Below are 142,834 nucleotides of genomic sequence, written 5' to 3' on the forward strand. Positions count from 1 at the left end.
TTATTTTTTGAAACAATGTAAAAGTCACTTTTTATCAATATAATGCGCCCTTGCTTAGTAATAGTATTAATTTCTTTAAAAAAACATTTTAAAAAACGTACTAACCCCAAACCTTTGAACGGTAGTGTACAGTATATTACTTGCATAGTTGAACGTGGTTAAGTTGCACAATCTGGGATGTATTCAGATAAATAAATATTTAAACATATCCCAGATCATCCCACGGGTTTGTTCAAATCCTTAACCCCAAGTATTACCGTAATAGTGATTATCCCAATAGTGCACGGATCACGTACCATTTGCTCCTTGAGTTCACTGTGAATCATTCAGAGGACCAAGATAAACACTGTATTAGCTGGAATGAGTTTTCTTTAGGATAATGTGATCAGTTAATTGTACCTCTTGTGAGCTCAAGCAAACGTTACATCATTGATTTTCAATGACAGCAGGGTGGATCCGGGGCTCAATAGCATCATTTTGAAGGCAGGGAGTAATTGTAAATTAGAATGGGACATTATCACGTTAATTTAATGAGACCTGGCCAGCGGTCGACTGGATTTTCCTGTGGTGCTCATGTAAATTACGTTAATATGTCTATCCGGGCCGCCTGATGTTCAGACGAGCGGGTTGATTTATTTCTAATTTGTTTTACAACAGGAGAAAAACAGACAAAATCTCAGTCAAGTCTTATTCTTTGGCTATAGATGTGGGTCAAACTGAAACAGATTATGTTGATTGGAGCCCAGGGGCCGCTGATGGGGAATAAATGAGAGCTGGTCAGAGGGTAAAATGAGGGGGAAATTATGTTGTCGTTTGATTTTCATGCTGTGAAGATTGCAAAATCCTACTGTGGAATTTTCATTAACATAATTCCGACCACTAATGAAAAGAAAACATCTTTGTATTTAGTAGAAAATGTGGAAATATTACTACTGTCAAATTTAATTGTTTGTGAACCTGATTCCACTTTGGTAAACAAGCTTCCAAAACTCAAACATGACAGAACTGAACTGTTGTACATCAGGGTTGTATAAAGTTCAAAACAGAAGAATTGGCTTTATCTATCTCTATCTAAACACTGTAAATAAGTTGTAAATAAAACTGATTATTGGAGTATGTTTTACAAGAAAATACTAATTCACTTTTTCTACTTCAAAATGTCATGCTTAATTAAATGTTACTTGCAGTTTCTTTGCAATTATTTGTGAAATGAATCCATCCATCCATCCATCCATCCATCCATCCATCCAGCTATCTATCCATCCATCCATCCATCCATCCATCCAGCTATCTATCCATCCATCCATCCATCCATCCATCCAGCTATCTATCCATCCATCCATCCATCCATCCATCCATCCATCCTTCCATCCATCCATCCATCCATCCATCCAGCTATCTATCCATCCATCCATCCAGCTATCCATCCATCCATCCATCCATCCATCCTTCCTTCCATCCATCCATCCATCCATCCATCCAGCTATCTATCCATTCATCCATCCATCCATCCATCCATCCATCCATCCATCCATCCATCCAGCTATCTATCCATCCATCCATCCAGCTATCCATCCATCCATCCATCCATCCTTCCTTCCATCCATCCATCCATCCTTCCTTCCTTCCTTCCATCCATCCATCCATCCAGCTATCTATCCATCCATCCATCCATCCAGCTATCCATCCATCCATCCATCCATCCATCCTTCCTTCCATCCATCCATCCATCCATCCATCCAGCTATCTATCCATCCATCCATCCATCCATCCATCCATCCATCCATCCAGCTATCTATCCATCCATCCATCCAGCTATCTATCCATCCATCCATCCATTCATCCATCAGGCCTATAAAACTTCAAACTTCATGTTTTTAAAAAACTTAAAAAAAAACTTTTAAACAAGTTTTGTCAAGCCAACATTCAAAGTTTGTCTTGACCAGCTTTGCCTTTCTAGTTAAAGGGATAGTTCACCCAAAAAGTAGATATTTGGAAGAATATCGGTAACCAAACAGTTGATGGGCCCCTTTGACTTCCATAATATGAAAGATATATATATATATACTATGGAAGTCAATGGGGTCCATCAACTGTTTGGTTACCGATATTCTTCAAAATATCTTCTTTTGTGTTCAGCAGAAGAAAGAAATTCATACAGGTTTGGAACAACTTGAGGGTGAGTAAATGATGACAGAATTTCCATTTTTGGGTGAACTATCCCTTTAAATCTTAGTTATATGAATTTCTTTGAATTTCAATTCTACTTCCTTATATCAAAATCAAATTGCAATTCTGCACCCTATATTTGAAACTAAAGGCATTCTCAATTCAGTTATGAATGGTTCACACCCCTGTTGCACACAGTATGACGTTTATAACCAATATATTTGGAAAATATAGTAGCGTGGCTATTCTCCAATCTCATTTTTCCACTCTGTAGATGATCTCTAATTCTTCTAAATAAAATTATGAGTAATTTTGCATCTCATATGATATGACAGACTCTGTCAGTTACCTCATGCAAATCAGAGCACATAATGGACCACACTCGGTAACGGTGAGGAGCTGCGCTCTGATTGGCTGCGGTCTCTGAAGACTTCTTCATCAGCTGAGTTGACTCCTGGTTGCCTTGTTAATCGGAAACACACCAATTACAAGTTGAGAGGAAGGAGAATAAATAAGGAAAGTGTTTGATACACATCAGACACCTGACAAGAAGAGAAATGCAATGATGATCACAGGAAACACTTGATTAAATAACTGTTTGCTTACCAGCAGATTTGATACGTCAGCACATTGTCCTAGACTTTTTTGCAGCTCCCGTCGGTTCTGATAAATATTAGTAAACTGTGTGGGAGAATCCCGACATATTTGTCAGTTTGTGTGAAGACAGCATTTCCGATAAATAAGAATTGACTCGTCGCCTCATTAGTCATTGATTAAGTATATTAATAGAGTTGACAAGCCTCTTCATCACACAGACAGTTTGCTGCTTTCTTGTTTTCATAAGTTCAATCATTATTGATTTGCCTGCTCATGAAAGCAAAACTCTAGTTAACATGAAAATGAATGCAGCGACCGTGAGTTATTAATGTTTTATGTGTATTTAACATTTAAGGTGACGTGTTACTTTCTTTTGTTTCTGATTGCTGACTTTTTAATAAAAAAATACACTTTAAAATATACTTAATATAATTAAATGTTATTATTATTGTTAATTAAGTTTTAATCAAATATTTTTTCAATTATTATTAATTTTGTTTTTATCCGCAAAAAAATTATGATAAAGCATTCTTATTTTCATATCACAGTCATCAAATAGACCCTATTAAATAAAATGATTTTTAAAGAAGCACATTTTCCTATAAAATACAACTGTGACCGCCACATTTTCAGCAGCCTGGGATCTGGAAATACATTTTCCATTTATTTTCTCCCTCAGCATTTTCGAAAAATTATTTCAAGAACCACAGAATATAAGATTAATTATTACAACATTTGAATCGAAGCAAAGGTATTCTAACATCAGGAGAAAAAAAAAGGGATTTACTTATACCATAAACCATTGCAAATGATGTATCAGAATCAGCAAGAATATTATATAAAAGAGTTGACTATAAGTCATTGTCTATAAGCATAAAATATGATATTTTAGAAGTATCCAAAATATTCAATATCACTAAAAAATGTAATTGCTTAAATGGATAGTTGACCCAAAAAACTAAATTCTGTCATTAATTACTCACCCTCGTCAGACCCACAAGACTTTCGTTCAACACAAATGAAGATCTTTTTGATGAAATCTGAGAGCTTTACTCTCCATTGACAGCTACGCAACTACCACTTTGACGCTTCATATAAAAGGCTAAATTCAATCTGTTCATCATATAAAGAGATTCTAAACCGCTCAATTAATATGGATTCGTTTTTACAATCTCTTTTTGAAGCGTCAAAGAGTCAGTTGCGAAGCTTTCAATGGAGGGACACAAAACTGTCAAAAAGACAGATTTCATCAAAAAGATCTTCATTTGTATTCCGAAGATGAACGAAAGTCTTACGGATTTGGAACGACATGAGGGTGAGTAATTAATGACAAAAGTTTCATTTTCGGATGAGCTATCTCTTTAATGGAAGAAATAAATGAACATTTTCAGTGGTGGGTGGGTGTCAACAATACATTCAAAAACACAGCAATTGCTTCAGGCCTCTACCATTGACTTCATGTTCAAATCCTCTCTCAGCATCTGTAGCTACGGGTGTCACAGTCAGTCATTTTAATTGACACTTGTTGCGTGTATAAAAAGGTCTAAATTGCTTCCCCTGAGATGCTGCCAAAGATGGATGATATCACTCTTACCATTATTAATTTCATTCGCTGCTTTTCCCCACCAGTGAGCTTGTAGGTAATTAGTCCTGTTGAGAGAAAGTGCAAATCAGTAAAAAAAAAAAAAAAAAAAATCAGTTGCAAATGGGACAGCTGTCTGTTTCTACATGCAGGAGACTTTGCATAGACCATCTGACTCATCAACACAAGCACGCAGGAGAAAGTTTCTCATTTCACAGTGAATTTGCCACATCAATGAGAGCTTCGGAGATCAGCCACTATGAGACAGCAGGTCATAAAAGACTGAGCCACAATGATAAGAGAGATTGAGGCCACAAACAGGTCATATGCCGTATCTAAATCACTTTATACCACATTCTATTTGCAAAATATGTATTTATTTTATTATTATATTGTATTTATTAATATCAATCTTTTTATAGTACCATTGATAAGGTGACACTTTATTTCATTGGTCCACTTTAACTAGAAGTAACTTTGCAAATTGCAACTACATGTCAACTAACTCTCATTTGAGTATTAGCAGAGTGTTAGGTGTTAGGTTTCAGGTTAGTAGAATAAGTTGACATGTAGTTGCAAAGTTACTTAAATTCAGAATATCTGTTGGTGGAGCATCAAAATAAAGTGTTAGAAGATACACTCTCAGAAAAAAAGGTACAAAAGCTGTCACTGGGACAGTACCCTTCAAAAGGGTTCTAATATGTACCATTTAGGTACTAATATGTACACGTTTGGTACCAATATGTACCTTTGAGGGACTTATATGCACTCTTTAGGTACAAAGGTGTACCTTTTGAAAAGGTACCGCCACAGTGACAGCTTTTGTACCTTTTTTTCTGAGTGTATCATAAAAAAAAAAAAAAAGCGTGCAAGCGATTTGCAAAGATTAATATAAAGGTTAATAAAACGTTACATTCACTTCTTCTTCTGGAGGTGCAGCAGGAACACGAATAGTTGGTACCGATCCTTTTTTCAGGAGCAGCTTCTTAGCAAAACCAGCTTTATACTGACCCTCGTTTGTAAAGCAGTCTGGTGAGAAATGATTCACGCAAACATGAAAGCATTGACGTTGATCGTGGGGAATATTCCCTTCGAAACCAAACTCAGCCACTGCGTCTTCAGAACATCAAAATGACTGCTGTGTTCCTTATTACACCCAAGAACAGAACACCACAATCGCTTAGACGCCATTCTGCTCCAGCGTATCAACAATGTCCGCGCGGACTATGATGACAGCTCGCTCAGGGCGGGTCTGTGTTGAAACGCTGCTGTCAATTAACAATCGTGGGAGGGGCGTCCGACCGTGTGACGTCACTAGGTCGAACGGCTTGATTTGAGAGAGGGGAAAACATATAAGGAGATTTAAAAAAAAACACTGGATGGATTTTTATCCTTATATGATGGTTGTGTACAGGCACTGCCAACACACATTTCAGTACAATCAACTTGTAAAAGTGCATGTACCATTATATGACCCCTTTAAGCAGACAGTCTACTAATATTTTAATGAGAGTTAGCTGATGTAGTTACTATGTAAATGTAAAACATTTGCATATTTTCCCCATGACACACATCTAAATCCTCACAGTGAAAGGCACTCAGTAAATTAATGTCTTGTTGAGTGCAGTGGGACATCCCAGACCATCAGCAGGTACGGGAAGCATGACATTAATGCACTCCTGTCCTGGGAATGTCAAACCCAATCACACAATGAAGACACACTCATGCACACATGTACAGAAACATCCATTAAAGGTGCCATATGAGAAATCAAATTTGCCTTGATCTTGAGAATAAAAGCATCTGTTATACTATCAGAATGCAAAACTTGCAAACCCACAGCAAAACACTGCTTTTCATTTTCACAAAGAGGATGTTTACACAGAAGCAGCAGCAAAAAAAAAACAGTCAGAGAAAGGTTGAAAAAATGGTTGAAAAACAAACTTTACTAACATTACAAGTGGTCATGAGGAGAAGAAAAAAAAAAAGAAAAAAAAAAAAAAGAAAAAAGTGTGATATGATTCCAGTTGATTGCAAGCACAACCACAATCATATCTCTAACAATCCCAGAGCATAATTACACAGTAATTTCCATAAATAGAAACTGCTGGCAATATCTCTTCGTTTGTGGCAAAATCTATTCTTTATATTCTTCTATGTAAAATGTGTACAACAAAAACCTCTATTCTAACTGAATGGACAACAGTTCAACTACATAAGAATGTTCTAATCTTTATTTTTTTATTTATTTTTATCAACCAAAAATAATCATACAAAACATAAATAAGAAAAAAAGAATCACATTTCACTTGGAAATCTTCAGAGCAATTTGAAAATGAGAAAATTTGCAGTGACATTGAATGAGAGTCAAGCACATTTTCCAGCTAAATATAACTAATTAGTTATATATTATTAATTAATTATATAAATTAGTATATAAGTGATATATATAAATATTTAGTTCATATTTTGGGTGAAATATTTTTTTCGTGAGATTCACCCTGTTTTCTCTTTGAAAGTGACTGAGCCATAGTGCAGAAAATGACTGATAAATTGAAAGAAATACAAGAGCTTGACAAAGATACTGATAGAAATAAACACAGACAGTCCTGATAAACACAGACTACAGACTGTAACTGTGTTTGCTTTGGTCTCTGCAGGCGGTCACATCAGCGCTGATGTTCCCCTGGAGAAGCACAATGATAATTCTTCAATAACTCAATCTTCATCAGCTTTACAAGAAACTCCCACCTGACCCATTTTTCCTGTACGCCTGTTCTCTACACCTCTGGATTCATTATCGTCCCACCACTTAAAAGCCTTTTGTGTTTCCAAATTTCCTCTAAACTCCCTCAGATACTCCCCTCACCTCCCTCCACATCCTTTCCGGCTACAGAAGGAAAGATACCTCAGCTCATGGAAGCAGGACGTTCCCAGTCGTGCGCTGTTGGCGGGCCAAAGAGACGGCAAACAGTCATCTGTGTTTGTGTGCACTACAGAAGCAGACAGAAAGAACACATCGGCCAAGGCCCAACAATATTTTCCAAAGGAGATGATTTTGTTTTGGTTTTGTGGCCTCTGAACCATTTTGCTGAGACCACAGAATGGGAGGATGGACACGGTGGCCGCTGGCTTTAAAGGTCAGGATCGGTTTGGAAGGTGTGCTGTGGAAATGAGGAGGAAAAGAAAGATGAATAAAGAGAGGAACAAAGAAACAAAGGCGCCAGACTGGAAACGATGAGTCAAGCTGGGAAACAGGTCAAATGTTCCTGTAAATAAAACAAGGGAACTCCGGACTGACATTCACTTAGTCAATCTCACACAGTGCACAGGAAACACATGGATAGTTCTTGGATAGTTCTCTCACACAGATGTAGGTTATATTGATGATCTGTGTTGAAGAAAATGCTGATATAGTACACTGCCCGGCCAAAAAAAAAAAAAATCACTGTTTGGATTTGCGAATGATTAAGAGAGTCTGTGATTGGATCATTATTGCTGTGATTATTATGTTTCTAGCATGATATATGTTTAACAACAGTTCTTCTAACCCTAAATGATGGAGTGTGTAGCTTTTAATTACTTAAACAACCACGTATGAAGACACATCGTGGCCGTATTCCAGGATGACAATGTCAAGATTCATCAGGCTCAAATTGTGAAACAATGGTTAGGAGGGAGCATTTCACACATGAAGTGAACCTCTGAGTCCAGACCTTAAAATCATTCAAAGTCTTTGGGATGTGCTGGAGGAGACTTTACAGAGTGCTGGACTCTTGCATTATCAATACAAGAGCTTGACCAAAAATTGATGCACCTAAACTTCCATTAAAAGGTGCATCAATTTTTGTTCAAGATCTTTATATATAGTATTTGTTTTAAACAACCCAACCTCTTTTAGAGAGAGAAGTCTTTTTTGCTTACCAAGGCTGTATTTATTTTATCAAAAATACAGTAAGGAATATTGTAAACGTTAAATAAGTGCTTTCTATTTTACTACATTTTAAAATTTCATTTATTTATGTGGTGGCAAAGTTGCATTTTGTGATATTATCAGGATTCTTCGATGAATTCCTTGTTCAAAGAACACAATTTATTTTAAATGCGAATCTTTTGCAACATTAGAATGTCTTTTTGCCACTTTTGATACATTTAATGTGTCCTTGCTGAATAAAAGTATTCATTTCTTTCTTAAGTACTTCCACAGGATGAAATTTCACCAGTGCTTTAATATATAAAATGATTTTGTGCCTTAATATTACACTATCAAATGTCATCATAATATAACCACATGCTGACCAGTTGAGTTTAGCTCAAGCTGAATAATTAAAGAGAAAATGTAATATCAGTAATTCATTGCCATGTAGCCTCTGTACAAAATAATTTTCATGCGGTGTGTTTCGGCTCATCGCAACGGCCACAACATAAGCAGAATAAGTAGCAATACGCTATCAATCAATAAGTAATAAGAGACAGCTCAGTTTATTGACTGTACAGATGGTAACCCTGTCAGAGGATGGTTTTAGATGTCATTAGCAACAAATAAATCATTCAAAGATATAACCAACCATTCCCTTCAGGGTGGGATCGCATGTCCTTCTCAGAGAGAACATAGAGGGTTGTGAAGGGGCTTGTGATGAAGGGAAGGTGGACTGTTGAGAAAAAAACCTGGTACAGTATGACACCATGAGATGCCTCGCTGTTCACGGACTACATTGGCAGCTGCCTTCTAAGACAGAATCCTGTCCATCATGGAGCACAGCAAGTGACTGACTACATATGCACACCACATAAAAAAACACCACTCACACAGGAGTCTCAACTCACATTTGATTCGAATATATCTATTTAAAACCAATTGTGAGTTGATTCTCCTCTGCGCTTATAGTGAGTGGGAGTATTTTTTGTATATATATACACATTCAAAAGTTTGTAATATATATATTAAAAAAAAGTTTTTACAGAAGAGACTAAACAAGGCTGCATTTATTTGATTAAAAATACAGTAAAAACAGTAATATTGTGATATATTATTAAAATTAAAAACAACTATTCTATAATAATATGGCCTATTATTATATTTTATATATATATATATATATATATATATATATATATATTCATTCATTCATATGTATATACACTAAAATAATAATCTAATTATAGAAAATTTTATTTTAAAAAATAAATAAAAATGTAATAAATTTAATAAAACTAAACTGCCATCTGAAAATTTCTTTTTGAATGGTAATTTTTATCAAGCTTGTGTATTTAAGTTAAGTAATTTCACTTAAATGACAATTAATAGGTCATTTTCATTGCTATTTAAATGAAATTACTGAACTTAAATATACAAGCTTGATAAAAATGATCATAGAAGAAAATTTCAGATGGCACTTCATCTCTTCATATACACTCACCTAAAGGATTATTAGGAACACCTGTTCTATTTCTCATTAATGCAATTATCTAATCAACCAATCACATGGCAGTTGCTTCAATGCATTTAGGGGTGTGGTCCTGGTCAAGACAATCTCCTGAACTCCAAACTGAATGTCAGAATGGGAAAGAAAGGTGATTTAAGCAATTTTGAGCGTGGCATGGTTGTTGGTGCCAGACGGGCCGGTCTGAGTATTTCACAATCTGCTCAGTTACTGGGATTTTCACGCACAACCATTTCTAGGGTTTACAAAGAATGGTGTGAAAAGGGAAAAACATCCAGTATGCAGCAGTCCTGAGGGCGAAAATGCCTTGTTGATGCTAGAGGTCAGAGGAGAATGGGCCGACTGATTCAAGCTGATAGAAGAGCAACTTTGACTGAAATAAACACTCGTTACAACCGAGGTATGCAGCAAAGCATTTGTGAAGCCAGAACACGCACAACCTTGAGGCGAATGGGCTACAACAGCAGAAGACCCCACCGGGTACCACTCATCTCCACTACAAATAGGAAAAAGAGGCTACAATTTGTACGAGCTCACCAAAATTGGACAGTTGAAGACTGGAAAAATGTTGCCTGGTCTGATGAGTCTCGATTTCTGTTGAGACATTCAGATGGTAGAGTCAGAATTTGGCGTAAACAGAATGAGAACATGGATCCATCATGCCTTGTTACCACTGTGCAGGCTGGTGGTGGTGGTGTAATGGTGTGGGGGATGTTTTCTTGGCACACTTTAGGCCCCTTAGTGCCAATTGGGCATCGTTTAAATGCCACGGCCTACCTGAGCATTGTTTCTGACCATGTCCATCCCTTTATGACCACCATGTACCCATCCTCTGATGGCTACTTCCAGCAGGATAATGCACCATGTCACAAAGCTCGAATCATTTCAAATTGGTTTCTTGAACATGACAATGAGTTCACTGTACTAAAATGGCCCCCACAGTCACCAGATCTCAACCCAATAGAGCATCTTTGGGATGTGGTGGAACGGGAGCTTCGTGCCCTGGATGTGCATCCCACAAATCTCCATCAACTGCAAGATGCTATCCTATCAATATGGGCCAACATTTCTAAAGAATGCTTTCAGCACCTTGTTGAATCAATGCCACGTAGAATTAAGGCAGTTCTGAAGGCGAAAGGGGGTCAAACACAGTATTAGTATGGTGTTCCTAATAATCCTTTAGGTGAGTGTATATATATATATAGTTTTTTTTTAAATCCACTAGATTCCAAAAAACAAATCTGATATTTTGACTGATGATATTCCAAGTTTAAAACATTTCTGAAAAGAAAAGAGAGTATTTAGAACACATTTGCATCCTGTAAGTGTTTTGAAGAGTTTCTCAAAAACAGCTTTTTGTGGAGCCAATTATGGAGCAGAAACGTGATGAGGGAAAATGACAACATAACAGATGTTCCGATAACCATCAGAATGTGTGACCTTGTGATAGTGATACAAATGCCAACTGATGCACTTTTAAAACCTCAGTGAACCCTGAGGGTTTTCTATCTCTCCGGCCGGCAGATGCCACGATGGCGCAGCCCATATGTGAGGTGGACAGCTGAACTCCTAACTCAAAACAATGGAGGTATCGATCATTCTGAACAAGCGGAAGAAATTTATGCACACCTGCTGACCTTAAGGAGGAGAAATTAGAGCTCTGGGTTATTGCAGCTCTGACATTTGTGAGCCTTATATAATGTGACTGTAAGCCGTTTTAATGTCACATTTTGATTCGGCACTTGTGTTAAAAATTTCCACAGCCTGACGTGAGTTTCGTCTAAATGAGTCAGGACAGGTGCTGTGTTTGTTAATCTGGGTATCATAGTCATATCATGACAGGTTGGAAATCCACGACTAAATCGAGCACATGTGAAAAAGTTTCAGCCTGTAGACTTCCTTCATTAACTTTCCTTTGTTCGTTAAGCAAAGGAAGTAAAGAAAAAAGGCAGACAGATATGGATGAAACTCAGTATGGTGTAGAGTATACAACATCGTGCATTTCATTTCACGTCTTCCCTTCTTGATAAATGTCTCTCGCATGCATTCGTCTCTTAAAAAGGAGCGTAATGTTGTGGAACAAACCTTCACGGGCGGCACAAAGTGCCCCCGCGCTGCCGGTTAGGTTCGCTGGGATTGGCTGGCAGATGGATTGATTGTCTGAATACAACTGGCCAGCTGCTCGAAGACTCCCGGCACTTTAAATCAACTTGATGCCATCGTGTTTGAAGCTCAAAATCAGCCACGGAGCTGTAAAGATCCTCACTTCTGCCTGTGTGACGTCAGCTTGGGAGATCTGGAGTGTGAAGGAGAACAGTGCAGTTAATAGAAAAAATACAGAATGATAGAAAAAATATTTGGTACACTGATTATCCAACAAGCACATGGATAAAACGATATTTTTAATGAACATATTTCAAATTATAAGTCAATACAACTAAATTGTTAACATGAAATTTGACATTGCAGCTTCTATTTATTGTGAAATCTAAAACTGTCAAGCAACATTAAACTAAAAAACTACTTTATAATCATAAATACTTTAATTTTCTCTCAAAAAAATGCTGTCACGCAATGAATCTTGGGATAGGCTAGGCTGCAAAGGATCCATCCGTTCTATCCTTCACAGCCCGGGAAACCAAGGACGCATTTGTAGGCCGCATTCGAAGAAGCCTTCGAATTGGGAGAGCCTTCACATTCAGCCTTCGAAGGATGCAGCCTCTTTGAAGTAGGGCGCATTGCATTATGGGATACAAACATTCCATGCAGTGTTTACTGCACATTTTGTCAAATGTAGTACAGCTTTCAAGTTTTCTATGCATATCGAAAATTGTCATATTCTGTGCACAAAATGCATACTGCATACTTCTAAAATAGTATGATAGCATGCTATTTCTGATTGTAGGGTTTAAGGGTGAAGTGTAGTATTTGAGGGTAGTCTGTTATGCATGATAGTGGTGTACAGTGTGTGAAGCTAGTGGTTAGTGGGTTAGTACAGTGTGTGAAATGCAGATGGCTGCATAACGGGAGGTTTAAAGGTTCTGGCAAAAGAGTGAGGAGTATAAGCTTTACAGCGTCTCATATAAACTGGTACAGTATCTTATAAAGTCCATTCTTTTTCCTATGAGATTTATAGATGGGATTTTATATCTCGCCAGATGTGCGGGGTTGTTTTAAAAGCGAGTGGTGCTGAGCACACAGATGAAAGCCAAAGATGAGCTCACTGACAGATCTGGATGTTAAAGAGAGGCAGGGTCGAGTTCTGGCCCGGTTCAACCCGTGGGGAGAGAGACAGAGAGTTGGATCTCTAACAGGTGGCTAATCTTCAACTGTGCTTCAAGAGAGTAGAGAAACATCACAGCGTTTCCCAAACATTTCACCCCGTTTCACCCCATACCCACTGCAAAACACAAAAAATATTTTTGTGTTTTGTAGTGAGTATGGGGTGAAACGGGGTGAAATGTTTGTGTCATTGTGTTTATTTTTCCTGCAAGCCAAATTAAGACCTCTCAATCTGGTTTAAACTTTAGTGTACACAGTGAATACAAATTATAATTATTGGGGTCAGTAAGATTAAAGTCTACTTTTATACTTTTATTTAGCAAGTATGCATTAAATTGATCAAGCGACACTGAAGAAATGTATAATATTACAAAAGATTTTAAATAAACGCTGTACTTTTGAAGTCTTGAAGCACAAAAATATTAACTGTTTTATACACTGATAATAATAATAAATGTTAAGTATTAGAATGATTTCTGAAGGATCATGTGACACTGAAGACTGGAGAAATGCATTATGTCATTTGTGCAATATGTATATTATCGGGGTTGTGCAATATGTCAGTTGTGCATTTTGTAGGGTAGGGGGGTTGTGCATTATCTCATTGTGCAATATGTATACCATTAGGGATGTGCAATATGTATACCATCGGGGATGTGCAATATGTATACCATCGGGGATGTGCAATATGTATACCATTGGGATGTGCAATATGTATACCATTGGGGATGTGCAATACGTATACCATCGGGGATGTGCAATACGTATACCATCGGGGATGTGCAATATGTATACCATTGGGATGTGCAATATGTATACCATTGGGATGTGCAATATGTATACCATTAGGGATGTGCAATATGTATACCATCAGGGATGTGCAATATGTATACCATTGGGATGTGCAATATGTATACCATTGGGGATGTGCAATATGTATACCATTAGGGATGTGCAATATGTATACCATTGGGGATGTGCAATATGTATACCATTGGGATGTGCAATATGTATACCATTGGGATGTGCAATATGTATACCATTAGGGATGTGCAATATGTATACCATTGGGATGTGCAATATGTATACCATTGGGGATGTGCAATATGTATACCATTGGGATGTGCAATATGTATACCATTAGGGATGTGCAATATGTATACCATCGGGGATGTGCAATATGTATACCATTGGGGATGTGCAATATGTATACTGTTGGGATATGAAATATGTATACCATTAGGGATGTGCAATATGTATACCATTGGGGATGTGCAATATGTATACCATTGGGATGTGCAATATGTATACCATTGGGATGTGCAATATGTATACCATTAGGGATGTGCAATATGTATACCATTGGGATGTGCAATACGGATACCATTGGGGATGTGCAATACGTATACCATCGGGGATGTGCAATATGTATACCATCGGGGATGTGCAATATGTATATCATTGGGGATGTGCAATACGTATACCATCGGGGATATGCAATATGTATACCATTGGGATGTGCAATATGTATACCACTGGGGATGTGCAATACGTATACCATTGGGATGTGCAATATGTATACCATTGGAGACGTGCAATATGTATACCATTGGGGATGTGCAATATGTATATCATTGGGGATGTGCAATACGTATACCATCGGGGATATGCAATATGTATACCATTGGGATGTGCAATATGTATACCATTGGGGATGTGCAATACGTATACCATTGGGATGTGCAATATGTATACCATTGGGGACGTGCAATATGGGAGCTGTAATCAATAACGGTTGTGATTTTTAAAACTGCCAATGAAAGGTGTTAATGTGCCTACTATATACGTACCTGTCTAATGTATATGAGAACATGTTTTGTGAGAGGATGTGTTGAGAGACGTTTATTCTTTGTATTTTGTGTTGTCTTTGTAAAAACTGCGGAATGTCCAGAGTCCAAAACAAATTTCCCTTCGGGGACAATAAAGTATATCTTAATCTTAAATGATGCTGAAAAACTCACAGGAAGAAATTACATTTTAGAAATAATGTTATATTAAAATAGAATGCTGTTGTTTAAAAATTGTAACAATATTTCATAGTATTACTGCTTTTACTGTATTTTTGATCAAATAAATGCAGCCTTGGTGAGCATAAAAGACTTCTTACAAAAACATTTTAAAAAATCGTACTTGAACGGTAGTGTATAAAAACATGTTTGAGATAAAATGAGCTTCCCAGAGTTGGGATGTAGAAGATCAAACAGTGTCTGTCTCAAAATGTTGTACCTGGTGTAAGTTTGTATCTACTCTCATAGAAAAGCAACTAAATGGCTGCAAGGCTCCAGCCAAACTGAAAACATTCAAAGTTCTTCAAGGTCTTTATCTCTCTCGCGCTCTCTCTCGTGGACCAATTGCAAACAAATACTGTATGTTTGCATTACAGAGCAATTTGTCCTTGGTTGCCATAGGGACAGCAGATCCCCATTTGTCGTGGATGACCTCATGCAATGCAGCGAACGGCAGAATTAGGTCAGAATTATTAGCACATGCTCTGGTCTCCTGACAGAGTGCTTAAAATTGGCTTGGGTCTCCAACAAGTGCTTCATTGCGGCATCTCAGCTAATTATAAATAATTACTGGACAGAACACCATTCTAGTTATCATTTCTGAAGGTCTATATAAGAAAAACCCCAAGAGAGGAGACAAAAACACTAAAGACTAAAAAATGGCTGTTAAGTTATTTGAAGCTACATGTTCAGAGTTAGTTTGTCAATGTCAAGGACTCGTGTCAGCCCTCCTTTTAAATGCAGTAACCACACAATTTAGTGGGCATAAAGCATCTTTCTATATGGACAACCACAAAAAAAAAAAAAAAAAAAAAACATTTTTATATATATATATAAAAACATTTTTTTTTCATTATATTAAACGGGACCTAATTATGCAAAATTCACTTTTATATTGTTTTTGAACATATGTGTTCGAATTATGTGTCCGTAGTGTGTATAACAACCATCCTGTTGTGGTAAAAATCCATCCACTCCATTTGTTGTTTTTCCCGTAAATTTTAAACTGTTTCAAAATGAGCCATCAGGAATGTGCTCCAAAGTGACATCACATTGCACAGGGCCCGCCCACAACTAGTGACTAAATCTGCTATATTAGCTTAGCTCCTCCCCTGAGTGAGCTGTACACAGTCCACCACGTTTATCTCCTCGCCAGAGCTTTTAATAGCAGCATTCAAGAAATGTATTCTTATTAAAGCTACTTAAGTTATTCAGTCAAGAGCAGTGAGTGATTTTCTGTTTTTCTTTTGTTGTTTGATTCATATTAAAAATCTGATTCTGGTGACACCTGAGACTTTTATTACATCATGTAAAAAGGGGCATAATTAGGCCCCCTTTAAAGACATGCAAGCTCATCCAAATGGGGTGATTTCATTGGCAATGATTTGTCTTTGATCCTTCTAATTAAGGCAAGATACAGAAGGAAATTTTTTTTCATGCACTAGTCAATTTTGAGCTATTTGGCTTCTCATGAAGTGTTGTTTCAGACTAGTAGGAAGAAAACATCCGAAATGCACTTGTGTTTGTTTTATTTTATATCTATTTGCATCTGTAGATTTCACTTACAATTTAATCCATTTCCTCAAAATGAGCTTTTTGTCCTGCACTGAGCCAGAAATCTCCACATCACTTAAACAAAACTTTACAGATTTATTCTTCCTATCTATATTCTGAAAGATTTTACAGAGGGGTTTGTTTGTTCACATATCATTTGTCTGATCTGAGACATTTCATTCCTAAAAACATGGTGACATTTTTTCTTCCGGCTGTTGACGGTATTTTCTGATTTATGGTATAATAAAAAGAGATTTTCAAAATACCCTCTGTAAAAACCTGACTCTAATATATCAACAAAATGAAAAGAATTGTGAACCTGGCTTTAACCAATGTTCTGATTTTCTGTTTGCTGCATGCAAATAATCACATATTTAATTAGATCATGCATAATTTGCATATTTAAACACAGCATTTCAGAAAACTTTTTTGTATTACAACTCTTAATGTAATCAATCAACTTGAGATGTTAGGTGATATCTATTATGTGTTTTATTATTATTATTATTATTATTCTACCTGGGGTGTCTTGCCTTAATCTAAACCTCATCAGTCCACAAAAGAACAAACACAAGAGAAAAATGGAATTCTAGAAACATTTTAAGAGGTAATACATGAAAAAAGACAGGCTATGAAGGGAGGGGAGCGTGAATTCCTCTCCTTTCATTTTCATTCTTGGAGAGAAATCCTTTATCACACCACTCCTCCTGCTTCTAACACCTGCGACAGTGAAATCTCCATGTCTCCAATAATCATCCCGTGGCCCTCCTGATGCTGGCTAGAGTCCAAGCCCGCAACAGTGGTTAAGGGTAGACGCGCGTAAATGGAACATTGCTGGCAACTTGTGATGAGCCGCACCTGGTGCCCATTGAGCCTCGCCACTGTTGCCATAAACCCACTATTGTGACTCTCCTCCAGTGAAACTATAACACCATGAGTGCATGCACGAGGTGCACTATGGTGGACTGGTTTGGAGCAGACGATGATGAGAGTTGCTAAACATTATGTACGCTGAGGGAACATTTGGAACGATATACTACCGTTCTACTCATAATATTGTTGCAGTATGACTACTGCACACAGTATGAACATTTTAGTATAGAAAACTATTTGCAAATGTAGTATGAAACCAGAACAGTATAATGTGCAAACTATATATACTGAAAAGAATAGTGCTATATACAAAATCCCACAATGCAATGGGCTCGACTAGTGCCACCGAACAGAACTGAGAACATGTATGCCTTACTTAGCTGTTATCTTATTAAAGGGGTACTTCACCTCTGAAAAGATGAATGTGTATTTAAAATGGGTCATTTATGTAGAAGAAATGTGAAATTATTTTTGAATTTGGAGCTTTCTAGACTGAGAAAAGCCAGAAAATGTATTTATGTATTGTATGGCTTGTATTGAATGTATTGTATGGCTTATGTGGATGAAAGACAACAACTCCCAGAATGCACTTGCTTCGCTGCTCTACGAGGCCACTCCCAAGCCACGCCTACCGGTTAGAGCGCGCAGTTAAACGACAAGACTAGTGAGTCTCCATGACGAGTCTGCCCGGGATTTCGAGATCGCCCAAAATGTCCGGGATTCGGCTTTTGTGCTCTACAGAACGGAAGAACGGAGCATGCACTCACGGAGGAGCGGGAATTTTCTTAGCAATGTTAAAACGCACATCAACCGATCACTTGTTTAGCGCTCATGTTAACACTACATTCAGATTCACCAATCGGAATGAATTCAGTTAGATTGAAACAAAAGGTGTGCATGTAAACAATGAATGGCGACTGCAGAAAGCAAAAGCCGAATCCCGGACATTTTGGACGATCTCGACGGCCGGACATGTCCGGGAAAAAGAGGATGGTAACCCCTACTACTCAGCTTTCTCCACAGAACAAGAGCCTGCTAGCTTAGCTTCCAAAAAAAGATGGCTGACACTATGTGTACATTCTGTGAGTGAGATCCCACCCTCTATGGGTGGGTTGAAAACATGCGGGACAGCCCCTACTACTGGCTGTAGTCTTTAGCCTCTGGCCAAAAAATCCTCTGATGACGCAAAATGATGATTTTTGCGTCATCGGAGGATTTTTTCCAGACAAAAAATACATAAATCTCTCGTCTCAGGGGGATATGAGGGTGGAAAGCACGGTAATACTACAGGTTTTCTACTAATACAAAGCTTAATGCTAAATCCTGAAGTATCCCTTCAAGCTGGGATAGGAACCGAAACTACTGAAAATGATATTTATAAATTATATAATTCTATGTATGCTGGTAAACTCCAAAGCAGCTTGTTCCTGGGAGATTAAATTCTCATTTTAAATGTACATTAAGCAAATATATATCTGCTGTGTATATCATGGAGGCCTTTCAGGCTTTGTTGGCACTCTTACCTGAATCACTGCTGGACACATGCCTTTAATGGAAGCAACAGTGAGGTATTATTGACCAGACATCTTCCTTCAGGACAGAGCGCCTGATCCGTGAAGAGGTGCAGAGTGACAAACTGTCCTGCCGACAACACGCTCTCCGGAGAGTCGAGTCCTGCATCTGTCAGACTGGAGAAGGATGCGGTTATAGACACAGAACAGATATTTAACATAACAGATAACAGAACAGACACAGATATTTGAGCTCAGGTAAAAACATTGTTTTCCATATTGTTCTCATGAAGATCTATTCCATGTTACAAGCAAAACCTATAGTAACACTAATCAGGACAATGACACACAAAAAAAGTTTCACATTTAAAAAAAAAAGAAAGAAAAAAAAAAAAAGGTGCTTGCGTGTGCAAAAAATGCCACCATGATGCCTGGATGTTGTGGTTGGTTGCCAAGGTGATGCTAGGATGTCCTGGGACATCATCGAGCAGTGCTATTTCAGTACAGTATTGTTTATATACTATGTTTGGTCACACTTTAGATTAAGGTCCAATTCTCGCTAACTATTCTTGCTAACTCGCCAATTCTAACTAACTATTAACTTTGCCTTTTGCCTAAACTCCTAATTACTGCTTATTAATTAGTAAGGTAGTTGTTAAGTTTAGGTATTTGGTAGAATAAAGGGATGTAGAATATGGTCGTTCAGAATAAGTCATTAATATGTGTTTTATAAGTACTAATAAACAGCCAATATCCTAGTAATATGCCTGCTAATAGTTAATAGTGAGAACTGGACCCTAAACTAAAGTGTTACCCATACTTTTATTGTTATATTTTCAGTTTTCATTTTAGTTCAAATTTTTTATATTTCTATATACTGTAGCTTTATTTTATTTTCATGTTGTAATTTTAATACTTATTTTAATATTTCAATTCCTAATTTAGTTTTTCATGTAATATTTGTATTTTATTTTATTTCAGCTTTGTTTCAGTTACAAAAATTCTATAATATTTAAAATGAAAACCATAAATCAAACTGCTTTGAATTGTAAAATTATAACCCCAGTCAACGCGCCACATAATATTAAGTCTCCTTTGTGACTGTAGCACAAACGGTGTATGATGAATTATGCATTGAAGTTTAATACTTGAGAATAAAGGTTTGTTTAAATCCCTAACCTTAAAAATTAAATCCCTAACTTATAAAAACAGTGTTAGTTCCCTTAACAAGAACCACTAATAAAGCTAAACAAGAAAGAGTAAATAAATACAATTAAATCTGATGGCTTGTTTGCTTTAAGCTATTTTAATCTGACTGCACCAGCATGCACAACCCGAGGGATGTTTCCTGCACGGGAACAAAATTAGGTTTGAGATTAAAGTATATTTCCAGTGAAGAATCACCATTGAATATAAAATGTAGGAAAGGAGCCAAGAGTGAAAGCGAACACTTCTTTATCTCAAGCTAATTCTACATTACTTTCCCCCCATCTCTTGCTATTTATTGACTTAGAGGGACAACAATAAATGTGTATGGAGAAAATTAGCACAAAGGCGGGTTATTAAGATTTGTCTTCCTTTGTTTCTCTAACTTTTTAATTATTTTTGAATCCTTCAATGGATCTGAACTGTGGGGCTGCTGGTAAATCAATCTCGCTCTGTCCTTTTCTAATTTGTAGGCCCTGGTGCATTACCCACTGCTTCTCATCCAAGCTCCTAAATGACTGCCTGACTTTGCATTTCCAGACTTAATGAACAAAGAAAATATCGAATTGGGAACTTTTACTGGTACACAATGCCACTTTTCTCTCCTGTGTTAATAAAGAACTTATCTAATAGCCTTTCCCTTTTCTTCAATATTAGCTTTAGAGTATAGAGTAATATCAGATTTAGAGTGCGCTTACACGACAACGTAGTAATAAAAACGTAAACGTTTTTCCTTCGTTTTGTCAAAACGATCCCCGTTCACACTAATCCGCGAAAATGACTAAAAACGCTGTATTCTGCTACAAGGCCAGTAGTTGGCGATGTCACTTTGTAAAAAAAAAAAACTCTGTAGTTCTGTAGACTGAACACGTAATACGCATGCATATGACTCACTGTTTCACAAACTCACGCTTTTGTTGTTTAAATGGAGACAATAACGGTACCGTTTTTAAAAACGTGCACTTTGAAACCCGATTTCAAAAGCTTCTGTTTTCAGACCCCAAAAACGCAGTTGTCGTGTAAATGAATGGCCAAAATGCATTAAAACAAAATCAGTTTTTGGTTGAACACGATGTTGTGTAAATGATTTAATATCAGCCATAAACCATGATTTGCTACTTTGTTGCAGGTGGTATGAGGGGGAGGGGCATTCACATTCTACTGAGCATGTGACTGGACAGAAATCTATAGTACATGAGTCATCATAAGTATCATCATCATAGGGCGAGTGTACGTTTTAGATCTGTAAATTTGCAACAAAAAAATAATAAATTCTCATCAACATTTAGGAGTACACTAGCACATAAATGACCTCAAAGCTAACAGACATGGACCTCAAAGCCAATTTTAAGGTCTTTTAAAAGTATTCTGTTAATGTTCTCATCTGAGATAAATCCAACCATATATGTTCTCAAAAATAGAAATTTCAACTATAGAAATCAAAAAGAAATGCTGAATACATTTAAATGCTAATATACACAGTACACTACTGTTCAAAAGTTTGAAGGCAGTAAGAGTTTTTTTTTTTTTGATAGAAGTCTTTTATGCACACCAAGACAGCATTTATTTGATAAAAAAATTACTTTTTTCTGTTTTAACATTTTAAAATGTAATTTATTTCTGTAATGGCAAAGCTGAATTCTCAGCATCATCAGTCTTCAATGTCACATGATGCTTCATTCATTATTTTAATATACTGATTTGGTGTTCAAGAAACATTTCTTATTACTATAAATGTTGCAAACAGTTGTGCTGTCAAAAATCTCCCACAATGCCTTCACACCTATTCATGTAAATGCTAGCTAACACTGAGCTTAAGTGCAATAAAGTTAAATCAATGTGAACACACAACTCTTTTTTTTTTTTTTTCATTGACGGACGGTACAGATGGATGACAGCACATCAGAGGACATTAAAAGGTGACAGAATCTAAAATTACAGGAAGTCTCAACCGTCCCCGATATGACGCATATCTGAACTTGATATGACCAGAACAGATGGGACAGAGTCATATGAAGAACAGTAAGTGAAAACCGCATCACAAAAGTGCCTGAAATTATTAATTTACGTTCATTCATCATCTTTTCAAAGGACACAAAAGAAAGCCTTGTATTGTCTTTAATCTGAACTCTGAACTAATCTTTGGGTTTCAAGAGAAAAGAGATGTGAAACAATGGCTGACGACATGTATTCAAATATAACAAATGGCGTGAGACTTCTAGACATAGATGATAAGCATCTAATGGTCTGGGGAGGACGGGGAGATGGATTCGCCGTGTCTTTGCTCTATTTGAATGCGAGGTATTTGCAGTGATGGTGGAGGCAGCATGATGGATGTTCTGCAGGCTACAGAGGTTTTGGTCTGGAGGGAGACGGGCACAGCGCCAGGATAATTGCATTGTTTATCCATTACTATTTCCGTTCATGTCAGGCAGAGGGAAAACAATGGTGGATGTCACCGGGTGCGTTCATGTGTGTTTGTGTCTGCGAAATATCGGCTTCCTGTTGTTTGGCAAACATTAGTTATGAGGTCATGAGACCTGTGGTAAATGAAGCTGAACATTGTAAAACACCTACGGCACATTTCAGTTACTATGAGGAGAATCGCAACTGTTCACAGACAAAAAGAGGCCAAAGTACCTCGGTACTACCATATCTTTTTGGATATATACTTTATAAATTCTATGTCATTGGAGATTTATAGTACCATAACTTTTTGAATAATATACTATGGCAATATTATGTCTTTGGAGATTCACCTTGATAATACCATGGCTTTTTGGAAATACAGTATACTATGAAAATACTATGGTTTTTGATATGTTCAAGGGTAGTATCATGTCTTATGTCTTGAATATATACTTTGGAAACACAATGTTTAATGGATTTACTATATTACTACTGTTTTTGGATTCATACCTTATGTTTTGGAGATTTACCATGGTACTACCAAGGCTTTTTGAATATATATTATAACAATACAATGCTTTAGAGATTTACCATAGTATTCCTTGACGTTCAGATTGAATATTATGTAAAAACCATAGTTTTGGACATGTATGGTAATACCCTGGTTTTTGGACATGTCCCATGCATGGCAGTGCATTGTTTTTTGGGCATTTACTATGACAGTACCATTCCTTACAAAAAATACTGTAACAATAATACTATAATGGTCATACAGTATTATGCTACTGAAACACATGTACTGTACACTGTGTATTTACCAGAGGTGTCAAAAGTATTCACATTAATTACTCAGGTAGAAGTAGAAGTATAGATACTAGGGTTTAAAAAGACTTTTGTAGAAGTTGAAGTATCAACTCAAGCTTTTTACTCAAGTAAAAGTATAAAAGTACTTGTTTCAAAACTACTTAAAGTATAAAAGTAGTACAAAAAATGCAATTAATTCTCTCTCTCTCTCAATGAATATTTGATGCGATTTGCCCCGATTTCTCCCTCGCTTACCGCATCTAGGTTTCCTTCGGAGGAGTTTTGGCGCTTCGCACAACCAAATGTGACTACAGCCTCTCACAAGTTAGAAAGACACCACAACGCCAATCAGTTTAGCGATGTGTATTCAGGAGGCGGGACTCAGATCTAAACCGTTTGTGTAATTGGCCAAATTTTTTTTTTAACGACGACAAGCCGGAATGAAAACAAGCCGAAATTAAATAGGAGTAACGAGGCTATTTTTAAAATGTAAGGAGTAGAAAGTACAGATAAAAAGTCGTCTGAAACATAATTACTCCAGTAAAGTATAGATACCCCAAATTTCTACTTAAGTAAGGTAACGAAGTATTTGTACTTCGTTACTTGACACCTCTGGTATTTACATGGTATCCAAAGGATGTTTAAAAATAACATTACTACTATTGAAACTGTCCACAAAACCATGCTATTATTTGACATACCTAATACCATGTAAACACCATAGTTTTGAACATGGTGCCATGGTAATACCTTGATTTTGTTTTGGATTTATACAATGCACTTATAAAAAGCACCAAAGTACTACCAAAATATTCTTGGAAGTATCTTGGAGTACCATGCAAATACCTTGGTAGCAGGTGCAAAGGAGAGTTCAGAGGTCATTGAAGCATGTCTGCAAACATTCCTCGCATCATCTCTAACATCTGTTCTCTGTGGTTGTCACCTGACCTTTTCCAAACAAATGCACTAAATGGAAAAATATGTTCACCTGCAAGAGTATTAGTTCATTAGCGAATCAAAACCATGCTTAAAAAAATAAAATCCCAAAACACCTAGCATTCTGCTGAGACGTTTACTATGACCTGTTTTAGTGTTTGTTTTGTCTGGAGTTACTTAATATAATTAAGCCGTCAGAATGATCAAAACCAATCAATCAACCATAAACATTAGTTTACATTCAGTCACCAGATCACAGAAACCATGCAAGGTCAGTCATCTAAGGTTGGAGACAGTCATCTAAGGACAGACGTAGACTAAATAAGAGTTTATGGTTATAAAAATAATTAGAATAGCTGTTTTCCTTCAGGAAACTGAGATTAGCCATCCCCAATGGGGGCAGTTAAAGTTCCCTGAACCTAAACAAACTTAAAGTATTCTAGGCTTGGAGTTTCCATACAGATTTATTAATTTAAGGCCTGTCAGACATGAGTTGACACAAGGCAGTTGCAAAAAAGTATTCAGCTTAAGAACTAAATTGCTAAATAAAGTTTATAGCATGCATCCAAGACATAGCAGTCTAGTTGATACGACGCAATCATTTAAGATCATTTTGTAGTCTTTACTATATATGTTGATGTTTGAAATAATTTTTCACTTGCTTACATCATGATTTCAGAGCTTGTCTCCAAATATTCACCAAGATTACGTCAGGGCTGACATGACAGCAAAATGTGAAATGCATTCACACATGCTTGGGGTAAACTGCAATTGTCTGAATGGCAACTGAAGGGCTTATTTGCCCTTTTGTCACTGACATGAGAAGCTGTGACAGTAGGAGCGCAATGCTTCGTATGAAAAGTACAAAGACGTCAGCAGAAGTCAGTGATGTGGCTAGATCTTTGCAGCCACCCACAGGTTTGAATCACCCTTGACTGGGCTAAGTAAACGCACCTGGGGATCATCCCGTTTTGTCGATTCATGTGGGTTTAATTGCATCCTTGTGTGTCTGTATTTTCAATCCCTCTAGGCATGCAGAAAAACACTGCATATTGTCAGAATCTACATGCTTCGTGAAAAAGAAGAAGGTGAAGGATTATAATGCTGTAGTGAAGGAAATAAACCCCTTGAGTTCTGTTTCTCAGTATCTGTGTCTCTGGAGCGGGTATCAGCTGTGGGATCCAGAAAACCACTTCCAGCTAAAACAGAAGATAATAATTTTGACAGGTCTCTGAATGTGCTCAGAAGCCTGGTTTCCTTCATGAAGGCATCAGATATGTTCATTAGTACATCATTCAGGGCTTGCATGACTACTTCTGTTTACTAGCTGACTAGGCATCCGTAATAGTATTATATGCAGCAATGACAGAGTATGATAGCGGAGAGAATGACAGTTTTCATTCAACTTTAACTGTCATAAACTTTACAAAAAACACAAATGCTCTTAGGGCAGTACCGGATTCATTTCAGGGCAAGAATTTAAGCTTGTATACGAACCAAATTAACCAATAAACCATATGTGTGTGTGTGTGTGTGTGTGTGTGTGTGTATGTTTATCTGCTGAAGTTCAAATGGACTTCTTGGATTTCCCAGTTTCTCCTCTTGGTCCTCTGTGAAAAGTTCATTTGCCTCTTCCTGGGTGAACACCATTATAAAACAAAGCATCGGAAAGTATCTTGCTCTGAGGGAGAGACAAAGACAGAGAGAGAGAATATATAAATACAGATGGCATCATAATATAATAGATTATGTATTGTATTTTCACAAAAGGTTGTATATTACCCTTTGATAATTTTGTGCAATGAGGCTTGTCAATCATGTCGACGCTAGTTAGAAGAAATGAATGAGTTTCATGCGGAACAATGTCTAATCAGCTTAAAAAGGGCCCAAAATAAGGGTTCATTTACGATAAGCATCTAATGGCTCAGTGGCAAAAAATGTCCAGTACCAATCAATTTGGTAAATGTAAGAAAAAGGCCAAAATGGCTCTAACACCTCTAATGCCTCTGTGCGACCATTGTCGTGCCGCAACGTTGCAAATAAAAAAGCTAACGTTGCAAATACTTTTGTCCTTCATGTGAAAAGTAGTGCAGGCACTTGGATTACAAAAAAAAAAATAGAGCGGGGTATCAGTTTACTGTCTGGGATTTGTCGTGTCGCATTTTGTCGCATTCATGTCTTTTGTCGAATCAAGCCGCTTTTGTCCGGTGTAGACAGTGTAATGTAACCAGATGCATAATAAAAAACCAAATGAATTTCCATATTGGTCAAAGTTGACTTATGCTGGCATGGTGGTGGTGGTACAAAACTGCAGGTCAACCAAGTCCACAAGCTAGTTAAGAAATCAATACAGCAGCAAACTAGCAAATAATGGAATGAAAAACTCCATAAAACACACCAAAAAAAAGTCTGTAAAATTTCTGTCCAAGTGCAGGTTTTTTTTGTTGTTGTAAAACTACAATTTAACATTTCTACTAGTGGATATCGAGTTGACATGCTACCAAGTGCTCAAACAAAACTCTAGTATATTTCACAGCACTCATATCAACCCAGTACATTGTGAACATGTATATTTCAATGAGCTAAATTGACAATATGCATCAGATGGTCACAACCAGGGCCGTCGCTAGCGGGACGAAAGGTGGTGACGGTTCTAGGGGCTCCCGGGTTTAGGTGGGCCCCCACGATTGGAGAATGTGGAGAAATCCCACAGCCCAAAGCATCAACCGACACCGGGGCCCCGGATACCCCAGCTACGGCCCCTGGTCACAACTAAGGTCACACTGGCTCTGAGGTATGTTTTTGGGCTGGAGATGTCTTTACAATTGTCATTGCTATTCTGATCATTTTATTGTGCTATTCTTTTCCCCCATTATCCTCTTTTCCTTTGTTATTTCAGCAATGAAGTATGAATCAACTCCAACAACAGGAGTGTTTCCATTTTCCATCAGCATAATTTGTACAGTGCCATGTGTTTAGTATCAAGCCCATAAGTCATTTTAAAAACCTCTCGTCTGACACCCCTAAATACATGACACAGATTGCAGAGATTTACTGTGTCTGCTTGAAGACAAATGAGTCCGTCCAGAGACCGACTGTTTACAAGCCGCTGGTGTTTATACATATTTTGTACATTATCTGACTATAATAGTATTGTTTGCTTTATGCTACATGGCCAAAAAAGGTTAAACAAAAACATGCACATCTTACACAGATGGTAAAAACACACTCAATTCGCCCTAGAGGAGTTTGCATGATTTATGTTCACTATTCATTAATTTATGTCTATTGTTTTCCTACATCTCAAAGCTCACAGGCATGTTTGAGTTCATTCAGAACTGTGTTTCATGCTCATATTTCTAAACAGAGACTCCAGAGGTACTCTGTGAACATAATCCAATAAAGTATATAATGATTAACCATCAAAGTCACTTGCAGTACACTTATTGCAGTGAAAGTCAACCTAGAATTAACTGAGGTTAAGTATCTTGCTTAAGCAATAGCTCACTGAAACAATGTAAATTTAGTAATTTCCTAAACCTCATGTTGCTCATGCATGTTTTAACTCGCCACTAGACGCTTTCCCCTGGGTTCGCAGACAAGGCTTAAGTCCCAGGGGGTGTTACTTTTATTCATTAAATATTTCTCTTTGAACTTTCTATTCATCAAAAAATCCTGATAAAAAGTATCACATTTTTCAAAAAAAGATTAAGCGGTGCAACTGTTTTCAATATTGATAATAATAATAAATGTTTCTTGAGCATCAAATCTGCATATTAGAATGATTCCTGAAGGATCATGTGACATTGAAGACTGGAGTAATTATGCTGAAAACTAAATGGTCTTTTCCTGACACAAAGCTATCATATGGAATCGAGAATATTTGTAATAAGTGTAATTAAATTAATGCATAGAGGACATTCGAAATGTATTTACATTATTGAAGACATGTATTCCACTTAATAAAGTCTTTTGCCACATACGCAGTACGCACTAATTTAACTACTTAAAGATGCATGCTTTCCTTTCTTGACTTCAAATATGAACTGAAAATTTGTAAAACTGTATTTAAAAAAAAGAAAATCAAGAAAACTAATGGGAAACCTCACTCTTAATAGCTTATCTGTCAGATTAACCATTAAACTGAATAATCACTGGCTGCCGAAGACCAGCAACTATTTACATTAACCTATTTTTCCTGCCTGGTACCCTTGATGGAAGGCAAACTACACTGGGAACAGATGATACAAGCTCCAAATCACATCGCAAAAACAGTTGTTTTAATAAAGGGTGTGTTTCTGTTGGCCTAGTATATGCTGTTCGTTGAGTGTAATGATGAGAGAATGAGAAACAGGTGTGAATGCGCACGGGGCGAAGAGTGGGGTGAGGTTACATGACTCCAGGGAGTTTAGAAAGGCTGGATCTCATACAAAGTCAGTCAAGGAGTATGTACAGAACTATATGGAAGATACAAAGAATGACTGCATCCTAAATCACTTTCCATCTGAACAAAAACACGAGATTAGGATTAGTGTGTGCATCATAGAAATATGCCTGAATGTGTATTGTGTAGTAGACATCCTTATTGGTCTAATATTGCCCACAACCCATTGCACTACAGCACCACTTACTTTGTTTTTTACCAAGTACTTGCAACAAGGCAAATACTGCTGATACTGATGCAAAAAAAAAAAGCTAACTATAGTTATTAAACATTATTATTTAACTTATCAGGCTGCTTAACATTCATTAATAAAACTACTTTAAATGCTTAATTAAAAAAAGAATCGTACAAATAAATGTCACAAAATAATAAAATTACGAAATGTCACAAATCGCCTAAAATTAAATGATAAATATAATAAAAAATATAACATCCAATTTAATCCAGTTCATCATTTTTGATGAAGATAGTGAAGTTTATGATACACATTCTATCTATCCATCCATCCATCCATCCATCTATATATCTATCTACTGTATCTATCTATCTGTCTGTTTACAAAAGAAACAGAATTACATTATTATAATTATATCATAGGCTTATAAGCTTTATAATGGAATATAAAGGGAGTGATATTACAGTAAATAGAGGTAGAATTTAGACTGATTATTATCTGACAAGCACATAACTGTAATTTTAAAGCTACACCTGAACAGGAGCTCCAGATGGCACAGTTACATACTGTGAACGATATAGGAACATCTGAAAAACATTTCTAGTGAGCGCTTCTGAGGATCAGAGCACTTCGCTGGGAAATGTTTACACACACGCACAAAGCGCCAGTCTCTTGTGTTTATAAGCGCTGGGAGCTCCATACAGCTCCACGGACCACACACACACTTAGAAGATCTCCACTAGGCCGTGGAATCTAGAAAACCTGCTTGCCAGAGAGGAATATTTGAGTGTCACGATTAATGATAAAGGACATTTCCACAGGAAATGAATTGGAAGAAAAAAGTTTCTATAATAAATAACCATGTTGTAGGCCCTATTATGGGATAATCTAGTGAATTAAATACTTTACAACTAACAGGTACTTCATCTCTTTTGATTACTTTCTATTTTTAAAATGGATGCAAACAAAAAAATACAATTAGTCTATAGAAAACAAATGAAAGATAAGTCTGGCATTCAGTTAAAAATGTTAAAAGAGGCAAACTAACATATAAAATACATAGGTTTGATTCTAAATGTATTAATGCAGCAACTCTGCATCACATTATACCCCTTAATAACAAGTTTTTCCTTGTCTGGGTTCATCTCCATGTTTTTCTGTCGTTCTCATGAATAAATATTGTAAAGCAGCGCTGCTCATTTTCGCTGTGTGGAAATGCATACCAAGGTAAAAGCGATACAGCAATAACTATGGTCACTTGAGTCATGGATTACAACGTCAAAAGCAAAAGCGTTTCAAATGCATTTTGTGTTTACCAGAGAGGACCAGACCATGCTGTGAAATATCAGAGCGTGTGGGTCTCTCTTGCTTGGCAAATCGGCACATGAACACAGAGACGGCAGAGTCCGGAGTCTCTGAGAACAAAGTCAAAGTTGAACGGGGGTCTGGGAGTAAGTACAGCTTATACATCTCATGAACTCAATGCTCGATTTCTGTTTTGTTTTTGTTTTTTTGGAGCGTTGTTTGGAGGATTTGGAGAGTGTTCCAGAAGGGTTCGGCACTATAATTTACCCCGCTGGGCATTCTCCATGAACAACACACCCTAAAGGAGGACACACATAGCATTTATGGGTTAAAGGGTCAAAAAGAACAATTATTAAGTGAACAACCTTCTCATGTTCCTATTTCTTCATCCTCTCCTGTGTCAGGAACTCCTTCATGACTTCCTCCTACACAAAGAAAAACATTCATGAGAAACAAAAAGCAGCAAACAGCCCTCAAGGTAAAGCAACCTTATATCTGCAACTTGCATTTTATGCTCTATACAGGAAGAACATTTCATTTTCCAGAATGCTCTAATAATGCTGTTCATTTTTAGGATACGATACAAATGAAATGACTCGGTTGTGTGACCATTCTAAATTAAATTCATACTCAAGATCCTATGGGATGTGGCCAATTCAATTTAAATTCACACACTAAAAGAGAGCTTCCTGTTCATAAAGGTCTTTCAAATGCTGCTCTCCTTTTTTCTTACCTCACTGAGCTTTCCACACATTGGTTGTGCAGTCTGCAGTATAAGAGAGGTGGTCACTGAGTCCAGACCTGTGCATGGGTAAATAAACCTCATTCAGATTAACAACTGAATACAAAACACATGGCTTAATGTGTGTCACTGCGAGCATGTTAGTTTAAAGCTATTACCTCTGAGGTGTAATGTCATGGTTATCCTTGTTTCTATAGAAAGCAGTAAAGTGTCGCGACTGACCTTTAAGACATTCCGGTTGAATGATTCCACCATGAACTTCAGTGTCAGTGATAACAGTACAAGGGGAGGGCTGGTTCAATAGGATGCTGACCTCTCCGAATGACTGCTTTGGACCTAGTTTACCAGCCAGCACGAATCTGATCCTGCAGCCCTGCAAATCACACACTTTCGCTCTTTTTCACTGAACAAAAATGCATTAAACACTATCATTTGTGACTGAAAAGAAACATCAATTCATGCATTTTCTTATTTGACTTTTTCTAAGTATGACATATGCTGTGCATATGGAAGCCTCAAGCTCGTTCTGAAACCTTTTTGTCAACGATCCCACGTCCTGAAGGATGTTACATTCTCCACGTCCAATAAAGGCCACAAACGAACAGATCTTTCCCTCCTTCACCAGCACTGTAAATACAGATATAAGAATTTGCATAAGCAGGAAACAACTAAATTTCCAATTAAATTGTAATCAATAAACAATTTCAACATACATATTATATGTGTACACTGCCCTTTAAAAGTTTAGGGTCATTACGATAAAAAAAAAAAAGGAAATGTCTCCAAGGCTGCATTTACTTATTAAAATACAACAAAAACAGTAATATTGTGAAAAATTACATATTTAAAGGTGCATTGCGCAACTTTTCATGTTAAAAATACCCGTTTTCTAACCCATACATGCTTAAACAATTGCCTGATGGGCTGACTGAGCCCTTCTCTGATCACTGCGATTGCCTCTATAATCCTGTACAGTAAAATAAATAAGAGGGATTCGGGTCGGAATCTGAGACTGGGCGTGACGTCATGCGCGTTCACGGCACGCTCATATGTCTGGCAGGTTTGTGTATGCGCCGACGCCGCCATTCTCCGTAGAAAATGGATTCTAAGAGACCGGCTTGTAGTTCATTTCAAACACCAACGCAAACTCCACGTAAGATAAAAAAAAAAAGAGAACTTTTGTCTAGTGCAACCAAAAGGTCCAAATTGGAGTCAGACAGGCGTCGGGGTAAGACGAGAGTAAACATAGGGAAGGCTTTCAACAAATGGAGAGATCTCCGGTCTGCTCTAGGGCTCAAACGGGATCCTCAGTTGGTTTTTTTCTTGATAAAAAGGTAAGATATATCCCATTCTCTAATGTCTGATACGGCCAATAATGACAATAAATGACGATCCATAAAATGTGTAATGCTTTAGCGTAAGCTAGATAAATGTACAATCGGAATAGGTTTTACTAACTTACCATTGTCAGTGATCAGGTTCAGAATGATTGTGATATAAAATGCTGATATATAAGTTAGATACTTAGACACAAATTTTGAGCAAATTACTGCTTAATTACGATGTATTGCTATTGGAATATGCTACTTAGCTGATCAATAAAACAGGCTAAACCCCCGCAAATCTTCGGCGGATTAGCCTGTTTGGCTTTTATGGTAACGTCATAGTGCCACTTGATTGTTTATTACCTTGAGACATTTGGGTGTACTTTGTTGACCGACTGTGTATGGTATGGTATCATGATTACTATTTTGAGCTTTTACAAAGTTATAACTTATATTGTTCATGAACGTGTTTCCATAATAATAGTCATAAGTGGATACAGTAAACACATAACACAGTTCAACATGGAGATAGATGGGAATAAAAAACGAAGTTTTCTACTACCCCCATTTTTTCCCTCACACATAAGTGTGTTATTTACTCAATTGCCTTTCCTTTCACATATTTTAAATTACTTGCAGATTTAAAACTTTATTACCTCTGAAGACATTATGATTGTAAACAAAAGATTTGTGCGGCTGATGCTCCTTGGGTTATGACCAGCTCGAGCTCGTGCAAGCGTGCGTGTGCGTGTGGTCCGTGAGCGTGCACACCTCTGGTTGCAGTTTCGCTTGCCGCCAGAGGGGGCGTAGTTCTGCGAAAACTCAGACTCTCGCGCAATGCACCTTTAAAAACTTTAGATTTTAATATATTTTAAAATGTAAATTATTTTTGTGATGGCAATCATCCTGATTTAGTGCTTCTTAATATTTTTTGTGGAAAACATTATACTTTTTTTTCAGGATTCTTTGGCGAATAGAAAGTTCAAAAGAACAGCATTTATGTGAAACAGAAATCTTTTGTAACATTATAAATGTTTTACCGTCACTATTGATCACTGTAATGCATTCTCGCTGAATAATAATTTTTATAACAGTCGAGTAGATTAGAAAAAGTCAGTTTGTAATATAAAGTATGGTCTGAATAATATAGTTCCAAGCTTTCCGTGTTATTTTACAATATCCAGAATGCATGTGGCACACAGTCGCACACTTTTGGTATGAATGGAGCACCTGGATGACATACTATATGTGCCAAAATGTGCATTATGCAACCAGAGTACACTAATGAACCCCACAAAACAATACGCTCAACTTGACTTTCCATTTCCACAGTGATAAATGGATCAAAATATGAATATAAAATTTTATTCAATTTTTCTTCATTATTAGATTGCTTCATGCAACGCACATACAGCAAAATGTAATTAACTCTGCTGTGCATAATAGCACCACATTAATAAAAAACACAATATATTGGCTCGCGTCCTGTTTTCAATCATGACCGTGCACGTTTGTGATGACGCAAGAAAAATGCCAGTGTGAAAGCACCCTTAATTGTTTGTCGCTCATTGCATCAGGTGCCATGCAAAAGCAAGGTATTCCCCACCGTATAAATGCATCTCAATGTAAACCAGAAGAGACCCAGGCAAGAAAGAATGAGAAAAAAAAAGATACAGACTGTTTACGACAGAAGTAATCTATGTTTTGGCAGCAGCCCCAAAAGCGGTGGATTATTTCTTATTGTGACAAACCTGAGGTTGGTTTGTGGAGGTGAGGATTAAATTGATTTACAGTGAGCCTTTAACATCAGGGGGGAAACACTGTATATCAGCCTTGACAGGTAAATCCCATCTCTGTGAAGCAGGGAACGGGACAAGCAGAGTCCATTTGTCTGGCCGCTGACAGAACCTAGGCCTCCACTTCAGAAGTGTTAGAGGCAGGAGGAAGTCGTGATTCAACACAGAGTTTTTAATCTCATCCTTCACACTCTCCCTCTTTTCAGAGCAAAACTGCCGTTACTATATTATTCGCCCACTCCGTATGTCTTCGCAAGCCATTAAAAAGCAAATGTCTGGATCACTTGGGAAATCACAGCAGGCTCTGGTACACGCCGTTTGTCTTCTTAGATGAACACGCCGCAGTCACACCTCCTCCCACAGTGCATTAACATCCAAAATTCTGCATTTCTGTACTGCACAACACTATTATTCCTGTAGAACAGCATAAAACTGTTGCTCTGTTATGCAACTATACTCTTCCAACTTCCCTACATCGGCAGTATCACTTTAAAATCCCAAAGTATTTTGGAATTTTAATAAAAATTAAGTTTCATGACCTGAAAGAAATATTCATGGTGGTAAATTTTCTCAATTTACCATCATTGGCCAGAGTGGCAAAGGGTAATTATGACCTTAAAAAACATTGACAGCTTACCATGTATCATATATGTATCAACAAAACAGTACTATGGATTACTTTTTTTTTTTAAATAGGTTTTTGCAATACTTCTGTTTTTAATAATGTAAAAATTAATATAAAGTAATCCCAATGTTATAAGAACAAAAATAGAAAATGCATATATATATATACAAAATATGCACAAACCATTCAAAAGTCATTAAGATTTTTTTTTTTAATGAAGAAACTAATCATTTTATTTAGCAAGGATGCATAAAATGTATCAAAAGTGACAAAAAATATATATTTCAAACAAATGTTCTGTTCTTTTGAATTTCCTGTTCATCAAATAATCCTGAAAAGAATCCCGGTTTCCATAATATGGATAATAATAAGAAATGTTTCTTGAGCAGCAAATCAGCATTGCAATGATTTCTGAAGGATCATGTGACACTGAAGAATGGAGTAATGATGCTGAAAATACAGCTTTGATCACAGGAATAAATTACATTTTAAAATGTATTCACATATAAAACAGTTATTTTAAATTGTAATAATATTTCACAATATTACTGTTTTTACTTGATCAGATAAATGCAGCCTTGGTGAGAATAAGCAATTCTTTCAAAAACATTTAAAAAAAAAATCGTATTGACCCCAAACCTTTGAATGGTAGTGTTCTTATAGCATGTAACTTGGAAGTTGGAAGTGATAAAACTGTTAACTGATATACATTCTATGATAAAAGCAGAAGTCAATAGCAGAAGATCTCTTTTAAAGAAAAAATAATAATTGGGTGGTTAAATGTTAGCATGAACATTGACGCCATCAGTGGATATTCTCTGACTGGGTGGGCCAAACAGCAACAGATCAGTAAACTTCTGCTCAGATAATCAAAAACAGTCCTGCTGGACTGGATATTTGGACTGCAAGTCCAGCCATGGAACATGATGCAAAGATGGCTAGAAAAACCTGGACCTGACTGGATTCATAGCCTAGGGGTGGCAGTCCAGGCCAGAGTGAATGAGAACAGGACAGCTGTGGACGCAGTTTGACGCAGTCCAGTGATGGAGACAACAGGCTTTTGTTTGACATTATCCTGCTGTAGACCAGAAGATATTACTGTTTACAGCTCATGTCTCTGGAGAGGCAAACTGAGACGTCTTGAGTAGCAAGACTGATGAGCTGATTTCACTTCTGATCTTCAATGACATGTTTGTTTAAGGGGAGAATTTAAAAAAAAAAACTGGGGAAGAAGGGAGAAAAAGACATGAGACCATTCTTACAAAAATCAGATGACACAACTATAGTTAGTGTGGAGATGCATCAATAAACATCTGTCCACACTGTGCCTATCATGCCCAGTAACTGTTCCACTCTCTGGATCACTTATAACAATCTCTCTACAAAAAAAAAAACCCATACATTGGCCCCCAATACCACAACAAATGATTTATTACACTACACTATTTACTATTTACAAGATTTACTACAGAAACAAGTATAGAAATAAGTGCAGTTGGGTGCCCCTAAGAAGGCTGTAATGGAAAGGAGAGTGTTAATGGTTTGAAGTTTGTGGTTTAGCTGACCATAAGAGTCAGACAGCTGAACAAGGGAAGTGCAGTGGCCTCTGGATCATTGCTTATACATCACAGTCAGGAGGAAGTTCAAATGAGGACAATGGCTTTGGTGAGGCAGGGTGGTCATGGGTTGTTAGGCCACAAGTCAAGTTTGGTCCACAATGAGTCATCCAAAGGGAAAACCCATTAGGGATTTCCTGCTCTGCATGCTCCCTGAACTGGGACGCTGAGTCCATCGTGTTCACGTGTGAATTATCGTCATTCTCACACCTGTTCTCACAGCCGTGTTCACGTGTTGTGCTGCTATCCAAGGTGCTGAACAGTGTGCAATGAAAGTGTAAAAGAGAATGACTTCACACCGCGCCATCACCTCCAAACACACACACACACACGAGACACTACAAACACTCCAGTGCCTCCACTGAGCTTTAAAGTTCCCCTATTACAATTCTGTAGTTTTGGCGGTCTCCTGCAATAGGTTTACATGCATCCAAGGTCAAAAGATGTATATTTTCTCATACTATACATTGCAGCATCACCTCTTTTCTCAGTGACTGAAACGGTTCGATAAAGATTCAGTCTCTCTAAACCCCTCCTTTTCCTTTCCAATGAAAACCATAGGTTGTTGCATTATGCAAATTTGTAACAACCCTACATAGGTTCAAGCAGGAAGAAAGACAGGAATAACTGACGACACGTTTCATGAAGATCAGAATCGCTTCTTTCTTTTGGGAGACAATAGCTCCATTTATCATGCACTTTGATCTTTGAAACTTTGCAGACCTTTTACATTCACAAACAGCTATATTACTCAGTATATGGAAAGGTAATACTAATTTCAGAAAAAGCATAATAGGGGCAATACCTTGATCTGTAATATAAACTAAACATGACAGGAAAATGTTTCAAAGAGTAGCTCACACCACACAGTTTGATGACAAATACTTTTTAGGGCTGTCAATTTAACACAGTTTAGTATGGTTAATTACTTGTATAAAAAATATTTTGTTAAATAACATGAAAAATTATATTAATAATACTATTATATAAAACTAGTACAAAATATAATAATAATTAAGCGTAGCGTCAGTTCTGGCAGGTCACGTTAGTCAAGGTCGCATCAGCTGACTCTCAGTTGATCCACGTCTACCTATAGGAATACGACACCTATCACTGTGAAGATATATAAGCTCCTTCAGTATTATCAGCAGCTATCGCGTTTCTCAGGAGCTAATTGCCCTCCTCCATCCCCGGTGAAGGGGTGCGGATTGGAATCCACTGCTGCTTCAATGTATATGTAATGAGTGATTATCATCAAGGTATTAATCAATATTTTTCCTTCTAAATATCACATGAGTTGAATGACTTCTCTGGAGATTTTACTTTATAGAAGTTACCAGTGTGATTACTGAAATGTTCTTTTCATGTATTCTTTAATGTCAGTATTTGATATCTGAATGCAGTAACAGTGCTTTCTCATTTAACTCGGCTTCAAGAAATAAAATAGGGAAATGTTTTGTGTTTGAGAAAGGTCTTCAACATGTTAAAACACATAGGGGTCATTGAAGTCTATAGTTTAAGGGACCATTTCTCAGTTAAAGCCTTACTTTCCAGTTAGACTAAAATGTAGCTCTTCTTGAGAAAGAACGCATTATCTTGATGTTTTGAGACGAGACTCCTGTTTATAGTTAGAGCCTGGCCAAATCCAACCTTGGAAAAGCTATGTGTCGGTGTGTGTGTGTTAGTTTTCTTGCTTACAGGTTAAGGAACCACTGGCATTGTTGGAGATTGACTGAGTTGTTGTTCGAGACATGCTGGCACCCAGCAACCCAAATCTGCGACCTGGAAGGTCACGGCGTGCCTAACTTCAGGGTCCGAGTGTCAGCGGCATAATCTATGGAGATATGCTTCTGTCTATCTGTATATGTGTGGAAAATTACTATGTTTATCAATTTCTTTGCCAATCAGAATCATTCAACCTGTAAGCAATGACGTAGCTTAGATCTTGGAAATGGTATAACTGCTGTGATCTTTGTAACTGTAAGCGGGGCGGCCTACGAACTCCTGTGTGAGTCTTGAAGCTGACTTCTGCTGATGAAACTGCAAACTATCTTCAGTAAAACTTTTCTTCAATTTTTTATAATTCTGACTCCGGGTCTTCTTTCAAACATCTGGTCCTTGGGTCCTAAACTGTTAACCCCTAACACCAGCTCCTCCTCTCGTCAGTCAGGATTTGGAAATCTGATTCCCCTCTGAATCAGACAAAATTTTCGAAATATGTTGTACAGTAAAATATTGAATTAATCATATCTGCATCACATTCATGTTGGTTCTCTTCTGTTTACCCTAAGGGGGGTTATTGTGCTCTCCCTGCTCTTATCCATGCTAGGGAGTTCTTGCCCTGAACAGAACCATACCACCAATCCAAACTATATGCTAACTGTCAATCGTCTTTGACGATAGTGGTCCTGACAGAAATAATAATAATAATAAAAAAATTAAGTGTTTAAAAATTTTTTAGGAAACCACACCCTCCTAATTAGAAATTTTCCAATCCATCAGTCTTGTGTTTTAAAAAAACCCTTTTTTTACTCTAACTTGAGATAATGAAAAAGAACAAAGAATTAAGCAATGGCCAAAAATGTCTGTTCAATTCATAACTTAACTGCCACACAACGTATGAATTATCTTCATTTGGCAAATATTGACGAGCCGTTATTTATGATCACTATTTTATTTTAATCAGCATGTACTTAATTCAGTTTGATCTGTAATCAATTGACCTGCCTAGTGTATTTATTCACAAAAAACGTGTTTTATGCCAAGCGACAATGTTGATGATGCCTGTTGGATGAAATACAGCCTTTCCTGATGAAGTTGGTTCAAGAATAGCCACCCCTCTGCCATCTGAAATGATCAGGGCTCTCGCACATCCATCAGCTGTCGGCTGCACACTCAGATAAGAGCCAATCAATCTCCTCTCCCACACACCTGTCTTCCTCTCTAATCACGTCTCGTTCCATAGGTCTCACTCTCCGTCTGATAAAGAACAGCCATGATATGATAGCCCAACCCTCAGCCGAGCCGGATAAACTGTGAGCGCTGATATATACAACCAGGTTTCAGTCTGCAAAGAACAAAACCCCATTGGTTCTCTATAGAATAGTTATGCAAGTAATTTATTCTTAGTTGTTCAAAAGTAATAATTTCACATTTCTAAGACCACTAGGTTCAAATCTGGCCTGTGATGTGCCCTGTTCTTTATTATATTGAATTACATTATAAATACATAAATATTTTATTTTCGATATTTTAAGGATCACACACACACACACACACACACACACGAGTTAGATATTAGTGTATGAACTAATCTATGAACCATGAATTTTGTGTTTAAGTGTTCGCACATTTTGCACAAAAGCCCATTCAAAGATGTGGTCTAGTGTGGAATGATCTCACTTAGAAGTGTCTTGAAAGAAAACAGATTTACTTTGTACTTAAAAGCTGAAGCCTTTCATTAAAAAGGAAGATCCAAATGAAGACGTATAATTGGAGGGAGGATAGGGATAATGGGATGCAGCCACAGAAGAGGAGATTACAGCAACTAAATAAAGATTTCAGCCATGATAGCTGATCTCCGCCCAATATCTCAATGCAACCACAGCACACCATATGCCTGCTTGTCAGCTCCAGGACAGGAACTGAGATTGAACAGCCTACCAGATTTTGTGTTCAATTCAGATTCATTCTCGTGCATATATGAGAGACTGCATACAAAGTCTTTTCATGCGTACTACAGCTCAAGTTGAGTTAAATCAGACATGCAAACACAATTTGAGCACTCCTGCAATGACACACACATAAACACATGCACCTAAATGAATATCTGGGTTTCGATATTTCCCAAATGAAGCGTAAAAGCAGCCGTCCTGGTAATTAAAGTCAGCTGTGTGGGGTAATGGTAGCAGCTTGTATTTTTCTCTAATCATATTCGAGTGCTCTCCATCCATAAACACATTTATTTAGGGGCAAACGTGTTGAGTATCGTACTAAGTGAGGAAAACCATTATGCCATCCAGGTGCTAAGCATCAGTCAAAAGAACTAAACTAAACTAGAGCGTGTTAGAGGCTGCTGTGATTCATTGTGTCAGAACATATTCAATCAAGACAACCACTTACCTTGATTAGCAGGGAATGTTTTTAGCTGAATGCTGTCGACCAGGTGGTTGATCGAGAGCTTTGGCCAGTGAAGGTACAGCTGGCAACCCTGGATCAAAGACATGATGGTCCTGTGCCAGGATGTCCTACAAATAACAATAGAGTACATTGTATCATTAAAGCTGTTTACACCTGGTATTAAGATCGATCGAATCACCAGCAGATGAAGGAGACACAGTCCCATTTACACCTGGTGTTTAAATCCGTCTCTTTTGTCCACTTTCAACCACTGTTCTGATTTCTCAGAGGGAAGTGTCTATGGGCAGGTTAATCTATGGGCTTTTTCAGAACTTTTGATCTAATGCACGAAGTAAGCTCACGCAATTTACATATGAACGTGACCAGAGACGACAAGAAAAAATACGGAAAGCAGACGCGTTAGTTTCTGCTCTGACAGCCGCAGGACCATGCCGAACGCTGTGTGTGTGTGCTAGAAATCAGGAATGGTGAGAGAACGTTGTGCTTGGTACGTTATTCGACTTCAAACCAAACTGGGTCTTCATCCGACAAAGTTTAAATCCCGTCTGGCTAGAGTAGGCGGAAAGTAGGGGGTCTTTTGTGGCTGTTTGAACACATGTGGCCGAAATGTGGCCGTTTACACTACGAAAGCAATCTGGTCGACTACCTCTGGAAGTGGTCAAAAGTGGACAAGTCAAAACGTTTTAGACCCTGTTTTTCACCTGTACTTAGTGTCGTCCACTTGTGATCCGATCGACAGAAACGCATCTTAATACCAGGTGTAAACAGGGCCATTGATGGTACAATTTTAAAACATACAGTAGCTAGGGATGTACAATATATCTGAATCATATCGGTTATTGGCCGGTGTTAGAGAATTTTTTTAATTTACTGGTATTGGATAATACCTGTAATTGGATATTTAATTGTGCATGTCCATTTGCCCTATTTTTACATAATATATACATTTTTACAAAACAATAATGTGAAATGTAATCTTTATTTCTCAGCAATAACACATCAAAAACACATAGCTAATGTAAAATATCAGTACATCCCTAGCTTATAGTTATCAAAGGACATTAGTCTTTTGTGTTATGTGAGGTATCCCGCTGCAGCACCTTTTTTACTTTCTCGTATCCAGAGCGAGATATTTCGAGAATCTCGCAGGTCTCGAGTGTCAGGACACACTGGATGTTGGCATCTCCATCTATAGCATTTACAGGTTCACAGGATCCAAAAGAACCTCCCACTGCAATCTAGACCAAATCCAGTACACTGTATGAAAAGCTTTACAAAATGTTGTACAAGAGGACAGAACTCAGGGACATTATTTACTTATTTATTTAATTGACCCTGCACCAGTTTAGTTACTGATTCTAGATTTGACAAGCTTCACTACTGGATGCAATACTTGAATAGATATTTATATTCTTACATGGGATGGAACAAACGGTCACATTAGAATGAATGATTTCTGCTAGTTTTCTTTAAAGAAATTGTTGAATTATGCACTTAACTACTGTATACATAACTATTCCTCAATATTGTTAATTAAGGTAGGCCAATTGTGAACAACTGTGACCACTATGTAAAAATTAACGTTAACTGAAATGATATTAATTTACCAAGTCAATCCAAAGGAATCACACTTTTCCAAAAAAGGGATGTTTTTTGTCCAGCTAATGAACAATAAAAACATTGACAGCCAAATCAAAATTCATCCAGTTTGAAAGTGTGCACTTTCAATTGCAGCACGCTAAACATAAAGTTTTCATCCGTTGGTGTGGATGTTAATATAGTAATCATTATAGTTTTCATTCTTGGTGTGAACAGACCTTAACTGTACAGCCGTGGCCAAAACCCAAAAGTACTGGTAGTGACCTAAATTTTGTGTTTCGCAAAGTTTTCTGCTTCGGTTATTGTGGTGTTGATTCACATTGTTTCTAGATTATTGTGCAGAGTGATCAGATGCATTTTAAAAATGGCAAAAAGCTTCATTGGCAAAAAAAAAAAAAAGCTATCACAAAAATCCCAATTTTCTAACCCAAATCATATCATGATTGGATGATGAGGAAAGTGATTGGATTATAAGAGCAGACCGACTGCTATAAAAGGAGAGAAGAAGTGCTTCCAATCATTGTGCTCTTGTTAGCAATGGTTACTTCCAAAGAAAGATGTTCAGCCATAATCACTTTGAATCTTACATGCTAGGAAATTGCAGCAAAGAATATTGCACCTGAAAGAACCATTTGCCGGATAATCAAGAACTTCAAGAAGAGAGGTTCAGCTGCAGTGAAGAAGGCTTTCAGGACATCCCAGATCATCCAGCAAGCATCAGGACTGTCTCCTGAGGAGTCGGCTACGGAATTGTGTCACCACCAGTGCAGAGCTTGGTCAATATTGGCAGCAGGTGTGTGTGAGTGCATCAGCACACACAGTGAGGCCAAGACTTTTGGACAACGGCCTGGTGTCAAGAAGGGCAGCAATGAAGCCACTTCTCTCCAAGAAAATCAAGGACAGACTGAAATTCAGTAGGAAGTACAAGGATTGGACTGCAGAAGACTGGTACAAAGTTATTTTCTCTGATGAAGCCCCCTTCCAACTTTTTGGAACATTTGACAAATCGATTGTCCGGAGGAGAAAAGGTGGACGCTACCATTAGTCCTGTGTCGTGCCAACAGTGAAGCATCCTGAGAAAATCCATGTGTGGGGTTGCTTTTAATCCAAGACAGTGGCCTCTCTCACAATTATGCCCACAGCCAGGAATAAAGAATGGTATCAAAACGTCCTGCAAGAGCGACTTCTCAGATCTATCTAGGATCAATTTGGTGATGATCCGTGAATTTTCCAGCATGATGGAGCACCATGTCACAAGGCAAGAGTGATAATGAAGTGGCTCAGAGATCATTACATCGATATTTTGGATCTGTGGCCAGGCAAATCCCCAAATCTTAATCCCATAGAGAACCTGTGGTCAATACTCAAAAGGCGAGTGGACAACCAGAAGTCCACAAATTGTGACCAACTCTAAGAACTAATTAGGGGAAGAATGGATCACCATTGAATCAGATATCCAGTATTCCAGAACGAATTGCAGAGGTTATGAAGAAGGATCAACACTTTAAATATTGACTCTTTGCATATAGTGAATGTTTTTGCCAATAAAAGCATTTAAAACCAATTAAATCCTTATCATTGTTTTCCAGTATACACTACAAACATGTGAAAAATAATCTACGAATACTGAAACAGCAAACTTCGCAAAACACAAAATTGATGTCACTGCCAATACTTTTGGCCATGGCTGTAGATCAGAAAAAAGCAAAAGAATGTCAGAGAATATGGTAGTCAGCGACAATTGCCAAGGTAGGCATGGCAATGTTTTTAAGGTAAGGTAAAGCAGAGGGCCAATTTAAACTTAACAACTGACAGCCAAGTAGTGTAATTTTCTACCATAGAGGCTGCCCGATCCTCTTTAATGGTTTCATGCCTGACCGGTTTCACTGAGCCCTTCAGAATAAGCCAAAATCCATTATGTCCGAAAACTGTAAACAGAAAGAAAAAAGGAGAGATAAATAAGGTAGAAGACAACATACTCAATTTGAAAACTCTCCACTCAACAGTTACGGTTCAGCTGTTTTGGGTCAAAACACTTTACGCTATTATGCAGGCGGGAAAGAGGCTGACTGAATCTTATCACTGTATCTGTTATGTGCAGAAATAATGTACATGTAGAATAAGATTCCACAAACTACAATGATTCAGAACGGAAAACAACAATAGAGATGTGTCATACAGTCGCTTGGAGCCGGTCTCATCCTAAAAAAATGAGTAAATGTAAAAATGGATGCTGGCTGATGGGTTCTGAAAGTTTTCTTGCATTCAGCTTTGTGAAATAAACCCAAACAACTGCATTTAAATGAGCAATTCTCTCTGCTGCTGTTGCAGTGAATTTCAAATTTAGGGGCCATTTACACGACACAGTTATCAACTAAAAATAGAAAACTTTCTATGCGTCTTGGCCGGTCATTTATAAGACAATGGCGTTTTGTGGGCCTGAAAACGCAAACTTTTGAAAACAATACATAATCATCTCCGTGCAAACTATAAAAACACAAATCCGTGAAAACCTCAAAATTATTTTGAGGAATGTATACAGACACTATGGAATGAGCAGTTTTCATATCCATCAGTCATCTATCTATATTTTAAGACAAATAAATCACCTGGACACAAAGATCTGAATGAGATGAAAACCTGCTCTCTGAAAGCAAACCCTCAATATATGAAAAACAGACAATCTCTCTCTCCTCACACGCAAACTTTTCAGCCTGGCGCAGACGTCTATCAACAGCAAATCACAGTGTTTATGCTCTGTAATCATCTACAGCTAAAACTTGCATCTATAACGAAGCCCTTCCCCCCTCCATCTGTGACATAAAACACGCCACAGCCATTACCACCACTCCAGACGAATCAATAAAGAAATCTCCATCTCCAAAACACCAGACGTTTGCAAAATGGTAACCATCAGAGTGGAGGCACGAATTCATACTTGCATCAAATTGTCTTTCCTTTATGTTTTTGCTTAGTGGCCTTGAAAGAACATGTGGCTGTTATTGAGCACAGATTAGCAGACGAATGGACACATCGATAGAAAAATCTAGCACGCGGCTGGGCTCTCAACCTTTTAGAAACGCATCCAAACACTTGACAATATTCAAAGGCAAGACTGAAAGATGATGTCGATGAAAGATGTGTTCGATTTGTCTAGATAGATCGTGTTGCATGAGGCCACTAATATGTATAATATATAAAACTAACCGTTTTGAAAGAGAGAATCTTCTTTGGAGAGTGATTTCAAAGCCAAATGTTTTGCAAGGCTCTGCATCCAAAGAAGCCAGTGTGGTAATACTGTTTATGAAGCCTATATATATATCATGGATAAACTGTTCTGAATCTAAAAAAAAAAAACATGCTGAGCTAGAAAAAGGAAAACTTCTAAAGATGCACAATTCATTTATAAAATGAGTGTAGTAAATTTCCCATCTGCCACTGTACAAAAGCACAAATGGTGGATGAAAATGATAGATTAAATCATCTCCAGATGAGACTAAGTCAATCCCTGTCAAACAGCCATGTGATTTACTAGACTCTTAAAGCATTAGTTCATGTGTTATACCAAGTCTTATGGGTTATTATTTTACAAAACATACTAAGCAATAACTACTTAAATTTTAAATGGTTTTTCACACAAAGCTATTGGATGAGTTCAGAAGACTCTGAATATAGTGCATGGATCAAATGAACCACTTTTATGATAACTTTTTGGTGCTCTTTTGTCCTTCTATTATACTTGAAAATAATGGCCAGGATATTCTGTAAAAAATTCGTACAAATCTTTATTTTGTAAAAAAAGTCAAATTTTTAACAATATGTTGGTGAGTAAATGATGATGAATGTTAATTTTTAGGAGTACCATCGCTTTTTAGAGTGTATGCACTTTAAGAGTGTGACTGTGTGCGTGTGTGTGTGTATATCTCACTGATCTGTCCGCGGTCCCAGGTCTCAACGGTGGTGACGGTACTAATCTGTTTCAGCTCCTGCGAGCCCAGCTGTGAGGTCAGACTGTGGATTCCCTTCAGCAGTTTATAAATGACATGATGCTCTGACTGGGATCTCTCACTAGGGCTGCAAAACACACAAAGAATAACAAATTCATTTTTCAGGAGACTAAACACCAAACTCTATTCAATGGGCGTTCACACCAGTGTTGGGGAAGCTACTCTAAAACTGTTACTCTTCAAAGCAATTAAGCCACAGACAAACTACCTTTTTGAAATTTTCTATTCGATTTATATGATATAACTTATTTTTGCAATCAGGGCAACATTTCTCTGGCACAGAAGTAATTATGTCATGTCATGTTGTTACGTCACGTCACACAATACGAGACACGATGATACGATACATGATATGATGTTATGGAACTGTCTAGTAGTAAAATAGACAAATAGAAAAACAAAATGAATATAAATGAAACTATCCACATTAACTAGTTGACTAGTTAGTTGACCATAACATCTGACTAGTTATATGAGCTTCACTTTCTAGTCATTATGCTCAACTGATTCATCTCGATACCCTTGAGCACTGCAGTCTACTAGCAACAGCTACTAGTGACCAAAAGAACAGCGATTTAGCGGCCTGGAGTAATTAAATCGCACATTCAAAGTCCATTAAAGACATTCTTTAAAAGATAAACTGTCTCAAAATCTAGTCTCATCTGCATTAAAAGTAAGTGTGTGTCCTAGACAAACCCCTGCAACCCAAACAAAAAACTCCTTAATCTTTTTACACCCTTTCTGTCCTACAGGCACCATCTCAGATAATGAAACCTGAACACTTGCTGTTAAGAAAATCCGCTGCATCATGTTATTATGTTTAAAGCTAACTCTTAAGGGAAAACTAGTGTCTTAGAGTGTGATGATGATGGTTTTAGCGTGGTGTCTAGTTCCATGGGCATCCAAGAGATAAAATCTCAAGCGCAATAGCCGGGGAGGAGTTTAGCCATCAAGACCCCACCGCTGCCAGCATGAGTGAGTAATCACAATGCCGATAGACTGTGCGCGCACGAGTTTGCTTATGCTGGATGAAGGTCAAATCCACCAATCAATCCTTTGTGAGAGCGCTTGCGTGTGCTTGTGTGTTCAGTAAATCAGTGTCAGTCTCAGAGCCGGCTTCGGCCTTGTATTAGAATATTCCATCTCTAAAGTATGATTGACATCCACCAGCCTTTCCATGCCAAAAACAAGAAAAACTTCCTGTTATTGCACTTTCTGAAATATTATATTTTCTGAAATCCTGAAATATTAAACTATTTAAGTAAATGTAGCCTATATGTGTGTGTATGCGTGTGTGTGTAAAGAAATATGACAGGTGTTTAATAATTTTTCTAGTGAATGTTTTTCAATGTTTTGCTGGGAATATTGTTTTAATTCGTAAACAGTTTATAGGTGTTTTTCTATGTTTGCAATCCCACCTTCCATCCCGTCTTTTGTAACATTCCTTTAGTAAACAAAAGTCAATTCCTCAGTGACATCATCCTCCAGGAAGCACTAACAGTAACACAGCACTAACATCAGTGAATATAAGTAATGTATTTGAGGAATTCTTTAATATTTTATGATATTATCTAATCTGTTTTACTAATTCCATCCTGTTTGTTAAAAATCGCAGAAATCAAAATGCGTTAGTTAAAAAACACCCAAATTTACCTAAAGTATGTTAACTGTTAATCACCCATTAAGCAAGAGCTACCTTCCAAAAATTACTACACAAGCTTATTGATTTGCGGTCAAACAGTACTGCACAACAGAAATGACTCACCAAAGAGTCTCCAAACATCTCAAATGCATTATACACCTACTTTTTTTTAATCTTTGATACACTCCAGACTACAAATCAATAAACTCAAATGCATTTGCTGTAAAACACTACACAGATGGCAGAGCTTAGTCCTAATAGCAATAGCAGAGATGTACAAGCGTGAGTTTACAATTTACAGGAACGTTTCGCATACAGTTTGGCAGTCTTAATTTCAGGGTTCAGAAAACATCCTCTCTGCACCAAGTTTGTAATTCCCCATCCTCCTGCCAAAGCACTATGTGGATAAAAAAACAAAAAACAAAAAAACACATTATGCAGTTAAGATAATGGGATATCATATTTTGAACTGTGGGTCATTTCTGGAGTGAGAGCAGAACTGCCTGTTAAAAGATACAATTAGCAGTAACATCATCTATCTTTGGATGGGAATAAGGCAATGTTCATGTCAGGTCACCTGATCAAGCCCTGATTTAAACATTTTAGGTCATTAAGAGACATTATTGAAAGTTCTGATCTTCCTGGTTTCTACAGAACGAGCCGATTCAAACGATGGTACCAAATTAGTTTGTTTTTAATGAGAATTATGAAGATATGTCAATAAACTCCTTTACAAAATGAGCACACCGCTTCTATGTTCAGTGGTACATTTTTTGTTGTGTTTTTTATAGAAAATTTGTCTAAAGCCATCTTGGTAACGCAGCTAATTCATGGAAGTAAAGCTCTTTTTTGCATTTTTAGCTCATAAGAATCTGTATATTTCATGTTGGTCTGGCTGACAAATATGCACTTATATAAGCAGGGCTTTCCTTGAAAATTAAGCCACCTACAGGATGAGACATTTTGGGTTTTACATACAAAATCCACATATAATTATTCAAAAAGAGAGATGATTTTAAAATAATGCAACAAATTTATTACACAAAATTAAGTAAAAAAATAAATAAATACACAGAAAAGCTACTTGCTGTCAACAAGCAAATCACTTGCAGAAAGCATTTTTGAGCCAATTATATTAATCGGAAAAGCCACGGGACCAGGATGGGAAAATGTTTTTGCCTACTACCCACAATAGAGCTGGTAAGTCCCGCCCATCCGTAAAACCCCAAGTGGACCTCTAGGTTGAAAAATCGTCAATGCAAGTGAATGTGAGAAAATAATAATTTTCTGGTCCCGTTTGAATTGTGCCATGAATGTGAACATACGTTGTCTGTGAATTTTTTATATAATTTTTCATGTTACGAGTTTGACAGTATATTGTATGATTCTTTGGCTAGCAGTTGTGGAAAAGACATAACGAGAAAGACTACATGTCGCCTATGTGACGTCACGTCACCCCATAACACATTTTACCTCCACTTGTCAAATCACGGTGCTAATGCTGCGATAATCTATGGAGACAGATCGAGATGCCTGTGTGTTTTGTACCCAAATGTCACCATTCAAACCAAATGGGCTGTTCTTTCTTCAGATTCCCGTCTGATGTAATCGAAAGCAGCGAAGAGTTGTAGTCCACAAAGTGCTCTCACACAAAGTCTAACCGTATCAAACTTCTACCCGCTAAATTGTAGCATTCTTCACATGAAAAATTATATTAAAAATTCACAGACAACATATGTTCACATTCATGGCAAAATTCAAACGGGACCAGAAAATAATTATTTTCTCACATTCACTTGCATTGACGATTTTTCAACCTAGAGGTCCAGTGGGGTTAGCGGAAGGGGCGGGACTTACCAGCTCTATAGCTGTTAAAATTCTGGTTTTACCAGCTATTGCGGCTGGTGAGCTGAGATTTGTATCAGTTCAGATGCAGAAAATGTTAATGTGTTGTGGTTAATGTAAGAACAGGTGAATGTAGTGTATGAAACTAAAGCCATAGGCTTTGTAAGTCAGATCAGATCTCTCTTTGATTGTTAGTCTAAGAATACGGCACTGAAGTCCAACCAGTCAGATATGCATCTCGCCAGCTTTTCTTCAAACCTGAATAAAATGTTACTTCACTTTAATAAAAGTGCATTGTTGCGAAACAACAGCATTTCATGTCAAAGGCCAAATCAAACCTGAAAACCATTTTCTATGTTGAAATTTTGCTCACCGATGCTGACTAGGAAATGGTCTCTGGCTTAGTTCCAGGATCCTCGTTGACATTTCCATATACTTCCATTAATTACGAATTCTCTGTAGATAATAATAATAATTGCAAGCTTTAATCCCTCCATAAGATTCTAATTAACTGGAGGGAACTTATCACTGAATGAATGAGTAAAAACTGAATTATAACTTTTTTTTTTGTGAGAATATCTTCTGATTGCGGTACATACAGAGCCTGTGGTGCTGAATAAAAACAGCAGAAGTGAAGGAGAGAATAAAGCAGGAAAGAGCTGTGAAAGTGAGGAAGAACTATTGAAATCCCAAGTGTCCCATTCTACAAAACAAGTGCCATTTGTATTCTTCATATATGTGCAAAGAATTACCAACACAAATAGCAGTTGATACTAACTTTTACAGTATAGAGTCACTTTCTAAAACACATCACCACATATCCAGTCATTTTAATTTGTTTAATTATTTTCTTTTCATCATGCAGTGCATTTTTGCCCTCTGCTTCTGTTTGATGTATTAGAAAATATGCACATTTTGAGGAAAGCAAAAGCTAGCAATTAGTCTTTATTTTCTATAACTTTTGGATTTGTGGAAAGATCAGCATTACAGCATTTGCCCTATAAAGATTGGCACGTCAACTTTAACTGTAAAACTGTCACCTTTGTGTGTTTTTTGAAGACATAATTATGTCCTAACGTATTAAAAAAACTTAATAAACAATGGAAATGATTAACACTTAAAGGGATAGTTCACCCAAACATTTTAATTATGTCATCAATTACTCACCCTCATGTCGTTCCAAACCTGTAAGACTTTCGTTCATCTTCAGAACACCAATGAAGATATTTTTTATGAAATCTGAGAGCTTTCTGTCCCTCCATTGGCAGCTACGCAACTACCACTTTGACGCTTCAAAAAGTTCTTTAAAAAAAGCTGTTTTTGGGGTCAGAATGGCCAGCAAACTTAATACAAATTCTAAAGAACATTTCATTTTTGATCAACGTACACAACAGTTATGGTAAACGGAAGCTCAATCATGCTTGCTTGACGTGTGAGAACCAATGAGATTCATTCTTGTGTGTTACGCAGCACGTTTGAGCTTCCGCAAGAACCAATGAGGTTCATTCTCGTGTTACGCAGCACGTTTGAGCTTCCGCAAGAACCAATGAGGTTCATTCTCGTGTTACGCAGCACGTTTGAGCTTCCGCAAGAACCAATGAGGTTCATTCTCGTGTTACGCAGCACGTTTGAGCTTCAGCAAGAACCAATGAGGTTCATTCTCGTGTTACGCAGCACGTTTGAGCTTCCGCAAGAACCAATGAGGTTCATTCTCGTGTTACGCAGCACGTTTGAGCTTCAGCAAGAACCAATGAGGTTCATTCTCGTGTTACGCAGCACGTTTGAGCTTCCGCAAGAACCAATGAGGTTCATTCTTGTGTGTTAGGCAGCACGTTTGAGCTTCCGCAAGAACCAATGAGGTTCATTCTTGTGTGTTAGGCAGCACGTTTGAGCTTCCGCAAGAACCAATGAGGTTCATTCTCGTGTTACGCAGCACGTTTGAGCTTCAGCTAGAAAAAAATGAGGTTCATTCTCGTGTTACGCAGCACGTTTGTGCTTCTACAAGAGGTTTGTTCTCACACGTCAAGCTAGTAGGGTTAAGCTTCTGTTTATGTTCGCTGATCAATGTTAATATGTGACTAAAAGACGGATTCATATGGATTAGTTTTACGATCTTTTTAAAGCGTCAAAGTGGTAGCTGTGTATAGACTGTCAATGGAGGGACAGAAATCTCTCAGATTTCATTAAAAATATCTTCATTTGTAATTCAAAACGGGTTTGGAGTGACATAAGGGATGGTTGACATATGGCATAAATTTTATTTTTGGGTGAACTCACCTTTAAATTATTATTTAAAACAATGTTTCAAATCTTACAAAAAAGTATTTTAAAATAGCCATATCAAATTGTAAATGGCAAGCGTTTCATGAAATTACCCTTTTTTATCAAAGCAAAGAATGAACAACAATAACCTCAACAAAACAAAGAGAAATGTAGTGTCACAAAGAGCCTACAGCAAAGACACTCATTTCACCTCCCGTGAGAAGGGTTAAGGACCGTTCTCCATGTTCGTGCTGCTCAGCTCGGGAGACAATTACAGCCGCATCAGAGAGGTTTCAGTGGCCAGCCGCTTTCACCGAGCAGCTTTCACGGGTCTGTCGGACAGCGAGAGGCTTTGTCTTTCAACAAATAACTGTAATGGTCCTTATCTGTGGAGCAGGCCGCCTTTACAACACTATCTTATCAGCCACCAAATACTTTCCTGCGAACTATCTCCAGAGAATGCACCGGGAAAATTGCCACTAAACCGAGAGCAGCCACTGACATAAATCACTGAGAAAGAGGTACATCGATAAGGGCTATCTCAAAGTTAAAGCCACAAAGCTGTTTTGGGGTTAGAATGGCCAGCAAACTTAATTCAAATTCTAAGTGCCACTTTACTTTGACGATAAAAGGGAAACCTTCTCCGGGTAATCAATTCAATCTGAACGTGCAAATCTCCTTGCTGATAACCTCCACTGTCTTTTCTTAAATTGTCTTCACCCTTTCTAGAGCTCAAGTAAAATAGGAGGTAAAAAGTCAAGCCAGAATTTAGAAGAAAAAAAATATTTCGCTTTTCATCCCTTTCATGCCACCAAGAAAGTCAGAATAGACAAGCTCTTTAAAATCCAGCAATGACTGGTCCAATATCTGTTTTATCGGAAATGTCCAATGCCACATCCACAAGAGCAGTCTTACAGTCTTATATCCCTGCTTAAAGAGACAAGAAAAATGGCGGTCCAGGTCGGTTTATTCTGGTTAGTGCTAGTCTTAAAGGGAGAAGATATTGGTAACAACATTGGACCCCATTGACTTTCATTGTATGGACAAAAACAAGACATTTTACAAACTATTTTCATAAGTCATACATGTGTGGATGGACATGAGAGTGAGTAAATTCATTTCATCACTGATTGACTAGCAGATTATGCTGGTTGCTAGTCAAACAAAACAGAAGTACCAAGTTTGAGAGAACTAAACAAGTATTTATAACAGTTAGTTGGTTTTCTGTGATTTGGCTTAATTGAAATCCACCAACCAGAGCTTGGCTGCCATGGACGTGTGAGAGAGACAGAGAAGAAGTGATCCGTTTCCTCACGTGTAGCAGAGTCTCAGTTTCACAGCTGGTTCTGAGGTTCTCCTACTAACAGCCAAAGTCCCGAATCCTGACAAAACAAAGCTCAAGCACAAATTATAACTGTCAGAGCTGTTAAATAAGACTCCACAGCCAACACGTGTGTATGTCATCAAAACTGGGAACGTTTTTTTGGACCAAAACACAACTCTGTGAAAACAAAACCATTTCACACGCCTAGCAGGAGATTCTGTTAAATGGAAAAACTAAAGTCATTGTTCAAAAAAAAACAACAACACATTTTCAAACTTGATATTGCATCTCATAAACATTTCGGGCAAAGTGAGGAGGGTTGTCAGTGGCACCCTGTAGGGATCAATCATTCTTCGAAATTTCTGCCATAAAACCATGAAGCAAAGGCATTAAGACAAGTGTGCAGCTTTCTGCTTTGCATTTGTTTGGGCCAAACACTCACCAACAAATCCCAAAGTAAAATTTAATTGCTTAAAGGTTACTTTTTCATAGCTCAGAAGACTTAATGGACTTCACTTGCCCTGTACAAAAATATAATAAATAAACCTTTGTCCGATAACCAAAAAACGTTTATCATGTAGTAGCTCCTACATTACCAGTTTGGTTCAGGTCCAGTGTTATTTTAGTATTATTTATATACTATTATAGTATTTATTAATATTTTGAATTTTAATATTTTAATATTTTCAAGTAATTTTGTTATGTACTTTTGTACTTTTTTTGTCATATTTATTACACACACATATTATTTGTTAATTTGTCATGGTTAGTTCAACTTTATTGTTTACGTTTTTTTAAGTTTACGTTTTTCATCTAATATTTTTATTTTATTTCTCCTTAAAGGGGTGGTTCAGGATTTTCGACATCGGACCTCAAGTGAGCCTGGTTGTTATTCATCAGTGGAGACAGTTTAAAAAAAAAATCATCCAGTCCTTACTTTTGGACAGTTCGCCCATGCTAGGCTAGCGCGAGTCAACGGTGCACGCGTTAGCCTGCCATTAAAAACAGTTTTACCCACTCCACAGTACACCAAAAGCAAATAAATTATAACGCCAGACTATCGATGTAAATGTCTGTTGAGAGAATAATGTTAGAAATCAAACTACCCTTTCATCACATTGCATTAGTTATAATTTGTTCCCTGTATTTATAAGCAGTCTACAGCAGCGGCGGAGTTATATTTGGTTACCTAGGAAACCGAGAGAGCCACGGTCCACATAACTATCATGCAAGTGTATTTACCTGTCGCTGACAATGTGATGAAAGGGTAGTTTGATTTCTAACATTATTCTCTCGACAGACATTTACATCGATAGTCTGGCGTTATAATTTATTTGCTTTTGGTGTACTGTGGAGTGGGTAAAACTGTTTTTTATGGCAGGCTAACGCGTGCACCGTTGACTCGCGCTAGCCTAGCATGGGCGAACTGTCCAAAAGTAAGGACTGGATTAATTTTTTTGAAAACTGTCTCCACTGATGAATAACAACCAGGCTCACTTGAAAATGAGGTCCGATGTCGAAAATCCTGAACCACCCCTTTAAAAAAACAAACAAACAAAAAAAACATTTTTGTTACCATACACTTTTCAAGTCAAATATAATTTAATATGACTGAATCAACCTGAATACATTAGGTTACACCACCAAAAGTTTTCAAGGCTCCGACCCAAAAATGTCCTTATATAAATAAAAACAGAAACAAATTAGTCAAATTTGTAGCTATAAAAAACAACGTAAATTGTTAAGCACAAATAATTTGATCTTGAATCTGAGAACACAAAAAAGATCCATTGTGATATATGATTTTTCTTTTCTGCAAGCTGTAGAGTTGACATGAAAACAACAGAATCAGGCCAGTCTACTAAACAGCATAGAAAAACACAATACCTGGTTTATATTAAAGCTAGTTAAGTAAGTCAATGAGTTCATTTACTCAGCATTGGGACAAATAAATCCTTTAGGTGTTAGTTTTGCTCGCAAGTCTGACAACAAGGGAGTCTGGTCCAAAGCACCAAGCCTTGATTGACCTGCCCAGAACCGGACTTTCCCTTCTTCCCAATCCCATTCGACCTCTCCAATGATGATGATGAAGTTTCCACTGCAGCTGTTGTTTTATTCAGAGTTTCTTTAGAAAGAAACCTCACTCCTCCAGTAAAGAGATTTACCAGTGCACTTATCCCCTGACTCCATCACTCAGAACCGTCAGCGATACCATTTGCGAACAGCACCTGATGCTGGTCATATTTCCAGAAAAAATACAGTCTGGTTAATTTCTCTCTGGTGCTCCTTTCCCACTGTGAAGAAGAGTAATACAATCCTGGGTTTTCTAGTTTCTTAATGCGCCAACATATTAAATATCTGATCATGAATGTCTTGTGAAAGAACAAACTGATCCACAGCAAAGTGAGAAGGAAGTATTTTCTGGCACAGGTAGAGAAACTATTCAACTTCCAGAGCACCGGGATAGATGGTTAATTTTGACCTGGTTAGACCAGTTTGGACCATCAACAAACCATCTAGCATGTTGCACAAATCAGTTTTACCACCTTAAGATCATGGTTTTTCCAATAAGCTGCACCAGACACTATTGAGCTGAATTAAGGCATGCTGTTTAAATGCCACGTAATATCTGTTTTTGTCCATCTGAATGTCCACTGAGCACTAAGACCTTGAACTGGACATTTAACCCCTTAACTCCTGAATTTATAAAGCTGTATATAAAAAAAAAAATTCTGTGTGTTTTTGACTTTAGGTAGATGGTAAATAATGTTGAGATTATCAATTTCACTTTTGCACAACAAATAAATAGAAATTTTGGTATGTTGCAAATTTGCGACAACAGGCATTTAGGGTAATTTTGGTATGTTGCAAATTTGCGACAGTGGGCATTTAGGGTATTTTTTTACAAAATGGAAAAATTAATAAAACACATTTTCCCATCTCAGGAATGTAGATTTTATTCATGGCACAAAGTTGTTAGAACTTATAAACTTTATACTTATAAACTTTGACAAATTAATGAATCTTGACAACAGCAAGAAACAAAACACTCTCCTACTCCCTAACATTGACAGTAGTTTTTATACATTCCATGTTACACTCTGTTTAACTCTTTCCTTGTTTCTCCAGTGCATACATTATATATTCTTATAGTGTTATATCCTAACATGCTATTTTTTGTGAAAAAAAAAAAAAAAATTTTTTTGGCTGAAACCATCTAAATACAGCATTATTATAATATGTAGCCATTAGCCCAATCCAGCCGTTATGGCCCAATGTCGCAAATTTGCTACAAACAGAAATCTACAAAGTACGTAAAAAATATTCGTCACATGAAGTCTATATGAATAACATAGCTATAGAAGCAATCAATAAGCTGGTACATATTTTTATCTTAGCACAACTTAACTCATTTTGGGAAATTTCTCCACATTTGCGCACTTGATATGCGGATTTTGCAAAACAAAATATTAGCTTCGGTGAACCGGATGTAGTTCCCACTCCGACCGCTCCTACGATAAACCAGTGCGTGCAAAATGTTCCTAGGTATGTATCGAATGTGCACAAACAGGCATTGGGGGAAAACACACGCTATCTCGCCTGCAGTCTGAATGGAAGGGGTTTGTTGCAAATTCGCGACAGTAGGCGTAATATATAGGCTGTAAATCAGAAAATAAACAAATTATCAGAAAAAAGAAGTGCATTCAAATATCACCACCAAGCACAGAGAAGACGATACAAAAGAGGTTCAAAGTTTAGGAGGCTTCTTTCTCTGCTTTCATTTGGCCGTTTCCATAACATCTTAAACAGCAAATACATCAGCGGTTTAGAACTGTAGGCTGATAGGGAACACGGCCAATCGTTGTCTCCACACACATAAGCCCCAGAGCTTTCCAAATTATCTAAACTCTAAGAAAACACCATAAAACTAAACATTTCACGTGATTTACACATCTGAACTGCACTAGATGATAAGCACGCCTGTTGGCTGAATATATAGATGATGACAGATGTTAAATTGCATTTTTAATGTAATAGTATAATATAAATAAATATTATACACATATGCCTCATATTTACTCCGATTTGAGTTTCAGGTAACACTGAAATCTTTTCTGGGTCAAAGTGTGTTTCTCTGTCAAGCACACATCCCCAGGAAACACAGAGGAGGATTGTGGGAAAGGGTGAAGTGTTGAGGAGGGGGTCAGAGCCCTGAAACACAGAGCAAAATAAATACATGAACTATAAAAAAAATACAGTCAGAAAGTGCACACAAAGCAGGTTGTGCTGGCTGGCTTCCTTCATTAAATAAGCTGAACGTCTTCCGCTGGTTCATGGAGCAACCCTCCCCCCGTCACTGCCCTGCTCTGACTGTTACAATGGACTCCTGGACGTGGAGCTACATGGGCAAAGCCAGCATGGGGGGAAGCCAAGCACTTCCTGCCTCCAGAGCTGGCAGAGAGACAAGCTCTCACGGGAACAGCGTGCAAGAGCAGGAAGTATGTGTATGTGTGTGTGTGTGTGTGAGTGTGTAAGTTGCCAGCACAGTTGGTCCAGCTCCCCATGAGACCTGGATGAGGAAAACTGGCTTCATGACAAGAGCAGATGTAAAGACATACTAGACAACAAACCCATATAAGTTAGTGTATGCACACATACACCAGGTCATTGGATGACCTTCAGATCAACCAACTGACCTTTGGATGTGTTTAAAATGTTTTTAGAAGAGCTGAGAAATGACAGTGTGGCGTAAATCATTCGTACAAATTCAAGAACATTACATTGCCCACATTAAAGTCAAAGCAAAACGCAGTTCGCGACCTATTTTACTTCTGTAATCTGACATATTTCTGAGGATATTCAACATTAAAGAATATTTATGATAAAGAAAACTACTCTTAGCATTTACATTCACACCCTGGAATGATGCAATTTAAAATCTGCCATCTTTTCTCACGGGCGCTCAGTTTCACATCCACAATGTTTTTTTTTTTTAGAGCCAATCGGCTGAGCCACAAATGTCAAGTGACTAATCACTGTAAAACCACTAGAAAATTACATCACAGCAACGCTTGATTGGCAGTACAGTCCCAAACCCTTCACTTACGACTATCCCAAGTTGTGAAAGGCAGCAAACAAAGAAAAACATAAAATTTTCAAGCTTTTATGTATATTAATGATTATTATTAATAATAATAAAACATGAATCAAATATAAATAAAGTCAAAGCTGTCACTGGCAAAACATGTACATTTGCGTGTATGTTTATATGAGCTGTGATGCAGCAGACAAAGACAAAAGGCTTTTCGGGACAAAAGGTGTGCAGATAGTTACGACACCTAGCAGCAATGACTAACAATAAAACAGAAAACTCTATGAGAATACCAAAGGCTGGATCTTTGATTTATCTATCTGGAATGTGGCTATGAAATGGGAGTGTTGAAATGTAAGAGCATATCATTCAAAATCAGAGCAATTATTGCATTTTTGATAGAAAGACAAGCTTTTTTCTTAAAAAAAAAATAATAATAATAACATGCACTAAAGAATCGTGCACAATAAGATCAGCAATGTGCTTTAAAAAAAAAGTAAACAAGGTAAATTTGGATTTCTTGTTGACTTTAAACCAAATCAGTTATTTTGTTTACCTTTAAAGCAAACTCATTCGTCATTTGATAGTGCTTCCTGTGGCACCGTCGAGTGTCTATCGCTGTGGGCTTGCGATTTTTTACCCTTTCTAATCTCATTTCCACATGGCTGAGATTCTTTCACAATACAGTCCGCTGAATGTCACAAGGCGCAACATCACAGGGACGAGACGATTGAGTCTCCCAAATCGAATAGAATCGTGACCTATTTCTCTTATCCAGCTCACATCTTCCAAACATATTCCCCCGGTGGCAATTGGCATACACGACCGAGATATCTAGACACTGAGAGCTGGAAGAAAAAAAAAAAAAAAACGTGAAGACATGAAAAAGCATTAAGAACCGTCTACAAGGGCATCGCAAAACCCCGTAGGTAATGTCACTACAAATGCAAAATGGGCATCACGGGAAGTTTTGCTTCCAGCTGCCCATGCATGAAGCTCTCTGTATGTGATACATGCTACTCAGTTGTAATATGGCACAGGCACATTAAAGCACAAATGTTCCCTTGTTATAACTAAGCATGCAAAGCAAATCAAAGTAGTGAAGCAATCCAGGAGAAATGCTTTGCCATCTGCCTTCATTAACTCCGCCTAAGGCACAGTCCATCTATCACACACTGAGTGCTCAGAATTCACGCTGATTATGTTTTACCATGGTGCACTGGTACTAGCTTCTTCTATGGGATGGTGGTGCATGCTAATGCTTAGTGGTTTTAAAAACTCATGTATTGAATTTGGTGCATTAAATTAATCAAAAGTGACATGCATTCATAATGTTACAAAGATTTCTAATTTAAATAAATGTTGTTCTTTTGAACTTTGTTCATTAAAGTATACTGAGAGAAAAAAAAAACTATTTCCACAACAATATTAAGCAGTACAACTGATTTCAACATTGCTAAGAGATGTTTCTTGAGCACTAAAAAAGTACATCAGAATGATTTCTGAAGGATCATGTGACACTTAAAACTGGAGTAATGATGCTGAAAATTCAGCTTTGCCATCACAGAAATAAATTTCATTTTAAAATACATTACCGTCCAAAATTGAGGTCTGCAAGATTTTTTTATGTTTTTGAAATAAGTCTCTTATGCTCACCAAGGCTGCATTTATTTGATCAAAAACAGGTAATACAACAATATTCTTTTTTACTGTATTCTGATCAGATAAATGCAGCTTTGGTGAGCATGAGAAACTTCTTTCAAAAGCATTTTTTTTAAATATACCAGTTTTGAACAGTAATGTACATTATAAGTGGAATCTGTGCCACACAGTATGTGGGGAGAAAATTTTCATAGAATCCTAGGGTTGGCCTCTCTCAACAGAACATATAAAAATCTAGTTCATATTAATTTTTCACACCAACCATGCTCTGATCCTCCACTGAAAGATCTCCATATCCTCTTTCCTGTGTCTCTGGTGTCTATCTGTCCTACAAAGCTCAAGAACAACCATAAAAAAACAGATCCATTATCCCTGGGAAGTTCAGTAGATGAATGAGGGAAAATATATCGCAAGGAACGATATCCAAACACCTAAGAAAAATATAAGAAGAGGAAATGCTATTTGGATACTCCAATCCCACAATCCTGCACTGCTCAACTAAAGAAAGCTACATTGTTCTCTCTCCCTCTCTATTCTCACAAATGAACAGTGTAAGCAGGCAAGTGAAACAGGGCCTATTGATATGAATTAAGATAACGCTGTAAGATAATGGCAGAGAGGACAGGAGATTATTCCCATCCTCTATTATGCTCTTAATGAAGTGTTACCAAATGTCATTCAATAGTGAATTCTAAAAATGTCGTCTTGATTTTTTTTATGAAAGCTACGATTTTAATTTGCCAAAGATTTCATACGGCTAAAACTAATTAAAACTGTGTCGCTTCAAATATTATCCAAAGACACTCTGGGATGCAAGTGGCCCTGAGCAGAATTAAAGCATGATTGTTTGACAAGCTGAAAAGGTGATACACTGCCCTCTGTTGGTAGATGGAAACACTAATGTTATAAAATACAATCAGATAAAACAGTTGTCGGTCTAATAATAATAAACTGGTTGAGAGTGAATGAATGCAGTCAATAGACTTGACACATTCAACAATTCTCATTAGCGTAATGCATATGGGTGTTTCTAATTCTAATCTGTGATTCTTCTAATTACTGTAAAGCAGTAATGAGAGTCGTCCTGTTTGGACACAATATTATGTGTTTGGACACATAATACAACTTGGAAGAGATTTAATAAAAAATTATTTTGCATTTTGAAAATGTGCAGTAAAATAATGAGAACTGCAGGAGAATCTGTGCTTATTTAACTGCACTTTTTATTTCTGGGGTTAAAGGGATAGTTCACCCAAAAATGAAAATGAGCCCATGATTTACTCACCCTCAAGTAATCCTAGGTGTAGGTCTTCTTTCAGACGAATACAATCGGAGTTATATTAAAAAATGTCCTGGCTCTTCCAAGCTTTATAATGGCAGATTCTGATTTGAAGTCCATAAAAGTGCATCTATCCATCATAAAAGTGCTCCACAGGGCTACGGGGGGTTAATAAAGGCTTTAATATTTTTAATATAACTCCGATTGTATTCGTCTGAAAGAAGAATGTCATATACACCTAGCATGACTTGAGGGTGAGTAAACCATGGGCTAATTTTCATTTTTGGGTGAACTATCCCTTTAACTGTGACTTTTTTTTGACAGACTTCACCCCAGCAGCTTCAAATCAGGTCAGACAAACCATATAAATGAGTATTTTATATCAGTCATTTGTGTCATCATTATGTCCAGAGGGCCTTTAAACTACCCACAAAGAACTATTAGTCATACTCACAATTTCTTAAGGGCTTTGATCACATGATTCATGAAGGAATCCTGAGCCAGTTTTCCATGTGGCTGATGTCTGCTGACCTCCTGGACAGACTCGTATACTCTCAGCTTCACTGGAGGTTGGCTGCCAAGAGGAATAGAGAAGATCAGATGATTCTCATAAAGTTTATATCCATCACTTGCCAATTCCAAAGTTTGTGCTGTCGAATCAGAATGTAATAAATGAGGATATTCATGACAAAGTGTAGTTTAACACTGTTGGGCTGCAAGAAATAATAAAAGAGGTTATATTTTACCGTAAGTGATTGCATGACAAGACTTCAAACATGCAGACTGAGATATTACGGTAACACTTTACAAAAGCCTTAAGTATAATGCATTATAAAGGTATTTCATAATGCATGTAATCATTTATAAAGAATTGCAACCAAAGTTAAAATGCATTATAATATTTGCAGATTCCTGGTTACATCTGAAATTGATAGTTTGTCATGTTTTAATGCATTATACTTTCTAAAGGCATGTTCGATGAATAGATACAGTAAGTATTAGGTCACACTTTAGTTTAGGGTCCAACTATTTACAACGACTTTTGCCTCAAACTCCTAATTACTGTTTATGAATAGTTAGTAAGGTAGATATTGGGTAGGATTAAGGGATGTAGAATATGGCAATGTAGGGCAGGCATTAATATGTGCTTTATAAGTACTAATAAACCACCAATATCCTATAATATGCATGCTAATAAGCAACTAGTAATCGTGAAAATTGGACCCTAAACTAAAGTGTTAGCAAGGATTATAATGTATTGGTTACAAATATTCATGAGACCATACAATGCATTATAAGGTGCATTACAAGGCATTATTAATGCATTAAAAATACTATAATGCATAAAGTAAAGTGTTACCGATATGACTTATAAGACAATTTCCATACTTTAATTTGTCTGATTTTATAGTTTTAATGGCTTTATATTTTTCTAAATTGTGGGAAAAGTAATAATAAAGAATGAGTAGGTATGTCCAAACTTTTGATTAACAGCATAACTAAAAATGTGCAGCCATATTAAGAAGTGCATTCAGTCAGGATTACCTTAACCACAGTCACAAAATTGATTTACAAGATAATCACTCGCCATTTTTCACTTTTACCAATCCTTAAATAACCCTTCTTTGTCAGCGCTATTCAAGACGCACGATTCCAACTGGGAGCAGATCTATATTCCAGCCAATTAGAGCCATGACTCATATGTCACTACCCGCAAGAACATTCATTTTCGCCGCTCCAGCAGGCTGTCGAGAAGACTGTAAACATTACTCAGAGCATCTCTGAGTGGGACTACAGTGAGATTGAAATGACTGACAGCTCCTCAGTTTCTGCGTCACGCCTCGGCAGGGGTGCGGCCCACGTGTCGTTTAGAAAACACTTCCTGTTGGTGACTTTCACTCTTCAAGATGTGACTTTCCAAAAGGACACAAAGGCGATTTTTAGAATAATGACGCAAGTTTGACGTAGGGCCTAAAACTGCTCCTGTGCACTCGTTCATTTTCGTTCATCCCCGATATGCAAAACAATAGTAATATTACAACTGAATGCAGAGGACTGCTAAAAAAAAACTTGTGAGTTTGATTTCAAAGTACAATACTGTTCAAAGGTTTGTGGTCAGTATCCAATCAGAGCACTCTTGGCTTCTCAGAAGGAGAGGTTTTGTAGTGTTTCAGACAGACTGGGAATAAAGGTGCTGCAATAATGTACAGTTCACGAGTTCACACGTACATGAAATCTAATGTAGTATTTATGCGTATTTGGCTTGCTGTCCAGGGGAGGGCTCCGAGCTCAGAATTTTGCCCAAACCCAGAGTACTCCCCCTTATACTGGGGTAGACCCAGCTGAGTGTGAGGTGATGGGGTGGTGGAGGGTTGCTGAGAAACTTGTCAGAAGACAGAAGGTGAGGAAAAGCTTTATTTATACCGGCTTCCTCTTGAGCTGATTGGTTGATTACCTGAACGTGCTCCTCCCGAACTTTGTTACATAAAACTTCATTATGTGAAAAGCATGTTAAAGGGATAGTTCGGCCAAAAATGATATTTAACCCATGATTTACTCACCCTCAAGCCGTTCGAGATGCATATGTCAATCTTGCTGGCGTATGACGTAGAACGTAGCGTAGGAAGCGTCATGACGTAGAACGAACGTGATAGCGCAGCCAGAGAGCAGAGCAAAACAAAACTCTACGTTCGTTCTATGTCACGACGCTACGTCCTACGTCATACGCCAGCATCCATCTCCGTGAACGCGCGTCGACAGCTACCGGAAGCCAGTTATTTTCATTTATACATTTTTAAATATGTATATTTTTACGACAAAACCGCACGGATTACCCTCAGAAGGCCTTCGTTTATCCCCCTGGAGCCGGATGGATTACTTTTGTGAAGGATGCATGCACATTTTGGGACTTGAAGGAGGTGGACCCCATAGCTTCACACTATAACCACTGAAAGATCTAAGACATTTTCTAAAATAACTGAAAATGTGTTCGTCTGAAAAAAGATTGACATATACATCTCGAACGGCTTGAGGGTGAGTAAATCATGGGTTAAATATCATTTTTGGCCGAACTATCCCTTTAACCAATTTTAGTACGCCCAATAAACAAAATTATGACCTTTTAAAATATCATTATATGGGAAATTACAAACAAAAAACGGTCCCGAATTATATAGCTTACTTTCATGTGTTTGTAAAGTATCTTAATTTAGATTACATTTGACCTATGCGGATCACTGTTTAATTTATAAGGTAATCTATGAGCTTTACTAAGTTTTATTTGCTACAGTGTTTACTACTAAGTTTTGCAGCTGAATAAACTACTTCTCCAGGTAAGAGCATTACGGCATTACCTGAAACTGATCATGAACAGCTCACTGAAACTAAGCAGACATGAGTTACACTTTATTTTAGACAGAGTTACTAGGAATAGTATGGAAGCTTGTTTTTTTTTAATATAAATTTAAAAAAGGGTATTTGACATTTTCATCTTACAATTCACTTTTTTTCTCAGAATTGCGAGTTTATATCTCGCAGTTACCTTTTTTATTTTCTATTCAGTGACGGAAACAAAACTTGCATTGGAAATAACTGACTCCATAATCTCTACGCCATAGACTTCAATGCAAAACCTTTTCCTTAGTGAAACTAGTTTTAGTGGTATGATCTCATGATAGATTACCAATTAGTAAATTGTATTAGTCATTTTTAAAATATTAAAGACATGGTTACTCACATCTTACTCTTGAGTTGTATTCTGGGTAAAGATGTCTGAGGGCGCAGCAATATTCCTTGATAAAGTTTCATGAATTTTTGATGGGCCTCTTCAGTAGAACTGATACTGTGAAGAGAAGCGAGACCTTTTTTTTTTTAAATGGAATATTAAAACACTAGTTTCATAAGTTCACAAGCAACTAATACATTCGGAAATGACAAAAATGAATTTATAACATTAATGACCATTCCTACCTTTCATTTAGCTGGTTTAGCTGCGTGTAGTCGATGTCTGAGAGTCTTTACTCAGCTGTGATAAAAGTATAAAAGCCACATTTGGCAGATCAGTAACAACCAACACAAATCACTGTCCTATTTTGTGAAGATCAGGCCTAGTTGTCACAAGGATTATATCTAGGCCTAACTGTTATGTTTACACAATTGTGTGAAAATCTGTAGTCATGGTTTTATATGCTGATTTTAAAATTAGGGATGTGAGTTATTTTAACATAATTTACTGCAATAATGATTTAAAGGGATAGATAAAATGGAATCCCAAAAATGAAAATTCTGTCATCATTTACTCAACCTCAAGTTGTTAAAAACCTGTGAATTTATTTCTTCTGCTGAACACAAAAGAAAATATTTTGAAAAATATGGGTATATGGGTAACCAAACAGTTGGGGCCCATTGACTTCAACAGTATGAGGAAAATAATGCACTAATAGGCTAATATGTTTGTTAGACTCAGTAGACTGTGTGACAACAAGCTCTTTCTCCTCTATCTGGTCTATGCAGAATAGTCTTGTCATTTACAAAAGGGAGTGCTCCCAATCTAGCCTATAATATGAACTAAACGGTCTATGATGTGTAAGTTACAATAACTGACTCCGTACATTATTAAACATGTTGATATGAAATGTCTCTGCACCTGGGGTGCGTTTCCCGAAAGCATCGTTGGCCAACTATGGTCGCAAGTTCCGTCGTTACCAATAGAGTTCAATGGACATTGCGATGAACTTGCGACCATAGTTGGCCAACGATGCTTTCGGGAAACGCACCCCTGAACGTCGCTGTGCGTCATGGCAACAGCCATGTAACTTACTCATATTAAAGACTGGTTATTGTGTTAAAACATCATTAATAAAACGTGTAAGTTCATTAGTCTCTTGTTGGGATGGCACGCTTCCACACGCAAAATAAAAAAGCGACAACTGTTACAAGTGGGCCAACAGGCTAACAACTCAGTAAACAAGATTTTCATATTGAGTAACTTACATTTTAGACACAAATAGTTCAAGTTAGTTTGTCTATATTTGCTTCGCCAACAAAACTACTTCCAAAAGAAGCCAGCCAAACAGGAACAGAGCCGTTGCGTGTCGCGAATCAAGTGTTTTTGAACGAATCGGTTGAATGAATGACTCATTGAGTCACTCATAAGTATAGTTCTAAAATGAATCAGTATTTGTGAACAATTCTGTTGAATGAATGATTTAATGACTCGCTCATAAAGACGGTAGTTTGTCGCCACCCATTGGCGTAAAGTAACGTGCGAAACAGTCACCGAATAAATAAAAATCAAACACATAAATAAATAAACACACGAGTTATTATTATTAACTAAAAACATTAAAAACATTTTTGTTACTTGAAAGAAAACTGAAATAAAAAAATATATAAATATTACATGAAACTAAGGAAAAATTAGCTTTGACATTTGAGTTTAAGTAGCAAATAAAGATAAATAACCCCCAAATTGTAATATTTAAAGCTGCAGTCCGTAGTTTTTCCTCTTTGTCGGCATATATGTTCGAAATATACTTTACTTTACGAGTTATCAACTTTACGTGGGTTGTGCCTCGGCACGGCACAGCGCGGATGAATCCAAATGTTTTGAGGATAATGTGCGGTTAGATTTTAAAAACGTTTTAATCATATTTGGTTAATAGCAAATAAAGATGACCAACAACTTGAACATAGGCTATCCTTAAATAACAGAAGGTGAGTAACTATTCTATTCACTTTAAGCCAGTTGAAATAGAAATATAAAATGAACATGTCTCTATTTTAGAGAAAAAAAAATTAAAAGAGGAAAGAATAAAGAGATGGAAGGCCAGTAAGATCAAAGACGTCTTTTCTTCTTCTTGTTAGCCTTGTCTGTTCCCTGTGAAACCACAACAGTAAATCCCCTCAGCTGAACTGAAAGCTTTAAGGTTTAATTAAGTAAGTGGTCCACCGCCCCATATGAGTCGAACTAATCCAGCAGAACAGCTCGCAGGTCCACCAGTGAAATCTGCTCAAAGCTATGACAATTTGCTGATATACTCTGAACTGTATGGAGACGTAAAAAGGCTGCAACCACTACAGAAACATACTGTGAATCAAACTATATGGTTTATATTGACCAGAAACAAGCACTTTTACTTCCTTTTTGTATGACTTTTTCTATATTTGACATGTTTTATAACTTTATAAAATAGTATAATAGCTAGTTGTACAAGAATGAAATATAAAACATGTATCAAATGTGTGGCTGTAGGCATGGTTTGGAATGTGGTCTGCAGATGACAGACACTGTGATGATTTGTGGCCTCGTCTCACTTCTGAGGTCTGTTTGCAGATGGGTATTAGTGGTCTAAAAGTGCTAATTGCATCAACAACATTAGGAGGAGCCGCAGTCACATAAGAAGGACCAACACAACAGCGATCTCATCAGACGCTGCCTGCCATGTTCAGCAAGCTGAAGAAAATCATCGGGGGTCCAACTGTGGGTCCCACCCCGGCCTCAGCCTCTGGGTCGGCCCCTGCACCGGCTCCTGCCCCGGCCCCGGCCCCGGCCCCTCCCAAGGTAAGTACAAGTGGCCCGTAATTGACTTTATGAACATTTTGGTACTTTTTTATCTCAAGCATATGTAGTAATCAACTTGCTAACATAAAAAAAAGTAGTAAACTTTCTAGCTATTAATTAAAATGTTTTGGGAAAAATTTGCTCGCAAATAATGATAAATGCTACATTTTTAAATGCATGTGTGTATATCACATTACTGTGTAAAGAATATGTTTTCTGAAGCATTTAATATATTAAGTATTTTATATATATATTCTATACATGTATAATTTACAAGTAGGCTATTGTATATTTTTTATATAATATTTTTTATATATACATATATAATGTGTAATGTATATATAAATGTATAATATATAAAAATATATAATGTATATAATATATAATATAAATATATAAATTGTCATATATATATACATATATACGTATAAAGATGTGTTGTTTTAAAATAATTTTATTATGAAATATGATTATATATGTAACAATTTTACAATTATTGTATATTTTTATATACTTTGCTTAACTTTATAAACATGTTTGGTGGTGCTTTGCTATTATGTCAAACACCATGTAAAGGACCAACAGTGTTCTAACATCATTTACAAATGTAAAAGTTATAGCTTAAGGTGCTTGAGTAATTTAATGGAAGCCATCATATGTCATTAATGAGAATGTTTTCATAACTGCAAAACCGCTCTGGGATAATGATCAATCTCTGCACCCAGCAGGAAGAAAAACCTGCAGACAAGCAAAATGAAGACAAGAAAGATGATGAAGGCCCTGGTAAGTCATCTGTAATCATTGTAATTAGCCTCTAAATTATCTCATCATTCATTGCTTGAGCACCTGCAGAAGATATGTTCCAGATGAGAGGCATTTGGAACAATTCTTACAGTCTGTCACAGGTTGCTTAGCAGTAATGTTTGTAATGGCTTCAGTTGCATATATGACAGTCAGTAAGCTGCGTCAGGTGTCACTCCTCCACCTGTGCATGCAGAAAAAAATGGCTTCATTTTAAATAGATATTTTAAAATTGCTTCCCAGCTCCAGCTCCAGCAGCAAAACCGACAGCCCCAGAACCGGCTCCAGCACCGACGGCCCCGACTGCAGCACCAGAACCGGGCCCCAAACCAGAGGAAAAACCTGCAGACCCAGCCAATGACCAGCCACCTGCTGAAGGGTAAACTAATACTAGAAACATTTTATCAGATAAACCCTGTAACAGTTTGGTCAAAAGGTTTTTAATATAATGGCAAAAGAGTAAATAGGGTAGATTTTGATTTCATTCACTTACATAAATCATTGTTTTTGCTATGCAAGTGCCAAGAGACGCTCTTGATGTCCTGAGCGCAGTTGATAAGCTTTAATTAATAAAGGCTAATTAACTAGGCTCTTGTTGTTTTGATAAGGACCATGAGAGTAAGTTGCCAGTGCAAACACTGTACATTAGATCCAAGACTGTCCAACAGAGACCTGGAAGATTATGAGACCATGAGCTGAGAGGAGATTAAAAGATTTACAGTGTGTTTGATATAAGAAGATCTCTCGAGCTATTTAAGTTTAGAGAACAAAAATAATGCCGACACCAAAATAGGAAAATGCCAAAGTGGTTTTATGATGGATATGATCCTCAAAGTATACTCACATTCACTGGAACTGAATTTAAATTAGACTGATTTTAAATAATAATAAAAAATAATAATAATAAAAAATAAAAAATATATATGTGTGTGTGTCATTAGTGTATAATGTGTCATATATATATATATATTATATAATGACACCACTGATCTATATAATGACATGTGTAATAATATAATACATGTATAATACATGTCATTCTATATAGATCAGTTAATGATACCCATAATAAGAGGCACTGGCTCTTCATGTTGTAATGCTCGTTCATGACCAGTAGAGGTCAGCATATACAAGCAAAATGCGGATCAACAGTTGCAGCTCCTGTAAACATCACGTTGTTCAGTGTTTAGTAGACCTATTATGCTGCCTTTCACCTCAGGTAATCTCACAGTTCATTTGAAGAAACAGAAGTCGTGTTTACACGGATCCAATGGAAGCTTATGGGTCAACGTAAAAATACGTAATTAAAAGCATTTAGACGGCTTCACAGCTTAAACAACACATTTTGGAATGAATAATTAATTAATACACGGTTTATAAAAATGTGAGCATTATAAGTGGTAAAATGGAACTAGAGTGATCATTTTACTCACTTTAATTTTAAATCCGTGATTACAATTTCTGTCATAATATGCATCCTGTTTACAAAGAGGAAAATCAACCGGAAGTTCATTCGCTTAGAAAGGTAGTCATATCGCAAGTTCGCTACACAGCATAAATAACATTTATTTTTGCATTGAGGAATTAATATAAACACTATTAAAAAAACACAAGGTTTCTACTTTTAAAATTCCCAGAATACCTTGCCCCATAGACTTCCATTGTAAGTCCATTACTGTAAACATAATTCTGTTTTTCACTGAGGGACAAATCTGAATTATTTTCTATAAAATAAGTTTTTTTTCTTTGGTGTGACAATTTCAGATGTAATTTTGATATGTAATAGTGGCATTTACTTATTATGCTTTAATACATTGATTTCACCTTCTTGTCATTCTCTGTGTGATTGTTATAGTGAGGTGGCCCCTCCCCCCGAATCCCGGCCCATTGTGATAAGTGAGCATTTTGATGCTCAACTCATCGAGATTGTTCAGCGGTACCGCCAAAGGACTGAACAGTTTAAAGAAAAGGTCATTGACCCCTATGCGTCCTCCCCAGAGCGCAGCCCACCTGTCAGTGAGTACAAATCAATCCTATGCCTCTGCAATTAATGTTGTCCACAGTTGAATGATACATAAATGTTACATATTGCCACATAGCATGACATGAGGTTCACCAATAAGTAAATATATAACACACCAGTTATTTTGTGCTTGTTCTAGCTCCCGTCCTGAGAAAAGACGACTACCTGAAGAAAGAGGAGGAGAGGAAAAGAAAAGAGGAGGAGGACAAGAAAAGAAAAGAGGAGGAGGAGCGAAAGAAGAAAGAGGAGGAGGAGAGAAAAAAGAAAGAGGAGGAGGAAAGGAAGAAGAAAGAGGAGGAGGAAAGGAAGAAGAAAGAGGAAGAGGAGAAGAAAGAAGAGAAGCCTGTGGAAAAGAAAGAAGAAAAAAAGGAGGAGAAGAAGGATGACCAGAAAAAAGACGAGGCAGCCAAAGAGGACAAGTCCATCTGCCCAAAAATGAAATGCACCTTTGTAGATTTCCTTCTGAAGCCCATCGAGGACAGTGTGGACAAAAGACTGGGCCCCTCCATCGATCCTTTCACAGGTTACTCCTCACAAATATGCCAACTTTTGAATAAGAAAAATGAAGTTTGCCCAAAATTAAGTCCAAAGTATTGGGACTATTTCTAATTGTTCAACTTAGCCTACGTTTTTCAAATCAACTTGGACAGATGGACAGAAAAAGAGCCATCTGAATAAATCTTCAGATTTATTAAAAAATGTTTCTACATTTTTCTTCTGCTCTTTTCTTGTGATTTCCATTAGACCGCAGGTATATCGCTTGGCTAAGCGTGGTGACCATTGCCTTTAACTATAACCTGTGGTTCATACCAGTCCGTATGGCCTTCCCATATCACGACCCGGGGGTCATTCCAATGTGGTTCACCTTGGACATCATTGCTGACATCATCTATGTCATCGACATGATCGTTTTCCAGCCTCGACTGCAGTTTTGTAGGGGAGGAGACATTATTGTAAGAAAACATTTATTTTTAACACACTTTATTGATAGTTTCATTTTATGTTTGCAGTCTTTTCTGGAAAATATCTATTTATGCCTATGTAATTATTTTATATAAAGCAATGTTTAATATGTCTTGCCCCATAGACTTCTTAAGTGCACTAACTTTTTTTTTTAATTTAATAATTTACTTTCAGTATGACAGAGTTGTGATTAAAACGAAATATCGGGAATCGGCAAGATTTCAGGTATTGCAGATATTTGAGCTGACGTTCATCTTTAAAATTTTATCTCCCAGTAAAAAGCCATGAAGTATTTATTTATTATTTCCTGTCGTTTCAGAATGATCTAATATCCGTCCTGCCTTCGGACCTGTCGTGTTTCCTGTTTGGATACAAGTCCGTCTTCAGGATCAATCGTTTGATGAAGGTAATGAACGCTGCAGTTTTTATAAATGCTTGTGTTTTGAAAGGAGACGTTATTGGCTATGACATGCGTAACTATTCATGAACTGATTATATTTTTGAATATGCACTGACCTTGTTTTGTTAAACATTTTCTCCTTAAGTCCGAATCTTTTTTTGAGTTCAGTGACCGTCTTGAAGGTATAATGACCAAAGCGTACATCTGGAGGTGCGTAACCACGTCTTTACTAGTTAAGAGTTGATCTTGCTCTAGCAGGGATGGGAAAAATGTTTACAATTTACAAAATGACTGCATTTCATAAAAAATTGGAATGGTGTTTTGCTCCTTTTTGAAGATTTTGAGGAAAATTAGTTCAATTTTATTTCACCATGGTCCAAAAACGTTAATTTTGTAAATGTAACAAATAAATGAAACACACATCTCTGTTTTAACTTGATTCCGTTATAATTCTACCTCCTCAAATTCAAATTCTACATCCTGTTTTCTCTCTCAATTCAAATTCAGGAACTGAAGTGGAATTTAAAAGATATTCTTAATTCAATAAATAATTGTAACCACAATTATCCTATGCTCTTTTTTAAGAGTAATTCGCACTATTGGATACCTGCTGTTCATTCTCCACCTCAACGCTTGTATTTACTATGTGGCATCTGACTACCAGGGGATCGGCAAGACCAAATGGGTCTACAGTGGAAATGGCAGCGCGTATGTATTTCCATATACCCTTCTGATTCACTCAGAATATGCAGATTTGTCTATTTTTTTTTTAAAGGTAAAGTGTGTAACCACTAGCAGCTCCAAACAGAAAGGCAAAAATAAAGATCGATTCAAAGAGGTTTCCCCATCTGTCATTCATTGAACAAACAAAAGCTCCGCCCCTAAACCCATGCCATTGGCTGAGCCAGTGCTGCTGTACAAGAATATGTGTTCTACAAATCAACCTACGAATTGCTTATTTATAGTCTCAGCATATTAAACTGGGACAGACAAAAGTATTTAAGGTAAAAAACAAAACACAAAACATGCATTACCTTTAAATGAGCTTGAAATGACAATTTAATGTTATTTTTCCCTTTTTTTTTTCCCTTCCATTCACAGTTCATGTTTACGGAAGCGTATTGCATTCACTTGAGGAAAAATAATCTACTCTGTTTTTCTGAATTAAGGAGTTAATTATCTCAGCATTACGAGATAATTTTTCATGAATAAAAAGTTTTTGCTCTGTTTTTCTGAATTAACGAGTTAATTATCTCAGAATTACGAGATAATTTTTCTTGAAATAAAATGTAATTGCTCAGTTTTTCTAAATTATTGAGTTAATTATCTCAGAATTATGAGATCATTTTTCATAAAAAATATTTGCTCTGTTTTTCTGAATTAATGACTTAATTATCTCATAATTCTGAGATAATTAACTCAATAATTCCGAAAAACAGAGCAAAAACTTTTATTCATTAAAAATTATCTCGTAATTCTGAGATAATTAACTCGTTAATTCAGAAAAACGGAACAAAATATTTTTTTTATGAAAAATGATCTCATAATTCTGAGATAATTAACTCAATAATTCAGAAAAACAGAGCAAATACATTTTATTTCAAGAAAAATTATCTCATAATTTTGAGATAATTAAGTCATTAATTCAGAAAAACAGAGCAAAACCGTTTTATTCATGAAAAATTATCTCGTAATTCTGAGATAATTAACTCGTTAATTCATAAAAACAGAGTAGATTATTTTTCCTCAAGTGAATGCAATACGCTTCCGTACAAGTTTAAGCAATAAATTGCTAAATGTAGTTTGCAGTAATTGCAGGTTTTGGGGGTTTTTCATATTCTCGTAGCTACCTGAGCTGCTTCTTCTATGCGGAGAAATCCCTCCTGATGATCGCAGAACTTCCTTTCCCTGAGACCATGTTCGGTCAGATCTTTCAGATGACCAACTATTTTTTTGGTGCCCTATTTTTGTCCATCATTCTTGGCCAGGTAGACATTTTGTCTCCAAAGCTTTTGTCTGTAAAGCTTACGCTCCTGAAGTGCTTCGGCGTTTTTTTGTTTGTTTTTTGCTCAGTTTTGATTTCCTTTGCTTTCTTGCTTGGCCTTGGCTTTGCTCAGTGTTTGAAGTCTGCTGTTTTGACGTTGTTGTAATACGTTTGAATCTCTAATATGGATTCAGATACGAATGCAAGATGTTTTTATTCTTTACCGACTGAATATTTGAAGCCACTAACTTTATCTCTCTTTTTCTCTTTCACAGGTACTTGCGCAGTTATTATTTTGCTGTGCGGACTCTGATCAACATTGGTGGCTTGCCTGAGCCTCACACAGTCTTTGAGATTTCCTTTCAGTTAATAAACTTTTTCGTGGGTGTCTTTGTCTTCTCAAGTTTGATTGGACAGGTACATGATGTGATGATGTAAACATCATGAGCTCCTCCCCCTAATCCCAGGCAGCCAATCATATCATAGTATTCAGCGCTACCTGTTCTTCCATCAGTAACCATGTTGATTTATTGTTATGGTGTTCCTGTTGGCTTAGTATATAGGCTTAGGTATATAGTGCCACATCTTTACCAGATGTTAGGGATGCACACAATATTGAGATATTTTTATTTATTTGTTTGTTTGTTTATTTATATATCAGCCGATATTGGATATTTAGTTGTGTATGCTCATTTACACATTTTTTATTGGCATGAAATGACTATATGTTGTGATAGTCTTTGCTATTATGACTATACCCGAGTGAAATGGCTTTTTGAACATGAAAAAATGTAGGACAGGACTTAATTTTGGACATCGGGAACTGATTGGTTCGTTGTCTGTGAGTGACAGTTTGCCCCGCCCTCAAGTCAGTAAACGTCATCAGAGAAGAGAAGTCGTTAAAAGGGGGGGTATTTTAATTAGATTACGTGCACATTGATTTAAACAAAAATAATGATATTTACTATTAATAAAAAAAAACTATACTATTAATTGTATAACATTGTTAAATGTAGTCTTTAGTAAATCCCAAAATGAATATCCATTTTTCATGCTGTACATTAGATGTTGTGATGCCTAAATTCATTTGTTGCATTTCAGACGATTGATTTTAAGTTTTTAGTATTGTATTTTGAATTTAATTTGACAAAATAGTGTATAATTTTAATATAGGTCTTTCATCAGTTATCGACCATAACATGAAATTTAATTATCGGTTTATCAGTATCAGTTAAAATGTTAATATTGGTGCATCCCTATCAGATGTATAGACGTTAAAGGGATAGTTCACCCGAAAAGGAAAATTCTGTCATCAATTCCTCAACCTCAAGTTGTTCCAAACCTGTATGAATTTCTTTCTGCTGCTGAACACAAAAGAAGATATTTTGAAGAATATGGGTGACCAAACAGTTGATGGACCCCATTGACTTCCATAGTATTTTCCCCCTTACTATGGAAGTCAATGGGGTCCATCAACTGTTTGCTTACCCATATTCTTCAAAATATCGTTTGTGTTCAGCAGAAGAAAGAAATTCATACAGGTTTGGAACAACTTGAGGTTGAGTAATTTTTGGGTGAACTATCCCTTTAATCTTTGATGTTACAGATGAGAGATGTCATTGGAGCAGCTACTGCCGGCCAGACCTACTTCCGTGCATCTATGGATTCTTGTGTGGCGTACATGGTGTCAAACCGCATCCCCAGGCTGGTTCAAACCAGAGTGCGCACCTGGTACAACTACACCTGGGACTCCCAGGGCATGCTGGGTAAAATCTTAGACACATTTTTATCACATCTTATTACATTGAAAATGATCTGAAATGAGTAGCAATGACAGCGGAGTCCTTCTGTTATTTTTTTCCTCAGATGAGTCTGAGCTACTGGAACAGATGCCTCTGGTGATGAGAATAGCCATCGCTGTGGATATCAACCTCACCACTTTCCAAAAGATCGACCTTTTCAAGGTGGGCTTGATTTAAGGAAGGAATCAGACAGTGATCTGCTGCTCATGGTCGGTTGGTTGACGTTTCTGCAGTTTTTTCATACAGGGCTGTGACAACCAGATGCTGGTGGACATGTTATTGAGGCTCAAGTCCATTGTGTACTTGCCTGGAGACTTTGTGTGCAAGAAGGTGAGCTTTATTGCCCTGTGTTTATGCATAGACATCAAAAACAAATCAAGTCCTCATATACCTGGTTCTCCACAGGGTGACATTGGAAAGGAAATGTACGTTATTAAGGCCGGAGAGGTGCAGGTCATCGGTGGGCCGGACAATAAGATTGTGTTCGTGACTCTAAAGGCAGGCTGTGTGTTCGGGGAGATCAGGTGAGGTATTAAAATGAGAATCTGCTTTTACAGCTACACGCCATGAATGTGACATAATGAACTATCATGTATTTATAACCATCCCCAGTCTGCTACAGTCTTCAGCCAATGGTGGAAACAGAAGAACTGCTAACGTAGCGGCTCATGGATTCGCCAACCTCTTTGTACTGGACAAGAAAGATCTCAATGACATCTTGATTCACTACCCCGAGTCTCAGAAAGTGCTGGCCAGGAAAGGACGGTGAGTTATGTCACATTATTCTTTCAAGCAGACGTTCATGTCGATGCAGATGCACCTAAATGAGCAGTGAGACATTTTCTTAATCAGAATTTTTTGTCTAAATATCCTTAAAACCAGATAGATATACTTTTAAAATATTATTTTTAAAACAAGGTAAATATGCTTCTGCAAGAAATTAAGACCTCACTTAATTGTGTTAGATTTTTGCTTAAAACAAGAAATATCTACTTGCCGATAAGGTAAGAAAAATTAGCTTAAGTCCTAATATTTCATAAATGTATCTTTTGAAGTAAATATATCTTGTTTTTTGTTTTAGTTTTTTTACTGGATAACAAAATACTGATTAAGAAATACTGACTCATTTTAGCGAATTGATTTGCTCAGATGGATAGTTTTGAATGAACCAATTCACTGAATTATATTAATCATCACTTAAAAGCCCCATGTGCACATTTTATGTCTTCTAACAGAATAAATATTTAATTAAATACTGTTTATCACTTTGTCGATGAATACAACGTCACCCACCTCAGTTTTAAGATCCGCATCTTAATCACAGCAGCAAAATTCTGACTGGGTTTTGCCTGTGAAATTTTAAAGACCACCAGTAAATGAGAACACATCTTTCTTACTGAAATGGTTTGATTGGTTGCACCTAGTCTCAATCTCAAGAATCCCGATCTCAAATATCTCTCAGCCTGGTTGAAATTTCTCTATTTGAGTTTAAAGTTTATAGTAGATGTGTTGATGTTAGAGTCTAGAGAGGGGTCTTGACTCCGACTCATTGCTAGCCTACAAAGACTAAAATGTACTACCAACAGTGAAATCTTAAATACCAGGTAACACTCTTCACAGGAAACTGCTGAAAGCCAAGGGTCCACCTCCTGCTGCTAAAGCCGGCGAGGAAAAGAAAAAAGAAACGTATCAGTTCGGACCAAAACCTCCCACTCCAAAACTTTTGCGTGCCTTTGGAGGAGGACCGTTCACCAAAAAAGGCTTTTTGGACAGACTTAAGGTAAGAAATTCTCAGATATATATTAAGTATAAAGTTTGGGGTCAGTAAGATTTTTCATTAAACTGATAGGAATTTTTTTTTAGTTTCTTCTCTCTTTCTTTACTGTCCCGTCGATATATTTAGCTGTATTGTCCCTACTGTTTTGTGTGATGTTGTTGGGCTGTGTGTGTGTAATGTGTACAAAAATTGTGAATAACATTTTTTAAAGTGATAGGAAAGACATTTATAATGTTACAAAATATCAATATTTAATAAATATATAATGCTGGTCTTTTGAACTTTCTATTCATAAAAATAATTCCGAGAAAAATGTTTTTCACAGAAATATTAAGCTGCACAACTGTTTTCAACACTGATAATAATAAATATTTATTGAGCAGCAAATCAGTATATTAGAATGATTTCTGAAGGATCATGTGACACTGAAGACTGGAGTAATGATGCTGAAAATACAGCTTTGCATCACAGGAATACTTTTTTTTTATTTTTTTTATTAAAATAAGAAATAAAAAAAGTTATTTTAAAATGTAATAATATATTACTGGTTTTACTTTTACTGTATATGTGTATATTTGCACTGTAGATATATATATATATATTTTTTTTTTTTTCAAAAACATCTTACTTGACCCCAAACTTTTGAGTGGTAGTGTATACTGAATAAAACTCTGAACTTTTGGATGTATAATACAATATAATACAAAAAGACCGTTCAAAAAGAGTACATTTTGGTTTATTTTTTTTTATTTTTTTTTTCTAGGCTGCAGCAGAACATCAATAATCACATGAAATTCTTTAAATATTTATCTTTGAGGATTTAGTTCATTTTGAAATCTTCTTCTGTCATGTATTTACAAAATAAATATCTTTATATATGTATCTAAAAGTTTTGAAAATGAGCTCCTTTCCCTGCCAACTGCAGTACTTGCCAATCAGTGAGTTGTATTAATAGCGATACATGCACTGAGATTGCAACTATCCTTCCAAAACAGTATGTTTGTAGATCTATTTTGTACTGAAACCTAAATAAAAATGATTTTGTAATTCCATAGTACATTGGACCTCATTTCTGAAGCATATTTAGTTTGTCAATGCACAAAAATGTAATAACACTATGTATAATATATAATATACCAAGTATTTATACTTGAGAGTTCACATATGCTCTTATTTAGCCAAGGATTGGTAGTTGAGTCAGTCTGCCGTGAGATCTCACAGTTAATCTCTTTAGTCTGGCAGGGACATTGAGAGTTTTAATTAACTAAATGGTCATTCTAAATGTGGACCCAGAGCAAATATACAGTACAGACAGAGCAGGAATAGCTCACAGCTCCAGAATAGCCTGCCCGACCTCACTATTAAAGTCCTGGCACACTTTGAAAACCGCAAACATCTTACATATCAATCAAAAATCATTGCATGTTTTCTTGGCTTTACAAAAAGAGGAGGCCCTTTGCAACACCCCCTACGGTGTAGGTTTAAGAGGAGGATTGTGACTGGTTGACTGCAAGTGAGAAGGCCTGTGATAGGTCAGTCAAACTGTGGTGAACCATGGGAAATGGGATGTTCCCAAGAAGGAATTAATAGGGCTCTAAGAATTAATTGAAGCAGGTCGGAGTTCACATATCAGCGACAGTTGGATAAGGAGTCGAGGGATAAATCTGAATGGGATTGCGTGCAGTGCAGCCATGTTTAGCACGTTGAAAAAGATTTTTTGGCCCAGTACTGTGGCCACAGTAGCTCAGATCCCAGGACCACCGACACCTGCACCTGCGCCGGCTCCGGCTTCGGCTCCGACCCCAGCATCTGCCACTCCGACAAAGGTATGACCAGCTGGCTTTAGCACAACACCAACATCATCCTTCACGCACAACTCAACTCAATTCTCATTTCTTTAAATAAAAAAATATATATATCTCAGCTTGGTTTACTGGATATGCTATGTGGATTTAATTAGTTAATATTTACTTATTAATACTGTGTTTTACTTTTATGTGAATGGTAGGATCCCAAGCCGTTTATCTATTGTATGTAAAAGAGCAAGTCATCATGTGGAGATTGTGACATAATTACACTTTAAAAAGGAAATCGTAGCTGGTGCTTCTTGTGAATTAGTGATGTTGTCTGGACAGTTCTGTTTAATTTTTGCACAACCTGGGGAAACTTTGTAGGGATCAAATTGATAACTAGTCTGAAAGACAAATCAAAAATATTTAGAGCATAAATGCATGTATAACACAAGTCTCGGGTTCATTATTTGACTGCCATGTACTAAAATATATTTATTTATTTAGGATGTATAATTAAGAATTATATAGTGGACTCAGATCTCTAATTGTTATGCATCTAGTGTTTGTGACCTCACATTAATTAGTAGAATATTTGTAAACATTTATTAATTACCAGAAGATTAAGACAGAAACGCTAAAATATAATAAAAAAATGGTGGAATTTTTTTTTATCTAAAATCTTGTGGAGAAAAAACAATGGATATTTACTTATATTTATTATTTGTCAGCTATTGTCATATATTAATAAATAAAACTGCTACTGTATGTCAACATCAGGCTACTAAAGGTTCGTACCTCTGATGCCGTTAGTTCAAATGTCACTGCTATAAACTGGAAATGTGTTTTAAGGAGAAAAAAGACAGAAATCTTTCTCTGGTGTTCACAGGAGGAAAAGTCCGATGCAAAGAAAGATGAAGAAAAAAAAGAGGAGAAAAAGGAGGAGGAAAAGCCTGCTGGTGAGTCTTCATAATGTTCCATTACGGGAAACTACAATTCACTGTGTACATTTTTGTTTAAGAGTGGCTGTTTTATAGGTATGATCATCTTGAACCGCCGAGGTTTAAATGAAAATGCATCATCATAAAAATAGTATTAGAATACTTAATTAATTAACTAGCATGTCAGGAAAAGCTAAGGCTTAACCCCTGAAAACAAAAAGACACTATTAATGAGTCTTAACATGTTCAGTGGCAATGAATGAGCAAACACATGCACATATACTGTTAATAATCACAGATTTCTCATCTTTATGTGCAAATTAGCAGAAATTCGACATCAGGAATATCAAATAAACAGTATCTCAAAACATCTAATTCAGCTCTGTACTTTTTAAGAACCGGCTCCTGCTCCGGCTCCGGCTCCTGCTCCTGCTCCGGCTCCAGAGCCCCCTAAACCAGAGGCCAAATCAGCAGATCCAGCCAATCCTGGAGCAGAAGCTGCAGAGGGGTAAGAGTTTAGACTACCTGTAAATGATCTCATTATATGTAGTGTATTACTGTGAGACTTGTAGAGCAACACTAACAATAATTTATTTTATATACAGCCTGGCCAAAAAAAAAGTCACTGTTTCGATTTAAATAGGCAAATGCTTAAGAGTCTATGATTGGATCATTATTGCAGTGATTAATATGCTTCTAGCATGTTATATGTTTGGCAACAGTTCTTCTAACCCTTAATGATGGAGTGTGTAGCTTTTAATTTCTTAAACAGCCATGTATGAGACACATCATGGCCATATTGCTGGATGACAATGTCAAGATTCATCAGGCTCAAATTGTGAAAGAACTGTTGGGAAGGGACTCGTGCAAGATCTTGACCAAATATTGATGCACCTCTTGATGGAAATAAATGTTGTGATGTTATTGCAAGAGTCCAGCACTCTGTAAAGTCTCCTTCAGCACATCCCAAAAACTTTCAATGAATTTAAGGTCTGGACTCAGAGGTTCACTTCATGTGTGAAAATGATTCTTAATGCTCCCTCCTAACCATTCTTTCACAATTTGAGTCTGATGAATCTTGATATTGCCATCCTGGAATATGGCCATGATGCGTCTTTATACATGGTACATGAAAAGCTACACACTCCATCAATTAGGACTATAAAAGCAGTTGCCAAACAGACAACATGCAGAAACATAAGAATAACTGCAATAATGAAAAGACGATATTTTGAAGAATGTCGGTAACCAAACAGTTGATGGATCCCATTGACTTCCATAGTATTTTCTTTCCTACTATGGAAGTTAATGGGGTCCATCAACTGTCTGGTTACCGACATTCTTCAAAATATCTTCTTTTGTGTTCAGCAGAAGGAAGAAATTCATACAGGTTTGAAACAACTAGCAACAATGCGTAAATGATAACAGAATTTTCATTTTTAAGTGAATTATTCCTTTAAGCATTTTACTATTTAAATCCATACAGAAACTTTTCTTTTTGGCCAGGCAATGTATAAAAATATAGTGTTGTTTTATATTTTAGGAAAGTGTTTGAATGGGTCAATTAAAATATGTGACACTTGCCCCTTTATCATGTCATCGTTGGCTTGTATGGATGTGTGGGATCTCAAAGATGTGCAGTGTGTGACTCCAAAAGTAGCTGAAAGAAGATTAGGGGATCTGCTGTATTTGTGACTTAAGAAGATCATGGGAACGGCCTCACACACAAACAGGAGTCTCTGTTTTATACTGTTTATTGTTCTTTGTGTCAGTACATAGTGTAGGTACTGACAATGTATTGATTTCAGGAAACAATTCTAAGCAGTCACCATTTTCCAGTCTCAGTGCTATATGTGATGACACTAATGTCTGGAGTGAGACTAAATTTACCACGTGGGACCCATTTTAGCTGACTTTAATAAACAGGACGGCATCAGCTCATCAAGAACAACCAGAACTGGCATGTCTTCAGAATTAAAGATGTGCAATTGTGAGTGTTTCAGGACAGTCCTCATCCTAACTCAAAAGTCGTGAAGCCGTTTAAGCCCATGATTTGATACAAATGCAGAAGAGTTGCACTGATTAAAATGAAAATACATACACAACGTACAGGCATACACTGTCTATTCCTGAGTATATAATGAATGTATGAGGTGTCGTCTAAGTTCAGCTGCTGAAGTTTGTCTGAGGACTGAGGCTGTGAGTAGAGGAACAGCTCAGAATAGATTTGTTGTTGGCTGTGACTGTGTGAAAAGAGTTTCCCTCTCTTGAAATAATAACATTAATCATTCAAATAAACATTAACATCGTGATTTTCTGTAAAGCTGCTTTGAAACTGTGTATTGCCCAATACAAATACATTTGACTTGACTAGAATATTCTTGACTAATCAAACTTTCATTTCCTCTTCAGGTTTAGAACAGGAAACCTGTATCTTCAGGACTTTGTGTAGTCTACTACTAAAACTACCACCACCATTACCACAACTAGAACTAGGGATTTTTTTAATTTAAGCCTAAATTCCTGTCTCTTTTTTCATGTAGTGAGGAAGGAGCACCACCACCACCTTCTCCACCCATCGTCATCAACAGATATTCTGACGACCAGCTGCGAGAAATTGTGAAGTTACTTCGGGAGAGAACAGAGCTTTATAAGGAGAAAGTTGTTGACCCCTATGCCTCATCCCCAGAGCGCAGCCCACCCGTCAGTGAGTAGAGTCTCTCTGAATCCTGCTGTTTGACAGACAAGATAATAATGCAAGATAAATAAATGATCTAGCAGGGGTTCCTCATTGATCTGTTTCTCAAGGGCCTGTAATCTTAAAGTTTCTTAAAGTCAGCATGAAGTTGGAATAGTCTTTTCTTCTCAATTGTGACGTATATCCAAGTAAAATGGCTTCTCAAATGAGAAGGCGGGACTTGATTTTGTCCATTTGGAATTGATTGGATTGTTGAATGGTTGTGGTTTGCTATTGGTCGATCTCATGTGAGTGACAGGTTGCCCCGCCCTCGGGCCAGTAAACATGTCATCGGAGAAGTCATGTCGCTGCAAGAGGGAAGGGATGTTATTTTGATTAAAGATTACGAGGCACACACAAATAATGATATGCATGGATAAATTATTTATAAAAATATTTTTATTTCATGGTGACTTTAAACAGTTCGACTCATTCAGCCTGCTGGAAAAACCTGGTCATTCCAGCTTAAAGTGGACAAACAAAATTGTCTACCAAGTCAAAACCAGCTGCTAGTCCTTCTGATCAACCATCTAGACCAGCTTGGACCATCTAATGCCCATAAATTACCAGTTTTGTCCAGCAAAAAACATGGAAAACTAGCTCCTATCTGGTTGTTAAGGAGTTCGTTTTGTTGCTGAACTACTTAGTTGTTTGAACCCGGGGAAGGCGTGTTTGACACGCTATGTTACTACGCTCACTTGATTGCCCTGTGCTAAACCAAATGCATAAAGACGAATGTTGATGTTTAAATCCTAAGTGGTCCATTTATTTTAGCATTGTCCATAGTTTCCATCAGTGTAACAATACAAAGCGCCGCGCGCAAGCGGTCAAAAACCCTTTGCCCTTCCGGGTCAAACACCTGTAAACAACATTGTATCTGCTGCCTTTATACCTAAGGCCAAGTTACAGACATACGCCACCCAGTGTTAAACAAAGGAATTACAACCCAAATACAAAGCAGCATTTGGCTCTAACACACCGGCCCCTAATTGTTGATGACCGGCAGACACAACAATTCAAACAAATAAAACAAAAGGAACCAAGTAACTATTGCAAATATCATGAAATAATCAAAATGTTATCTTCACATTTAAACCCCATACACCAAACAAAGTTTGGTCACGGGTCTCTCAATGATATTAGATTTTGTCTGCAACTTCACAGAGCGTACCAAGCCCTGCTTATCAGGAAAAACTTCAAGTACTCTGGCGAGAGGCCAAGAACCACGAGGAGCCGAAGCATCCATGACAACCACAATATCTCCAGTCTTCAAACTCCTCTTCTTGTCGTTCCACTTTTGCCTTTCTTGAAGTAGAGGCAGGTACTCCCTCACCCATCTCTTCCAAAACAAGTCTGAGAGGTATTGCACCTGTCTCCACCTTCTTCTTACATAGAGGTCATGAGGCTTGAACAATCCAGGTGGTAAGGCTGGCTTGCCTTTAAGCAAAAGTAGATGGTTAGGTGTAAGTGATTCCAAATCATTTGGATCATCGGACAGTTTGGTAAGTGGCCGGTCGTTCAAGATGGCTTCTGCTTCACAGAACACTGTATGCAAACCATCATCATCTAGCGTCTGCTGACGTAGGACAGAACTAAGGACTCTTCTTACAATGCGGATCATCCTCTCCCACACACCGCCATGATGGGACCCGGCTGGTGGGTTAAAACTCCAGCGAATTCCAACTTGGGAAAGGACTCCTTCAATCTGCTGATGGTTAAGTGCAACAAGAGCTTCCTTCAGTTCTCGGTTCGCCCCAACAAAGTTTGTACCATTGTCAGACACCAGGTGAGTCACTTGCCCTCTTCTGCTTATAAAGCGCCGCAGAGCATTGATACAGGCGTCCGTTTCCAAAGATGCCGCAACTTCAAGATGGACAGCTCTGCTGGCTAAACAGGTAAGTATAACTCCATACCGCTTACAAATTCCTCTTCCTTTCCTCACTTCCAAGGGACCAAAAAAGTCCACTCCCGTGTTGGTAAAAGGGGGTAGGTCTGGCTGAATTCTCATCTCTGGAAGATCAGCCATCTTTTGTTCCAGAAGACGTCCATTGTAGCGCCTACAGAAGCTGCACTCAGTAATAATTTTTCGGACGGCGGCATTCGCCTTAGTAATCCAGAATTTCTTCCTTACTGATGACAACGTGTGAGCACGTCCAGCATGGCCCAGACTCTGATGAACATATTTGAGGATGAGCGTTGCTACATGCTGCTCTTTGGAGAGGATAATGGGATGTTTAACTTCCTCAGGCATCGCTCCCCTACTCAGCCTCCCTCCAACCCTCAATAAACCATCAACTAGGATAGGGTCCAGCCTATATATTGGACTCTGGCGACTCACCGCTGCCTTCTTAGAGGACAATGAAGCAATCTCCTCCTCAAATCGTTTCTGCTGAAAATATTTAATCACTGCAGCCTCTGCTTCTGACAAGTCGTCTACAGTCAAGGTTTTACTCCTAGGCATCACAATGAACCCTTTCCCATCAGTCTGCCTTGAACTGGATCGACTAGTTTGCTCTGACTGGATTACCAAAGGCTCCTTCAGCTGTCTTCTCCAGCGAGCCTTTTCCAACAACACTGCCTTCAAACGGAGAAACCAAGCGACTGTCCTCTTGAGCTTCCTCCAGTCAGAAAAGTAGCTAACGAGCTGGTCAGTGGGCTTGACTAAGTCACACACATTGATCGCATTTGTAGTGGCCTCTCTTCTCACCTCTAGGTCATCAGAATTCAATGAAGCATCCAGGGCAGTATTAGGCCAGTCCTCCTCCTGCTCCCACAGAAATATAGGACCTTCCCACCACCTACTGGTCTGTAGAAAGTCTGCAGCCGTCAACCCCCTCGATGCGTCATCAGCTGGATTGTCCTTGGAGCAGACATGCCTCCATTGCCAGGGTTCTGATGCCTCTCGGATGGTTGAAATTCTATTAGCCACAAATGTGTGAAACCGTCTATCCTCATTCTTGATGTACTTTATAACGGAAGTGCTGTCTGTCCAAAAGACCGAATCTTCCAACCTGAAATTTAATTCCAACTTTAGCATTGAGTCTACACGTACAGCAAGAACTGCTGCTGTTAACTCCAGTCGTGGAATAGTGATAGCCTTCAACGGTGTCACCCTAGCCTTGCCGAGCAGAAAGGAAACTCGGATGTGACGTTGCTGGCTCAGCATCCTCAAGTATGTAACGATCCCATAACCAGCTTCACTGGCGTCAGCGAAGTGATGCAGCTGGGCTTCGGCGACCTCACCGAAGTCCACTGGCTTGACACATCTTGGTACCTCAAAAGCATTAAGCTGGTCCAGGCCTTCCAACCATACTTTCCATTGGTTTAAGATGTCAGATGGTAAGGCATCATCCCATGCACATCCTCTTCGGCATAGTTCCTGCTGCATCACCTTTGCAGGCAGTGTCACTGGTGCCAGGAAGCCTAGGGGGTCATACACTGAGCAGATGGTTGACAGCATACCACGTCTGGTAAGTGCCTGTTGCCTCACTTCGATCTTAAATTTGAAGGAGTCGGTTTCTACAGACCACAATAGACCCAGAGCTCTCTCCACTGGCAGTTTGTCCCGATCCAGATCCAATTCCTTTAAATCCTTAGCCCTTCGCTCTGTAGCGATGGCATGCAAGACGGCGCGGCTGTTGCTAATCCACTTCTCCAAGACAAAACCTCCTTTCTGGCACAGTAAAGTTAGGTCCTGGATCATCTGGATAGCATCCACTTCGGTGGCGGAGCTCTTCAAAGTGTCATCCACGTAAAAGTTTTTCTTGACGGCTTGACATACATTGGCAGCAAACTCAGACTGATGATCATCAGCGCTTTTCCTCAGCGCATAGCTTGCACAGCTAGGAGAGGACACAGCACCAAACAAGTGAACGGTCATCCTATGCTCCACCAAGTCCTGGGTAACATCTCCGTTTGGCCACCAGAGAAAACGGAGGAAGTCCCGGTCTTCTTCTGCAACCTTTACCTGGTGGAACATGGCTTGTATATCGCCCATGAATGCTACAGGTTCCTCTCTGAAACGAAACAAGACCCCAAGCAGCGAGCTGGTGAGGTTAGGGCCCTGAAGCAGCTCCTTATTCAAGGATGCTCCTTGAAAAGTGGCTCCACAATCAAACACAACCCGAAGTGTTCTTTTCCTTGGGTGGTGGACCGCATGGTGGGGAATGTACCACACTCTTCCAGGCTCACCCTGAAGGTTCTGCTGGGGCACAAGCTCTGCATAGGTGTTAGCAATAAGGCCGTTCACATACTGTGCATACTCCTGGTGCAAGCTGTCGTTACTCAAGAACCTTCTTCTTAAGCCCTGCATCCTTTGCTTCACCACAACCAAGTTATTAGGCAGAGAAACGTCCTTTTTCTTGAAGGGTAATTTTAAACAGTACCTTCCATCTTGCAGCACTGCTGAATCCTCCATGATCTCCATAAATCTGATGTCGTCTCGAGACATTTCCCTTTCCTCTGCAGCCTTCTCACTGAAGTCATGGTTGTATTGACTGACAAGCATATCTTCGAGCCTTTGCAGAGAGATATGGTTCACTGTGGCTGAGGATAATGATGCATCACTGTTTCCACTCAGTGGGCCATTAACCACCCATCCCAACACTGTCCTAATAGCGTACGGACCATTCTGGACGCTATTAATAACCTCCCAGGGTTCTAATACCTTAGGTGCGTTAGTTCCGATTAAGAGGTCAACATCTGCCTTCACACTTGGGATGCGCACACTTGATAGATGAGGCCACCTAGCCAGATCCTCCGACCGTATCATATTATCCACAGTGACTGGCATTTCTTTCTGTGTAAATACCTCAGGGAGGGTATAATAATCATTACCGTCCAAATTAGACACCTCCAAACCTGACAAAGAAAATGCTGAAACGACCCTTTCTTGCCCCATTGTGTGCAACATGAAACTTGTTGCTTTGCCTGTGATGTTCAACTTCCGCATCAGGTGTTCAGAGCAGAATGTGGCGGAACTTCCCGGATCTAGAAAAGCATATGTTGTAATTACCTGGCTTCCCTTTGCCGACTTCACCTTGACAGGAAGGATGGATAACACACTCTGGTCCTTACCGGCCCCTGTATGTCCACATGTTTGAGGAGAGGACTGTTGCTGGCCAGGTGAAGCGGTTAACTGTTCCTGAGTCACTTGTCTTTTAATGTGTAACACAGTAGGGTGAGATTGTCCACAGATTTTACATGCCAAGCGACCCTCACAGTCCCTGCTCATGTGGCCGGCGCGTAGACATGCAAAACAAACTCCCTTTTGTCTCAGGAAGAGAATCTTCTCCTTGTGCATTTTACCTTTAAACTGCTTACACTCCTCCACAAGGTGGCGACGATCACACCAAAGGCACCTAGCTTCCTCCAAGTGCTCTGTACCCAACGGTTGCTCCTTTACGTCCTCAAACAACTCTTCAGTCACAGCAGCAGCAACAATGTTACCCCTTACATAGCTCCTGGGCTGTGAATTAAACCTTGAAGGAAGCCTTGGTGCCGAGGAAGTATGTGGATCCTGTATGTCGCCAAACAGAGGGTCGGAAAGGATTTTAACACGGCGTTCAATAAACTGGACCAAGTCATTAATGTGGGCTCGGTCATGAGACCTTTCCATGATGTCATGAGCTGTAGTTCTCCATTGCTCTCTCATCTTATATGGCAGCTTGGAGATAATGGTCCTCATATTGACTGGCATGTCCAGTTCCTGCACATAATGAAGCTCCCCCATTATATTGCAGCAGCCACGTAAGAACAATGAATAGTCTTGCAGTGCTCTTAAATCCTCCGCCTTAACCACTTGCCAGGCCAATGCCTTTTTCATATAAGCTATGGCGACCTTATATGGATTGCCAAAGTGTTCCTGCAGCAGACCTTTTGCCACTTTGTAGCCATGATCAGGCACCATATGCTGACAGCTACGCACCAACTCTTGTGGCTGACCTCTGGTGAACTGCTCTAGATAATAAAGACAGTCTGCACTTCCAGCTTTGCTTTCCACACCTTGTTCGAAGGCTCTGGTGAACGATCTGAACTGGAGAGGGTCCCCATCAAACACAGGAATCTCTCTTAATGGCAGAGATGATGCATGATGTTGACGAACCAGGGTAGCGGTGATGTCATTTTGTCTTTGCATAATGGCCAATAGATCTAGGGAATGAATTCCATTAGCTGACTGGTCTGTGAAAAGCCTTTGCGGTTCGTGTTGTTTCACGGTTGTCATCTGCTGCTGATACTTGGCTGGTTCCAATGTTCCTTGCTGTAGCTCACGTGGATCGTACTGATGTTGAGAGGCATCCCTACACCACAGCTCAGTTTGCCTTTTAAGCACGTCTGGTGACAACGGGTTGTTAGGTGGTAGCGGTCCTTTAACGGAGACATGTTGTGTTAGCTTTGATAATCGAGGTTGAAATTCCTTTGTTGTAGGGTTTAGGACACTTCTTGTTTGCATTTTCCTTTTTTCCCTTTCCACATAGGAATTCATGCCATTTGAGGATGCTACTGAACAACCTTTCTGATCGGCGGCCTGTAGCACAGACAACCTAGCAGCAGATGCAGCCAACTCTACATCTACATCAAGCTGCTCCCTTCTCCTCCTCAGTTGCTGTTCCTGTTCCTCAAGGGCGTGTCTTTCTTTCAAAGCTGCAGCTCTAGCCACAAGTGCAGCTCTTTCGGCCTCAGCCTTTATCCTAGCTGAGGAAGTGCTGGATCTTCCACTGCTAACACTTTTATGTGACCGTTTGCTACTGATATTAGACACACTGTCATTTTGATAGACACCATCCCCACCGTTGCCATTTTCATGTACAGCTTTAAAACCCACATTTGCTTTAGGCCTTACATGAGTATTTACATTTAAACCAGGGTCAAACATTTCAGGTGACACAGCCGACAAAGCAAAATTACCATTTTCAGAACACTTTGCACCAAAGCCCTTTGTTTCAGAAATAACCTCATTGTTAGCTATCATCTTTGCTTTAAACCAAATTTCATGTTTTTCCTTTTCATCAATAGGCAATAAACTCAACAAAGACTCATGAATACGTTTTGCATCGTTACATGTTTCTATTAGTTCCTTCAGAGCATTTTGTAACTGTGATTTTTGATTTTTTAAACCTTGCATTGATTTTCTAATTATGCTGGCGTTGTCCAGTTTAGACTTTCTATCTGCTTGCAACATAGTTAGTTTATCAACAAGCAATTCTGCACGTTTAGAAACCTTGTGATCACCAACATTAACACTGCTAGGTTTACTAACAGCTTGCATTGCAGTCTGTTCAATTGCGGGAGATTGTTTATCCATGATAAACAATCGATCAAACGATTCGCTTTTAAGTCCGTAGGTCTAACGCAAAGTTCGCACAGTTCACAAAGTCATAAAAGTCTCCGGTCAATCTGCCGGTGTTTAACACGTGTGTTTGTTTGTTTTTTATACCCGGGTATGTGTGCACACAATTTAAATGGCCATTAAAGATTGTAGCGCTACAAATACCTCTTTCGTTGGGCGCCGTGCAGTCATCAGATGGTCCCTTGTACTCCGTGGTCTGATTTCAGTATCAAACCAACTCCTCATCACCAGAAAGCCCACGTAATATCCAAACAATAATCCACAAAGAAACCGACGGCTCCTCGGCTGCTCTCAATTCCATGCATGCATGCCGAAGACTCCGAAGTTTGTAAACAAAGTCCGAACTGATGCGAGGTTTTTGACTAATGTTAAGGAGTTCGTTTTGTTGCTGAACTACTTAGTTGTTTGAACCCGGGGAAGGCGTGTTTGACACGCTATGTTACTACGCTCACTTGATTGCCCTGTGCTAAACCAAATGCATAAAGACGAATGTTGATGTTTAAATCCTAAGTGGTCCATTTATTTTAGCATTGTCCATAGTTTCCATCAGTGTAACAATACAAAGCGCCGCGCGCAAGCGGTCAAAAACCCTTTGCCCTTCCGGGTCAAACACCTGTAAACAACATTGTATCTGCTGCCTTTATACCTAAGGCCAAGTTACAGACATACGCCACCCAGTGTTAAACAAAGGAATTACAACCCAAATACAAAGCAGCATTTGGCTCTAACACTGGTTTTAGATGAATTTTCCAGCAGGGAATCCATCCGTTTCTAAACTCTGTTCTGCTGTTGATTTCCAGCACCGGTTTATCGAAAGGAAGACTGGAACAGAAAGCTGGAAGCGGAGAGAATAAAACGAGAAGAGGCTGAGCAGAAGAAAAAAGAGGATGATGCTAAGAGAGCAGCTGCAAAGAAAGAAAAAGAGGAGAAAGAAAAGATGGAGAAAGAGGAAAAGCTGAAAGCCGAGAAGGAGAAGGCTGATAAGGAGGATGCCGAAGCTATCTGCCCTAAAATCAAATGCACATGCATAGACACACTTCTCAAACCTTTAGAAGACAAGATGGACTCATATTTGGGGACAACCATCGACCCTTTCACGGGTAGGACACTATGAGAACTGAAGATGGCTTTTAAAGTATAAAACATTGGCCTAAACATGTTTGTTCTGCCTCATTTTCTCTCATCAGATCGGCGGTATATTAAATGGCTAAGTGTCGTCACAATCGCTTTTAACTATAATGTTTGGCTCGCCACGGCACGTCTGTGTTTCCCGTACCACACGCCTGCGGCAATCCCCTTCTGGATCTTTTTCGATGTCCTGGCAGACCTGGTGAACATCATAGACATCACCATGTTTCAGACACGCTTACAGTTTGTGAAAGCGGGAGACATCATAGTAAGTCTTTTTATCGACGCTTGCACCTTTCAAATTGTGACATTAGGATTTCAACTCAAAAACCTACACATTTATTTCCTCAGAAAGACAGAATAATGACAAAACAGAACTACAGAGAATCTGCCAGATTTCAGGTGTGTAAAAAATGATATCTATAAAAATAATTATTATATATTTACAATTATATAAAATGATTTTATTTTTTCTCAACAGACAGACCTGATAAGCATCATACCATTTGACTTGCTGTGTTTCCACTTTGGGTTTACATCAATCTTTAGGGTGAACCGGTTTGTTCGGGTCAGTTACTCAACTTCCTTTATATATACATGTGTAGGTAGGTGTGTGTGTGTATATAATGTCTATATAATGCACTAAGTTCTATTAGTTGCCTTTATTTGAGATGGCTCAACATGTGGATCAAGCCATGGTGTGGTTAACTTGATGCATGCACACAGTTCACATATCAAAATACCTCAGTCAAGGCCAGCACTGCTCTTAATGATATGACCCATGACCTCCTCTTGGTAGCTGGGGGTCCAGTCCACCACTAAAACCACGGCCTCTAACTGGAGTCCATCAGTGTCTGTTTGCCATTTTGCCCTGGTTTGTAAAGTCGATAGGTCATTTCTCATGAATTGTGACCAAAACCTATTAGCAAGTATTTGGCATCTCCTCCATCGTCGTCGGCTGAGTAATTAACGCTTATGATACATGGCCTGAAGGGTCTCGCCGCCCATTAGAAGAAGGTATGAGGTGACAGGGTCAGCCACGTCAGTGGACACAAACCAAAGGTTTGGAATTTAGAGTCTCTTCAATTTCCACAAGGACTGTGGTCAAGACTGTTACAGTCTGAATTCAGTTTAACATTTAGGGCGGTTTTAATGGACCGAATCTCCCTCTCTCAAGAGCCTCCAAAGTGTGGTGCATGAGGTGGATTAAAGGAAAATTTGATCTGATACTCAGCTAATTGGGCTTTCATGTCTGGGTGAAGAGCATTGAATGCATCTGTAAGTTCTCAATGTCCACCTTTAAAATTCGTTCTTTGATCGGATAACACTGCAGACTTTCCCCTTTGAGAGATAAAATGTCTTAAAGACATCAGTAAAGAATCAATATCAAGGCTGGTTTGAACTTCAATATGTGCAGCTCTTTTGTTTAGAAACTTGAATAGCATTCCCAATCGTTTCTCATTTCTTCAGCCCAATTAATAAGTGGCCCGAAACAATCCATCCCTGTAGAGAATATAAAGGTGCTGGAGGTAAATCTGCCATTCTTGGAGATATTGGTTGAGCTCATTTCTGACACTGCACAGCTACATTGTTCCTTTCTCATAGCTCTGAGAATCCAGTATTTCCTCCTCAACTCAGCAAATAAACATTCTGCACTAGGATTTGTTTTAAGTTACTGTCCTATTGTCAAATGTTTTGAATCCCAAACTATGGGATGAACTGTTTCTGATTCCAACTGATTGCAATTGCGTAGTCAACCTCCCCCTCAGATTACTTGCATTACCATATCAAATTCTGAAGCTAATGTCGCCAAACAACTTAATGATGACAGAGATTTCCCATTAGTAAGAATGTCTTCAGGGAAACGGGCTCCCTGGGTGGTGTGTAATGAGCTCTGTGTAATGTGCATATTCCCTCTTTTCAGTATCAGTCCTTTTTTGAGTTCAGCGATCGTCTGGAAAGCATCATGACTAAGGCATATATCTGGAGGTATGTCTGAAAATATGATTTCTACAGTATATGCAATACTGAATGTTTTTTTAGGGTGTTGCGATGTTGTTGCTTACTATCCTGTCCCAAATCTCCATGATATTCAGTTATCTAGATATGGGTCAGGACAAATCCCTCCATTTTATCACCCACCAGGTGAAAATTATAAGTCTGACCAAGAAAAGTAACAGCCAACCTCTCAACAACCATTATCATTAGTGACCAAAACAGTATTGAACAAATGGCAAGGGTTAATGTGTTCAAACGCATATCTGTATGTATGAACAACAATCTGAACAAATATCTGTATGTAATAATAGTGACGCTGGCCTTTTTTCAGAGTTGGACGCACTACTGGATATCTGCTCTTCTGTCTCCATCTCAACTCCTGCCTTTACTATGTAGCCTCAGAATACGAGGGGCTGGGAAGCACTAAATGGACATATGATGGAAAAGGAAATGCGTATGACCTCTTTTTTTTTTTTACCTCTGTCATTATTTCTAATAAGTATTTATAAATTAAAATAAATACAATTACATATTCAGTTAAATTGTTATATATTATATATATATATATATATATATATATATATATATGTGTGTGTGTGTGTGTATATATATATATTTACAATTAATAGATTAAATATATATTATTTAATTATTATATATTAATTATTATATATTTATTTGTTTGTTTATTTGGCAGGGACAGCGCACAATTCAGACAATTGCACCAGAGTTAGCTAACAGCTAATTTGCATCTGTTGTCCCAATATATTATTACAATATATAATTATTTACAATTAAAATTAATTAAATACAATTAAATAAATTCAAAATAAATATTAATAAATATATTTAATCATTTTGTCATTTTTCTATGCCAAGGTATCTCCGCTGTTATTATTTTGCTACCCGTACGCTGATCACTATCGGCGGTCTTCCTGAGCCCCATACACTCTTCGAGATCGTCTTCCAGCTGGTGAACTTCTTCACAGGAGTCTTTGTCTTCTCTAGCTTGATTGGACAGGTGAGAACTTAGAACTTCCCTAATGTTTTGGCACGGTTCTCTAAAAATTACGAACACATGTTCTTCCAGTAATGTTAATAGAACATTCATTCATTCATTCAAGATATCTGGTCTTTAATAATGTTCTCAAAACATTGACATTCATGGACCGTTTTTTTTTTTTTTTTTTTCTGGAACGGTTTAGTTAGATGGTTGTCTAACTTTTATTAGCGGGGATGACCCAGATCAATAAATTCGCAATACTAGGAAGTTGTTTACATTGATCTAAATCTGTTTAAACTCAGATGAGAGATGTCATTGGAGCAGCTACAGCGGGTCAGACCTACTTCCGCGCTTCCATGGACTGCTGTGTGGCGTATATGAACACCTACACCATTCCAAAGCTGGTGCAGAACAGAGTGCGCACCTGGTACAACTACACCTGGGATTCCCAGGGCATGCTGGGTAAGTGCTTAATAGAAGAGCTCAATTAAAAGAGGTAGTTTTGGGGCCCTATCTTGCATCCAGCGCAATTGACTTTGTACACCGATGCATGTATCATTCTTATTCTGCACCCGTGCACAGCGTACTTTTCCCTCCACAGACGCACGTCGGTAAGTTAGGAAATGAACTTGTGCTCCCGGGGGCGGTTCAGCGCAAAGAGGAGGCGTGTTTCGGCGCAAACGTTCCCTGGTGCTATTTTGCAGGTTTAGAAAACAATTCCGCCACTGACCAGCAAAAACCTAGTCTAAAGTCAGTGGCGGTAAAAAATAAAGGGCGCATGCTTGGCCATAATCAATGTAGCGTGTGCACACTTTGCTTATCTCATCTACACACAAACGCAGCAGTTCTCATTTTTAGAAAACCATACATTATTACAAGGAAAAATATTAACACACGAGGGAAATCATTGTTGTGTCCAAGAAGATGTGAAAAAACAGGCATAAATCTAGCTTACACATTTACCCAAATTATTTTACGCCTGTTTAACCGAAGCTAATTTGGGTGGGTTTCTCCCATCCCCAATGTAACTTCTCTATCTTTTACGGCCCTGATGAGAACGTCGGTCTCCTCGGCTGTGAACCGCTCCTGGCAAATCCGCCGTTATAATAGCAATCCGCCATGGAACAAGCACGCCTGCTCTTAAAGGGAATGTGAGATGTCGCTCTGATTGGTTTATTTCACGTTACGCCCAAACCACACCTTTGAATAATAAAGCTACTTCAGACCAACCCATGACCAACCCATTTTGGATTTGCGTTGGGCGCAAGAGTCATTTATCCCGCCGGTATAATAGCAACAGCGCACAAGACCCGCCCACAAAGTTACTTGCGTTTCGAGCTTGATACTTGCGTTTCAGATCGTTAAAATAGGGCCCTTGGACTGATAGTTCATACAATTACCATTAATCTAAATAGATGCTAATTTCAGCTGCAAAAATCTCAAATGTTTCCTCAGATGAGTCTGAGCTACTGGAACAGATGCCTCTGGTGATGAGAACAGCCATCGCTGTGGATATCAACCTCGTCACCTTCCAGAAGATCGACCTCTTCAAGGTAAGACTGGTTATTGTCAGTAATGACTGCATTCATCTGTTGAGGTTCTATACTGAAGATTTGTGGAAGGAAAAAAACTATTGCTTCCTACTGCTGCCAACAGTTTCATCTATTCTGGTGAAGTAAATCCATATTAGTTTTTGCTGTTTTAAACATTTTCTTTCAAGGGCTGTGACAACCAGATGCTGGTGGACATGTTATTACGTCTGAAATCCATTGTGTACTTGCCAGGAGACTTTGTTTGCAAGAAGGTGAGAACATCAGATATAATCGTTTTTGTATCTGATATTATGTTTTAAACTACGGGGCTGTTGAATGCTTGAATCTGATTGGTTGACATACGTTCTTGTTTGGTGTGCAATTATTTTCAGGGAAACGCACGGCTAAAGTAGTTCCAGGCAGGTTTGACCGCATTACAGTTCTATATCACTTCGCGTACTAGTTAACTGTAATAACGGAAAATAGGACGACAATTTCACAGACAATTTACATATCACAAACAAATACATATATGTATTTTCCGAAAGAAATTTACTCAAAAAAAACAACAGCTTGGGCTGTCAGTGTGTTTAATGACTGGCTTAAGGCCAACAATATGTCTGAGGACAAAGTAGAGAGGGGGGGGGGGGGGCAGATGCTTTAAATACCCAGCTGTGGGCTTTCTACGCCAGTGTCCCAAACGGGGACAGTGCCGGTTTTCGTTATTATTGCAGATAATATAACAAATAAATACATATTGAAAGGCCTACTTATTAAAACGGCTTTGTGTTTCATTTATTAGGCTAGGCTTCAGTCAGTAATAGAAAAAATTATAATTAACTAATTAATTAAAACGAATGAATTAAAGGGGTGGTTGATTATGATTTTGCTTTTCTTACTTTAGTTAGTGTGTAATGTTGCTGTTTGAGCATAACGAACATCTGCAAAGTTACAATGCTCAAAGTTCAAAGCAAAGGGAGATATTTGCTTTTAAAGAAATCGCTTTTTAAGGACTACAACAAACGGCTGGTAAGGACTAAACGACATTCCTCACGGGTTAGTGACATCACCAACCCTAGAATTTACATAAACCCCGCCCCCGGAACACGATTTATAGATTATCAAGACAGAATATGCTAATCAATGATTAGAAGATAACTACACATCAGCTACATAAATTCATCAACTAACCATTCAGAAATGTCCTGTTGCTTCTACATGTTGTCACTTCTTCTTGAGTCTCTCCATCATTGTCTGACTCCGGTTTGAACATAAAAGGCTCAAAGTTTTTGAAATTGCAGCTGTTGAAGCTCCGCCCTCTGTGCCGGGAGCAGCAGTTCATTTGCATTTAAAGGAACAGACACAAAACGGTGCGTTTTTGCTCACCCTCAAAAAGTGACAATTTTAACATGCTATATATAAAATATCTGTGGGGTATTTTGAGCTAAAACTTCACATACACACTCTGGGGTAAAATAATGACTTATTTTACATCTTGTGAAAAGGGCGTTATACCACCCCTTTAATAAATAAATAAATCAAATAACATAGCATGCTTTTCTGTCTCATTATTGCAATCTCTCTCTCTCTCTTTAATAACTGCATTAGTCTGCTATCAATGGCTCAATCCTCCGTTACTAGCTCTAAGATTACATTTTGGAATTAGCAATGGAGACTTGGGATTCAGTGCGTAAGGAATTAGTTCTACACACAAGAGCGTTTTAATGACAAAAAAACATCATCTGAACAATGTTTCGAGGTGTGGTAACTGTAGTATAAGCGGAATAATTGACTCAAAAAAATAATGTGTCGTGACCACATTACCACCTCGGGTGTACATTATTTTTCAAATAATTAAATGGTCCGTCGTCAATTATTCCTTACTTCATGGGCAAATGTCCTCCATTGCTTTACGCAGGGTGACATTGGGAGAGAAATGTACGTTATTAAGGCCGGAGAGGTGCAGGTCATCGGTGGGCCGGACAATAAGATTGTGTTCGTGACATTGAAAGCAGGCTGTGTGTTCGGGGAGATCAGGTACTGGACAGACGACATCTATATACGCTAGTGTACAATGTTTAAGTGAAAGGGCAAATCTCTGAAACAGAAATTCGTTTTTTTCAGTCTCTTACAGTCAGCAAAAGATGGAGGCAACAGAAGGACAGCAAATGTAGCGGCTCATGGATTCGCTAACCTCTTCGTATTGGACAAGAAAGATCTCAATGACATCCTGGTCCACTATCCCGAGTCTCAGAAAGTGCTGGCCAAGAAGGGACGGTGAGCCAAAGCGGGGTCACAGTCATGCAATATGCACCTTTTCTTCAAGAACAGATTTTAAATGCAATGGCTACAATGAGGGATGATTCATTCTCTGTTCAGGAAACTGATGAAGGCCAAAGGTAAAACTGCTCCTGTCAAAGATGAAGGAGAAAAGAAGAAAGGACTGGCTATGTTCGGACAAAAACCTCCCACTCCCAAAATGTTACGTGCTTTTGGAGGCTTCGGGAAAGGAGGTTTTCTGGAAAAACTCAAGGTTTGTGATGATCTGATCAGAGTTATAATAGTGCAAACACACATAGTTAAGGCAGTATGTGTCTGACTGTGGATTTGCTAAAGGTTTGGATTTAGCACATGAGATTTGAAAGATTAAAACAGCAACAAATTATTAGATTTCATGCAAATAATTAATCATTTCTCTTTACAGCAGGCACAAGCAGCAGCAGAAAAAAAGGATTAAGAAATCCATCCATCCATCCATGAATTACATCTATCTATCTATCTATCTATCTATCTATCTATCTATCCATTCATCATTTGTCCATATATCTGTCAGTTACATCCATCCGTCCATTAATTTCATCATTCATCCATCCAACCGCCTATCCATCCAATACATCATCAATCTATAACATCTATCAATCCATCCACCATTTCATCATCCATCCATCCATCCATTTCATCATTCATCCATCCATCCATCCATCCATTTTATCATTCATCTATCCATCTATTTGACATTTACATATCCATCCATCCCATCATTCATCCATCCATCAAATACATCATCCATCCACCATTTTTTCATTCATTCATACATCCATCCACTTGTCAATTACATCATCCATCAATTAATTTGTTCATTTCATCAGTGTATTCATCTATCCATTCATTCATCCATATGCAGTAACATCCATCAGTCCATCTGACCATTTCATCATTCATCCATCCATCTCTCATTCATCCATCTCCTCTGTTGTTTTACTGCTGGTTGTGATTGGATTCAGATCTACATAAATATGATTCAAAAAACTGTAAATACTGACTTTATGTTTTCGGTTTAAAGTTTTGTGACAGACTCTTTTCAACTATAATTTTGGACATATTACTCAACCGGTTCAACACTTTAGGCAGTCATGGTGGATGAGCCATACTGTAAATAGGTCAATGTTTTGCATAAAACAATAAAAATATTTAATATATATTATTATCTTTTATTGTTATCTTTATCCTTTTCATCTCAATAATATTGGGAAAAATAAAACAATGGTACTTTTCAGAGTTTTATTTACTGTATGTGGAACAAGGCATGCTACTGGCCCACAGATGCAAGACACATACAACAGCAAAACACATGACACTTCTACAGCGCTGAGATGACACTTTACATGTATACAAAGATATCTGATGAAAAAATTGCTTTAATTAAAATACAATTAAGATTATCTAATATATTCCTCTCAGCACTAATTGCGCACAATGGACTGGTACAAACATTGTGATTAAATGTAAAATGAACTTGCATCTTAAACAGTTAATACTGATCCAGAAAGCTGATTATCTTTAGGGCCCGAGCACCGATGGTGAGAGGACCCTATTGTTTTTTCATATTGTTTTTGTTATTAGGGGTTCAAGCAAGTAGTGCTGAAACCCTTTTGTAACTGTAAGGATTTTTATTATTATTCTTCTGCCGTAAAACTGAAAAAAGCAGACCAATCCGTAAGGCTCATGCTGGGTACACACCAAAAGATAATCGGGCTGATTTTGGGCCGATTTCCCCCCTTCCGACAATCCTAGCTATGTCCCGATTATCTTGATGGTTTAACAGATTATCTTATCAGATTTTCCCTTGGTGTGAGGTGTGTTAAGAGTGTCCGAACCTGCTCGGAAGAACGTCGGAGCCGCTCCGATCGCGAATCGTAAATATTAAACATGTTTAATATTTACGATCAGAAATCCTGATGTGTGGGGGGAACCCCGAGGACAAACGCGTGCACACTCTGGAGATTATCACGTGAAACAAAACAATATCCAATCAGAAAGCGAGATGATGGAAGACACGGTCATTCTCACACACACACACACACACACACACACACACACACACACACACACACACACACACACACTTGCAGGAAGCTTAATGTTAAGATTTAGGATTCATAAGTATAAATTTCGAGGAAACAAGCCTTTGTTTTTCATTTTAAGAGCAGAAATTTTACAATACCTAAACACAATATTGGGTTTGAAAAATAAGAAGGCTGCAAAGTGCGTTTCAATCTGTAAACATTTTCAAATTTTTGTTTAACTTTTAAGTTTGTCACTGTTTATGTATATGTCTTTTTATGTTTGTTTATCGGCTTTACTCTTTGTACCCCCCTGACTGTAATTGTAATTCTTAAAATCAATAAAAAAAAGATAAAAAAAAGAAGAAAAAAAAAAGAAGAAGAAGCTGAGTGTTAAGGGATCAGTGAGGTTCTATAGAGGGATTAAATAACTTTTTCTAAAGAGACAATAAATCCAATAAAGAATAAATAAAGACAATAAAGAATGAATATATTTCTGTATAAAAGGTTATATATAATGGTAATGTAGGTAGCCTACAATGTTTTTTTCACGTGAATTTTCTGTGAAAATCATTCCAAACACTATCGCAATTTCTTCCTGCATGTTGTCCGTCATGCTTATTCTGAAGTCTCACGATATTTTGCGAGATTCCCTGTGTTCATAGTTGAGACTCTGGTTAAAAATCTGTTTGTGTGTGGTGTGCTCTCTTTGTCACATCATGGCACACCACACACTATAGGAGCAAAACGCTTAAATCTAGGATTTTTTTGTCCTCATGTTTGTGGTCTGTCACATTTTGAAAATCTTATAAGATGTAAAAAATCTTTTGGTGTGTACCCAGCATCAGAGACTTGAAACTTGGCCAGATGGTAGGCCTCAATTTGGGGAGAGGCTGACAAGGTATGACCCTGATTGGCCAATAGGGGGCACTAAAGCGATCAAAAGTTTAAAACCGCTCAAAACTCCAAGACAATTTGTCGTAGACTCAAAGTGTATTATATTATTATATACATCTCCGATTTTATTTCCGCCATTTAGAATTTTGTCAAAAACCTACTTTTGCGAACTAGTCCTAGGTTTTTCGCCCGATCGGAATCAAACCAACGCAGAAAGATTCTCGAAGTTCTGATTCACGGTCGCTAAGGGGCGTAGACATATTTGTTATGGTGAAGCCGCATTTACTAAAATGGCTATAACTCAAGAACGAAATTAGATATTTTCACCAGACTCAGTACATATATGTACAGGCTCGGTCTTTGGTCACGTGAAAAAACTGCTCGCTATAATAGGACAAAAACATGAAAATGGCTATAACCACGCAATCGTAAGTCCGATGAAAATTAGCATGCAGTGTCTTTGTCCAAGGTGCCATGATAGTCTATGAGGACATTGGCATATCTCAAAAAACATGGCCACCATCGGCCAATGAAGTTTGAGCACTTATTAGACAAGGTTAACAGAGGCATAATTCATAATTGGAATGAAACTCGATGGACATGTTCGACTCATGGCCCTAAAGGTCTATAAGAATTTTGAAAGAAATCGGCCACTAGTTGGCGGTAAAGAGTTTTATACCTCTGTAATCACGTGGTGTTTCACACGTCCACACAATATGCATATCATTTGATAGATCTCCTCATACTGAACAACCTTAAGAACCACTGCTGTCAATCAAATCGTTCATTAAATATTAGTGATTATGTTAAAAACCTACTTTTGCGAACTAGTCCTAGGTTTTTTTGCTCAATCTGAATAAAAACAATGCAGTACTCTGGACTCTCTAGATCAATAATGCTCAGATCTTCTTGAAAATAAGAAAGTACATGTGACATACGACTCTAAACAAGCATGCACAATTTCAAAATGTGCCTCTATAACAGTTTAAAATGTAAACATTACAATGTTCCTATATGATTATATTGACATATTCCCTTAAATTGCCATTAAACCACCAGATGGCAATTGGCTAATTTTGCTCACTGAAATAGTTTATTTCAAGGGGTTTTTCATTTTAAATTACATTTAAACTTTATAAAATAATTATAATAACATTACAAGTCACATTTTGTCAAGGTTTACTACTAAAGTATTAGTATTGACAATTGTGCCATATTGAGTAATGTGAATCCTGAAGGAGACTTGACTTCTACTTATTAATAAAGTCTTTTCACAGGTGCTTTTGCATTCATATTTAGACATTATAAAATCACTTGTATAACAATTACTATTATAACATAATCATATTTTGTCAGAGTTTATCACTTAGGCTAATTTGTACTGAGCTCTCAGTTTTGACAATTCTGCCACAATGATTAATGTGAAACCTGAGAATGCTGTTATACAAAGGAGATTTGCAATACGCATTTAGTAACCTATCATTTATTTCAAATATCTATATGTACAACAAAATGTGTGTGCACGTGTGTGTCCAAGCATGCTTAGAGTGTATTAAGTATTATTGTTCAAGCCATTCGTTATTTTTTGTATACGTTATAACATATTCTCCATCATGGATATTTTATGGCATCAGGCTGTCAGCTCTACATTTCTGGTTGGCCTAGATCTCGCAGCTATAGGCCGATTTATTTTTTCAGGCACATAACAGGACCATTGACCCATCCAGATGTCAGTATTTCTATGACTTTTATCTGTACATGCAGATTGAGATTTGAGCACCGTTACTCAGTGTCTTTAGTTTTAAGCGCATTCTGGTCAACAGTCAAACATGGCATGTAAGCTGCCATATGATCTCCATTAAACGAAAGATTTTTTTGTATAGGCACTGCAACTTAAATGATCAGGCACATTAACATGATCAATATTACATTATGCATAAGATATAACAAAATAGCTTTGCAAGGCACTGATTAAGAAATCATATACAGATATAAAAAAATATGATGAAAAGTATATGATAATGACATGAAAATTTAAAGACATAATGCTGACTAATTTTGTAAGGAGTTAGCAGGAATTACTGGAAATAACAACAAAACACAAACAAAAATAATAGACCATTTCAAGATAATTTGGCACATGAAAACATGTAAATAAATATACAATGATTTGGTAAAAAAAAGTAAACTAATTTAAAAAAATTAATTTTCAAACCAAGTGGTAAATCTCTTCAAGAAAGCCTAAAGTTAGATTGACATTATGGTGATGATGATGTTTAATTGTAGGCAACAGGACCTTCAGTTCTGTGTCGGCTCATTTGGAGCGTCCACTGGAGTGTTTGAGTTCGGAGGTAGGAGCTTCATCATGTTAAAAAAGGTCACGACCTGACCAGGAACCTCTGCCAGAACACACTTAGCGAGCTCCTCTTTAGGAGACTACAGAGAGAGAGAGAGAGAGGAGAGAAAACATTAGTCATCGTATTTTCCTCTATGAGCAGCAGAGTATGGTTTGAGATGGTTATAAGTCCGCGGTCTTAAATTTCATTTAGTCAGGTCTTAAAAAAGATTTTACCCTCGTTCATTTCCAGAAACGCTGGCTGCATAAAGTTATTACAAAGTAGCAAAAAAGTATCTAAGTCGCTCGCCAAGAGGCAGTTCACATATCGCGTCTTTTTCGCGCTCAAGTTCATTCAAATGTAGGCGCGCGGTAGCGCGCTTATAATTGAAGCGACGCGCTCGTTTTTTTCCAGGCGCAGCAACATGAAAAAAGACATGAAGGCTGCGGGTGCACCCAAACACTACGGGTGTTTTTCTCTTCTCCGTAAATAAATTTTGTAACAGAGCTACAGCAAGTGTTTTTCGGCGGTGGAAATCCATTAGCCACTAAAACTTTTTTTGCCATTGTGGAGAGCGCAGTGCATGGTTGCATAGCAACGACAGACGCCATGGGAAAATCGGACCGAATTTTACTATTAATAATAAAAGATAAGCTAAACTGTATTGTAAATGTCAGTAAATCATTTTTTATAAAAAGAATGAGTCAAAAAAGATTAAAGTCTGAAATATGTGAGGTTTATCTTTTTATAAAAACCTTTTTTGTCAACATTATTTGAACTTGTACATGTTAGTATATAACGTGTTGCAATACACTTATAAAATCTGGCTATCATTTTTAATCGTATTATTTTAATGTTTATGTTAGTGTGTATTGATGCTAATTTTATTTGTTATTTGCTGTTTTTCGATATAAAACTTGGTGAATTGATTTCATTGTGTAGTATTAGTACTTTTTGAACAGGATTCTGTGATAACAGTGGTAATTTTTGGCACTATAATAATTAAATGAAATGTTCATGCCATTTCATCTCTAGTTATGATCAACTATGATCAACTAAAATCAACTAATTATGTGTTTTTTACAGTAGGCCTATAATATGCAAAGTACAATTTTCTATAAAAAAATTATATCTGATTCTGTTCTTTTCTCTGACACACGTTGTTGGGTCTGGAAGGTTACTAATGTGATTGCTTTATCTGTAAATTAAGTTAATGCTTTTTCAATTACTGAATTCATTGAAATAAAATGAATTCTTTGATTTGAATATTTTTTTGGCAATGCAAAAGGTCTGCAAGGTCTGCAAAGGACTGTAGGTCTTAAATTTCAATCTTTATGGTCTTAAAATGTCTTAAAAAGGTCTTAAATTTGACTAACTGAAACCTGCAGGAACCCTGTTTAATAGTTATAGTTTTAGGTACCAAAACCAAAGTATAGTTTAATGTTAACATTGCTAACAAAATAAAAGCTAGCCAGCTAGCCAACCACCCGACAGACGTGAGCTGTGTCTAGAGAAACTAATACTTTAGGAGTCCAACAACATGAACACGAGTATAAACAGTTTCATAATTGTGTGATACAACATGAATGCAGCATAAATTCATCATGCTTTAGAAACCCCTCATGCCTTGCATTTCATCATCATTCAACGTCCTTCCTTTGCCTCAGTTTGTGATGCCGTTTTAGGGCAAATATGGCATCCATGACCACTAATCCTGCAACAGTGATGGCTGCTTTCAATAACACAGATGAGTTTGAGAAAAAACAACATCCTGTCCGACAGCCGAATGCTTTGAGGAGCGCTAGTGTGCATTAAAAACATTCAGACAGAGGTGCATGGCAGAGGTCAGGTGCAAATAAAGAAGAGAGCCCTACATGTCTATGAGTTTATTGGCTCGTGTGGAGGCGGCAGGTTTATATAGCTGAAGTAGGATGTGACTTGTTGTGGTAATTCTGCAAGTACACATTGGGCAAGCATTTCCCTTGAGGCCTGAAATGAAATGGACACAAAGGTACAGGTGAGACGCTGCAAGCCATTACATGCTATAGGGACTTACATGCTATATTAAAGGGATACTCCACTTTTTTCGGAAATAAGCTCATTTTACAACTCCCCCAGAGTTAAACAGATGAGTTTTACCGTTTTAGAATCCATTCAGCCGAACTCCGGGTCTGACGGTACCACTTTTAGCATAGCTTAGCATAGATAATTGATTCAGACGAGTCCAGTAGCATTTCTTTCAAAATGACCAAAGAGTTTCAATATTTTTCCTATTTAAAACTTGACTCTTCTGTAGTTAAACCGTGTACTAAGATCGACGGAAAATGAAAAGTTGTGATTTTCTAAGCCTATATGGCTAGGAACTACTCTCATTCCGGCATAATAATCAAGGAACTGTGCGGCCGTACCATGGGTGCAGCAGGCGTAGTGATATGACGCAGTGCCTGAAAATAGTCCCCAGCTCGGTAACTTCTTCCAACGTGACCGGGACTAAGTTTGTCTAACCTATTAGACCTATTTTCAGGCGCTGCGTCATATCACTACGCCTGCTGCACTCATGGTACGGCCGCACAGTTCCTTGATTATTATGCCGGAATGAGAGTAGTTCCTAGCCATATAGGCTTAGAAAATCGCAACTTTTCATTTTCCGTCGATCTTAGTACACGGTTTAACTACAGAAGAGTCAAGTTTTAAATAGGAAAAATATTGAAACTCTTTGGTCATTTTGAAAGAAATGCTACTGGACTCATCAGAATCAATGATCTATGCTAAGCTATGCTAAAAGTGGTACCGTCAGACCCGGAGTTCGGCTGAATGGATTCTAAAACGGTAAAACTCATCTGTTTAACTCTGGGGGAGATGTAAAATGAGCATATTTCCGAAAAAAGTGGAGTTTCCCTTTAAGGGATTAAAACACTATGAATAAAGTTTGTGTTGTTCTGCTCTGCTCAGTGTCTACTGGCATAAAGAATTATGAATTGAGAATTATGGTTCCATTAATGGTCTTCGCACACACATTATCCACCGATTTGGACAGAACACCAATAAATGCAGTCTAAATCCTGAACTAATGACTTTTATAAGCCAATTAATTAAAGGAATACATTGCAACACTTTTGCTTGTTCTGATTGCTTGTTCATATCTTTTAGATAAATGATACAGTAGTATTTTATACAAATAATTAATAAATGTGAAAACATCTTTTGTTTGTTTCTGCTGTTATTAAATATACAATGCATTTATGCTACTTCTAAAATACATACCTTTTGCAAGAACTATTACATATTTATTTAGTCGAAATTATTGAATCACTTGGCAATTGAATTGCAATTTTTCCCCAAACATGAATCATTAAGAACCCATAATCGTTGAATCAAGGATTTGATCTAGAACCTGAATTGATATATTCCTTGCGATTCCCATCCCTAATTATGGCCACCATGAATATGCAAATAAAATGATATGAATCATATGAAAATGAACATATAAATAAACATAATTGGAGTATCACTGCTAAAGATGAAATAATACTCCAATTAGTTCTTAATTCTTTCCTTCAAAAATTATAAAAATCCTATGCAGCCAAAACACAACAATGTACACTTCCGTTCAAAATACTAAAATGTTTGGAGCCAGTAAGATTTTAAATAAATAAACAAAATGTAACACTTTTATTCAGCACGGATGCATAAAATTAATCAAAAGTAGCCAAAAGACATTTATGTTACAAAAAAAACACAACTGTTTCAGAAATTCTAAATAATAAATGTTTCTTGAGCAGAAAAATCAGCATATTAGAATGATTTCTGAAGGATCATGTGACCCTGAAGACTAAAAGTAATGATGCTGAAAATTCAGCTTTGCATCACAGGAATCAATTACATTTTAAAATATAATCAAACAGAAAACATTTATTTTATATTGCAATAATAATTCACAATAATAGTGTTTCACTGAATTTTGATCAAATAAATGCAGGCTTAGTGAGCATAAGAGCATCTTACTGACCCCAAACCTCTGAACGGTAGTGTAGATCTGAAAAAGAATACCTCAGAAAACACCAAAAGCTGTATGAGTTTGACCCCAAAAGAAAAAAAAGCGAAAGCAAATGCTAGCCCAAAATAGTTTGTGTACAAAACTCCTCAAACCAGTTTTCCACTCACGTTCTGGAACTTTCTGAAGGGCACAAACTGCACGATGTCACGCACAGCCGGTTCTCCCGTGACAGACTTCAGACGTCCGTCATCTCCGTCCAGAATCTCCATGTCTCCGAAGTCGGCTTTGCCTACGCCCACGATGATGATCGACATGGGCAAGCGTGAGGCGGCGACTATGGCCCCACGCGTCTGATCCATGTCTGTGATCACTCCATCCGTGATGATCAGCAGGACGTAGTATTGCTGAAACAGACAGGGGGCGGAGTCAGAGAGACATCAAAGAACCAGTGGATCGCATGTTTGAGTTTGAGTTGAACCTCACCGACGCCGTCTTCTGCTGTAAAGCCTGCTGTGCGAAACGAGCCACGTGGTTAATAATAGGAGCAAAGTTCGTAGGGCCGTAAAGTTTGACCTGAGGAAGGCACATCCTGTAGGCCTCCACCACTCCTTCCACACCTACGGGAACAGATTACACACACCATTTCTCGTTATTTGAATCACTTCCTTGGTGCTCCAGAGGGTGGAAAACTGATATTGTTAATGTAACATACCTGCACAGAATGGATTTGCAGGATTGAAGTTGAGAGGAAACTCGTGCGACACCTAGGGAAAACAAACAATACTAAACTGAGGCTTCTGGGAGTTAGTCACAGTAATAACAGCAGATGTACTTTCATTTACCTGCCATGTAGGAGGAATCTGGGCGCCAAATCCAAAAGCAGGAAACATTTTGTCACTATAGGATTTGAAAAAAAGCATGAGGCACATGTTGTTGTTGTAAATGTTTTAAATTATTTTAATGTATGATGAATTAAAAAATGTAACGGGCACCCTTGTACCTGTCATAGTCCTGGACCACAAGGCCAACTGACCAGATGGCTGAGAGATATTCATTCACACCTTGAGGACTGATGAAATGTAAAGATTCAGGTAACCTGGGGTCACCATTTGACCCTGTGAAGTCCACGCCCACCTGGAGGAGATGGAAGATGTTAACCAAATGGGTATGACATGAGTAACCTCGCTCCAACATGAAGGAACAGAATTCATCAAGATATAGTACAAACAAATATATGACTTTGCAAAAATTCCTGTCTTTTTATACATCACAAATAAAATAACAAATAAAAAAGTATTTATATTTAAAAAAAAAATGTTTTATAACTTTTATTTAATATATTATTTAGTATTAGTACTGTTTTTATAATTTATATTGTTTTTTTTATCATATATTTATTTATATATATCTATATTTATATATATGAATACGATATACAATATTTTATGATATACGAAATATATGCTTTGTCAACAAATACAATTCTATGCAAACATGTATGCATGTATAATAAATTAAGTAATGAAATAATACATAAATAAATATATTATTTATATTCTAAATATAACTTTTATTTTATTTATTAATTAGTATTATTACTGTTTTTATAATAAATTTAAAATACTTTTTATGTGTATTATAAAACATTGCTCCGATGTAATACATGCTGTCTGTTCATAAATAAATGTGTATATATATATATATATATATATATATATATATATATATATATATATGTATGTATGTATGTATATATCTATATCTATATGTGTATGTATGTATGTATATATCTATATATATATATATATATGTATGTAATATGTATGTATACATCTATATCTCTATATATATGTATGTATACATCTATATCTCTATATGTATGTATGTATATATATATATATATATATATACATATATAAATAAATACACACACAAAAAAATAAAAATAATAAAAATAATTATATATATATATATATATATAATAAAAATTATAATACAATTTTAATTGGAAAATAAATTTATCACATTTTATGTGAAAATAAAGCAACACAGAGATGTTAATAGAAAAGTTAGACTTTCTGTATAATTGAAGTGGAATGTAGAACTTACAGTGAAATTTATCTGGCAGCCTCCCATGATGTAGTCTAGAAAGGTGTATTCCTTGGTAATCTGAGACAGCAAACAAACATGTCCAGAGGCGTTTTGCAAAATGTAATGTGAGGAATGTTTAAAATGAAATCAAACGAGTATGCTTAAATGCCACCGTACCTGACAAACTTTCACACTCACAACTCCAGAATTCTTATAATTTTTCTTCTTCTGTTTCTTCTTACTGTTTATACAGTCAAACTCGGCCTGCAGGAGACAAATCAGCTGCTTTAGTTCAGAAACCTTCACACAATCATCGGGTACGGAAATCAAAAGTGTGTTCAGGATAATCCCACCGGAGCGCTGCGGGAGGCCGTTTGAAGACGCTTCATAGTGGTCTCAAAAATCCCAATCAAATCATGAGATCCATCGTTGTCGTAATCGTAACATTCAACCTAAAAAATACAGCATGAAGTGATCTTAGGTGAATGATAGAGAAGGGAATTGAGAGAGGTCATGCAGAAAAGCCCACTAAATGAAGAGCCATAGATAAGCACAGATCTATGGGTCAATCTCTTCTCTTCATTCAAAAACTAGTTAGACACCAGGAAAACAGCACACCAAACAGGTTAGGTTGAAGACCCTGTTTAAACCTGGTAATAAGACGACGCTAATACAGGCGTAGATGGGGTTTAAAACGTTCTGAGCTTGTCCACTTTCGACCACTGTAGTCGAAAATGCATTCGACCGGATTGCTTTTGTAGTTGTGGTGTATTGGGATAATGTGTATATATGCATGATGTGCATTCATTGGTTCCTATGCCTGGGAGAGGGTATTTAAGTCACGTGATGTGATTTCACTTTAACTTTACAAGCTCTCTTTAGAGTGCCCAACTCATCCTTAAAGGGTTAGTTCACCCAAAAATGAAAATTATGTCAGTAATTACTCACCCTCATGTTGTTCCAGCCATGTAAGTCTTTCATTCATCTTCGGATCACAAATTAAGATATTTTTGATTTTTGATTATTTTTGATATTACCGCCATCTACTGTACAAGATGACGTCCACAATAAGTGTCGAATTCAATAGCTTACATACAGCGCGCGTCTTCCTCTGCTTATAAACAGACCGTTTTGCGCTTCCGGCAATGTCGGGACGTCATCTTGTACAGTAGATGGCGGTAATACTCCCAAGGAGTGAGCAGCCAGTAACAAGTAAGTTAGTAGTAGAAGAAGAACGCCGTAATCTCAGTTCTCGCGCATGCGTCCTGGCGCTCCTGTGAACTCTCGTCAGAGGCCCACATTGAAGAACACTTATAGTTGGATAAAATCTTCATTTTTGTTGTTTTTCCGCACAAAAAGTATTGTCATCGGATGATAAACTTAATGTATAGACACTGTAGTCACTTGGACTATTTTAACAATGTTTTTTAGTAACTCTTCTGGGCCGGCGAGTTTCGGTCCCTCTGAAAGCCTATGGAGGAGTGAGACAGCTGTCAGATTTCATCAAAAATATCTTAATTTGTGATCCGAAGATGAACGAAAGACTTACATGGCTGGAACAACATGAGGGTGAGTAATTACTGACAAAATTTTCATTTTTGGGTGAACTAACCCTTTAAAGACTTCACTATACTTGTCCAGCGCTTCTTTTCATTTCATGAATGTTTGGTTTCAGGAAGTCCAACCTGGTGCGAATGTGTCTCAGATGGTGTAGGAATAAAATAAATCAGATGGTGACTGACCTGTGGTACAATTGTGCGATATCGCAATAAAAATAAAGATAGTCTATCATCAATGCACATCATGCATATATACACATTATCCCAATACACCACAGTAGTGAAAACGGTCATGTGGTCAAACAGCCACAAAAGACCGTTTTCTCTCCGCCTACTGACCTGACGCGGAAACATTATGGGTAACGCGATAGCCAGACAGGATTTAAACTTTGTCGGCCGAAGAACCAAATTTGGTTTGAAGTCGATATCTCGCCCTCGTCCACTTGTGATCTGATCGACCAAAACTAATACCAGGTGTAAACAGGGCCTAAGTGAGGAAATGTATGAAAGATGTTCTAGATGGGCAACCTGCCATCTCCACTGTTGTCTACATAAGATTAGAAAAAAGAACATTCTCTGAATCCTTTTCTAGAACAGCGAGTCTTTCTGAGGAAATTGCGTCATTTGTACTCCATGACTTACTACTGAAATACAGTAATTAACAGTATTGTGAACGCAGTTATATCATTTGAACTTTAATGTGTAATGCAAATATAACATTTAAATAAGTATAATTAATTATACTCAAGACTAAAATTTCATCATTTGATATTATTTTTAGTATTATTATTACTTTTTATTACTATTCATAATCAGTAGTATTATGTATCTGTATTATTACTTTTTATTTATACATTCATAATCATTTGTAATCATTGTATTTTGTGAATCGTAATGTTCTTCAAAACATATGTGGGGGAGAGAGACTTTGGGTGACTTTGAGTGTGTGCGGGGAGAGTTAGAGACTGAAAGTATTTGCAGTGTATAGTTTCCACCGGAATAGTATATACATTCCTATGTTAATGGGAACAACATGTTTATCTGGTAAGGTAGTTTTTTTTTTAGTCAGCATATAAGAACTGAAATTCTGTGTCTACGGCAGAGAAGATGACCGAGAAGTCCATTGTCAGTCTCTCTTATGTCAAAAATAAAAAATAAATAAGAGATCTCTTGACAAAATAACTGGTGTCTGTTTCCATGAAATTAAACAACAGGGGAAAAGCAAGATTTTTAAATCTACAATACACAACTTATTTTTTTTTAATTATTAGTATTATTTTAATAATATAATTGTACATATTCTATATATTTATAGATTCTATTTAATTAATTTTGTTTTTCTATCAGCAAATTCACATATCCCATTCATCACCATTTCATTTGAATGAGTTATAATAAATAAATTAATTTGACCAAAATTATACTAAAATGCTTTTACTGTTTATGTAATTTTTTTAAATGCCTTATACATAACCAGAAAAATTGTCTTTGTCCCTCCACTTTCTGTCCATTATTTTACCTTTGGGGCAGTTGTGGCCTAATGGTTAGAGAGTCGGACTTGTAACTCGAAGGTTGCGGGTTCGATTCTAAATACTGTGTGTCCATGGTTTGCCGTGTGTGTGTGTGTGTGTGTGTTCAATACTCACTGCTCCTAATGTGTGTGCACTAATTTGGATGGGTTAAACGCAGAGGACAAATTCCGAGAATGGGTTGCAACTTGCAATACTTGGCCTTCACTTCACTTCAGCCCTATTAATTCACCTTTATTCATATTTCATCTTATTTGAACCATTTGGGTATTATGGACGCTTGTTTCCACCAGGGAATAAAAAAAAATTAAAAAGGTAATTCTACGTTTTTTTCCCTCCAAATTGAGATATAAACTCAAAATTGCGAGATAAAACATAATTGTGAGTTTATATCTTGCAAATCTGACTTTATAACTTGTAATTGCGACATCATATCTCACAATTTTTACTCTAAAAAAGTCAAAATTGTGAGATAAAAAGTCACAATTACCTTTTTTATTCCATGGCAGAAACATAGCTTTCATTGGGTTTGTTTCTTTAAGTTTAGCATTAACCTTTCAAATGAAAATTTAAGGATTTTAGGATTTCAAAATTTTCCGATACAAACGCCAATGTTTCCTGAGAATGACCTTAGTAGTTAAAGAGTACACACATGAAATGACCTCAATCAGGAAACAACAGTTTGACAGAATAGCTCCCTTCTAATGATCTATGAAAGACACACTAGCAGCTATTCAGCGACACACACATTTATGAATCAGATGAAAAATACCTTCTTGTATGCTGACAGTGAGTTTCCCATTAAGATGCTTTTGCAAGAAAAATAAAAAAAGTCACTGATTGCAAGCCAACAAAAAACCCTCTGTCTGACAAGCCAAAGCAAAGCCAGAGTTGCATAGCCTGTACAATTAAGCCAGAACAATTACAAAATGTTAATCTAAGAGGCAAGCATTTCATATGACACTTGTGTTAGCACAGGGAGCCTTTTTAACACTATAATACATTCTCATAAGGACCAATAAACACAGTCTCTACCTTGATTGGTTTCTCCATGTCCCCTGCACAAAGAGACCGTAGAGGGACTTTAAAAGGCCTCCAGCAAGGATTCAAGTTATACTTCACCACCTGGTATAAAAGATAACCATTAACACTTACAATAAACATTTACAACAACCATTCAGAAACCTATTATGAGGACCTATTATGCCTCTTTTAAAGTGTTGTTATTTGTTTTTGTGGTCTACTAGAATAGGTTTTCATGCTTGAATGTTCAAAAACACATTCTTTTTCACATATTTGACATTGTTGCAGCACCTTTCTTCCCAGTCTGTCAGTAACGCTCTGAGGTTTCCCTAAAGCATAGTTAGCCAACTATGGTCGCAAGTTCCGTCACAATCAGCATAGTTCAACGAGTCAGTGTTTCCAGAAGCCATAGTTCCAATGAACATTCATCGGAAATTTGTGTGGTTGTAACGACAGCCTGTGGTTAGAAGCATTGTTTCTTGTGTGCATGACATGTGGACTTAAATCCTTATCTTGAACAAAATAAGCAAGCTGACATTCAGTGCAATCTATACATTTCATTTCGAATACATACAAATTTTATTTACGTCTTTTAGTTTGTCAAGAGATTTGTTTTTTAAGAGTGTGCATTAGGGCTGAAACGATTCATCGAGTTACTCGATTAACTCGATTACAAAAATTCCTCGAGGCAAAAACTCTGCCTCGAAGCCTCGTTAAATTCCTACGACGCGCACTATACGCGCAGGGATCTGATTGTTTCACACGGACCGTTGTTCAATGTTCAGAAAGTACACCATCGCGCGTGATACATTTTTTATTTAGTTGGCGCGATGGCGGAGAGTAAAGATGTCCATAAACGGCAGAGAATGTCTAAAGTTTGGGATCATTACATACAAAAGGAAGAGAACAAGGTGCAATGTGTCTACTGCAAAGTAGACCTGGCATACCACAACAGTACGACTTAAGTGATTCAGCATCTGAACCGAAAACATCCACTCCATGCTGTTTCACCAAGCGTCGCTGAAACAAGGTAACGTAGCCTAAAGCCTGTTTTATACTTCTGCGTCAAACTGCCGCCGTAGCTACGTCGTAGGCTGTGTGTAGCGCGCGTACCCTTCGGCGTACCCTGACGTGCACCTCTCCAAAAATGTAACAACGCGTCAATTCTACGCGGACACAAGCGCTGTGATTGGTCTGCCAGAACCCCTCCCTCGGGGTTTCATGCTCCCCAGGTGCGCGTCAACGCGGACAACGACACAGAAGTATAAATTAAAACCAACACGTTGCCTACGGCGTATAGGCTCCGGCGTATGTCCGACGCAGAAGTATAATGAGGCCTTAAGCCTATACATTGATGTTTGCTGATTTTAATCCCATACTGTATTTGTAGCAATGTCGTGATGCGGTTTGACTAGATATGACGTTTAGCTTTGATGTTTTTAAGTAGTAAACGTATTCACGTTCAATTGCAAGAGTATAGCCTAAAAAAAAGAACCCCTTCACACACACACACACATGCATGCACCCTCGTCTCTCTCACGAGCCAGTCAGACCAATTGCGGCAATGCATCACATATGCTTAAACTTTTATGTAGCCATTGTATACATTGTGTACCTGTTTGGCTTGATATTTTATATTCATTTATTTTTGTTCTCAGGTGGGTAATTTGCAGAAGGTGCAATCCTTTTTTTTGTAATGTTGTATTAAGAAGACAAAACTAAGGCCAAATGGCCTTTACTATTTAAGTTTGTATTCATAGTTTTACATGTTATACATGTTTTACAGTAAGTTGACTTAACTGTATTGTTATATAATTGTTGGCACTGGTACTTATAAACACTAAATGGGTAAAAATTGCAATAAATAGGCTTAGTTTTGGAGCCAAATGTTGGAGTTGGAATAAATACCTCTGTTTTTTTTTTTTTTGAGAAATAAAAGCCAAATGCTTGATCATTTTACAGCCACATCATTTTCGTTATGCATTATTTGTTTTGGTTGTTTAAAAACACACCATTTTTTTAATACGATTAATCGATCGATTAAGTGCTAGATTAATCGATTACAAAAAGAATCGATAGCTGCAGCCCTAGTGTGCATGTGCGTACGTGTTCTAGTATGTAAGAATCTGGAAATAAACCAAAATTTAGGAATTAGTCCTTAAATCACCGTAATTTAGCACACACAAAAAAAAAAGATCTCAAACTGATTTATTAAAAGAAGTTATTACTCCACCACGTGCATGCCATCATTATCCAACGTGGTTGAACGACAAATTTGCGACAAAACGGTTTCAGGAAACAGTCGTGACTAGCTAGTTGATTTCTTCAACGATGCATCGTACTATGGTAGTTAAGCAACGAGTTACGCTGTTGTATGGGAAACGCAACCCTCTTTAGTTCCTGTTTCTATAAAGCCCCTCCTTCTGAAAACCACAATGTGCTCTGATTAGTCAACTGGACCAATGTGTGGTGATTGGTCAACCTCTTTTAGCGTGTGTGTTTTGGAAATGTCACGCTCTTACCATAATTGCGAGTTTCAACAGACTACTAACTCGACCAGGCCTCGTCCCTTTTCTTTCGCGTATGGCTTGGAAAAAATTCTTTAAATGAGGAATATTTTGTAACGTGTGTGTTCCTGGAAGAAAACTCAAGACTACAATCAAGGTGTTTCAGGGAGTTCAGAAACAGTGTGCACTGATATAGAGAACAACTCCCTTTTGAGTGGATTTGTGCTGTGTAACTATACAGACATTTTTCATGCTCAAACAGCAACATTACACACTAAAGAACGTTTAAAAAGGCATAATAGGACCCCTGTAAGTTTGTGTACATCTACAAACAAACACACAACACACAATGCACCTCAGTTCTGTGAGCAAGCTGCCAGCCTGTTTCCGTCTGCCTGTAAAATTCCAGGTACGGGTCTGATTTTCCAAGGAAATCCTGCAGCAAATTCCACATTTAGACATCGAATGCATTTTACCATTTAAAAGTAAAGATAATTCACAAACTCACGTCTTACCTTTTTGTCCAATTTTCTGGCCTCCACCTCAAAATTCACAACTCTGTTGTCCTTGATTTCCTCTGCGCTGATCTAATGTGATCAGATATTTGCTGTTACAACACGGCAATGGTGATCATATGGACAAAGACGTACAGTACCATTCAAAAGGTCAGCACAACTTTTGTTCATCAAGGAAGCATTAAATTAATCGAAAGTGACATACAGTTTGGACTGGCGGTCTGGTTCTGTTCTTAGTTTAGTTGTGTGCCAGAACTAGTGCTAAGCTTGATTTCTTTTGAACTTTCAATTCATCAAAGAATCCTGAAAAACTGCATCATGGTTTCAACATTAACATTTAAAATGTTTCTTGAGCAGAACAATCTGCATATTAGAATGATTTGTGAAGGATCGTGTGAGACTGGAGTGATGATGCTGAAAATTCAGCTTTGCATAGGAATAAACTTTTTTTTTTTTAAATATATTAAAATAGAAAATTGTAATAACATTTCACAATATTACTGTTTTTACTCCAAAAAAAAGAGACTTACCAACCAATCTTACCAACCCCATACTTTTTAACGATAGTTTATGTATGTCTATCACCAATTATTCCTTACATATTCATGTGAACTTTCAGTTGATGTGAATATGATGTTAAATATCATGGACATTCACCGTAATTGTTCCCTTTCCTGCAGGTTTTTTGTTCTTCAGCACCAAAGGTCTCGTCAACTTGCTACTGGAAACAATCTGTACAGAAATTGAAAAAAAAGGGGGAAAAAACACATTAGATAATATTTTTTTAAAAATCATTAAAACATGGATGCTTTGTTATATACTCAACTGTCTTACCTGACCCAACGAGCACTCAAACTCGCCCAGGAAGTCGTCATCACTTAAATCGATGGTTTTATTGTCAATATCATAAACTGCAAATCTGAGTTTCTGAACGATCTCAAAGTAGTAATCAACGACAAACTTCTTGGCAAATTTTGGGTTCAGGCAGTTCTTAACCCTCTCAGTTCTATCGACCTACGAAACAAAAACACATTCTTTTCAATATTCATTTTCACACAGACATTTGAACAATTTGCACAACAAGTCGACTGACTTCAAACCACTGGTTTCCAGATGCATTGAGCAGGACACACAGCGGGTCGGATTTGGACCCCACATCCATGTCCAGCAGGTTTTCACAGGAGATCGTCAGCTCCACTTTGGACACACACTGAGTTGCCATTGGACTTGCTGAACTTGCCATGGGAACTGAAAGCATTTGTGATAAAAGAGGGTTTTTAAGCCACAAAACTGGCAAATAGGCATATTAGGAACAATCCAGTGGTTTCTGTATTTCCCTTCGTGCTCAATAACATGATGTGGCATCTATAACCACTACTTAAATAGGCCAAGCAGCAATATGTATGATAAGGTCATATATCATTTAGGCCTACTTAATTTTTTAAGGCTAGTTTTTAGCACCTAGACATGTACAGGGGTTGGATAATGAAGCTGAAACACTGGCCAAATAGCTTGAGTTATAAGCAAAGTTTTAGTTTCCCACGCTAATTATTTGTTCGAATGGTCTGACTTGTCAGAACACACTCTGTTTGAATCCAACTGGTTCTGCAACTAAAGAAGGACAATGTGAATATAGTTTAGAATCAATAAACGATTTATTCAGTGTTGCTAGTTTTGTTTCGTTGTAAATAGATGTTTCATTTGAACTGATTATGGTGGTTTGGATTCTCCCTGCTCAATTAAAGTCATAGCGTGCTTTGATTCAGGTCATAACATCTCATTTGTACTATAACATTACACATGACATAACCACACTTATTGTGGTAACCACATAACCACAATGTATGTTATTTAAATTAGCACATTTACAGTATATATGCCAAAACCCAAAAGTGATGTCCGGACAAGGAAAACTGACCCATCATCACACATGAGTTCAAGCAAATACATGTAATTATAACATATAATAATAAAGACGAAGTTTATGTATGCGCTTAAGCAGTTTACTTTGTATTGTGTATAATCATAGTTATATTTTAGTGTATAATCTTATTTAAGTGTGAATAATATAGTAGCGTGAGTAATTTAGGCCTCTGCAGTGATTGACAGGTGTGTGTGTGTGGGTGTGTGGTTGAGCAGAGTGATCTGTAGGCTACAGTAATTTGAACAGATGTGAGGTGTGTGAGGAGTCACTGTGTTTGCGTGAGAGGGACAATGGAGGCTCTAGAAAGGAAAATTTGACTTAATATCAGAGCAGTCAGTCATCTCATACTAATTTGTTAATGTTAATGGTATGTAGCCTAAATTAACTCCAAGGTACTTCTCACAAATAGCTTTGGGCATGTAAATAACTGGTACGTGATCAGGGTTATTAGTTAACTGAAACTAAAACTGAAACCAAAATCATTAAAAGATTGTTGTTACTTAAAAAAAAAAAAACTTATTTTATTTCAGCTATTTGCTGATTTTCATTAAGTGTATGCCTACTAAATTAACTAAAGCTTTATTAACTTGATGTACTAAAATAACTAAAAGTTACTAAGTTACTGATCTATCATTATTAAACTAAATAATTCATGTACATACTATTAAAGCCGTTTTGATTTTGCATTTGACACATACGGTATAGATATGGATCAGCTAGAGACACGTTTATGTTTATAATGACGTCATCATCTTGCATTGTGCAATACTCATGTTGCTACGGAAATAATTGCGTTCACTACAATTCTGTACCGTGAGTATCTCGATTTCAAGCCATGAAAATAGTCTGAATAGCTTACCTCGGGTTAGTTAGCAGTTGGTGTCTGACAAGGAAAGTTAATAGTTTTTGGTTCAGTCTGGTTTCTCTTTCCTTGTGTCTCGATGATGTGAGGCTGGCTGTTATAAATGTATAGTTAAACAGCCGAGTCCCCAGACCCTAAAGTAAAGCGACTGTTTTGATCTATACTTGAGGGAGTGGGACCGTTGAGCCTGACCCCGCCCCGCTGGCAATACTGCGCATGCGCGGTAGAGTAGGAAACGACTGTGACAGCCAGTCAGTGGGAGTGTCTCCACAAAGGGCCAGTTGCACACTGAATTCAGAACCGCATACTAGCATACTACTCTTCCTATGTTCCCCTATTTCTTTCTATGGCACAAATAGTAAAAGTAGAGTGTTAGAATGCGGTTCTCCAATTCAAATTAGACCGTGTACAGTAGGTAGGTTATGTGACAACTAATTGACATTATTCCAGTCTAAATATCTTGAAATAAGCAGGAAATACAGAGACAGCATTTAAAAGTAATTGTTACAGGGATAAGTCATGGTGGTAGGCTACTGTGAAACATTTCCAAACACAAAACTATCTCTCAACATAAAAAAGCAACAACAGCAAAATTAATCAAGTTGAGAAGTCAATGTATTTATTTAAACAAAAGCTATGTACTATAATAATTTCAGACAGAATAACATAAAACTGTGCTGATAGTCTCTATGGAAACTCTGAAGGAGTGTGCCACTTACCAAGAAGTATTCAAGAATATATTTGTTACAAACAATCTTTCATCGTTTTAAGTATTTCGTTTATTTAGTTACAATGTTTTAAAAGTGACTAAACTTTATTAAAATGCCATAAACAGCAATAAACACAAAAATTCATCAGCAACATATATCTGTTCAGCCTACATTTATTACAGTAAGTTTCTACACTAGCTATATTCATTTTGGAGCTGGTGTATTTGTGAATGACTCATATAAGCGGTCCTTTAAAATTAAAAAATATATATCTTAAAGTAGATAGTTTTCAACCTTGAAACTTTTGAAATATATAATCCAATTGTCAATATAAACATTTTTTTTTTCTTTTTTTTTTTAAAAAGCCTAATGAGCGTAGGCAGTGCTGGTCTACTGTTCAATTTTCACAAAAGATATAAAACACACATATGACAACAATATTATACAGTAAAACAGGAACCGAATCAAACAGATAGCAGCAGTCTAGTGTGCCACTAAAATAAATGGGACTTCCCAGAGTACAATTCCTTTAGATGGATCAGCTCTTCTGTCATTTCCTGGTTCTGGTTCTCCATCATGGCGATGCGCATCTCTAAGCTCCGCACATAGTCCTTCTGCCTGCGTCTGTAGTCTTTGGCCGCCGCCCTGCAAAAAGCACAAGCAACACGGGCAACACACCACATTGACTGGCTCTGGAGCCTCTGGCCTCCAGCAAACACACATGCACACGTCACCATCTTTCGCACGCGGGACAACACAACCACGCAGCTGTCATCTTATCGAATATTACGAGCGGTGGCTAGACATTGCGTGAAAAGCACGTTTGCCAATTTGTGGCAGCTCTGTAAACGATATAGTCTTTAGTGTTCGGCTTGCAATGGACTGTTATTCGGTTTTGTGACAGTATAGGTCTTTAAGAGCCTTGAGTTCTTCAATGAGCATCTTGTTCTGTTTTTCAAGCACGGCAACTCGGTTCTCGAGACATTTGACATATTCTTTCTTCTTCCGCCGGCATTCCCGGGCAGCTTCCCTGGAAGCAACAACAGAGAGGCTCTGTGAGCATGAATCCTGTAAATCTTACATATTGTTTACAGGTCCCACTTCATGCAAGTCAGAAATGCAGAATATCATCGTGGCAAGCATGGAAACGCAAATTAAGTCCAAACCGGGAAAGCTTGAGTTGTGAGTACTTGTATATGTGCATGTGCAACGCAAATGATTCCACAAGCCAAGTTTTTCTATTCTAAGCATTGCCATGAAACAAAGAAAGCTTTTAGCACGTGCTCCACACAACTGAGACACTGAGATAAAACAAGTATGAAAGCTGAAAGCAGGCCAATGGATGCAACAGAAGAACTTGTGAGGCCTCAGATGCGGAAAGAGCCAGAAGACACCAAGACAGACAAGCTGCTTATAATATCATGCAAAAAGAATAGGCTGATATAATGATTTCATGCTCTTAGGCTACAGAATACAGTGGTAATCCTGGAATGGGGAAGGATGTCTGGGCATTACCTGTTTTTCATCAGTCGGTGTTCCCTCTTGCGTGACGCGTCATCATCCAGCTGCTGAGGGCTGGGAAGAGACCCGGATGAGCTGTCATTTACCTGGGAATGTCCAGATGCGGGAGAGGAAATCTGATATGCAGACATACCTCCAGGGGTGGCTGCAAAAACACACAAACACATCCGTTTACAGAGGAACAGTTCTTTCCAAAGACTTTTATTCTTAATGTTGTTACAAACAAGAATATTTTTTAAGTTTTTGACCCTGCTAATATTTTTATTGGCCACAAAAATACCAAAATAATATTTCATTTTTATATGTATAATTATCAATAAACTGTATGTTTTCTTTACAAATGTATAAAACTATTTACAAAAAATGACCCAAATCTCTCTCACATAGGTCCCAGGTCATCTTTATTGTTTAGCCCTGCACCAGCAATATTTAAGCAATAACAGTACATTGTTGTGGTTATTGTTCTGGCTGTGCTGGGCATTACTGCTATTCCGGTTATACACAGAGGTCTCAGAGAGTATTTGGACTAGGGCTGCACGATTTGAGGAAAATGTCATATTGCGATAATAGAGGTCAATATTGCGATTGCGATATGCGATATAATAAACAAATGGTTTCATGAGTCAACTTGCTTGGTTCTCAAGGAAAATAAATGCACACACAGATTAGTGATAATCTGCCTAAAGAAAAAAGTTCTTTAGTCAAGTGTTTTTCTCTGTTCCCTTTGTTCTTTGATTAACTTTAGCGACAGATATAATTAGTGGCTACTGTGTACTGTCCCTTTAAGACCAGCCGCTGCTGTCAGAGACGCGGATCCCACACGCGCCTCATTCTCTCACGAGTCACAACTCTTCACGTTCATCATAAGACTACTCTTATGTTATGAAGATACTCGACAAAAAGACATTTTGGCATAACTGTGTGTGTTATTGTTCGTTCAAGCTCGAAAGAGAACTGTATTCTGGCATGCTGTTTTGTGCGCACGCACGATATTAGCGCGAGTCTTTCTGTGTGTCACAGTCAGGACATTCACAGGCAGCACGTTCATTTTGGCATACATGTGTGTTGTTCGTTCTACCGCGAAAGAGAACTTGATACTGACGCGCGTCTATCTGTGGGTCGTGTGTGTATGTGTGTGTGTGTGTGTCAGGAGGACATTCACTGACAGCGCGTTCTTTTTTGTCTTATCGCGCATGAAGGGTTTAAAAGCATTTGCATGAATAAGAGCGGGATCATGTAACACTAGCCAAAGGATGCCAAAAATTAACAGATGCTGCGTTAATTGCATTAACAGCGCTAATTTGTTTATTTAATATAAAATCGCAGCACTTTGCGTCATATAATCGCGTAGGCTTGACATCGCGATTGCGATACGATTAATCGTGCAGCACTAATTTGGACACTAAAGGCACGCTATGAACACTTATGCATATAAGGCAAAATATTAAACAATTGTAAACCATTTTAATGCAAGATTTCAAACAAAACATTTCACAAAAAGAAGTGTTCTAAAGCTTTTTTGGGCCCACTTCATAACCAAGATAATGAGTTATTGTTTTTATACAAAAGCACTGTGTAAGCAATACAAAAATAAATAAATCTGAAAATAAATGTTTTAGTAGAGTTAACATTACAGCAAAATCAACTAATTACTTTCCAGGAAATGTATTCTAAGTAAGTTTCCTCTTACATGAATTATAAAATTAAAGGTTTTCCAGGATGAGTGGGACCACTGACAGTTTGTAACAAACATGTCAATTATGTCGAGCAGAGATTGATGACTTTATGCCTACGATAGCTAGAAGGTGGATATTATCGAGAAAAACTCTACAAGCATACCAGTGGTGACATTTAGACGTCATTGTGGTTGAGAGTTGTTAATCAGTGGTTAATACTTCTCAAACATACTCGTTTAGTTTCTTGGAATAAAATGTGTAGGACTTGTACTTACAACATCTACGAATGAAGGCGGGGGGAGGTTTTGTTTCTGACACTTAATGTAGAACATATTGTGATTGTTATTGTTTCTCTGTTTACGAAAAGCTAAATAAAAAAAAAACATATATATATATATATATATATAAAAAATACTTGTCTCAAATTTAAAATAGAAAGAATGAATGCAAACACATCTCCATATTCTTATATGCATAACTTTAAGCATAAATAGATATATTTTTATTATTATTATTTATATTTACAGATTATAAAAGAATACTGGCATGGAGTTGTGATAGAAATATTTGATGTAATGGGTGTTTTCAACATTAAATGTACAGACTAAGGATGCTCAGGTCAAAGACCATATATACTTACCCCAAAAGTGCTTAACATACTCGAACTAACAGTCATTTGATTATCTTAGATCATTACAAACCAATCACCGTAACAAATCACAGTGAAAAAGACTTGAGTGACATTGATTTTTACTCAACTGTTTGATTTAAATGTACATGTATCTTTCTATTCAGGAGACTCACTTGGTTGTTGTGACCAGTGATCTGACTGTGAATAAAAAGCAACTTGGGAGTCGTGTCAGGTATATGCTACGCTCAAAAGACCACCACAGAGACAGTGATAGTGTTGGAAGATTATAGAGCCGACCTCGGGGTGAGGCTATAATACTCTTAGTATTAATGATCCTGTGTCGGACCAGCGTACACCTGAGAAGGACGGTGAGAGTGTATAGATACTAAAGACCTGTGAGCTCATGTGTGATTGAGGTAGGTATTGTAGCTTCTTGACGGGACGTCGTCACAATCCTTCAGGGAAGTATTGGATTAGATTGTAAGCATTCAGGGAATTACCTTGAGATACTGTAGTTATTATTATTAACAACTGGAAGTTGTTTAAATTGTCCGTGGTGAAGAAGTCAGATTTAGGTTGTATTCGTATTGAGAATTTCCACGACAGAGTTCATTCTGAAGTCTGATATCATGAGTCCATGAATATCACCATGCTACTAAACAGGCCTGAGGATCAACAGAATCAAATGTTGAATTAATACCCACTAGAGATCAGCAAACACATTGTGTTGCCACTGAGTATGTCACAGTGTTAGACTGTACACAGATCTGCTCGTGGTGAGGTTATAAACTGAATTTCACACCAATGAAGGCTCCAACATATTTGTGCAGCGTGCAACATGCAACCATCCTGCTCTTTTGAAAGCAGAGTGAATCAATTTCCACCAGAAGCCGCAAACTATGTGGTCACAAGTCACATATTACACCAAGCAGCAGGTCACATGGGAGACTTGCACGATTGAAAGTTCGTATTTTTTGATCTCTCTTCACTGAAACGAATGAAATAAATGTACAAAGCTCATGAACAATTAAAAAATGACACGCAGCAAAATAAGCAACATATCTTTACGTCTCTGATTCTCGTTGTCTCCTTGGAGACTGTGGCACAGTCTAAAAAGATGATTAATTTAGAAGTCTTGCTCTCGCAAAAGGAGCTGCTTGTATTCACAGCATGACTCTGAACTGACGTCAATGTACATCTTATTTTCTCTTCAGCATTTACATTTCCCTGCTGGTGTTCAATTCCAGGAAACAAGATGACGTCAGCTGCACTGTGAGTGGGCAGCGCATTCATGCGTTTCAGAGAGAGAGAGAGAGCGAGAGAGAGAGAGAGAGAGAGAAAGAGGTGCTGAAAGAAACAAGTGAGGGTAACAGAGGGACTCAACAGGGAGCAATAAAATCACTTGTGTAATAATTTCAGTTTTTAGCCTGTTGCATGCTGTAGAGATGACCCACAGCAAGAATATAATAAGAAAACAGATTCGACACCCAAGAAAATCGTACATCATTTTCTCAGTACCATCTCTGTGTGTCTCTACCAAAACTTCAAAGTTTTGTTTGGGCATTTGAAATATTGATCGTCTGTTCATATTATCTGAACACTGTCAAATCAAATGTAAAATTACCCAACCAAATCCAGAGGAAAAACAAGCAAAATAAACGGAGGCATTTTAAATGCAATCTTTAAATGATTTAAATGTGGTGAAAAGCGCATAATAACCACAAGAAACAGCCAACGTACCTGATTCTGTCTCATCTCCAGTCACAGCCATATATAGTGAGCTGAAAGCTAGTCTGTCTCTCTCTGCTGTCAGCATGCAATGATGCCCAAACCACAAGCTAAGTGTGCAGTCACTGTCAGGGCCATTGACATCACTATGACATCATTGGCCTCCTGATGTCAGTAAGGCAGTGGCTAGCGGAGCCAGCCCTTCCTTCCCCCACCCCCCTCTGTCATACCAAAGCAGACTATAGAAGCAAAGGCAGTTTTTTTATGTATAATACTGTCTCTAGATTTTGTTTTCTATTATGGTTTCAACTGAAATAAGATGTATTATGTATTATATCGTGTGATATTGTTTTGGAAAGCCTGCTTTTCATTTCAAGCAAGCAGTGCTGACATGAATTTATGAACAAAAGTTCTTTGGAAGGCTGTGAATTGCATGAAACCTGTCAGGAACATATACGGATCACATTTCACCCAAAAATAAAAAGTAATAACAATACCATTCAAATTGTTGGGGCATTAAGATGTTGTGAAAGAAATTCAGCAAGGACGCATTAAATTGATCAAAGGCGATACTGAAGACTTTTACATTGTTACAAAAAATCTGCATAATTTAATGATTTTTGAAGGATCATGTGACACTAAAGACTGGAGGAATGGCTGCTGAAAAATCAGCTTTGCCATCACAGAAATAAATTACATTTTAAAATATATTACAATAGAAAACATTATTTTATTTCAAGAAAATCTTTCTTGAGAAGCAAGAGGCTTCTTTCTAAAACATAAAAAAATATGACTAACTCCAAACATCTGCACTGTATATAAAAAATAATTAAACCTATTTTTAGGAAAAATAATTGTCATGGAATTAATGTCAAAGGCAAACAAAAATAATCTTAATGTTCCAAAAAAATAAAAAAAAGTATCATTGTCACTATGCAAAATATAATTTATTTTGGGGCCAAAAGTGACCAGAGCATGTTCTCATAAGAATTACCCAAGCTTTATAATGGGAGTGAATAGACCCTGAGTCTATCATAAGAATAATCCATACGGCTCCAGGGGGTTAATAAAGGCCTTCTGAAGCGAAGCGATGCGTTTTTGTAAGAAAAATATCCATATTTAGAAACTATAAACTATATACTTGCATTATAAACTATAATCACTGGCTTCTGGTAACGTTCGTACGCGAGTCCAGTTCGGGCAGAAGAGTGACCTCTGGCCCGAGTGCGTCTGATCCTTTATTAATCCATTGGGGCTGTATGGATTACTTTAATGATGGACGGATGGATGCGCTTTTTTGGACTTCAAAATCTAAGGTACCATTCACTCCCATTATTAAGCTTGGTTTTGTCTATATGGTATTATAACAAAATGAAAGTATAATCCAAATGAATGTAATAAATGACAACATCATTACCTTGGCCCGCATTGTCAGACACAATGTAGGTGCCATTCCTGGAGTGGACAGCAAACTGCATTATGGGAGACCTAGGCCATGAAGCGAAGGTTTCATATCTCTGCTGGCAGGGGAGAAATTGGACACTGCCGCTCTGGTTGACGGAGACTTCAGAATAATAAAACAAAAGTCACATGAGGACAAGCCTGTGCATTTGCATACTTTTGATTTTACAATAATGTTTAAACAATCACCTACAGTGGCCTCAAAAAGGTTTGCTGAGTTTTAAATAATAAAATAGATTTAAAATTGCGCAAAGTATTTGAATACTTTTACTGGATGTTAAACGTAACGAGAAAATGGCTCAGAAAAGTAAAGTTAGTTGTTTGGGAATAGCCATTTGGTTTGATATTTTATTATATAATGCAATGACATTTATTCATTTTAAAGTGTAACTTAAGAGTGTGTCCAAAAGTGCCTAAATAGATTTTGGAGCCACTGTACATGGGAAATATGTCTTTGAAATGCCTCACTGAAAGGGCCTGCATTGGTGTTGTTGAAATTATTTCTTAAGGATGCCTCAGCGTCAAACTTCTTTTCTTCATCTTCGTGTTTTAGACAGTCACCCAGATGTGTACTGGTAGAAGAGTCTGGGAGATCCCCTCTAGCGTCTTTGTCTTTACAAATTACTGATGATGCCTGAGTAGAAAGAGGTTTTGATTATTAAGATTTAAAAAATAAATAAAACAAATCATCAGAATACTTTTTTTTTATGAACTATTCCTTAAAAACTTCTTTCCTGAATCCCTGATTTCTACCTGCCATAATCATAGGGTTACATATAGGCTACAAGAAGGACCTTATGGTGATCTTGTGATGAATACCTACAGTATGTAATCTGTGAGGTTTAGATCACACACACATGATTTTCCAAAGCACAAAAGGTCATTCCTACGCTTCTTTCCACCTGCCACCTACATGCGCGACCAGATCACAGTCACACACGTCTGAACCCACTGTCTTACTCAGTCACTCAGAGACACCACCAGGTCTGCCAACTCTCACGCATCGAGCGTGAGACTCACGCAATTGACACTTTGCACACGCTCTCACGCCACACATCCATTTTCTCACGCACAGAAAAATCGCGAAGCAAAGACACGGAGACCGACAGACTAGCCAGAGCAGGTTACTTATGATATAAAAAAAATCTCAGCTCTCAGATTCTGTAAATTTTATTACGAAATTCAAACACTAAATACCGTTTTGGCGCCTTTGTAAATGTGACGTGACAGATCCCTAGCGGCACGTGAACGATCATCTCTACTAGCTAATAGTAAATAAACACGAATGAACAACGTTGAAAGATAAAGTACAACTTACCGAAATGTATTTTCCTCATACATAATATCGATCAATCAGTGTTTTTCAACCGCGGAAAGGGTCAGCTGAACAGCTGGAGAACAATTATGTCACATAACATTTACCTCAGAAAATCCATTTAATGACCATAATATAGGCTAGCACGTTAGTTAAAGTTAAGCTAGAAAAAGGAGCTATAGAGAGTATTTTGCTAAATATGTGTAGGCTACTATTACATATTTATTATATTTGTACTTATATCATTAAATAAGGTTGTTATTATAATAAAAAACCGCATTATATTTAATTTGAGTTATTTTTTATCTTAAATAATACTAGATAGGGCTCTCTATATGTTTACAGCATTAGGTGAGATTTATTTTTTCTTGAGAAAAATGTACGCCTATCTTGTGTAGGTCTGATTGAGTCAATATTGAATCAAATCACAAGATCTGAACTTCATTGTGAAATTTGTGTCAAGCAATAATAAAAAAAAACATAGCTTACCAGAAATTACCCCCCCAAGTTGGCAGCCCTGCACCACATAACACTGAAGCTGTTCAGAGGAGACTGTGCACTATTAAAAATGATAAATTGAGTTTTAAAGGGAACCCCTGTGACCAGAGGTGGTAGGTGCATCCCAATTTGAGTACTTATGCACTATTCTATGCTGTTTTGTAGTATGAATAGTGCGAGTAGTGTTTACACTGCATTTAAGTCCATTTATTATGCCCTTCCCGCGCTAACTTCCCTGTTCCCTCCAACTCGTTCACTCGGATGTACATGATTGTTTAAGTTGCACGAGTGCCCTCTACTGGCGGAACCCTTGCAATGTGTTTAAGTGGAATGCCCTAGAGTAGACAATACAATAAACTATAAGTATTACACAGTTGAATGTATGTCAAAATAACTCCAATATCATACAATAGAGTTGTGGGGGGTGGGGGTAAATTAAGCGTGATCTGCTGTGATATCACAATCGTGTTGCATTGTGGTCCATGGGTCTGCCTGAAGTGTACTGAATAGACTTGGGCTGCATCCGAAATCGCATACTTCCCTAGTATGTAGCAGGCGAAAAAACAGTATGTGACAAAAGTATGTACGAATTCAGAGTACTCATAAAAAAGAAGGCAAAAAGTCCCCGGGATGACCTACTTTTGGCTAGATTCTTAAGTGCGCACTCGATGGACACTTTACTATCCCGTGAGGCAATTTATGAATGGAGATGAAGCTACGCTGGGGCGGGAGTGGCTCAGTGGTTGACGCATGATAATGACAACATGGCGAATATAGTACGTCCATATTATATTCATACTGCACACATTAACACTATATAGAACATACTTTTTAGCGGCCATGAAGTAATTACTTATTCAAAATAAATACCTACTCAAGAGACTTGATTTCGGATTTGATTTCTGTTTAAGCAAGTCAGCCTGCGATATTTCAGCTTGTTCTTTTTAAGTAATTGTATCTAACAGCAGAATTCATGGTGAAAAACTACATTACCCATGATGCTGTACAGAAAATTAGACCAAATTAGTGTGTAATAGTATGTAATAGAATCTCTCTCTCTCTCTCTCTCTCTCTCTCTAATATATATATATGTTATATATACATACAAAAAACTTATATATATTATCAATATTTGTTTTATATTTCTTTAAAAATGATTCGATTGTGCTGTTCGCAATGCTACATAGGGATTGTAGTTCCTTTCCTCAGTTGTACCTTTGTCATTTTTTCCGATTTTCAAAAAGTTTTTGCTTCAAATCAAAGTTTGTAATATTATGATTCACCTCGTAGCTGAGTGACTTGATTCATGGCTTATAACTCTTTAAATAAGACTCTTTTTTTTAAAATCCCTATGGGAAAAAAAGAAGCCTACTTCCGGAATCAGCGCTGCTGAAGAAAGACTACAATGTTGAATGACAACCTTAATATTCATACACTGACTACACGGTTGAGCACACATATAAGATACATAGTGAATAAGTGCGTCATTTAGGACAAACCCTAAATTTATTACACAGAATTACCCTTTAATTTAAACTGAAATCCCATAAATTGTGGCAGTAGAGACAGTGACTTAACTTTACCTGTGCATCTTCTGCAGAGCGAGTGATTGTTTGACTTGCGTCTCCTGCATCCATACTCATACTGCTTTACAATAAAGAGATAACAAAAATAGCATTTCTGAGTCTCAGATCAAATAAAAATAAATAATAATAACAATAAATTACAAAACAAAACACACTCGGAGTGGTCTGAAAGAGATTTAGCCTGAATTAGGATGTCATAAATAAATAAATATTTTAAGGTGTGAGGAGTATCGATATTGAATGTTTAAACTGGTGAAGTTAGGTTTCGCAGTACATTTTGTTTTAGAAGATTAGCACTAACTTACTTAAAAATATATAGTTCTTCTCACAAATTTGAGATGTCCTTTAAATGCTTTAAAAAGTGTCAAGGGACAGAAAAGTTAATGTATTCGTCGAATGCCATCTAATATTGTAGTTTAAAACAGTTTCTTACCTTCTTTTTTTATGCGAAAGTCGTTTGTATTGTAAAGCGAACGAGTAGCTTACAGTCGTCGAGTACACAGTGAGGCGAGCGGTTTGGTTTGTAACGGTCAATTTCATAATAAGCGCGAGCTCTTAAATGTTTCAAAGTAAATTGACTCGCGCGCAGTAAAATTATATTACCTGTACTACGATTTTTAGGAATTTAAGTATGTAAGTCCAAATTTGGGATGTCAAACCTAACAGAATAAACCACTGGAAGAGAGCTGGGAAATTTAATACGTTGTCTTGAACGTTTTCTATAATAATAATAAAGTTAATTAACATGGACTAATGGCGACATCCAGTGATAGAAGTTGGAATAGAATCACGTATCTTACGTTCCATGTCCTCTCCAGTCATTTTTGATTACTAGATAATTATTTTTAAATAAATTTCAGACAGATTTGATAAATCGCCATTAAAAAAAAAGAAGAAGAAAAAAAAAAAAGGCATTTGATAGGGGTTTTCCATGACTAGACCCTTTAAGACAGTGTCCTTAATTGCTAACACATCAAAATTAAAACTAGAAAACTCCTAATTTATTATTGTATTTATTTGTTGGTCTTTTTTGAAAATACAAAACAAAAACACATTAAACATTACAAAACACTCTTTAACCGAAGTGACATAGGCAATGTTTAAAGTAAAAGGACAATGAAATTCAGTTACTGTGTAATCTTGAGGAAACAAGCAATGTAGAGTTTTGGGTCAATAATAACTAAACTCAAATTCACCTCCTCAAAGGTAAACCACCAGTAGTGTTATCAAATCAACTTAAGTGAGTTTTTTTGTTTTTCTTGAATTAAGCACATAAACAATTTACCATTTAAAATTTCGCAAACTCAGTGCGATTCCAATGTTAATTTTTCGGTCAGACTTTAAAAGTTAAGAAAACCAAGCCAGATGTACACAAATGAGTAAGCATGCTCTCAGCACCAATACAGCTCAATCAACCAATTTATGTACACACACAGGCAATTTGTGCAACAATTAACTGCAGCGAGAGCGTGTATTGTGATAAAACTTATCAACTAAAAACAGGCATATGAAGCGGAGGCACAAACCCTAAGGGTTCGTCTTCAAGCGGAGCAAAGCAGTAACAAACACACCGTCACCCAGAGAAGACGAACCATGCCTGCAGTTACAAATACCCAAATTAAAACCCGGTGTAACACAGGTTAAATAAAGTTAATATTTAATTTACACAATTTAGTTATATGATTTTCCCTTAATAAAAGTCGATAAGAGATTATTAAGATTAAGAATATTAAGAAAAATATGTGAATATATTCTAAAATAAATTCTCAGCGATCAACCAATGAGAGCTCTCTTGTCATTAACGTCATGAGTGTCGACGAGCATGCGCGATGACAGAAGAGACGAGCTTGATTGAGAAGAGCAGACGCAATCCCATCGTTGCGATCCATTTTATGTATCTGAGGTTAAAAATCTTTGAAAAAAAGTATTGAGAAGTTGAGATATAGTTAAATTGATGCATTCTGAACAAGAAGCCGACTGAATAGAGGAATAAATCATTATTGGTGAGTCAGTATCACATAATTAATGAAAATAAAAGACGAATCCTTCATAATAGGATAGAATTACTGCTACTAAACATTAAATTAGTTGCTGTGGACTGATTATTTTCTTTAAAAATTGTATTTTGATCCGAGTGGTAACAAATGTCTAAAGTGAACCGCATGGTCATTGTACATTGCAGTTCACTGACGCCATTTAACGATCACGCACGAGGTGCGCCTGAGTGAGAGCGCATGGCCATTGCACATTGCAGTTCATCGACGCCATTTTACGATCACACACGAGGTGCGCCCGAGTGAGAGCAAAAGAAAAAAATCGATCATAAAGGTAACTTAGTTAAGCAGTTCTGTGAAGAAAAAGATATTTGTATGTACTAGTATGTAATTACTTAAGTTTGAGCGGTCATAGTGAACCGCATGGTTATTATTTGTTCATTTCAGAGTTCAGCGTCACCATTGTTGGCTACGTGTCTGTATGAAAGAGAACTAGTGATTTAGAGGTAAACGAATGTGATTATATTAGTTCGTGAAGAAATTTTAATTGTGTATTAGATGTTATTCTGGATCTTAGATGTGGAACTTATTTTGAAATGTACTTAATGAATGTTCTGGTCTGTGATCAGGCCAGGTTTTTTCTCTCCTTTGTTTTTCTTTTTTTTCTTTTCTTTCTTCCTTCTTGATTCGTGAAGATCTACACGACCTCCTGTAACATTCCGTAGACTGCGAGTTTGATGGCGAGCCAACCCAGTTGTAGAAAAGAAGACATTGCGTGGTGGAGAGGAGGCCCGATATCCTTTCCTTGAGTTTCCACTGAAACCGCATTGAACGACAAACTTGATTTAAAGAACTGTTTCTTTTTCTTTTCCTCTTGAGGGTGTATGGTCAACTATCACCCAGAATTGAGAGACCTTTAACTTTTCATGAGAGACACTTGAAATCCCTTTGAGAGAGAGATTATACTCTTTTGTGATATTCTGTCTGTTTCATTTATTTTATTTTTCCTGAATGTTGAACTGACTATGTGGGTATATATGTGAAAACACCGACAAGAGTGCACTCGAGGTGGAAATTTGCAGTCAGTTTTATTGTTTATTGTGTTTCTGTCATTTATTTTATTTTATTGACTTTCTACTTTTCGTCCAAATTAAATTTAAACAATTATATTTCTAAATTAATCTTGTGTCTGTCTGTTACTTCGTATGCTAACCCGCCGTCTCCATAGCGATCCCTAGTTCTTCTGATAGAATTCAAATATTATCTGTATTATAATAATAATAATAAAGCAGCAGAAAAAAACTACTTAATTACTAATTAATTACTGTATAATCCAAACAAGTGCTACATAAACTTTGGCGAGCCAGCCAGGAGACGGCGCTGTTGCAGAGAACTAACAGCTACACATTTGATTTTCCTTTTTTCTCTTTTGCTTTTAAGCAAGCGACGATAATGGAGATTATTGAAGCTGAAGGGATTATTATCCCAAACTCCGTAATAGTCAGTGGTTTAACAGACACTGAGAGCGATGACGAATTGTTTGATGCTCTGAAACGATACGGGTCATTTGCCAAAACCGTGCGCATCGATGACAAAGAATCCGAGTTCTACCAAAACGTAATCGTTGAGTACAACAGTAATCAAGCGTTGCAATCACTCGGACCAAAATTGCCGTTTACTCACCAGCTGTCAAGCGAACCAGGTGTTAAGTGCGATGTGAGAGCATTAGCCAGTGTGTTTACACAGCAACTTGGTAGTAGCATAACAAAATCCTACCTGGACAGATTAAAAGAAATAGCAGAACTGAGCGGAAACAACTTTGAGTCTATACTGAGTGAAATGCTGTCGCAAATGAGTGCTGACCTCCCACCAGAGCCTGCCGTTTCTGGTAGTACTGGTGACAATACCTGTGAGAAACCATATTGGGCATCTCCGGATGGGAATTTCGACCCAATTCGTAATCCACCAAGTCAGATAGATGATGTACCGTCCCAACCTACTCCTATCAATTTGATTGAACCGACCCTTCGCACGTCGTCCAAATTTCTCAACCCGCCTGAGGTCCAAAGGCTAGTAGTTGAGCATGTTGTGCGGAGCAGTGAAGTGGTTGCTCAAGGGCAGATACAGCCCAGGCTCAGAGTGTTTTCAGGAAAATTCCCTAGGCCTGGAAACGAGGTAGATTACGACATTTGGCGTTCTAGTGTCGAATTCATTTTGAAAGATCCGTCTTTGTCCGATTTGCATGCGTCTAGGCGAATACTAGACAGTCTTTTGCCGCCTGCGGCGGATGTTATAAAGCATCTGAATCCCGAATCTCCTCCTTCTGCTTACCTCCAGCTGTTGGACTCCGCTTTCGGGGCTGTGGAGGACGGGGACGAATTGTTAGCGAAATTCATGAACACGTTGCAGGATGCAGGTGAAAGGCCATCTACTTATCTGTACAGGTTACAGTCAGCTTTAAGTGCAACCGTCAAAAGAGATGGTATTGTCCCAGCAGAGGCAGATAGGCATCTCCTAAAGCAGTTTTGCAGGGGCTGCTGGGATAATGACTTAATCGCCGAACTACGACTAGAGCAAAAGCGAAACAATCCTCCTTCCTTTGCACAGCTTCTCCTTATGCTTCGTACAGAGGAGGATAGACATACTGCGAAAGCAACTCGAATGAAGCAACACCTTGGGTCTTCTAAGCAGAGAGCGTTTATGCACTCTCAGAAAGCGTGGATTTCTGCTGAGTTAGAACCAGATGAAGCTCCTAGAGTGAGTCCTCTTGAAACTGAAACGCGTGAGTTAAAGAAGCAGATTGTCAAGTTGCAGAGTCAGTTAGCTAATCTTGCAGTCCGACCAAAACATCCAAAGAGAACTCCGTCGCGAGAGGTAGTCAAAAGGCCTGCACCACCTGACCAAAGGAAGTCAGGGGCTGCTGCGAGTGTAGTTCCGGTCAATAAGAAGCCAACTGATAGACCTAGACCGTGGTACTGTTTCACATGTGGTGAGGATGGCCACATTGCATCGTCCTGTAGTTCTGAGCCAAACCCCGAGCTTGTCGCTACTAAACGTAGGCTGTTAAGGGAGAAACAGTTACAGTGGGAGTCACAGAATCCCTCCACTAGCGTAGATTTAAACTAGAGGCAGTTCCTGTCGCGGGACATACAGGAACTGAGCTTAAATCGAGTGGTCCCATTGTAAATCGTGTCTTCAAGAAATGCCAAGCTCCTAGGAAGCAGAGTGCAAACCTACCTAAGGGCTTAGTTGGTGCTAGATGTGTTGCCGAAGTCAGCATAGCTGGTAAGAAATGTCATTGTCTACTCGACACTGGATCGCAGGTCACAACTGTGCCTAAGTCTTTTTATGAACGACACCTCTCAGAGCACCCGATTAACCCTCTTGACGATATTTTGGAAGTAGAAGGCGCCAATGGGTTTTCCGTTCCGTACGAAGGCTACGTAAAGGTAGACATCACTTTCCCTGAGGAGTTTTTGGGTGCGACTATTGAAGTGGCCACGGTAGCTCTAGTCGTTCCAGATGTAAAGTCTCACACTCAGCCTTTGATCTTAATAGGTACAAACACTCTCGACATCCTCTATGAGCAGCAGTTAGTGGCAGTATCCCCGAAGCACCAGCCATCTCTATTTGGGTATAGAGTGGTTTTGAAAACTCTTGAAACGAGGCGAAAGCAGAACACGAGTGGCGTTCTGAGTCAGGTGAGATTAAGAGGCAACATACCGGAGGTCATGTCCGCTGGTCAAACTGTCGTGGTGAAAGGCTCTCTTGCGGTACCCGGTGGGATAGATAAGTGTGTAGTGGTAGAACACCCGTCTGAATCCTCTTTACCTGGTGGTGTGTTTGTGAAGCGCTGCTTACTTACTCCTTCTAGTCAATCTGTCTGGTTACCTGTGGTACTAAAAAACGAAACCGAGCACGATATAGCCATTCCCCCAAGATGCATAATAGCAGAGCTGCATGCAGTTGAGTCCGTGCTCCCCCAGCCGAGTGTTTCCCCTGTTAGTAAGCACTTGCCTACTCAGGATTCTAATTTCGCCTTGAATTTCGGTGAGTCCCCATTGCCACAAGAATGGCGGGAACGCATTTCAGCAAAACTCAGAGAAATGCCTGACGTTTTCAGCCAACACGATTTAGATTTTGGGCATACACAAAAGGTGAAACATCGTATACATCTGCACGATGAAACTCCCTTTAAACATAGGGCGCGACCTATTCATCCACAAGATCTGGAAGCCGTCCGCAAACATCTGCGCGATCTTCTCGCAAGCAACGTTATCCGAGAGTCTGAGTCGTCTTTTTCTTCTCCTATTGTAGTGGTGCGGAAGAAAAATGGAGATGTACGGTTGTGCATAGACTATAGGAAGTTAAATCTTCAAACAGTTAAAGACGCATATGCATTACCCAATCTCGAGGAGACGTTTTCCGCTTTAACTGGATCAAAATGGTTTTCCGTTCTCGACTTGAAATCTGGGTATTACCAGATAGAGGTGGAAGAGGCAGACAAACCTAAAACCGCCTTTGTCTGCCCCCTGGGGTTTTGGGAGTTTAATCGCATGCCTCAGGGGGTCACTAACGCCCCAAGTACTTTTCAGAGATTGATGGAGAAGTGTATGGAGGATATCAATCTCAGGGAAGTACTTGTCTTCCTGGACGATCTGATCATATTTTCTGAAACTTTGGAAGAGCATGAAAGACGGCTGTTAAAAGTTCTTTCTCGGCTCAGAGAGTATGGGCTAAAACTCGCCCCTGAAAAGTGCAAGTTTTTTCAGACGTCTGTACGTTATTTAGGGCACATAGTGTCAGAGCGTGGAGTAGAGACCGATCCAGAGAAAGTACAAACCTTAAAAACCTGGCCGAGTCCCACAAACCTTAAAGAGTTAAGGTCGTTTTTGGGCTTTTCGGGGTATTACCGCCGATTTATTAAAGATTATTCTAGGGTTGTGAAACCACTCACCGACTTGACTGTAGGGTATCCGCCGACTAGGAAAGGTGGTAAACGGAGTGAGAGTAAGGGTCCATACCATAACCCTAAAGAGTCGTTCGGAAACCGTTGGACGCCGCTTTGTGAGGAAGCGTTTCGGTCTGTTATCGACAAACTAACTACTGCGCCTGTGTTGGGCTTTGCAAACCCTAAACTTACCTATTTCCTACATACAGATGCCAGCACCAAGGGTTTAGGAGCAGCCTTGTATCAGGAACAGGAAGGGAGGATGCGAGTCATTGCATATGCAAGTAGAGGGTTGTCCCGCAGTGAGTCCAATTACCCGGCGCACAAGCTTGAGTTTCTTGCCCTTAAATGGGCAGTAACTGAAAAGTTTAGAGACTATCTGTATGGTAGCCAATTCACCGTCATTACCGACAGCAACCCTCTAACGTATGTTCTAACCACGGCGAGACTAGATGCGACTAGCTACCGGTGGCTTGCTGCCCTTTCCACTTTTTCTTTTAAGTTACAGTACAGAGCAGGCAAGCTAAATGCTGATGCTGATGGTCTATCAAGGCGACCACAGGAACAGTTGCCCGAAAATCCTTTATCTCAAAAAGAGTACGAACGAATTCAACAGTTTATGCAGAATCATCTCACGGAAGCTGCAGATTCTTGTGACACCGCAAGTGAAGTAGTTCAGGCTATATGTGAGAAACATCTGGTCAGACAGCCAACGGACGTTGGGTGTGGTGCTGCGTTTGTTGAATCTCTTGCACTTTATCCTGATGCTGTACCTGATAGTTACGAACAAGAAGGTGATTTTGAGGGGTTACCTGTTGTATCTTACCTGTCAGGGAACCTCGGTGATGATCAAAGGGCAGATCCAGTCATTCGGGAAGTAGTATCTTGCCTAGAGTCGGGAGAAAAGCCTCCACCAACAGTCAGGAGGGAACTTCCAGATCTTCCTTTTTTTCTAAGAGAGTGGAACCGTCTTGAGTTAAAAAGTGGGGTGCTTTACCGGAAACGGCAGGTAGAGGAATTAGTTACTTATCAACTCGTGCTACCTGAGAAACTGAGGCCCTCTGTATTGACCAGTTTGCATGACAGTATGGGTCATATGGGGGTGGAGAGAACTCTAGACTTGGTAAGGTCTCGGTTCTACTGGCCGAAGATGGCTGCGGAGGTAGAACAAAAGATCAGGACATGCGGTCGTTGTGTGAGGAGGAAATCATTGCCTCAAAAAGCTGCACCGTTGGTTAATATCCAAGCCACAAGACCTTTAGAGTTGGTCTGTATGGATTTTCTCTCATTAGAGCCAGACAAAAGTAACACGAGAGACATCTTGGTAATCACTGACTTCTTTACCAAATATGCTGTGGCAGTCCCCACACCCAACCAAAAGGCAAGAACGGTAGCGAAATGTCTTTGGGAAAATTTTGTTGTGCACTATGGGTTCCCTGAGCGTCTTCATAGCGATCAGGGCCGAGATTTTGAATCGCGCACCATCAAAGAGCTTTGTGAGGTGGCAGGTATTAAGAAAACCCGAACAACCCCTTATCATCCCAGGGGAAATCCTGTCGAACGTTTTAATAGGACCCTGCTCAGTATGTTGGGTACCTTAGAAGAAAAAGACAAGGTTCGTTGGAGAGATTTCGTTAAACCTTTAGCTCATGCGTACAACTGCACGAAACATGAGGTCACTGGGTTCACTCCCTACGAATTGATGTTTGGACGTCAACCCAGGTTACCCGTTGACCTTGCTTTTGGGTTGCCGTATCAAGATGGTCCACGACAGTCTCATTCGGAGTATGTCAGTCATCTAAAAAACAATCTGAAAGAAAGTTATTCGCTTGCGTCACGTGGTATGTCAAAAAGTGCAGAAAGAAACAAAGCTAGGTTTGACAAATCTGTAACTTATTGCTCTTTGGAGATTGGTGATCGAGTGTTGGTGAAGAACGTTAGGCTACGCGGGAAGCATAAGTTAGCAGACAAGTGGGAGTCTGAGGTGTATGTTGTGGTGAGTCAGGCAGCTGAATTGCCAGTTTATACTGTTCGTCCAGAGAGAAAGGACGGTCCTCTGCGTACTCTTCACAGAGATATGTTGCTCCCGTGTGGGTTTTTACTGTCTTCCGAAGTTGAACCACCCACTCTAAACGAATCCATCTCAAGACCTCGAACACGACAGAATCCTAAGGTTCCGTTAATTGATGACACTTGTCTCTCTGATTCCGAAGAAGGAAATTCGTATTGCGAGTACAGCCATACTCCAAGTATAGAGACAGTACATTTCTCTACAGTTCATGATATCTGTACGGAAAGAGAGACCGTGAACGCTGATTCTACTGATAACTCGGCCGAACAATCTTTCCCTATCGGCGACACCTTGCAGGGCGACCAAAGTAATAATTTACTTGTTGAAGCTTTACCAGTTGATAAACCGGGTGAATACTTACCTGTCGACACACTCGATGAGCACTTACCTCTTAATGTTTCCGGCACCCTTGGACAGAGTAATTTACCTGGTCAGGGCCAAGTCGAAGCCGTAATGGGCAGTTCTGTTGATGAAGTTGAAGTAACCAGTGTTGTTGAAAGTTCAGGTGTTTGTGAAAAAGCCGAACAACAATCAGAAGATGAGATAGACACCTTACCGAGGCGTTCCGTTAGACCGAGAGGAGAACCAGAGCGACTTACTTATTTTCAGCCAGGAAACCCATTAATATATGTGGTCCAATCTTTGTTCCAAGGTCTGAATTCAGCTTTTGTTAAATCTCTTGGTGGAGATGAAACTCTGAATGTCCTTCCCTTGCTGCCTAATGGTTTACACGGTGTGGTCACCAGTCAGCCGAGCAGAACATGCAAAGGGACTTGCATGAATTTAGGAGGGGAGAATGTAACACAGGTTAAATAAAGTTAATATTTAATTTACACAATTTAGTTATATGATTTTCCCTTAATAAAAGTCGATAAGAGATTATTAAGATTAAGAATATTAAGAAAAATATGTGAATATATTCTAAAATAAATTCTCAGCGATCAACCAATGAGAGCTCTCTTGTCATTAACGTCATGAGTGTCGACGAGCATGCGCGATGACAGAAGAGACGAGCTTGATTGAGAAGAGCAGACGCAATCCCATCGTTGCGATCCATTTTATGTATCTGAGGTTAAAAATCTTTGAAAAAAAGTATTGAGAAGTTGAGATATAGTTAAATTGATGCATTCTGAACAAGAAGCCGACTGAATAGAGGAATAAATCATTATTGGTGAGTCAGTATCACATAATTAATGAAAATAAAAGACGAATCCTTCATAATAGGATAGAATTACTGCTACTAAACATTAAATTAGTTGCTGTGGACTGATTATTTTCTTTAAAAATTGTATTTTGATCCGAGTGGTAACAAATGTCTAAAGTGAACCGCATGGTCATTGTACATTGCAGTTCACTGACGCCATTTAACGATCACGCACGAGGTGCGCCTGAGTGAGAGCGCATGGCCATTGCACATTGCAGTTCATCGACGCCATTTTACGATCACACACGAGGTGCGCCCGAGTGAGAGCAAAAGAAAAAAATCGATCATAAAGGTAACTTAGTTAAGCAGTTCTGTGAAGAAAAAGATATTTGTATGTACTAGTATGTAATTACTTAAGTTTGAGCGGTCATAGTGAACCGCATGGTTATTATTTGTTCATTTCAGAGTTCAGCGTCACCATTGTTGGCTACGTGTCTGTATGAAAGAGAACTAGTGATTTAGAGGTAAACGAATGTGATTATATTAGTTCGTGAAGAAATTTTAATTGTGTATTAGATGTTATTCTGGATCTTAGATGTGGAACTTATTTTGAAATGTACTTAATGAATGTTCTGGTCTGTGATCAGGCCAGGTTTTTTCTCTCCTTTGTTTTTCTTTTTTTTCTTTTCTTTCTTCCTTCTTGATTCGTGAAGATCTACACGACCTCCTGTAACATTCCGTAGACTGCGAGTTTGATGGCGAGCCAACCCAGTTGTAGAAAAGAAGACATTGCGTGGTGGAGAGGAGGCCCGATATCCTTTCCTTGAGTTTCCACTGAAACCGCATTGAACGACAAACTTGATTTAAAGAACTGTTTCTTTTTCTTTTCCTCTTGAGGGTGTATGGTCAACTATCACCCAGAATTGAGAGACCTTTAACTTTTCATGAGAGACACTTGAAATCCCTTTGAGAGAGAGATTATACTCTTTTGTGATATTCTGTCTGTTTCATTTATTTTATTTTTCCTGAATGTTGAACTGACTATGTGGGTATATATGTGAAAACACCGACAAGAGTGCACTCGAGGTGGAAATTTGCAGTCAGTTTTATTGTTTATTGTGTTTCTGTCATTTATTTTATTTTATTGACTTTCTACTTTTCGTCCAAATTAAATTTAAACAATTATATTTCTAAATTAATCTTGTGTCTGTCTGTTACTTCGTATGCTAACCCGCCGTCTCCATAGCGATCCCTAGTTCTTCTGATAGAATTCAAATATTATCTGTATTATAATAATAATAATAAAGCAGCAGAAAAAAACTACTTAATTACTAATTAATTACTGTATAATCCAAACAAGTGCAAATAAAAATAAATAATAATAACAATAAATTACAAAACAAAACACACTCGGAGTGGTCTGAAAGAGATTTAGCCTGAATTAGGATGTCATAAATAAATAAATATTTTAAGGTGTGAGGAGTATCGATATTGAATGTTTAAACTGGTGAAGTTAGGTTTCGCAGTACATTTTGTTTTAGAAGATTAGCACTAACTTACTTAAAAATATATAGTTCTTCTCACAAATTTGAGATGTCCTTTAAATGCTTTAAAAAGTGTCAAGGGACAGAAAAGTTAATGTATTCGTCGAATGCCATCTAATATTGTAGTTTAAAACAGTTTCTTACCTTCTTTTTTTATGCGAAAGTCGTTTGTATTGTAAAGCGAACGAGTAGCTTACAGTCGTCGAGTACACAGTGAGGCGAGCGGTTTGGTTTGTAACGGTCAATTTCATAATAAGCGCGAGCTCTTAAATGTTTCAAAGTAAATTGACTCGCGCGCAGTAAAATTATATTACCTGTA

At 37.8% G+C, this 142,834-nt stretch overlaps 5 protein-coding genes across 8 annotated transcripts; 2 read left to right on the forward strand and 3 right to left on the reverse strand.

Moving 5' to 3' along the window:
• Positions 1–30,722: 30,722 nt before the first annotated feature.
• On the reverse strand, positions 30,723–66,394 carry cnbd1 (cyclic nucleotide binding domain containing 1). Its single transcript, XM_084398810.1, has 12 exons — positions 66,306–66,394; positions 65,283–65,337; positions 65,050–65,154; positions 61,768–61,887; positions 46,129–46,274; positions 44,037–44,128; positions 41,772–41,839; positions 40,584–40,708; positions 31,633–31,726; positions 31,322–31,494; positions 31,091–31,158; positions 30,723–30,782 (listed from the first exon to the last, which is right to left on the reverse strand). The coding sequence occupies exons 3-12, from the start codon at positions 65,118–65,120 to the stop codon at positions 30,735–30,737; spliced, it is 1,005 nt and encodes a 334-aa protein (XP_084254936.1). The 5' UTR covers positions 65,121–65,154; positions 65,283–65,337; positions 66,306–66,394; the 3' UTR covers positions 30,723–30,734.
• A 1,307-nt stretch (positions 66,395–67,701) lies between these two features.
• cngb3.2 (cyclic nucleotide gated channel subunit beta 3, tandem duplicate 2) lies at positions 67,702–78,629 on the forward strand. Its single transcript, XM_084399052.1, has 18 exons — positions 67,702–67,875; positions 68,601–68,658; positions 68,920–69,055; positions 70,532–70,692; positions 70,839–71,222; positions 71,444–71,652; positions 71,837–71,887; positions 71,982–72,068; positions 72,208–72,272; positions 72,648–72,770; positions 74,322–74,463; positions 75,653–75,812; positions 75,913–76,010; positions 76,095–76,178; positions 76,254–76,372; positions 76,461–76,613; positions 77,469–77,628; positions 78,389–78,629. Exons 1-18 carry the CDS (start codon positions 67,756–67,758, stop codon positions 78,407–78,409), a joined length of 2,331 nt encoding a protein of 776 aa, XP_084255178.1. The 5' UTR covers positions 67,702–67,755; the 3' UTR covers positions 78,410–78,629.
• A 584-nt stretch (positions 78,630–79,213) lies between these two features.
• cngb3.1 (cyclic nucleotide gated channel subunit beta 3, tandem duplicate 1) lies at positions 79,214–99,557 on the forward strand. The gene is made up of 18 exons (XM_084399053.1): positions 79,214–79,451; positions 80,305–80,374; positions 80,753–80,864; positions 82,900–83,063; positions 91,242–91,541; positions 91,629–91,837; positions 91,921–91,971; positions 92,051–92,137; positions 93,494–93,558; positions 93,899–94,021; positions 94,447–94,588; positions 94,873–95,032; positions 96,026–96,123; positions 96,291–96,374; positions 98,021–98,139; positions 98,227–98,379; positions 98,482–98,635; positions 98,807–99,557. The coding sequence occupies exons 1-18, from the start codon at positions 79,317–79,319 to the stop codon at positions 98,837–98,839; spliced, it is 2,259 nt and encodes a 752-aa protein (XP_084255179.1). The 5' UTR covers positions 79,214–79,316; the 3' UTR covers positions 98,840–99,557.
• Positions 99,558–102,812: 3,255 nt separating this feature from the next.
• Positions 102,813–119,894, reverse strand: cpne3 (copine III). 2 transcript variants are annotated; one of them, XM_084399322.1, is made up of 17 exons: positions 119,683–119,894; positions 117,993–118,147; positions 117,734–117,913; positions 117,557–117,631; positions 116,900–116,971; positions 116,740–116,820; positions 113,890–113,979; positions 110,120–110,218; positions 109,944–110,030; positions 109,785–109,844; positions 108,676–108,809; positions 108,518–108,572; positions 108,388–108,439; positions 108,159–108,292; positions 107,843–108,079; positions 105,553–105,667; positions 102,930–103,778 (listed from the first exon to the last, which is right to left on the reverse strand). In XM_084399322.1, exons 2-16 carry the CDS (start codon positions 118,140–118,142, stop codon positions 105,557–105,559), a joined length of 1,617 nt encoding a protein of 538 aa, XP_084255448.1. In that variant the 5' UTR covers positions 118,143–118,147; positions 119,683–119,894; the 3' UTR covers positions 102,930–103,778; positions 105,553–105,556. The 2 variants fall into 2 exon arrangements, with proteins under 2 accessions (XP_084255447.1, XP_084255448.1); XM_084399321.1 differs by lacking the exon at positions 105,553–105,667 and having other exon boundaries at positions 102,813–103,778.
• Positions 119,895–120,283: 389 nt separating this feature from the next.
• On the reverse strand, positions 120,284–129,471 carry cremb (cAMP responsive element modulator b). Of its 3 annotated transcripts, none has more exons than XM_084399324.1 (5): positions 129,217–129,471; positions 127,881–128,046; positions 127,369–127,515; positions 121,911–122,061; positions 120,285–121,425 (listed from the first exon to the last, which is right to left on the reverse strand). In XM_084399324.1, exons 3-5 carry the CDS (start codon positions 127,427–127,429, stop codon positions 121,281–121,283), a joined length of 357 nt encoding a protein of 118 aa, XP_084255450.1. In that variant the 5' UTR covers positions 127,430–127,515; positions 127,881–128,046; positions 129,217–129,471; the 3' UTR covers positions 120,285–121,280. The 3 variants fall into 3 exon arrangements, with proteins under 3 accessions (XP_084255449.1, XP_084255450.1, XP_084255451.1); XM_084399325.1 differs by lacking the exon at positions 129,217–129,471 and adding an exon at positions 128,731–128,803; XM_084399323.1 differs by lacking the exons at positions 127,369–127,515; positions 127,881–128,046; positions 129,217–129,471 and adding an exon at positions 125,964–126,048 and having other exon boundaries at positions 120,284–121,425.
• Positions 129,472–142,834: the final 13,363 nt, after the last annotated feature.

The sequence above is a fragment of the Rutilus rutilus genome (assembly GCF_951802725.1).
Source record: "Rutilus rutilus genome assembly, chromosome: 24".
NCBI classification, from domain to species: Eukaryota; Metazoa; Chordata; class Actinopteri; order Cypriniformes; family Leuciscidae; genus Rutilus; species Rutilus rutilus.

Excerpts from the sequence above, each read along its gene's own strand:
- cngb3.1 (XM_084399053.1), top strand. The coding sequence starts at position 79,317 with ATGTTTAGCACGTTGAAAAAGATTTTTTGGCCCAGTACTGTGGCCACA. Across the intron at positions 91,542-91,628 it reads AACCATCGACCCTTTCACGG|ATCGGCGGTATATTAAATGG; the intron begins GTAGGACACTAT and ends TTCTCTCATCAG. Across the intron at positions 98,380-98,481 it reads GTGCTGGCCAAGAAGGGACG|GAAACTGATGAAGGCCAAAG; the intron begins GTGAGCCAAAGC and ends TTCTCTGTTCAG.
- cnbd1 (XM_084398810.1), bottom strand. The coding sequence starts at position 65,120 with ATGAAACTTTATCAAGGAATATTGCTGCGCCCTCAGACATCTTTACCC. Across the intron at positions 41,840-44,036 it reads AGGATCGGGCAGCCTCTATG|ATTGCAGTGGGAGGTTCTTT; the intron begins GTAGAAAATTAC and ends GATTTGGTCTAG. Across the intron at positions 40,709-41,771 it reads GATGGAGATGCCAACATCCA|GACATCCTGGCACAGGACCA; the intron begins GTGTGTCCTGAC and ends TGTTATTTGTAG.
- cremb (XM_084399323.1), bottom strand. The coding sequence starts at position 126,039 with ATGCTGACAGCAGAGAGAGACAGACTAGCTTTCAGCTCACTATATATG. Across the intron at positions 122,062-125,963 it reads TGGAGATGAGACAGAATCAG|CCACCCCTGGAGGTATGTCT; the intron begins GTACGTTGGCTG and ends GTGTTTTTGCAG. Across the intron at positions 121,426-121,910 it reads CACCGACTGATGAAAAACAG|GGAAGCTGCCCGGGAATGCC; the intron begins GTAATGCCCAGA and ends TGTTGCTTCCAG.
- cngb3.2 (XM_084399052.1), top strand. The coding sequence starts at position 67,756 with ATGTTCAGCAAGCTGAAGAAAATCATCGGGGGTCCAACTGTGGGTCCC. Across the intron at positions 71,223-71,443 it reads CTCCATCGATCCTTTCACAG|ACCGCAGGTATATCGCTTGG; the intron begins GTTACTCCTCAC and ends GATTTCCATTAG. Across the intron at positions 72,771-74,321 it reads TACAGTGGAAATGGCAGCGC|GTACTTGCGCAGTTATTATT; the intron begins GTATGTATTTCC and ends TCTCTTTCACAG.
- cpne3 (XM_084399321.1), bottom strand. The coding sequence starts at position 118,142 with ATGGCAAGTTCAGCAAGTCCAATGGCAACTCAGTGTGTGTCCAAAGTG. Across the intron at positions 117,632-117,733 it reads TTGAGTGCTCGTTGGGTCAG|ATTGTTTCCAGTAGCAAGTT; the intron begins GTAAGACAGTTG and ends ATTTCTGTACAG. Across the intron at positions 116,972-117,556 it reads CAGGAAAGGGAACAATTACG|ATCAGCGCAGAGGAAATCAA; the intron begins GTGAATGTCCAT and ends TGATCACATTAG.